The following is a 144,179-nucleotide window of genomic DNA, read 5'->3' as shown; positions in this document are numbered from 1 at the left end:
AAAGTAGCAAGTGCTGCTTGGTAGATAACTTGCAAGCAGACCAGATAATAAATGGATATCAACTGTACTTTATTTAGGTAGTAACTTAGCAAGAAAGCCAGGTAGCCTCTGCTGTAGTACGGTAAAATGTAATGTACGCTTGTGTTTTGGTTTTGCACGATCTAAGCAGTGCATGGGGAGATTGTGGGGCAGTTGCCCCTGGAACAGTGGGGTAATATCAGCTCAAATAGCCGCGGTGCCCGGGGCAAGGCTGGTACTGCCTCAGCACTGCCAGTCTGAGGTGTGTGTGTGTGTGTGCCACCGGCAACATGAAAGTGGAAGACGGGAATCTGCATGAAAGATGAATTAGGCTGAAGGGCCTCGGCCTGCATGGTCAGGACAGGCCTTTTCTGTCTGCCTCTCTGTAAAACACAGCAGCTGACCCTGACTCGCCTGTAGTCTGCTCTTTTTTATCTGCTCACTCTCGCTGCGGGTCAGTGGTTCACACTGTGTAAATGTGAGGTTAGAGGTCACACATCTCTTAATGAATATGAGCTGACCCCAAGTTCATGACCTATGACCTCTACTTTATAGCCCTCTCCAAAGGGGCACAACCTGTCCCTCTTGTTAATGGACACCCTTGAAGTCATGGCTTCATGGCAACATAGAAAGGTATCCATCAGACCACTTGCGCTAGTTTGTGGTGTGTGTGTGTATGCGTGTGCATTTCAAATTTTCTGTTTGTACAATCCATCAAAACTGTCCAATCCTGTGCATTCGTAAATTGATCCCTGCTGATATAGTATCTGTCACTTGCGTCCCGCAGTCTGCTGTTCACCAAGGTGAAGCTGGAGGAAGTCCTCTACGGACCGGCCACTGCACTGCGTACCTGTGAGGACATGCTGCAGCTGTGGCACAGTCGCTATGACTACGTGCGCACCAGGTGAGGGGAGGGGGGGCAGCGAGTGAGAGAGAGAGAGAGAGAGTGCATGGCTGTGAAAATGGGTGTGTGTATGCATGTGTGTTATTGGGGTGTGTATGGGTGTAAGATTGTGTATGTGTGAATTTTTGTTTGTATGTATGTGTGTGTGTGTGTGTGTATGTTTGCATATAAATGTGGGTGTGTGTGTGTGTGTTTGCATATAAATGTGTGTGTGTGTGTGTTTGCATATGAATGTAGATGTGTGTGCTGTAATTTTCCAGGTCTGCTGGTTATTTCACGTGGAGGTGTAGGAAGTGTTAATCAGGTGGTCTAAGTTTAAGTCGGTAAAAGTCTCTTGTGCTGCAGTGGTCTGGCATTGACGTTTGCTCAAATCACATACCCAGGTCACACTCTTTGGGTCTTTGTGTGTGTGAGTGTGTGTGTGTGTGTGTGTGTATGGTGTGTGTGTGTGCATGTGCATATTCCCCAGAATGCATGTGTGTATATTTGTATGTTTTATTACCTCCTGAATGGGGTCAGTGGAACAGGGTCTGGTCATGCATGTGTCAGGAAGTGGCAGCAGGGTGGGGAGGTGGGGCGGGGGCCAGGGGGTGTGGGGGGTAGGGGCATGGTCTGTGTGGGAAAGAGAATCAGAGAAATAGGGACAAATGTGTAACTTTATCATCTGACACCTGCCTCACAGCTGTGTGTATGTGTGTGCGTGTGTGTGTGTGCTTGTGTGTGTGTGTGTGTGTGCGTGTGTGTGTGTGTTTCAGTGACACTGACGAGAGCAGCAGCCTGCCGGAACCAGCCCCACTCAGCCGCAAACCCAGTGGGCTGCACCTCACCCTGCCGGACTTCCAGGACTGCGAGACAAGTGGGTACACACCATACACACACATACTGTACACACACACACACACACGCACACGCACACTCACACACTGCTCCGCAGCCCAGCGCGTCCCTAAAACGGACTGTAATGTGGGTGTTTGAGGGGCAGCAGGGGGCAGTGGAATGCCCTGCCCTGGCTCCGGGGCCACTCCCTGAAGTGATTCCAGGTTAACTGAACGGCGTGCGCTCCGCGGGTGGGCGGGGCCGTGGGCGGGGCCGTGGGCGGGCCCAGCAGCTGGCGAGCAGACGCTCGTGGAGATCTCACGCACACGGTCTTCGAGGCTCCAGTCAGGCGCAGCCAAAGACAAATGTCCAGAGTGCTGAACCTGACCCTTACCCCCGCACCCCTGCACCCCACACCCCGACCCCTGCACCCCGCACCCCGCACCCCGCACCCCTTCTTCTGCGGAGAATGCAGGACGGGACCCGCTAACCCCCGCTGCCCCTCATTACACCCTGCCCCCCGTGATCACTGGGATTGCTGGGATTCCCTGAGCGTGGGGCGGAGCGGAGGAGGGGCGCGCAGTCCGGTTTTAGACCTGCCCTCTCGCTGCGGGGGGAAGTGATAAACGGGTGACATTTTGGGGGCTTTGGCACAGCTGCGCTGCCTTTCAGGCCTGTATTTTAGGCCAGCCCCCCCCCCTCCCCCCCCCCCCCCATCCCCCCATCCCCCTGCTCCGGGCTAGGGCTGTAGCCATACTGCTGCGTCACCTGTCCCGTTTGGACACTTTCAGGCTGGCTGTGTCCTGTGCCCCGTTCACTCTCTCCGATGCTTAAAGAACATTTGATATCTAGTATATTTTTTCGCTTAATTCTGAACCTAGAAGCTTTTTTTTTTTTTTTGCCCTACCCTATACCCTCTGTACCCTGACCCCTACATGAGTCTATTTCTCACCAGACCCACATATCTCTTAGAATTGAATGTGCATTGTAAAATTTGTTAAATTAAATTTAATAACTTTCCCATGAGTGTGTGTATGCATGTATGAATTTGTATGTGTGTGCAGTGTGTTTTTGTGTCTGAGTATATAGTGTGTACTGTATGTGTGTATAGTGTGTGTGCTTGTGTATAGTGTGTGAGTGCGTGTATGTGTGTAGTGTGTTTGTATGTGTGTGTGTGTGTAAGATATTTTGCACTGACCTCCTCTGTTCCTCCCTGTTTCGGTTCAGGGTCCCAGAGTGCCGCCTCTATTGCGGCTTCCCGCCTGGAGCAGGCCATGTCAGAGGTGTCGGCCATCAGCTCCGCCCACAGACAAGGCCCCGCCCACATCTGGGCAACACTGGAGCACATCTGGCTGCAAGCAGGTAAAGGACCACTCACAGCCCACCTCATCTTTGTTTGTCAGCCAATCAAAGCTTCAGACACAAAAATTATAGTTCTTAATAACTAAATAAGAGTACTCAATACGTCGGATTTAACAGGGTAGGCTGTGGCCTGTATTTTCCGAACCTACCAATTGAAAAATATTTATTTGCTGTTATAGTAGGAGTGGATGTAAGTGACAAGTTAAGTGACACTGGTGTGAGCAATTTTGTCCTGTCACTGTGAAGGAAAATGTAGTGTGGGTTATGGGTCCCGTTCTGGCTGGCTGGCTGGCTGCCTCTATAAAGATGGCACTTCACATGATAAAAGTAGTGTACGCGTCAGCATCAGTGTTTGATTACTAGCGATGAATGTCAGTGACTAAGTGGGCACCTCCCCAGTTGACGTGTTAATGTTGTTGATTTCATCCAGCTGACCCACGGCCAAACAGCAATGAGTAGCTCAGCGGAGGGTGACAGGTGTTGTTTTTTCCATCTGGCTGCATCAGCGGTGGAAGGGGAGCGATGTGTTGTTGTTGATCCTCAGCCGTGGCAGAGGTGACTCACCTGAGAGCACAGTTGAGAGGCTGTCTGCGTTGTTATTATCACGTTCAGTGACTAACTGGGACTGCACGGTCAGCAGCGGAGGTGAGAGAGAGAAAGAGACGGAGTGTGTGTGTGTTTGTGTGTTTGTGTGTGTGTGTAAGAGAAAGTGAGACAGTGCAGTACATTTATTAGCACTTCCCAGAGAGAAAAAAGAGTGCATGTATCTGTGTGTTTGTGTGTGTGTGTGTGTGTGTGTGCGCGCATGTGTGTGAGTGTGTGCGTGAGTGTGTGTGTGTGCGTGTGTGTGTGTTTATCTGTGTTTGCGTGTGTGTGCATGTGTGTGTGTGTGTGTGAGTGTATGTTTGTGCACACAAATGAGAGTGGAAATAGAACAGAGAGAGAGAGATAGACACCGATAGGGAGAGGGCTGTGGTCTGTGTGTGTTAGGGTATGGGCTAGACAGATAGAGTTAGAGAGATAGACACCGATAGGGAGAGGGCTGTGGTCTGTGTGTGTTAGGGTATGTGCCTGTGTGTGTTAAGGTATGGGCTAGACAGAGAGAGTTAGAGATATGAACTGAGAGGGAGAGGGCTGTGGTCTGTGTGTGTTAGGGTATGGGCTAGACAGAGAGAGTTAGAGAGATATAAACTGAGAGGGAGAGGGCTGTGGTCTGTGTGTGTTAGGGTATGTGCCTGTGTGTGTTAAGGTATGGGCTAGACAGAGAGAGTTAGAGAGATAGACACCGATAGGGAGAGGGCTGTGGTCTGTGTGTGTTAGGGTATGGGCTAGACAGAGAGAGTTAGAGATATGAACTGAGAGGGAGAGGGCTGTGGTCTGTGTGTGTTAGGGTATGGGCTAGACAGAGAGAGTTAGAGAGATATAAACTGAGAGGGAGAGGGCTGTGGTCTGTGTGTGTTAGGGTATGGGCTAGACAGAGAGAGTTAGAGAGATATAAACGGAGAGGGAGAGGGCTGTGGTCTGTGTGTGTTAGGGTATGGGCTAGACAGAGAGAGTTAGAGAGATATAAACTGAGAGGGAGAGGGCTGTGGTCTGTGTGTGTTAGGGTATGTGCCTGTGTGTGTTAAGGTATGGGCTAGACAGAGAGAGTTAGAGAGATAGACACCGATAGGGAGAGGGCTGTGGTCTGTGTGTGTTAGGGTATGGGCTAGACAGAGAGAGTTAGAGATATGAACTGAGAGGGAGAGGGCTGTGGTCTGTGTGTGTTAGGGTATGGGCTAGACAGAGAGAGTTAGAGATATGAACTGAGAGGGAGAGGGCTGTGGTCTGTGTGTGTTAGGGTATGGGCTAGACAGAGAGAGTTAGAGAGATATAAACTGAGAGGGAGAGGGCTGTGGTCTGTGTGTGTTAGGGTATGGGCTAGACAGAGAGAGTTAGAGAGATATAAACTGAGAGGGAGAGGGCTGTGGTCTGTGTGTGTTAGGGTATGGGCTAGACAGAGAGAGTTAGAGAGATATAAACTGAGAGGGAGAGGGCTGTGGTCTGTGTGTGTTAGGGTATGGGCTAGACAGAGAGAGGGGGTGAGATGCTGTGAATACTGGCAGATTAGCACTGGGCTCTAGCAGAGTGGCAGTGGATGTGATGTGGCTTCGATGTCCACAGTGCTCCTCCTGCCACCTCCATGTGTCTCACTGAAGAGCTCAGTTTCGCACAGCTCGCTCTGTCCACATACATTCAGCAGGGAAAACACAGGTACACAGGTGCAAAAGTAAATAATGTGTGTGTGTGTGTGTGCGTTTACATACACGTGCATGTATCCTTGTATATTCTAAAACTTAAAAGCACTGGATCAATTCATGCATGACTTTGCATACCTCCCAGAATCCACAGTATCAGTATTTTAGTGAATCTAGTGTGCAGTGCCTTCTCCATCCCGACCCCCCTCTCCATGTTCCTGACACATCTGCCTTCAGCTGCTGAGGAGACGGCTTGTCCTTGCCCATGCCTATAGCGATCAGCGGGATAGGTGTGTGTGTGTGTGCGTGCGTGCGAGTGTGCTGATGGGGGGGGAGGGTGTGGGGGTGGCGTGAGTGGGAACATGAATCCTACCTTGTCATCAGGCCCTTTGAATAATCTGCTCTGAAATAGTAGCTCCTTCCTCGAAGCATCTGAACTATTCATCATCACCATGGGGACATGAGGGTGTTGTTGAGTTGTGTAGAAGCTTTGGTTCAAGTAGATATTTCTGCCTTTTTAATCCCTCGCCCCATTCCCCCTTTCCCACTCTCCTACCCCTTCACCCTTTTCCCAGAGCTCTCCAGCCCCCTAGAACTGTTTTCAACATTCCACTGTGATTGGCTACTTCCTGTTATGGATGGGTCACTTCCTGCCCCAGGGAGATTTGCACATAAACAAAGCAGTGTAGAGCAGAGCGAACCCTATTCAGTTAAGTACAGGTTTCCTCACAAAAAAATATTCTTCAGGACCAGCTGATTTACAGATTGGTATGGTCAATTTGCCTCAGGAATCTGATTAAATGTCGTGTAAGAAAGAGCTAAATAAAGTACAGTACAGTAATTATGCGGAGGATTATGGAAGTGGACACGAAAAGCTGACTGTGTAAAGAGAAAGTTCTGAATATGTTTTTAAAAAGTATATAATGTAATATGTCTCATTTGCATACATCTTAGAACAACGTATTTACTTTTTACCTCTATTTTCTGCCCCTCTGGCAAGGTAGACTAACATACAAGACAATGATCTCCATTTGAATGTCGCACACAACCAACTGCCAAAGTGGCTGATAATGAAGGAGTCTGTCAGTCACTACTGTGCCCAGTGCTGCCCAGAGACAGCCTTCTTCCAGCTCAGCCTACCATTGGCCAGTCAGTGTGCTTAGGGGCGTGTCCATTTCGCCATCATAGTCATGCTTTCTTGAGTTTCAAGTGCAGCACGCGATGCCCTTATTTAGCCAAGTGTGCAGTTATTACCCAGGAACAGAATTACACTTGTCACATTTTGTGTGTGTGTCTGTTTGTGTGTGTGTGTGTGTGCGTGTGTGTGTGTGTGTGTGCGTGGTTATAACAAAGTCACCATTCTCACCTCAGCTACTTTTTGGACCTTGTACAAACCTTTTAGCTATTTGGTCATGAGCTGAGGTGCTTAAGTGGTAAGTTCATGTTGCCAGATGCAAGAACAGAACACACTCGTGACATCCACGTGACATTTAACACGTGACAGTGGGAGGATGTCCTTCTTTGGTCTTTCCGAAAATGGGTGTCGAGGAACATGCCCCCCTCTCACTCTGTTACAGTCTGAAGAGGCTGCTGTACAGGAAGCTCACACTGTGTCACCTCTAATTCATTCCCCCTGGCCCCAGCCTTCCTGTGGACAATTCAGCCCCAATTAAAACTGGACCCAGCAGCTGGACAGTGGCAATTTTGCTGGTTTGGGGGACAGTGTTCAATTTAAACATTTGCCCTCAATTTTTATTTATGAATAAATTCAAATGTTCATTTTTAATAACCAAAATTATGCTGCCAAACTAAGTTTTGTGAACCGAAAAGAGACTAGCGCTTATATTTAATCCCGTGTCAAAGTTAAGGACGATTGTTGAATGAATCCAGACTTCTGAAATATTAGCCAAAGCCATGCAGCAGATGGAAACAAAACAAAAGAAAACAAGACCAGGTCAAAACCTAGTATATGACTGGACCTAACACACGTGATCCGGCCGACCAATGGTGTAACTTCATAACTCGGCCGACCAATGGTGTAACTTCATAACTCGGCCGACCAATGGTGTAACTTGATCACTCAGTCACTCAATCGCAGACATTCGTGTTTGTAGGGCTGACCCCGCTGTTGCGGTCCAGCCAAAAATGCATACGGAGGAATTTCTGAAGTGCAGAATCTGTCATTCGGAAAATGCGGTGCGACGTTTGTGCGGCGTCACATGCGGGATGAAGACTGCGCGGCTGAGCTGCGTGAAATGTGCTGCGGGCTGCAGCTAGCTGGCTGGGATGTAAAGGGTGTGGAATGTGCTGCGCAGTGTGGATCAGCAGCTGCCTCCATGGGCAGGATGTTTAGCGTGCTGTGGCGCGTACGGTACAGATCTGCCTGTCCACACACTGCCTCGGCGCGGACTGCAGGGGCCCGCCCCGGCCGGAGCTTGTCTCTCCGCTCGCTGTGCGAGTTGCCACGCCGGTTGCTGTGCTGGGGTTGCTGAGGGATGATGGGTAATGAGATTTGGTGGCTCAGAGCGGCACGGCGCCGGTCGGTGTGTCCGATTTGAGCGAGGCGAACGGATGAGGCAATGCCAGGCAACAGCGCTCTCGCTCTGAGAAACCCCGCCCCCAAAGTACCAGAGATCCTCTCCGCACAGGAGCAGATCCACGTCTTTATAAAACTACAATACCCAAAGTGCCAGAGATCCTCTCCGCACAGCAGCAGATCCACAGCTTTATAAAACTACAATACCCAAAGTGCCAGAGATCCTCTCCGCACATGAGCAGATCCACGTCTTTATAAAACTGCAATATTTCACAGGAATTCCGTAATGAATCATGTGCAGTTTTTTTATGCGGGTGTAAACTTCCAGATGTTCCCTTAGGCCTTCCCCTGTGCATGATTTCATTTTTAAAAGTTTTCTTTGAAGAAGGGTTTGCTGAGCTTCTCTTTCTGTGTTAGGGCTTATGACACATACACACACTTTGCTGGGTTAATTTGACTTGTAAAAGATAGGCTTCTTTATTGCTTTTGAATACAGGTTCCCCCTACAGAATGAAGGCTATGTTTGCAGTCAGTGAAGTGTCCCTATCTCTTTTTCTGTCTGTCCCTCTTTGTGTGTGTGTGTGTGCGTGTGTGTCCTCCCCACTAGGGGAGCTCTTCATGGAGGAGGGGAGAGTGAAGGAGGCGCAGTTCTGTGCCCAGGAGGCGGGGGCGCTGTTCCCAGCCTCTCACTCTGTGCTGCTGCTGAGGGGCCAGCTGGCCGAGATGCGTGGGCTGGAGGCCGAGGCCAAGACCCTTTACGACGAGGCTCTGACCATCCATCCCGGAGGATACCGCATCCTGCTGCACCTGGTGAGTGAGCGCACACACACGCGTACACATATACACACACACACATATACACACGCACACACACACACACAAAAATACACACGCGTACACACGCATACACGCACACATATGTACACACAAATGCATACACACACACACACACACACAATTGCACACACACACGGACAAACACACACACACACACACACAAATACATATACACACACACATGCACGCAGAAATCTACACACACAAACACACGCACACACAGCACACCCATAAACACACACACAGGTCCTTGTTTTTCTCTTAGTTTAATGGCCACTCACTCCTGACCTTTTCTGCCATTACGGTGATGAGCTGTGGAGGGCCATTCTGTTGGCAGCCAGCATTTCAGACTGTCCGGAGTCTCTGTCTCCATGGATATTGCATTAAAGGCGTATGAATGAGTTTCTGTACGCAGTGACCATAGAAACCGGAGAGACCTCATGCATTTGTTACAGCGCACAATGACCTGTCAGGGCTTTCCTGTATATGGGAAATGGAAGAGCCAGCTAACCAGAACAAGGCCAGCCACCAGTGTCCTGTCCAGGGTGTTTTCAGGAGGGAGGGAGGGAGGGAGGAAAGGCCAGAGAGAGAGGAAGATATATTGTGTGTATGTGTGAGTAGAGACGCCATGGTGGAAGTTTTTCGGATGAACGCTGCAATTTCTTGTCACCAGGAGGAGGGCGATTTCCTCTCTTTGACCAATCAGCAGGGTTGCTTGAGGGTTAGGACGACAATAGCCTTCATCAGCATTTTTATTATGAGATTTTTTTGTGGCTGAGCGTGTGTGTCTGTGTTCTTCTGCGTGTGTGTGTGGTGTGTGTGTGTGGTGTGCATGTGCGTGTGCGTGTGCGTGTGTGTGTGTTTGTGTGTGTGTGTGTGTGCGTGTGCGTGTGCGTGTGCGTGTGCGTGTGCGTGTGCGTGTGCGTGTGCGTGTGTGTGTGTGTGTGTGTGTGTGTGAATAATAGTTCTGTGTCCTGTTTGATTTAGCAAGGGGCCTGTTGCTCATATTGCTTTTTCAGCAGAAACACAGCTCATCTTTGACAGCTCCAGGGTTTGCTGCAGAGGGATTTGTTTCTAGTTTGCATTTGTCTGTTTGTCTTTTGTTTTCTCTCTGTGGTCTCTTCAGTTCAAGCCAGGGACACATTTTAAATTGAAATGAACTGCTGGTGCAGGAAGAAGATTTCGTTCTATTAGAGAGAAGGCCAGAAAGCAGAAAGATGTCTTTGGACAGGCATGCCCTGGCTCCCAGTGTCCTTATGAGAGCCCTTTGTCTGAAGATAAAGGCCATTATGAGATAGAGGAAGGACAAAGCATCTTCTGTTTCCCAGTTCAGTGAGAGTTCAGAAACATTAGTATTTACTAACTTTTTTAGTACTAGGGAATTTAATACTAGCTTTGTGGGTGTGCAGACTGTTAATATTTCTGATTTTGTTCGAAAGGTGGTAAATGTAGGAAACTGATTCATGAGAAAGAATAGCACTCTTCTGACACTATTAAAGGTGCCAATATAAACTTTTGATTGTGTGGAATGTGGGTCTTTATCTGGTCAGTGGTCCGCTTGAATCATTGTTTTGTTAACATTTCTGAGTTAATATGCTGGAAAGATTTTGTCTGTACATGGTGTTCTTGAGGACAAATCTAGCCATCGTATTTGCGGGGAAATTAATATGAAAGGTTGATTACGCTGGAAATGGGCTTCATTGGTAACCGCTGAGCAATTACACCACTTCCTGTGGTCAGTAAATATGACACACCTTGTGACAGCAATGTGCTAATTTATGGTCAAAGTAGTGTCTAGTCCTGGTTCCAGAGGACCGTGCTTACAAAGGAATCAAACACGTACTCCCACACACACGGAACCAAACTTACTCCCACAGGTGTGCTTGTGTGTAAGGGGTGGAGCGGCGGTTTGATCTCTGGAGTGCCACAGCGCTGTAGCGCTTCCTCACGTCTTCCTGTGTGATCGGGCCGCTTCCTCTCGTCTTCCTGTGTGATCGGGCTCATTACGAGCAGTGGACTCTACTTTCAGCCGGTCGGCCCTCCCCCCCCCAACACCCCCCCCCCCCCCCCCACCCCTTTCATGTGCCTTTCCTCCAGGGGCACCTCTCTCTGCAAACACTGCCTCCTGACTCCTCTGCAGTACGTGCACAGCTTTAGCCCCGCTCTCAGCCTCTGTCTGCCTGCTTCACGCTGCATCAGTATGCCAGGAAGGCTCTCTCCTAGTGCATGGAAACCATGACAACACAGAACATGAACGTTCAAAGACTTCACTTGCAAGGAAATGCAAGCATCAGTCGTTTTTTTCCTCTTCAAAAGCAGAATTTTCCAAGTTAACGTTCTTACCTGTGTAATTGGCTGCTTTAATTGGCTGCTTTAATTGGCTGGTTAAGTGCTGAATAGAGATGAAACGACTACGGAATCAGGATTGTACGAGGCTGATTGTTTTAGCTATTGTGATAATCTGAGTTTCTGGTGTCTGGTGCCATGGGGCTGGTGGGGGGGGGTGTATATTACTTTACACTGCAGGAAGCATGAAGGAAGCAGACTACACTGTATATGCAGTTTTATTCATTATTACACTTGTCTTGTTTATTAGATAAAACACTGGGAGCCAAAAGTCAGAGAGACAGAGTGAGAGAGAGAGCACAGTGTAAGTCAGGGCCTTCAAATGATTAAGATTAATAAGAAGCCTGCAGTTATATATGTCTGAACAGGCCTCCCTCTGTGTACCCCATTCATCTGGCCAGTGGAGGGAGATAATCTTATCAGGTTACAGCCAAACCACGTGTCTCCACTGGGCCTGTGCTCTGTATTTGCTCTCTATTCTTTTGGGCAGTGAGAACATTTTGGCTGTGACCACATCGGTATTTGCACACGGCATGTGCGATTTCCATTTTATGATGACGTTTGTGCCTGGACAAACAAAATAAATTTAAATAGAAGCCTCTAATGGTTCATGAATTAATTGGGAGGGGGCGGGGGGGTGTGTGTAGGTGGTGAAACATTTTGTAATGTTAGTCTGTGTCTGGCGTGCCAGCAGTGAGAGCCAGGATGAGGACGGAGGTGTGGATCAATTTAGAAGCAAGATATGGAGAAGGAGGGGATGAAATGGAGAGCTGGCTGAGGCAATGAAGAAAAAGAGAGATAGCAGTTGGACGGGCAGATCAGGGAAAGAAACCTGTATCCCTTCAATGGGTGAAGCAGGATGTATCTGACTAAAACATGAAGGGGGCTTGTCCGGGGTAGCATAGTCAGGATATTAATAAAGGGTAATAACAATCTATGTGTCTGGTGCTGGACTGGGTCAGGTTTGAAATGCTCAGAGAAACATGAACTTAAAAACATAAACGTAAATCCTTCATGAAGCACTAAGCACCATGTCCCAAAACATGTCCTTCTTCCCCGTTGTAAGATTCTTTTGGAACAGCTGGATAGATTCCACTCACCATCTCCACCACGCACCCAGGTTACCGAGTGACCAGGGCGCGGAAGGACAGGCGGGGGCGGTGGTCAGGGATCCGGGACATTGATGAACCCCCCCGGCGGCTGTGGTGGGGCGGCTGTACATTTGTGCTGAGTGATTGAATGAGAGTGATTGTGCTGCTCTGCATGTGTGGGCCTGCTTTCAGAGTCACGGGCTGCAGCTGTGATGGCCGGGCTATTGGTCAGGGCATTATTATTATTATTATTATTATTGGATTGCCTTTGTATAGTTTTTTGTGATATCATAGTTCTTTAAAGCAGTGATTTTCGAAATTGTCCTCGGTGTGCACTGCGCTTGCCTATATTGGGGCAGTATCTTGGGTCAATTAAGACTGACTGTAACTGTAATTGTTCTAACATAGCTTTGTACTAACACTCGGAGGTTGCAATTATGGTAAGAATGAATGTCAGCACACAAAGCGTGTTGCACCCACCTGGGTGAGGAATGGCAGCCATTTTGGAGTTCCTCCTTAACCAGTGCAGAGGGAGGGGCGATCACACATTGACTTTGACAGGCCTCAGACACAAACCCCGCGAAAGAGAAATAGCAGGGATAGAGCTGAATGAGTGTTTCACTTTTACCTGCAGCCTGGCCTATGAAAAAAAGGTTTTATTTTATATGGGGTCAAACTAATATCCAAGTGGAAGCAAAAAGAGGAGGAAATGTCTCACTTTTCCTGGTTATCTGACAGGCTAGATGCCTCGACACAATGCACTAGGAGATAATGGTGGTGGCAAATGGCTCTCGATTTCCTAGCGCCTCAGATGTTGTTCTCCTAATTTCCAGATCCTATAATTTCCTGCTTTTTCAGCATTCATAGAAAAAGAAGAATTGAGGTGCTGGAAACCCCAAGTGGAGTGCAGGAGTCTGTGCCCAGTGAAAGGGTATAGATGAGTGATCTTTTCGGCATCGCCTGCGTCTGTATGGCCACGCCTAACCTCTCATTGGTCACCCGTAGTTTTTTTGCTCTACGTCTCAGCTGAATCAATTAACGCCTTCTGCCCCCTACCCCCCTCTCTGCAGACACGCACACACACACACACACGCACACACACACACACACACGCACGCACACACACACAAACACACACACACACACGCACACACACACACACACACACACACACACACACACACGCGTGCGAGGCGTTAGGCGTGGAGCGGATGGTCCGGCCGGGCTCCCTAGCCGCGGATGCGCTGCGTTTGAGCCGCGGAGCGGGGCGCAGACGGGGCCCTGCTGGCGGGCGGGGCTCGTTAATGCAGTCTAATTCCTGACAGGGCGCGCTCAGGGCCCTCGTGGGGTATTGCCGGAGGAGAGGTTGACTCATCGCTGCGGGCCAGCTGGGGGGGATATTTTTGGATCAGGTTCTGGCCCTGCAAATTAGCGAAGCTGAGCTCCGGGGGGTTATTTTCTTGTTTTGTTGTGAGTGTTTTTGTGTTTTCTTAAGGGGCATCGAATTAAAATGGGATTAACTGTTCTGAGCACAGCCTGCATCAGATTTCCTCTGATTTCTCACTTTGATTGATTAATATTGTGGACAGAGTGGCTCTTTGCCCAGAAAAAAGCTATTGGCTCTCTCGCACTCTCTCGTTCTTTCAAATTCAAATTCAAATTCAAGTTGAGCTTTATCGGCATGGGAATACGCTAATTACGTTGTTAAAAGCAGCGAGTCAAAAAAATAGTTCCTTGCTCAATCTTTGAGTTTCCTTTTTGGGAAATAACACTAGTAGTCAGTTTACGTCTTTCAAACTAGTGCACCTAGTTATGTACAAACCAGGAAATGATTGAATCTCCTGTTTATCTTGCAGTTTGCCATCGATTGCCTGTGTCCTCCAATCACTCTGGTTTCCCTCGGCCTTTCTATCTGTGTGTTTTGTGTGTATGTCCACATGCATGTGTGTACACATGTGCGCATGAATCTGTGCGCGTGCGCGTACGTGTCTGTGACAAACAATTCCAGTGCCTGTCCCATGTCATTCTTCTCCAGAGCCTCGTTATCATATCCTCCCTTAGCACCAGTCTGTATCTAAGGCACTGTCATTAGCTGACACCTGTTTGGAAAAATGACATTTAAAAAAAGCTCCGCAATAGCACTTCACTGCAGATGAAATCTTCATCCATTTAATGTCAAAAAAAAGCAACGGATATTATAATCTGGCTTTGGTTCTCAGTCAGCTGTCACTTTTTTATTGTAGTTGAGCCTTTCTATTGTTCGATTGGTGCAGAGTCCAGTTTGACACTTGGACAATCCTGGGTGTGGAACCAATGGTAACGCAGGTTCAGTGGAGGCCCCTCCCAGGGCCGCGAGCCAGCTGGAGGAGAAGGAATGTCATCACAGGGATAATGGAGGAATGATAATATGGCGATTAACGGCATTAGTTGTCTTAGAGAGCATAAGCGTGTTTGAGCGTGCCTGACAGTGCCCCCACTCCTCACTGCGATTAGTCTTACGGAGATATCGTGAGGCGAGTGTGGCCGTGGGTGTGTGTTTGCGCCTGCATGCGGGCACGTGTGTGTGCGTGTGTGTGTGTGTGTGTGTGTGTGCGTGTGTGTGTGTGTGTGTGTGTGTGTGTGTGTGTGTGTGCGTGCACGTAGTGAAGGGCACTGCCACAGTGAGATGTGCTGTAGATTAGTCTTATTGTGAACCTACATCCCTCTGTAGTGACTCACTGCTTGCATAACTTCATCTCTAGAAAACTCCTCTCATTACTTTCAGATAAGCTCTACGGTCTGCAGCCACTTCAGGATTATTCAACGTGTTTCTATTTGTCTGTTGTTGATATGCCGTACATTAGCACGTGATTGTCACACTATTTTGTTTCATTTCCAAGAAATGACTCACGTCATCACACCCGCAGGCTCCTCCCAGGTGCACGGCTCGTCGCCGTTAGTTGCGCCCGGGGCAACCGGGAGCGGGAACGCAAGCAGACCCAGATTTATGCAGGGCTAAGTCCAGGGCGCACATTTTGTTTCTTTTTTTTTTTTTCTTTTTTCTTTTTTCTTGTGCCTTCGCCTTCAGTCGCGGTTCAGAGGCGGCGGCGTGCTTTCTCTCTTTCCGTTTGTTTTCCGCGGGGCCGCCACCGTTACTGAAACTACGCATTTAAGCGCCGCCTATTGTGACGTGGAAGCTTAACTGACTGAACGTGAAAATAAAGCATTTCAAGGTGACGAAGTGGGACGTGTTAGGCCTGAAAATTGCAGGCCAGCTCAGTTAATGACGACTTCGTTGTTCGCTGGTAGGAGCACCTCTGCCTCTCCTATTGCAAGCATCCTGTAGTGTATGGCAAGGCATCTTGCCGTATACATTCCCTGTAATCATATGATGTATAAACAGTTTATAATATCACAGTAAATAAGCCATTTCAATAACAGGCAGCACATCCCTAGGTGAGATGAGAGCCCCTGCGTTGTTGCCTCAGAAACCCTTATATTTCCCAGGGGCCTGAACCCCACACACTCAAAACCCCGTGCTATCAACCAGATTCATTCCTGACGCAGATGCCGTTTGCTTCTTCTCTCTTCCACTGTTTCGCTCACCCATTGTTCCTTCGCTCCGAGTCTTTGCTCTGCCTCTTGTGCTGCCTTGCCTTCTACCTCCCTCTCTCGCTCGCTCTCTCTCTCTCTTTCTCTTGATCTCTCTTTCGCTTTCTGTGTCGATACGGGTGGCTGCAGGCCAGGAAACATTTTCCGCTGATTAGATAATGCAAATACATTATTTATAACACTCAAGTCCTTTTTTTTCCCTGAGCTTTCTGGGATTGCTTAGCAACCAGGAAAATGAATTCTATTGAGCGAGGCCTTGAAGAACCCGAGAGAGGGGAGGATAGAGGGAGCTGAGAAAGCGACAGTTTGCGCGGTGGATGGAGGGGGGGGGGGCGCTGAGGGAAACTACATCGATAGAGGGGGATGGGAGATGTTACATAGAGAGGGAGAAAGAGCAGTGTGAGCGAAGGAGAGATACAGTAAAGGGGTTTCGGGGAAATATTCTGTGTAATACAGGAAGAGGGTAGCTGTAGGATAGGCTTTTGTGTGTGTGTCTTAGTCAGTGTATGTGTGTGCATTGACATGAGAGACAGAGAGAGGGTGAACAGGGAAATATTGTGTGTGTGAGTGTGTGTAAGTGCATAGATAAAGTAAGGTAGAGAGGGACAGTCACAGTACACAACAAAACTATTTAGAGCTGGTGATGCAGGAGCTCCTCTTCTCTGGTCTAAAAAGTGCTCTCCCAATGGCAGGTAGTTCCCCCTTGAGTCATGGTAGGTCTTTCCTTTAGTGTCACATTTCCAGCTGTAAATGATGACAGCCTTCAGTGAAATGCATTCCAAGGACACTGAGCTAAAATCACCTTGGTAACTGCCCAGGCTTTGAGCTTGAAGTGGAATAAAGGCGCATGAACAAAGTTAATACATTAAATCAGTGTTAAATTTAAATTGTCAACATGCCCAGGTTGTGGGCACAAAGAACAAATTAGTAAAAGTAAAAAAGTACAGCAATCTAGATTACAGAAATAGTGCAACCACAAGATTCAGGCCAAACATAATTATTAGCATGAACAACGGTTTAATTGTTAATTGAAAAACACAACCGAATTGAGAGCACTGTGAATGGATGATATGTAAGACTTCTCACTGACAGAATGTTCCTGACATTCTGCAGCTCTGTCAGAATGCAAAGCTGGCCGCCTGGATGTTTGTAATCTTTTTCATGTACTGTAGCTGAGACCTCCACCAATTAAAGTCTGACACATGCACCCACCCCCCAGGCACCTCATATGTAAGCTGTTCTTTTCTCCCTGAGTTTCTCTCTCTCTCTTTCTCCTCTCTTCTCTATCTCTCGCTCTCTCTCTCTCTCTCTGTCTCTGTCTCTCTCTTTCTCTCTGTCTCTCTCTCACACAGCTCTGGTACTTCCCAGAAGTATGGCAGCTTTTATGGAGGTGCCGTCGTGACTATTTGTTTACAGGGAGTGATGTTAAGAGGAGAGGGCTCTCCTGAAAAATTTATGCGAAGGGCTGATGTGAACACACTGAAGAGAGGCAGAAAGAGAGAGGGGGGCAGAAAGAGTGAGAGAGATATCAAATGCATAGAGAAAATACTGAGAGAAAAAGTAAAGGGAGAAAGCAGGCATTAGAGATAATTTGATTAGTGCTGACTCCACTGAAGAGAAAATGATCCCTCCAGGGCTTATCACACTGTGGAGCATGTCACATGACCCCCCCCCCCCCCCACCCCCCCACAAACATACACACACACATACCCATGCACACACACACTTCTAACAGAGGTCAAATGCATTAAAACGTAATTCAATCATATGCAATTCAATCATATTCAGAATATGCAAATTACAAGGCGAATGTCCATTGTGCAAAAAACAAAAACAACAACAAAAAAAAAAAACAGATACCAGATCTTTGGGTCCACGGCAGGGTGGATTGTGACCTCCAGAAAAAACACTCCTCTCCCCTTGGGCCAGATGTGGGTGCGTGGGGGGGGGTGTCATGTGATCTCCTGCTCTCACGTCATGATTGTCCATGTCGAGTGGCATGTGTGCCCCTTGAAGCACGCCCTCACACCGGGGGCCAAGCTGGGCAGCTGGGACCAGGACACGGGTTCTGCGGGAAGGGGGGGGGGGGGGGGGGGGCAGGGGGTTGGGGGTGGCATCACACCTGTTATTTGCTTGGCATGCAGCAGACACATTGACCTAGAAGCACATGGCCCCGTTCCACACCGACACGCACTGCCATGCGCACGCAAGCGCAGACGGTATGCCCACCTACGCACACGCTCACCCCTACCCTCTCTCTCTCTCACACTCACCCATACTCTCTCTCTCTCTCACACTCACCCATACTCTCTCTCTCTCTCTCTCTCTCTCTATCACACTCACCCATGCCCTCTCTCTCTCTCACGCTCACCCATACTCTCTCTCTCTCACACTCACCCATACCCTCTCTCTCTCTCTCTCTCTCTCACAGTCACCCATGCCCTCTCTCTCTCTCACACACTCACCCATACTCTCTCTCTCACGTAAATTACACACTAACAGAAGTGACAGAGGGAAAGGTAATGGTGAGACAGCACGTGTAGCAACGATGGCGGCTGGGGTGGCAGGGTAAAAGAACTGGAATTGCGTTTCCCAGTAACAGCACTTGGTGGCTCTCCTCATCCATTCCTAGCCAGTCTCTGTGTGTGGCAGTGACAGTCATTAAGACTGGTGTCTTAATGTTTTTAAACTTTTGTGTTACTACCTGTGTGTTACTTTCAATGCATTTTGTGCAAAAGTTACTATTTTGTGTTGCAAATACACACTTTATGCGTTACAAACAGGGACTTTTTCCACACAGACTATGTTGAAAGTGACACAAAAGGTGGTGCTCTTAACTAGACATGGAGGTGTGTTAAAAAATAACATGTTATGTGTTTTGTGAGAGTGTATTCTCCTTTGAAGCCTCACATTACAGGCTCTGTGCTGGACAGCAGACTCCAGTCTGGAAGCTGAGCCTTATGCGTGCTCTTGTGAATGCATGCCCTGTCTTACTAATCTGCAGATCTATGTACCATGTAAAAAAAACAGCTAAAAGCAGCAACATTTGTGGTGTTCCGGGCTGTTTTTTATCTTTAAGGTAATCAAGGTTGGTTGGGTGTGAGACTCAGTACCTCTTTCTGTGTGTGGGAAACGCTCTTAAACCCGAGGTGTGCTGTTCCATTAGCCAGCCGCAGCCCGAAGCTGAACCGTATCACGTTATAAATGGCTGAGTGAGGTGCAGGAGTTGCAGTGACCCAACTGTGGCTGGCTTCATAACTGGACATCATTGTGTGTGTGTGTGTGTGTGTGTGTATGTTGGTTTGTGTGTGTGTGCAGTATGTGTATATTCGATAGTGTGTGTCGCTGTATTTGTACTATGGGAGCACATGAGCGCTCTTTCTGCTCTTGCTGGCTGTAATGGTCATACAGCAGAGCTGAAATGAAGCCCAGATCCTTAATGTCGCGCCTGTTTTCCCCTCTCCTCTGAAGATGCAGCAGAGCTCTGACTCACTAATTAAATTCAGTGATTAAACTCAAAGGGGACGCAGGGCCTCGCTGTCACTGTGAGGGTTGCCAGATCGGGCTAGTTCACCCCCCGTGGTTTGGGGGGGGTCACCCTTTGTGTGACCCTCCCTCCCGTGGCCTGGCCCGGCTGACAGACGGGCTGATGCGCACGTGGCTGAGAACAGTAAACCTCCTGGCAGCCCATCTGTCTGTCACTCTTTTTCCCTCATCGCTGCACCCCCTGGTTAATAGAGCTCCCCCAGGCCTGATTCAGCTGGGGGTGCTTCTCAGTGTGGTGTTACCCTCCCCGGTGGCGGTTATAATATCTGCCGTCACTCGACGAGCCGCGCCCTGTGGGTCCAGACCCCACGGAGGCACGCGGAGCCTGAGCGCGCGGTACATTTCTGGGGTTTGTGCGTGGGTCTGATCGTCATGGCTACCAGACCCCACCCAGAGATAAAGGCCAGGTGAAGGACGGCCTCTCTGCACAGCTGCAGCCAGTGATCACTGACATGTGCTCACGGGCCTTGGTCCATCTGTCAGCTATAACAGCTCTAATAAGTGCATGCATGCTTGTGTGCATGCGTGCATGCGTGCGTGTGTGCGTGCATGCCTGCGTGTGTGTGTGTATGTTTGTGCGGGTGTGTTTGTGCATGCTTGTGTAGGTGCTCGGGTTTGTGCACGTGTGCATCTGTATGTGCACACGTATGCGTGCATGCACGTGTGTGTGTGTATATGTGCATGTATTTGCATGTCCTTTACGTACAGCACTCACCTGTAAGCGCCATCACAGACCCCAGGGGGCCTGTGGCACCAGTGGGGGAAAGGTTATGGTGGCAGACTCTGATGGGCGTGCTGGTTTGGCTGAGCGCAGGTAATTGTTACTGATCCAATCAGGGCTCAGATCTGTGCCTAATGGAATTATGGGGCTGAGGGCCAGGCTGGCATTTATCTGCGGGCACCACTGGCTGTGAGCCTGTGCTGCTCACTCTCTCTCTCTGCCACTCCTCCTCTATCTCTCTCTCTCTCTCTCTCTCTCTGTCACTCCTCCTCTCTCTCTCTCTCTCTCTCTCTCTCTCTCTCTCTGACACGCCTCCCTCTCTCCCTCTCTCTCTCTGCCACTCCTCCCTCCCTCTCTCTCTTCCACTCCTCCCTTTCTTTCTCTCTGTCTCTATCTTTCTGCCTCCTTTTCTCTCTCTCACAGTGTAATTCAATCCAATTCTAAATGCATTATTGGCATGACGTTTGCATATGTTTACAAAATCAGACCCGAACATTATGTTTTTGAAGTATATTCAGACCACATTTTTTTCACACTCTCACATATTAAATATGAAATTAATGTGTACACACAACATGTAGTCCACACTAAATAAAATAGAATGTTAATGCATGATTGAAATAAAATTCAATTAGTTGTTTATGTTGCAAACACATTGTTCCTGATGTCTCGCTCGTAAAGATATTTATGTATCTGCAGAGTGCTTTTGCGGGCAACAGACACTTAGCCTGGACTCTTTTATGGGATGTGAGCACTGTTGCTTGTAACAGGTGTAGCAAACAATGCATTTATAATGAATTTGATTATGAATTGACATTCATTTTCAGCTCTATTATTTATCATCACCTCAGGGAGATTATTTTTGCATTTAGTGCAAATCCACAAATGTTGGTGCACAACATGGACACACGAACAGCAAATAAACAACAACAACAACAACAACAACAACAAAACATGCAGGGGGGAATGTGTACAATATGTTTTATTTGCTGCGACCAGCCTGCTGGTCTATTTGACCCACTCACTCTGTTTTTCTCTATGCTGTTGTGGCATTTAAAGGCATTTAGAGAGTCAGGATAAAAGAGCTCTTGAAACGGTTACACCTAGTTGCTAGTTGTGGGTGCCCTGAAGAAGGAACATTGACTCCTTCAAACCGGCAACCCCTGTGGACCTGCAGCCTCCTGTAAGCAGCTCATTGGCTGCTGCTGGCCTCCTCACTCCCCTCTCAGTTGCTCAGCTCTGTGAGTCTGTGTTCACTGCGTGAACTGGACTGTGTTCTTGGCTGTGAGTGAATATACGAAAAGAGTATTGTACCTTATCAAACCTGCGTTTTGTAGTTGTTCCAGTGACCTTGATATTCACTTTTGAATGTCGCTTTGGATAAAAGCGTCTGCTAAATAAATGTAATGTAATGTAATGTAAATGTTCAGTTAAGACCCTGTAATCATCCAGACCAGAACGAGCATAGAACTGACGTCCTCCCGTTTTGCACACTGTCACACGGCAGGCAGCCCGACGCACACTGCCGATGCTCGTGTTTGTTTAGTGCTGGAAGCTTCGACTGCCCCAGCTTTTGTTTTTGAATTGGATTCTCATGCGCTCATCTGAAATGCATTCTCCTCGTAGGAAATGGGGAATTTTAACACTTTGATTCCGGCACCTGTGGTACACGAACTAGGTGTGAAAGCGTGGGGAACTGGCTCAGCAGAAACCATCTGTTCTCCCTGCAGTCACTATGTGGGGGAGATGGGCACTCACTCCATACTCGTACACACACACACACACACACATACACAAACACGTGCACACACACACACGCACACACTCACACACACAAACAAGCACACACCCTCACACACACCTACACATACATAAGTACACATGCATAGACATACACGCACGTACGCACACACACCCACACATGCAAGCACGCACACAGACATGCACACACAGATCCCGTATCCAGATCCAGATCCAAGCGAAGGACTGAAGCGTAAAACACAGTGAATGCTGGGTAGGAACAGTGGACAGTCTGGCCTGGTGCTGTGTCATCGGCAGACACGCTGGCTGAGAGCCCTGCACTTCCCTGCATTGATGCAGCATAGTCCTGTGATTGACAGCCGCAGTGCGCTCTGTTTGTTCTCTTACTTTTCTCCCTCCCAGACCAACCAAATAACTCACACACCTATCCCCCTCACCAGAGGAAACATGCCCCCACCCCCAGCCACATGACTAAAGAAAATGTTTCAGGAGAAATATTTGCTCTTTATATCCTGAAAGTCCAAAAATGAAAAACTGCTTTTGACCTTTAAAATGCTGCCTGAATCTTCAGCAGGTAGAAACTACAATTGTGCTCTATAATATGCTCATACCTCAGTCTTTTTATTTAGCTGAAGTATCTTGCGCTTTTTTGGCATGACTGTGATTTGCCTGTTACACAAACAGCACACTCACACAAACATGCACTCACTCATACACAAACACAAACACAAACACACACACACACACACATACACACACACACACACACGCACAGATCAGATACTTGTGCTTGCCGCCTATTAAAACACCATTTCTCTTCACAGAGAACACCCTGTATATTGTGTTAGCCTTGAGGTAATGAATCTTTCCTCAAAGAGTGTTTCCTTCTTCTATCCTTCAATTCCACACATAAACACGTACTGTGCCGAAAGAGCAGAGAAGTACTGAGAGAAACAGATAATGGCTGGGGATGAAAGAGAGAGAACAAAGAGAGATAAAATGAGGGAATGAGAGGTGGAAGGCAAGTGACAGGGTGAAAAACAGAGAAAATAAATGTTTGGAAGAAGAACAGAGGCAGGAAGAGAGAAGGAACAATCCTGTCTCAAAATGGCCTCAGTGCTTCAGACAGCACTCAGTCTTAGCCCAATTAATGGAATCTGTGTGTGTGTGTGTGCGCGTATGTATCTATGCGCGCACGTGTGTGTGTGTGTGTGAGTGTAGGTGTGTGTGTGTGTATGTATCTATGCACGCACGTGTGTGTGTGTGTGTATATGTGTGTGAGTGTAGGTGTGTGTGTGTATGTATCTATGCACGCACGTGTGTGTGTGTGTGTGTATATGTGTGTGAGTGTAGGTGTGTGTGTGTATGTATCTATGCATGCACGTATGTGTGTGTGTGTATATGTGTGTGAGTGTAGGTGTGTGTGTGTGTGTATGTATCTATGCGCGCACGTGTGTGTGTGTGTTTACGTATATTGCATTTTTGAGTACGTGCGTATTTTCCTGTGTGTTCTCGTGTGCGTGTGAGTTTGTTACTGAGCGATTGCAATTTGATGAAAGGCGGGTAGAAGTGCTATTGTATGGTGGTGTTTGTTGTCTGCATGTATGTTGTTACAGCAGCAAAGGGTGGACCAACTCCATATTAATGCACATAATATTGGATGTTATGTTTGATATCTGGTGTCCACATACTTTTGGCCATGTAGTGTATCACTATTTTAAATGTTGAATTGCGTGCCAGGATTTGGCCAATTTTCGGGCTGAAAAATACTTTTTTTGGACCTTTTGGTTAAATATTGAATGCCAGTGTCAGGTTACATGTATTTCCCCAAAACACCAGGTAGTCCACTTGCAAAGTGGCCAGTACCAATGTCTTTTTATTCACTGAATTCCCAGCGCAATAAAAGATGCATTCTGATCATACCAAGGAACCGGGAATGAAATTAAAGTGCCTTGTCGTATGACCCAGCGACTTCCATTTTCAATAGAGGAGGCGCTATACTGCGACATTTATTTTTGGTTTACAACGTTGAAACGTTGAAAGGAAAACAGCTGCAATAAAGACAAGATGCATTTTTTCCCTTTCATATTCAAATGTTAAGTTTCACGCTCAAATGTTTTTGTTCAATTGAAATAGCATTCAAATGTCGAACCATCGTTTGACAGCCCTACTGCACACGCGCATGCTCTGTATGTTAGCGGAATTGTTTTACGTGTTTATCTCTATAGTCAGGCAGCTGGGCTGCCTCCCCCCCTCCCCGCCCTGCCCCCCACCCCTCATACAGACAGCTGTCTGGCCCAGAGGAGGGGGCTGGAGAATGGTGTGAAAACAGAGGCCTCTCAGATGACCCTGGGAGCCTGTCTCTCTCTCTCTGATTATTCGCACTATGCTTTGGCTGCGTTTCCCAGTGTAGGCCCGCAGTTCAGCCCCTGAGTGAGACGTGTTCTCAAAGGGCCACAGCCTGCCAGTCTGACTGCCTGCTGCCTCTGTGTGTCATCGGTTCAGTTTAATAGTGGGGGGGGGGGGGGGCTTCTGCTGTCTCAAACACTCTCTGTCCCGTCTCGGACACTTCCCCAGAACTTCTGAAACAAAGCAGCTGTGTGTGTTCTGAAGAGCAGCTCTGTGATTTGGAACACAATTTGTGTTCTTTGCACAATGTAGTATCCCTCCTGACCTAGGGGGAGGGGGGGAGGTCAGGATCAGGTTTGCCCCAGGAGACTGGTATATGGCCTTTTTGTGTTCTCACTATGGGTTGCATATAGTCTGTTACGATTGTAATGAAACGTTATGCACCTCTTTCTCTTCCCCCTGCTCCTCTCTGTCTCCCATCATCCTTTCTGTCTGTTCTCCCCACTTTCATCCTTCCCTCCATCACCCTGCACTTCTCTCCATTCTCTTGGCCATTCTTATTCCACCCCTCCCTCTCTCTGGTACTATTTTCCTTCACTCCAACCTGAACTTTCACTGCATCCCTCACTCACCCTTTCTCCTCCCCCACTCCTTCTCATCCCTTTGCTCCTTCCTTTCTTCTCCTCCTATCTTTACCCTCGTTTTCCATCTCACGCTAACTCTCCATGCATCTATATCTCTCCTCTCTGCTCTGTCCCCCTCTCTCTTCCCCCTCACCCTGGCCTGTCCCACGCAGGGAAAGCTGCTGGTGCGGATGGGGAGGGTGAGTTTAGGGGAGAAGGTGCTGCGGGACGCGGTCCAGGCCCAGAGCACGGCGCACGAGGTGTGGAGCGGCCTGGGGGAGGCGCTGCAGAGCCAGGGCAGCAGCCAAGCGCCCGACTGCTTCCTCACCGCCCTGGAGCTGGAGGCCAGCTGTCCCATCAGGCCGTTCACCGTCATACCACGGGAACTGTGAGTGGGGGCAGCCGAACAAGCCGCGCCTCTCCATCTCCAGAGGCCTGTGAACGTCACCTGTCACACACCACGCATCACAGCAACCCGAGGACACGCCCACAACTGCATTTACTTCCTATCTGGACATCCTGCGCCTTGTTACCATAGTTATATGCAAATTGAATGACCTCATGGAGGGTGTCTGAAGCAGCTCTCTTTTTACACACGTTTGTTGGGCTGGGTGTTTACCAAAGCTCAGCGGCAGCTGTAGGGTTTAACGCGCATCCTTCTGGACTCACAGTCAGGTCTCCTACATTTGTCACCACCGAGTAGTCAGATATTTCGTTTCGTAGACCTCTTCTGAAATCAGCTCAGTCGTGAGGTAGGGAGTGCCCGTGTGGCAGAGGAAGGTGCGGCTGTTTCCTTGGGCACACTCACAGGGGAGAATGAATACATTCTCAATCCATCCTTCCTCATTCCTCCTCTTCTTCAGGGTCATTAAAAGCCCCTCCAGCCTACCAGTAATGAAGGGAACAGTGTACAAAACAGGAGTCAGTAGGAGCAATTATACCAAAGAGGCATACACACACACACACACACTCACACACACACCTCCTCAGTCCTGCACGTCTCAGAGAAAAGCATACACACACACACACACACACACACTGCCTCAGTCATGCACAGCTCGCATACACACATGCACACGTGCACGCACTCTCAGGGATGCTGTTTATGCAAACTTGCACATATTTTCCTCTCAATCTCTGCTTGAAGTTAATCACTGTTCATATGTTTTTTGGCATTATTGTTGTGCCGTTTTAAATGTTTTAAACTTTTATTGATTGTTCCGTCAGTCTTGTTTTTCCATAAACAGTATTTTAAAATATGATTTGTATTTGATCAATAACAGTTGAGTTTTAATCAATTACAAATTAAAAATAAATATACCAGTCGGTATATGTCATGATTTGCCTACAAGGCCTTTTACCACAAAATTTGAACACCTGAATTCCATTTAGATCTTGGGTTGACTTAATTGTGGTCCTGAATGACTTTGCATTTCTGAAATCTTAATGTTATTTCATACCTGTATAATAAAATGCAGTTATTCCAGCTTCAAATGCTAAAGCAGTGATTTCAGGTTTATCTCCAAACAAAAAACTACAGCCATTTCAACAGAATCATTAAGCTAAGAAGATTTCAGTGTCCAAGCACTGAACTGCTATCTTTTAGGTTCCCTTCAGTATGAGTGATCCTGACTGCAGCCTGGTGCGTTTTGGGTAATTTTCTCCTTCCCCTTTTCCTATGGATGTAGTCTGGGTATTGGTGCCAAAGGACCCCTTGTTCTGTGGTGCAGGGCAGCGTGGGGTGCGCATCAGCTGATGTTGTGTGGTTGCCCAGCAACCAGCTATTGTTTTGAGTAACTGGGGCAGGCCAGGAGGTCTGCTGTGCACAGTGGAAAGTGTCTGACCCGGGGTGACACAGCAAAGGGGACCATGTGCTGGGCAGGGGCCCACTTATCGCCAACACCCTGAGAGAACAGCAGGCCTCTGATAAAGCCTGTGTGTGTGTCTGTGTGCATGCCTGTGGGTGTGTGTGTGTGTGTATGTGTATGTGTTTGTGTGTGTGGGTGTAGGTGTGTGTGTGTCTGTGCATGCCTTTGGGTGTGTGTGTGTGTATGTGTATGTGTGTGTGTGTGTGTGTGTGTGTGTGTGTGCATGTCTGTGGGTGTGTGTGTGTGTGTGTGTGCATGCCTGTGGGTGTGTGTGTGTATGTGTATGTGTTTGTGTGTGTGGGTGTAGGTGTAGGTGTGTGTGTGTCTGTGTGCATGCCTTTGGGTGTGTGTGTGTATGTGTATGTGTATGTATTTGTGTGTGTGTGTGTCTGTGTCTGTGTGTCTGTGTGCATGCCTGTGTGTGTGTGTGTGTGTGTGTGTGTGTGTGAATGCCTGTGGGTATGTGTGTGTAGGTGTGTGTGTGTGTGTGTGTGTGTGCATGCCTGTGGGTGTGTGTGTGTAGGTGTGTGTGTGTGTGTGTGTGTGTATTTTTGTACGCGTACGTGTGCTGCTCAGCTCAAGGTCGTATTGTTTTGTTTTTGTCTGTAGGCTTTGCTTTCATTTGTTTTTGTGCCAATCGATGATACATTTCCTTGAATCAAGAACAAAGAAAGAAAGAAACTGTGTACTAGAGCTCTGAGCAATGACTGAGCAATGTAGTAACGAGTTCCTCTGTGGGGTATCTGCAGTTTTGCACATTCAGTAGTTGCCTGTGTGGAGTGTGTGCATGCATGTAAGGGAGTTGTTTTCTTTCTTTTTGTGTGGCTAATGCTAATCGTTGTGCTGTTCTGTGCTTTATGTTCCATTGAAGGAACACAACCTTTTATTATTTTAAAGAGAAAGTTCATATGCTAGCCCATCTGTATTGGGTGCATTCTCCTGCTCTCTGGGGATGTTGTCCATTTGAGTGTGTTGGATTTGCATGATTTTCCGGCAGTCTCTCAGGAAAGAAATCCAAAGGGAAAAGATAAAGAAGTTCTGGTCAGAAAAATAAGCCGAATGGACATTCGCTTTTCACCCAGTTTTCACTGTTAATCACATATTTGCTTTTGTACAGGAAAAAAAATAATTTAGATACCACTGCTTGTCTTCATATTTTTCTTGCTTTCGAATGTGGGTCAGGTACAAAGAAATGGGTTGTGCCTGAATATAAACATTCAAATCCATAACGGTGTATTTTGTGGTGACTAGGACATGGCCAGTTGCCCTTAGAAACAGATACTGACCAAACCGCCCTCCTCTGAAAGGGGAGGGGCTCCCCAGACCGCAGAGACCGAGCCTTCCCGGCCTTCACGTGGTGCCTCGTTAAACCTTAATGTCGTCAGAGACGGAGCCGAAATAAGTGCGTTCAGTGCCATGTTTGTACACCGACGAGGATGGCCTCATGAATTATGCAGACTTCTCGGTGCTGCTGAGAGAACATGAGAGAAATCTTGAGTACCGCTAACCGGGTCGAGAACAGCCCACGTCCTGGGTCCAGGAGAGGTGAAGCAGCGTGTAGCAAGCCGCCATCGGGACGCGCGTCTTCCTCCGGAATAGGCCACTCCCATTGGCTGGTCACAGTTGGGCTGTCACTCATTAAACATTAACACTTATTAAACTTTCATCTCTTACTAAGTACTGCCACTATTGTAAAAACAGGCTTTCTCAAAATGGTCCCATTGCAGCTTCAGCAGACCTTTACCTACAATATATTTAGCATTTTATTAAAATCTGTTTCTTATATTTTTAAATGTGTATGTTAATATGCTATTATTATTATTATTATTATTATTATTATTATTATTATTATTGGATGTCCCCACCCCCCATAAACATCAGGCTTCAGTTTTGTGAGTTACACATATTCTTGAACACAGACCAGTGGATCTGGCCTGTCAGGAATGTGTTGTTATTCATTGTAAGCATAGCAAAGAACGTGATTTATAATTTACTTGCATTGCAGATGCATTTATTCTGAAAGGCAGGCAGGGCCACCATTTTAATATTCTATTCAAGTCTACATTCAATATTCAACAGTGTACGACTGCACAAAACATTTCCTGAAGCAAGACAGGTTACATCATTCAAGTACACAGTAACATTGAATATTAAACCTACATCTTTCACGTGACAAAATTAGATGATCATCCACAATGATGTGTTTTCCTAGCTTTCATTGTAAATGATAGTAATGAAATTAAAGAAGACAGGCGGTAATTAATAAAGGGCCAGAAAGTCAAAGCAGATCTGGGTGTAGATATTGAATCTGTATTAAATTAAATTTAAAGTTGACATTTAAAATGTTTTAAATGGTAAGACGTACATGGAATTTGTAATGGCAACACAGGCAGAAATGAAATCAGATAAATAGTCAGATTAGAATAGTTTGACTTCTGATCTTCTGATTCTATGGCAGTGGTAACCAACCGTATTCCTGGAGATCCACCATCCTGTGGGTTTTCACTCCAACCCTAACAAAGCACACATCATTCAACAGCTAGATATTTAATTGATCTGCTAATGAGTAGAATCAGGTGTCCCAAATTAAGGTTGAAATGAAAACCTACAGCACGGTAGGTCTTCAGGAACAGGGTTGGTTACCACTGTTCTATAGCTATGCTTTTATCTTGGACAAAAATGGCTGCCTAACTTGGATACTTTGGTAAATTACTTGGTCTGCGCTATGCTTCAATTGCTTTGAATTATTTTTATGAGTAGCGCCACTGTATTCATATTACCCTTGCAAACTTAGACCATGCGAACTGAATAAATGATGAGTCATTTTATCATGCATATTCAAACAATATATGCATTATTCATTGTTATTATCTTGAGTGGAATTTATTCGGCGGCTCTGAAGTGCAAAACACGAGTACAAAAAACAAAACCACAAAAAGAAAAACGAGCAGGCCGGAGTTGCAGACGTAACATAAAATAAAATAAAAAAATAGAAAAAAACATAAAAGTGGCGTACTTACAGAAATGTGTCATACTGGTCACAGTATCATGGAATTCTTGACGTGGTTTGCTGAGCTTAAAGGGATAGTTCTCTTTCCGGGGTTTTTGATACTATTTCTGCATGTTTGCTTGTTTTTGATTGCCACACGCAGTGTTTTGTGAGAAGCTTATTTAGAGAAGTCTTTGACCTGCTGGCTATACCGTGACAGGTATTGAGTACTTGTGGTGTGAAGCAAGAAAATGTACTTCAGTTACATCCAAGTATCCTGTTCAGCTACATTGCATTACCAGAGACTGAGCATATGATCACATTAATTTTATTAATTAATTTTATTCACAATTACAAACATTAATATCAGCGTTCAGATCTTCCGGTGCAATCTCACGTTGCATCTTCCATGGGAAATAGTTCTAACCGAAAATAATATTAAGCAGAATTTAGAAGAATAATTGGGTAATACACGTACTTATGGCCTCTGGGGCATACCATCTCTGCACAAGCTGTTTCGGAGTTAAATGATGCAAACTATGCCAATAATTCAACAATACTGGGAACAGCATGATGCAGTTCTCTAATTAAGCCCCTTTCTCTTTTTTTATGTTGCATGTATTTCAGGCCCCCATGTTTTTCTTTTTGCATGTTTTGTATTTCTATTGCGTGCTGTGAACTTCAGCGTGGAAGATAACGGTCTCTTTCCTCTCTCACACACGCACACACACACGCGCACGCACGCACGCTGACACATAAACACAATAGGGTTTCTGAGCTCCGTTAAGCTCCCAATAAACACGCGGAGCAGAAAATCACTCCACCAAATCGAGCGCTGGCGGGCGGTGCCAGGTTTTGATAGGAGCCGCCTGATCCAAATCCATGTGGTGACAGTTCTGCCCATTGTCCATTCTTTTCTTTTGTGGTGCTTTTCCGTTCTAAGGGGGCTGACAAAAATGATCATTCAGGATTGTTCTCTGAGCGTCAGGCAGGAGAAACACACACGTCTTCTTATTCTTTTGATTATCCCCCCCCCCCCCCCCCCTTCCCAATTTGATTAATTCGCTATTTGTTTTTTTGTGCGGGGGTAGGGACTGGATTCTGAGGAGCTGGCTGGCTCCTGCTGTCGTCAGTGCGTTCGCCTCCTGGTCGTCCAGGCTCTTTCCGCCGAATTGTCGGCGCACTCGTTATAGCACAAGCTCGTTAGTGCATGGCGACAACCGCCTGCCCTGGTTACGTAATCCGCAGGCAGAGCTGTTACATAAACACTGATATGTTTTGGGTTCTCGCAAATGGCAGGTTTTCCAGGCTGATGCTCGACTGTGAAAACCAACAACAAAAAAGACATACACATGAGCATACACATACATACATACATACACACATACACACATACACACATACATACATACATACATACATACACATACATACACATACACACATACACACATACACACATACACACATACATACACATACACTCACACACACGCACACACACACAGAGTCACTCTCAAAAAAAAGAGTCAGTTGAGGACGCCTGTTTGGGGGATGAATAAACTAATATGGTTGCATAAATCTTTTAAGATCATTGACACAATTTCGGGAGCGAACATTTCGGCACAATTAGCAGACGCGCAATGCTTTGATCAAGTTGTTCCGGCCAGAGATGATTCGGAGTGGGAGTGGTGTCCATGGCAACAGCGCGATGGTCACTACCCTGTGTGTTCCCAGGGTAGGCATGTGGATGCCACGCCCTTGGTTCAGGAAAAAGGGGGAGGAGAGGGGTGCATTTTCAATGCGCAAAACAGCTGCAAAATGCATTCTGCAAGTGAATGCACGGGGCTGAAATCAACAACATTGCAAAACATCTTCAGTACTCGGCCTTGTCTGCCTTGTCTTCTGCAAGCTACCTCAAGAAATAATGAAACTAAAGCGAGTGATACTAAAGAAGCAAAGACAGCATATGAGCTGCCTAGCCACTAATAATGTAAGTGCTACCACTAGAGCTGCAAATTTAACTTGAAATGCAATTCAAATGTACAGCCATCGGCTATTAAAATAAATATGTACTTAAGACAAAAAGGTAGCCCTCTGTTATAAATGTCCTTCATCGCAGCAGAAAATTAAATACATATGTTTAGAAAGTAAATGCACTGCACATCCTGTCCAGAGTTTTTTCCCAAAAGTTCTGATGATTCAAAAGTCATATTAGTATATTCATCATACAGGCTGTTGTTAATTGCAGTAGTCTTACATCATGTTCACAACACTCCAATAACACAGCACATTGAATGTGATTTCAGATGATTGGAGGCTGTGGAAAGCGAGAGAGTGGGTTTTCTTGTGCATTGTTCTTCTTTGTGCCCACAGACATTCTCTGCATGCTGTGGTTCGACTGAAGGTGCATGTGCATTGCACGCTGTATGCTGAAAATGTGACCCAGCCTCTTTCTCCAAAACAGTGCCCGCAAGGCCACTGAGCCTGATGGGGTAACACTGAAGTTCTAACTTTGCTCTGGAGCACATTAGCATATGTTCATTTGGCTTATAGTTTACTGGCCCACACTGGCCTGTCTGCGGACCTCCAGCCCTATAAGGGACAGGCACTAGAGCCCAAGAGCACAGGAGCTGTGAATAATAGATTTTACTGCGCATCCGGAGACAGTGTTCTAGAAAGATCTGTGTTTTTCCATCTCCCCTCATTAAGCCTTACATAACCACGCTGTAAAAATAGGCTGAGATGTTAAAGCATGTATAAGTGTAACTTCAATTAAGTGGAAGAATTTAATTAGACTGAACTGCAAAAAATAAATAAATAAAAATATCTGACAAGGAAAAGCAACAGTAATGATCACAGCTGTGAATGTGTTCCTTCCTGTTTTTATGTCATTTTGATACCCTTGCTTTTTATAGAAGCGCACAGAGGGTACTGTAATTCTCTGTTAAACTGGTGTGAAGAGCGTGCCTTCCTCCTCTGTAACCATGACGATTAGCCATAAGGTGTCATGAGTGTTGCTTTCCCAGTGCTGTCATGGTGCCGGCTGTCTGTTCAGGGGAACACGTATATGATGCCTTATTCGTATGTGACATCGCCCAATCATGTCTCTGAGTATATCAGGGCATGTCCCCAGGTGTATATTCAGGTGTGTGTCCCTGGTGTGTATCTAGGTATGTTACCCAGCTGTATATCTAAGTGTGTCCCCAGGTGTGTATCTGGGTGTGTCATCCAGGTGTATATCCAGGTGTGTGTCACAGGTGTGTATCCAGGTGTCCCCCCCAAGTTGTGTAACTAGGCGTGTCTCCAGGCCTGTTTCGTCCAGGTCCTCTGGTAGCCCTGACTCTTCCTCGCAAGGAGGTAGTGTCACTGTGCAGGGGGCATCTCTCTCACTCTCTCACGTGCACATGCTCAGTAGGTCACAGTGCTATACTGCCTGTCTCTTACCCAGCAGTGGCAGAAGCATGGAGAAAACTAATGGCTGCCACCACAGGCTGAAAAAGACTGTTTTGGATACGTCTCTGGGGTATTAGAGCAAAAACGCAATGAATGCAGGCTGTCTGTTAGCTGTCAAATGGAGAGATGTCAAGCCGTGTCACTTCTCAAAGGTCTTCTTGTGACTCATTGACAGCCCTCCAAGCGACAGGCTCTCGTGTTCACCCCACCATTTTGTGCTTTAGCCAGAGCTTAGGCTGAACACGCACATGCATGTCTACATGCACACACACTCATACACACACACAGTCACTCACATAAAATAGTCAATTGAGGACAGCTGTTTGAGGGATAAATACACTAATAAATAAACTGAACAGATTTTTCCCTTTCCTTCAAGACTGAAATTAATTTTGACCAGACAGCTGAACTCTGGCTAATCAATTGGTCTTTATCCCGGAGTGGGAAAGGATTGATTTGTTTAAGTTGTGATTGAACCGCTCTCGGTGATGTCATAATCAAACAGTTGCAGATAAATTGCCATTAAACTGCATCTGATTTGGATAGCACATTTATGAACAATAACAAAACCTTTCCTTGTAAGGTTTTTCTTTAGCTGCCTAACCTCATGCTGTCTTTTCTTTACGTCCTCTACTGTTCATTTTATTGTACCTAAAGAATTCATTTTCTATGTGATGTCAGCCAGAATGTTTGTCCTCCTCGTCCTCTCCAGTAGACAGTATCGCTATGCTGTAATACGGCGTGAAGCTGTCGCTACCTCGTTGACCATTACCTATATTTCCGGATCTGTAAATTTAAGTTTCTTTGTCATGTGGTTCCCGTGCTACTTGTGCCTGGTTGCTTCATACCCATTTCTTAGTGCCTTGTAATATGGATGTGTGAGCATGCCATAGTATTTCTGACCGTTTATATGGGTATCTCATTCCGCAAAATTGTGAATGAGGATGTTTAATTTATTGGACTGTATAAATACAGTCTTTGTAAATCATTCGTTAATTAATCAGTATCTGTGACCACAACAGAGCCGCAATATAGCAGATGTTTTTACGCTGCGGCTGTTTCCTTAAGTAAATCTGCCCGTTAGATTATTGTGTGCAGTTATGGGGACCATACTACAAGAGGCTCTGGAAAAGGTTCAAAGAAGGTCAACCAAATTAGTTCCTGGTATGAAAGGTAAAATTTACAAGGAAAAACTTAAAATGCAGATTTCTTCAAGTCTAGTAAAAGGAGACTCGGGGGCGATTTGATTGAGGCTTTTAAATTCATAAAAGGCTTTAACAAAGGGAACTGCAAGATATTTCTAATGTTGAATTTTGTTAGTACAACGAGGGGGTTAAATGGAAATTAGCAAAAGGTTTCTTCCTAAAAGCATTAGGAAGTATTTTTTCACACAGAGATTAGTCACTGTGTTGAATAGCTTGCCAGGTCATGCAGTACAGGCAGAAACTTGGGAGGTTTTCAAGAACAGGCTTGATATGGCACTAGATACTATCTAGTTGTAGGTAAACCGAGCACTAGGTACACTTTAGTGGTAAATGGTGAGCATTGTTGGGCTGAATAACCTATTTTTATCATTACATTATGTTATATTATGCTATGTTATGTTATGTTGTGTTATGTTGTGTTGTGTTGTGTTATGTTATGTTACGTCATGTTGTTTCACACCCAGGATTAACTGTAGATTTGCCATCCGCAGCAAAATGAGAGCAGACGCTCTTGAGTAGCTTTCCTTACTGATGGCATGTATGTATATAGAAGTGACATGAGTCGCTGGTGGTTGGGTAGCATGTCTGGTGGAATATAATATTTCGGAAATGAGAGGGGGGGGCCCTCGCCCGTAGTGAGCGATGTTCCCCCTCCGCTGTCCATTTCTGCCTCACAATCGCAGTCTTTCACAGAGAGGCTTAAATGCTTCTGATGGCTGGTGATGGGCCATTAGCGTGCACTCATCGGACCCATACAAAAACAAAACAAGTATGCTAATCCTGCACCTAATGGGTCCCAGAAGCCATGGGTGAAATGGATACTGTGCTGGAACCACAGCAATCTGCCCGCCACTGAACAGGCAAGACCCCTGTGCGGAGTCTGGATGGCCCAGAATATGGGGCCATTACAGTAATGAGTTTCACTGCCCTGCAATGAGCCAGCAGCGTTCTCTGTTTGGTGGACCAGCTCCTGCATTATCAGCTTTCGAGGAATTCTGGAATGCAGCAGCAAATAGACCACGGTAATTGCTGGGTCTGTAGATTAAAGTGATGCACTGTGTGTGTGTGTGTGTGTGTGTGTGTGTGTGTGTGTGTGTGTGTACTGTAGCATTTACTGTGAAGAGTATCCTTTGTTTTTGATCCACTAGTTTCGGGTATTGTGTTAAATAGTTTTGCACCTAATATCCTTACTCATTCAATAGTTAGGCCTTGGGTTAGTTTTAGGATTAGGGTAAGTTCAACCAGCTTTACGCCAAAAAGCTACCTTTTTCCATATTGGCTGCGGAAGTTACTTTGGACAAAAGCATCTGACAAAAATAGATTGTTGTAGATGATTGACATCATGTTTCCAGGAAGTGTCTGAAACAGCTTGGCTGGGCAGAGAAGGCCAGGCTTGATACAGTGCTGGCCTCTGGACTTAAGTAATAGGCTTGCCACATTATTATATTAAGTCAAGAGGCTAGCGCTTGATTGAGGCATCGTCAGACAACCTTATGTACTTACCCATGCGCCAAACCATCCTTCTACCTGGAATAGTGGAAATACAACATATAGTCATGATGTATGGCAGACAGAGTGGCAGATGCACTGGTGTTGCGGAATCTAGAAATCTAGATCCCTGTCTGAGGAGGAGAACACTGAATGGATCTGTCAGGAGCACTGTGTTCCCTCTCTCTCTCTGCAGTAAACAAGCAGAAATACTGAAAGTCTTGCTCTGTGGGATTAGTGCAGCACCACCCTGCACCACAGTTCATCACCCAATTACCTCCTGAAGCTCTTCCCCAAACCCCACTCCCCAGAGCAGTGCATTTCCACAGTGAAAATGATCAATAGCCTCCCACAGACAGTCATACCGAACCCCTCCTACCACGAGCAGTACAATGCTTTCCACTGCCCCATCTCCTATATTCTACACTGTTTACATTCTTACTAACCCGTACCTTTCTCTTTCCCCCTCTTCTCCTCAGCTTCAACACCCCCCACCCCCCCCCCACCCCCCCCCCCCCCCCCCCCACCCCATTTGGCTCTCCCTCTGCAGCTGAAATTTCAATCACGGTAAACCGCATTCTGGAATCCCATCTGATCCCCGTACAGACAGCAATTTATTAGCCGTCATAAGCCTAGAAAATGAAACACGCAGGGATGTGACTGCTGCAGGACCTGAGTCGTCTAGCAGCACAGTGACGGCCCTAAATGTTAGCATTTAGTGTCTAAATGTGCGGCCCTTCTATGCATCTCATTATTTTCCCTGAGTGCCTTGATTGCGTTTTATATGGTGATGGAATCGTTTTTCCATTTTTTTCCCCCGTATGGGCTCACATGTTGTTTTTTTGGTTATTAAACTGTAAAATGGTGATATAAAAAGAAGGATTGATGGGCCAGAGCTTGTTCTGCAGGCTAAGTGGAGAAGCCAGATTTACAGGCCTGTTGATCCACTCTGATAAGACGTCGCTAATGAAATCAAAGTTTCCAAAACAGAGATCAGGCGCAGGGTGCTTTCTGTGTGTGTGTGTGCGCACATGCACGTGTGTATGTGTGTGTGTGTGTGCGCACACGCACGTGTGTATATGTGTGTTTGTGTTTGGGTATACACATTGGGTGTGTGCGTGTGTTTCTTTGTGTGTATGTGTGTGTCTGAATACTTTGATGTCTGATAAAAATTGCCTTGTGTTGAATCTCCTTCGCTGGCATGTGTGAACATTGTGTCTCTCTCCCACACCCTCTCACACACCCTTTAATCCAAACACCACAGGTCATTTCTCCCCACTGCTCTGTTCTGGAACATTCTCATTACACCTGGTTATGTTTAATGAGAACGGACGTGCAGGTGTCTGACTTGGTTATCAATTGGGATGTCAGTGAGACAAATATAAAATCCTGCTCTTCTTCTTCCCCCACTCTACAGGCATCTACTTACATTGTGCAGTACTGCACAGTTAAAAGCAGCCAAACTTCAGCCTTGCCCTCTCCTCCCTAACCCATCTGCCAGTTCTCTAAACTATTTTGGGCAAAAATGGGCACCTGACATGGACACCTTGGTCATGACTTTCATGTGATGTTTATGCTTTCCTTAAAATTCCGTTCACTCGGTAATGCCACCGTATTCATGTTCCTGGGCCCTGTCCGGGCAGAGATGAATGGAATAAGCTCTCCTGATGTGGAATGAGCTATAATGCAACAGGGAGGTTGCTACAGCTCTGGTGAAATAAGACAGATTAATGGGCGGCTGGCCTGAGCCTTTTGAATTGACATCAGCTGATGGAGCGAGATGGCGGGGACTCATTCGCTGTCTACGTGGCCCGAATAATCGCTCGCGTACCTTCAAAAACGCTGAGCCTCGCTGTCCATCTCTGAAACGGGGGGATCAGTGGAACCGAGACAAAGCAAAGTGGAGCAATTTGTGCTAAGCACAGCACATTCTTCTTCACACACACCTACACAGGCACCGCACACTCTCCTGCTCGCACGCTCACATGGGCACAGAGAAGTCTCCTCTTCAAACACCTGCATAGGCTCAATCTGTACAGTAAGGGAGGGCCTGGAACCCAGCCTGCATTCACTGAAGAGCCTGTCATGCAGCCAGTTCCCCAGCCCTTTTTATGCTAATACTGGCGGTCCTTTTTCATGTCAGTGCATGGAATTGAATCGGTTCTTGAGTTCACATTCTGTAATGGCGTTAAATTTAATAATGCAACGAACGCCTTTGTTCTGCGTCTGACTAAAGCTAAGAAAAATCAATTTATATGCAACTGAACAGGTTCCACAAAATGCTACGTCTCGTAGCACACCTGCTGCCTGGACAAGGTGTCTTAGTGGATACCTGGGTTCTGCTCTATGACAACAGTTTTGTGCATTGCACAATATTTTGTTGGTTGAATAATCACCTAAATCTCAGACTGCGGAAGGACACCATTATTCTCCTCCCACTCAATCATGTTCCCAGGCCTAGTGGGTAGGAAGCCCTTCTATTTCCATTCTATTTACCATAGCTGCTGCTGTTATGCAATATAAATACATTTAGTTGTAGATGTTGAATTTAAACATAACATAAACTATTGTAAACCTGTCATGCATAGTAAATACACATAAAGAAGAATGATGCATTAAAATATAAACATAATATCCATGGGACATCCATTTAGATTGGAATATTCACCAGCAGAGGCATTAAAATTGCATGATAATTTATAGACAATGCTTGTGGACTACAAGGGCACTTTGTACATGAGATTGAGGGCAGATTGGAGGTCACTTTATTTTGTATGAGTGTGTATGGTGTATGCATATTACACATTTTTTTAATGAAACGATTTAGTCTATTTAATTTAATCATTTATATTACAATTTAATATAAACTGTGTCTGTTAATAGTAATTCATTACAGAATAAATAGATAGGTCAAATGCGTGTGATGTTTATGAACCTTGGATTCAATCAACAATCATCCTTAAATTTGAGTTTCAAATAAATGAAAATGTTCTTCGCAAATAGTGAGTGAGTTAAACTATTTAGGGCAAGGGTGGCAAACTCTGGTTCTGGAGAGCCACATTGTATCCTGGGTTTTCATTTTACATGAAAGTAAGCAGTCAATAAAAATAAGCAATCAAAAAATGTGCAGTATAAAATAATAATGAGAGAGTATACGTGGTCCGTATTGGACATTGGATATTGGACTGTGTGTGTGTGTATATGTGTGTGTGCAGAAATAATACCAACTTGTTTTTATGTGCCCTGCTTTGAAATAGGGTTTTTTTTTCCCTTTCTAAAATATCAAGATTTCCAACAATACAACTAGCTGGCATTCATAAGAGTGGGGAGGGGCAGTATCTTACTAAAACAGAGCATGGACACAGTGTCAGCCCCTTTTGGGTTGTGTGTTCCAGGCCTCTGCCTCCTGTTTCCAGGTGTTCCTCAGGTGTTTGCCTGCTCTGCTGGTCCTGTTGGCCCATCTGCCCCAGTTCAGCCCTGTCTGGATACCGCTTGTCACTGGCATGGGCTCTCCAGTTTCCCCCAGGGGAATGAGCAGTCAGGTACCCCACCTGCAGTGTGGGTGGTGTAGTTCAAGTGTCCGTATTGGATTGCTGCAGACCATTTTTGCCCCTTGTGATTGATGTGTTCAAGAAGTGTTGAGAATTTCAACGGGCATTTCTTCTCGCCTCTGCTGTTTCTTTATCCCCTAATTAACACAAGGGAGACTTGACGTGTCCTTAATTAGAGAGCAAAGGTCTAATTACAAACACTGCTACTGCAAATAATGTTTTCACTGAAGAATGCACAGTGCAAATACTAAATAGTGCATGCTGTGTGATCATACACCTGGGCTTTCCTTAGATGTATTTCCACTAATAAGGAAGTAAGGAATCGAATCGAATACCCTTTCACTACATTGAGTGAAAGGATATCATTTTTGGTGGTCAGTGCATATTTGCTCACCATATTTGAAGGTAATGTGTATTTATAACATAAATATCAAAAACATGCGTAGTTACAGTATGTGTTTGAAGAAAATACCACTGTCACATTTGTTGCAGAGTAAAATCATATACTGTTTACAGAGGCAGGTTACAGGTTGATTTTAAAAAAATAAAGGCTAGTCTTGTTTGCAAGTGATTTCCTATATTGATTGAAATGGCTTCAGCTTTAAATCACATGTATGTTGTTCCACTACACTGACTGTAACGGTAAAGACTGTGCTGTGCATCAGTTATACAGTTATAAAATTGGTGGTGGGTGAGGTCAGTTCCCCTTCACTCTAAAGAACTTTGAGCATTCAGAAAAATGCTATATGTAAGGATATTCTAAAAGCATTTTGGTCATATATGCACTCTCGTAATTACCCCTGAAAACAAACCAGAGGATTGATATCCTTCACCAGAGAAATTAAGATTAACATTGCTTGCATTAATGCCTGTTCCAGAGAAATAAAAAACATACATTACAAATTGATGATCACAGACGTGGGGTCATCTGAATTCTTTAATTGTGTCACTTGTGGAGCCTGGAGAGTTCAATAGATTTGCTTTGTCCTCTGACATCACTTTACTTAAGGACCTAATCAATTTGAAATGAGCCCACTGGGCCAAAACAGTGCCAGCTTGATTGTTGGATAAACAACAACCTCTTGCTTGCTTTCAATAGCTCATTCAATATCATCAAAGTTTCATGAGTCATTTAATGGAGGGACACTGCCCGTTTTAGTCACCCCCCCAAGTGACTGGGAAACAGACACCTGGTTGCCAGCCAGGTGTCAAGCATGACCGGGTACCCCTGGCAAAAGCCAGATGGACAGCCAGGGAGTCATGGATAATTTAGTGGGGTCTCGTGTAGGCCCAATCAGTCATTGTCCCACAATTCTCCCATTCTGCTGTGTCCTCCAGTACAGGGCCTGTCTGTGGAAGAGGGAGTGGATGTGAGGGGAGCAGAAATATCAGGATGGACTAAATTCAGAATGAACCCCTGACCCTTGCTAAACAACAAATCAACTTTGTTATTAGCTCAACATTGCAGTATTGTGTAGCTCTTTGGTGAAAAATATTTGACCAAATTTTGTTTTCTTTGGATTGGAACCTGTCCAGTGTGCAACAAATAATTTACTTACTCAATCTCAATCTCAATTTTACTCAATTCCTGTAATTGACTTTGAGCACAGCCTTGCTTGGAGCTGGCATCCCTTCTCCTAGCCCATGTGTATATGTGTGACCTTCACATGCCTTTCTCATGGAAATCCAATCGTATAGACGTATTACAATATGTGTGAGCTATATGTGGTACACAGTCAGGCAGCTTGTGATGTAAATTAAACAATGCTAAGTCAAGTTTTTTTCTCCCCGCTGTTCCATTAGTCTCTTTCCTCTGGCAGAAATATAACCTGCATCCAAAATTCCAAGGAGTCTGGTTTTTGTTTTGGTGCTGTTGGTTCATGAGGTCCTCACTTGCTTTCAGTGAAAGGAAAATGACTTAATCCTGGAATAAATCTTGGTCCGATTCTATTTCAGACCCTCAAGGCTTTTTATTGTTTATACTGAGCATGACAAGTCTAGGGAGGACACTTGTGAGCGGCCATCTCGCTCGTTCTCTTCTTTGAAAAGGTAATTCACTCGATGAAAAGTACCTCTGAGAATGACAATGTTAATATGAATACATGCAGAGGCACATAAGGGGCCTTTCCAGGTTCTCAGCATAATGGCTGTCTTGGCTTGCTTCCCAAATCATGTTCACTGTATTTGTTTTACCATTTTGATAAAAAGTTGAGATAGGGTCCTTAGGATTTTTCTTTGTTTCTTTTTGCATGTGTTTGCGTGTGTTTGTGTGTGTGTGTGTGTGTGTGTATACGCATGCGTCCATTCTTGCAGAGGAATGATGCTCTTCCATAGATGGAGGCTATCAGAGAGGAAGGCTGTTTTAATCATTGTTGGGGAGCATATGTTTGAGATTAGACCGTTATCATGACAAACCCCAGATTTGAGGATTATCAGGTCCATTGGCGCTATAACAGAGCACTCACTGATTGATTCTCACCAAGGCGATTGAGGCCTTCTACCACTAAGCCAAGTGCATCAGGCCAAGGGCCAACCAATTCCCCTCCAATTACGCACAGAATATCCCCTCCACTTTCACTGCTGTCTCTGTGCTATCGATCCCTCACGCCACCAGTGTTGAACAGACAGGATGAGGGTTTTGGATTACACCAGATGACTGGCAAAGCATCAGACACTGGAGTATTGATCTCCCTGATGTTCATCTTGACGTACTGGGATTACGCCAGTGAAGTGTTTGGCGTGAAATGTACAATTTGTGAATGTTCCTCCCGCCTGCCAAGGAAAGCCGAGTGATTTCAATCAAAGTGGAGTTGAACGAGATTCAGTCTCACCCTTTAGGATGAGATATCGCAACCTTGTCATACTTAATGGAGGTAGAGGCAAGAGCCCGTCAAGCACATTTACGCTTTCCCAATGTCACTGCGACACCATATTGGCTAAGAATTTTTCAACAACATGGTGTTGAGCACTAAGGCTGGTGTAGTATCTGAATTGTTTTGGCTGGTGACTCAGTAGGCCCTCCTAGCCCCTGTAAAATGCTAAAAGTTTTTGTTGTGACACGTTTACTTTCAACACGGTGGATTCTTTTCATATATATGAACGATCAAGTGAGGATACTGTATCAGTGATTTTGGTGAAAGTGAATTCAGCTACTAGTTTACTAACTAGCCTGTTGGATAAGCAAAACTTTATTTGCTCATCCAAAAAATGTTTGCTTGCAAAAAAAAAATGCAATGATTCTTTTTTCTATTAAAAAGGTTATTCTAACCATACATCACTTCTGGGTAACATCCAGAAGTTTCTTAATGTAGATTAGCAAAATGAAATAGGTTTTTAATTAGATATCATCAGTCTTGAATTATTTTGTTTCCCTGTTTCTTGTGGTGTTCTCATGCCCTAATTTCAACTGAGCATGTGCAGAAGATGGGAAAACACAGGTCTTTTGAAAAACTGAATTAGTCATGACACCAGGATTCGATCTTATTTCTTTTGAAGAGAGTAGAGGCTTGATTGGTCAACTTTGGACTAGTATCAAAAGATTTGAGAATGTTTATGCAGAATGATTTCACTGTTGCTAGGTAACACAATATCTATCTTTAATTTTCTGCTGACTGTTTACAGACTTACAGCTAAGAAGAAATGGTGAATTAAAGGATTGTCACAATCACACACACACACACACACACACACACACATGCATATACACACTGTAGGTGTGTGTGTGTGTGTGTGTGTGTGCCTGCGTGCATGCATTATATAGTGTGTGTGCCATTACCAAGAGACTGGACTGATGAAAATGGAAAAGACCAAAAAAAATTTTTTATGGTTAAGTATGGTCATGTGACTCTTGTCCTAGCTCTCAATTTTTTTTCCCTCAAATCATGTGACTGTTACTTCTCCTTGGTGATATGCCCCACACAGTAAGTCTGGCGGATACTCTTTGATTTTCTCAGGTTTCTTAACTTTAAAGGATTAGTTCTAATGCCAGGTGTTAAATGCAGGATTGCTGAGCTATCATGTGATTTTCTTATTGCACCTTGTCGTGGTATATTTACCATGACTGGAAAAGGAGCTCAGATGTGTTAATACTTCACTCTCCTGTGTGCTATTTATATTGATGTTAACACCAGCGGCTTTCGCTCACTGAAAAACACCATGGACGAGGGTGGGTTGGGCCAGTGTGCTTGTTTCAGAGATCGGGGGGCCTATTCACAGCACACAATCTTTGACAAGAAATCCACTATAAATAAATGAATGCATTGTTTCATTGAACTCATGGCTGTTATGTAATCCGATTTGTCTCAGACCCAGAAATGTCAATTTCCCCCAGTGGTCCCTTGTGCTAAAACTAATTGAGTCACCCTGATTCAGTCTTCTGCGCGAATGAACTTCCTCCGACTCTTGACTCCATCTTTGACTCCATCGATGCATTTTCCACCCTTCCTTCTCACTCCCACTTGCATTATAATTGGGAGTGCTGTTGGTTCACAGCGAAAATTCAGATAAATCAAGCCTCCTCATCAACACGGTCATGCGAGTGCACACACACACACACGCACACTCACACACGCACGCACGCACGCACGCACACACACAAGCACACACGCACACACACCAGAATTGCTCACCCATGGGGGATGTCCTCTGGCTGGCCTGGCTCCAGTGCTGTGGTGCAAAGCTGCCATCAGAAATCACTGATGATGCACACAGCCCAAGGAGACCACGCATCACTACCCTTCCTGTCTTATAGTTATGCTTTTTTAAACTTCCTCTCCAATTAATTTCTTACCGCATGCATATATCTGAAAACAGATCTCTAAGGAACCGTGAGCTTATGAGTCTGCCCATTGTACCATGAGTATCACCATTGTGCTATTGCTGCTGCAGCCATGGAGAAAGCAGAATTCATTTCTTGAGATAATCAGCAGCCAGTGGGGCTTTGGGTGGCACAGCACATACAGTACATCATGTGCTCTTTCAAAGCAAGCTGAAATGTCAGAGGACACAGAACATGGCCTGATGGGTATTGAGGACAGCCACACTAAAGTGCACGAAATCCATGTTTACATGTATCATGTTACCTTTGTAGGGCACCGTGGTTTCACCTGCTTACCTGCCTGCCAAAGAAATCCAATGATCAGTTCAATTAGTCAATCAATCAAATTATTATTCTGATAATCAACATTTTCCGTTGTGCAATGTTTGTGGCCTACCTGTATATTAGCTCATATCATATAAATGTCAGCTTGAATGGAAGTATTCATGACTTGCAGTCACGTTATGCGCCCTGAGGTAGAAATTCAGAATGATATTTTCAATGCCCCAGGTGCAAACTAATCAGAGGGAAATCTCCTTTGTTCCCACGGAAATCCAAGTAGTCAACAACAACAACAGTCTTCCTCTTATCTACATTACTGAATATCCCCCCAAGGCCATGCTGTCTGTCCATTATGTAGCGCTTATGTAGGCTATCCCTTATAACCCAAATCAAGTGAGATGATCTATTTAAAGTGAAAGTTACATTTGTGAACGGGATTGGTGTATGGGTATATAAATGGGCATACAAATTTAATACTGAAATTTATCTCATAAGTCCACAATGAGTTCAATGTTCTAACTCGACACAAAATAAATTAGCCCACTTGAGGTTTGAACTCTGCTATATGACAGACCAGTAGGATGCCACAATCAGGATGGAGTACAATCAGTAAAAGAAAATAAAGACAGTTACTTTGAATCTCACGTGAAAAGATATAAAAACCATGGAAGCCAGTGCCAGTGACAAAATGAACAATTCCAGACTGTGAAACATTGGTTAGGTTTCAGTGAATTGCGTGGCTTTGGTCCTGCCAGCTATGAAAGAATGATGAGTGATGTGCATGTGAGTGACTCACACGATGGGTCAGTGGACTCATTAGCCTACAGTGACAGAACAGATGAGGTACAGCCAAATCTCGGCCCTTCATTTTGGACCTTTACTCCAATCAAATCACAGCGGTTAAAGGATTAATGACCCTGGTTGTATGGAAGCTTGGCTATGTAGGATCTGTAAAACTTTGTTAGATGTCTGTGATTGTCTTTCTACCATACAAATATTTGATTGATTGTACTGTGATGTTTGAGCAATTGTAGAAGGTGATATTCCAGTGGCCTCTATATGGGCTTTGTACATAGACTTTGGGACACCTTCCATGTGGACAGGTCTGGGCAATTCTGGTGGGGATAACTGTTACCAAGGTGCTATAACGCTGCACCAATGGTCGAATAAGTCATTCACAGGATAGGGTGTCATTTGCAACGCAGAAAATGTGCTAGACTACATGTTGGCTGAAGCATAAATCTAATTTTCCCATCCCCTTTGACACCAAAGCTGTATTTACAGTGTAAATAATAGCATCTCCAGCTTTTTCACTTTCTACCTCTTCTTCACCTCTATCTCTCTCTCTTTCTGCGCTCTAATCTTCTGTCCCTGTTGCATCGTTAACAAAGTAATGCTGTCAACATCCACGTGTCAGCCACCGCACTATATCAAATGGCACTGCGACTATGACACCCACCCACACTGGTGGTAAATTTAACTCCACTGCGAAAAGGTCAGGGCCCCAACCATAGATATTACCCTGCCAAGCATCCATTTTCATCAGTCTTTAACACAGTATCGTGTGGACCAAAGACCTGAATAACCTTCCAGGCTAAGGGGAGCAACAGAATTGGGTCCCATCTGTGATCAAGTAACCTGCTCTTAAAGGATTAATACCAAAGGTGTCTTCGGGAACCGTGACCAGCGACTCATATGGTTACATGGCGACAGTCCAAGGCTGGACATCCTGGGGTCTGCTGTTTATCTGGGACACCCTGCATGTGGCGATTATGATGTCACAATGTGAACATTCTCTGACTCTCCACTCCCATTGGTTCTGCCATATGACAGGACACTGTCCCCCAGCCTTCTCTCGCCAGCTGCCTCCAGCACTGCAGGTCTTCACCAGTGTGAACTTGTGCTGACCCTGGATCAGCAGGATCTAGGGGAAAACTGTTCAGTGTCCAGATGTGGTCTTAGAGGGATCAGCAAAGCACACACATTCATATACTCACACACATATACAGTATACTCATATGCACAGATATGCATACAGTATACATGCCAACACATACGTACATATACACACACTCACAGCCATCAAAATACACAAACTAGACCACACACATAAATGCACTTATTCAAATGCATACGCACACACACCAGCACTCAGATAAGTGCATGTAGACACACACATACAGCAACCATACTGACAAACATATACAAACATACACTCATCCAGGAGGAGTTAACAAGATGCAGGCCCTGCAAGGTAGTTAAAAAAGGACTCAGTTCTGCCCCCCCCCCCCCCCCCCCCCCCCCGCCTTCTCAGACAGATGCTAAACAGCATCCCATATAGCACAGATCAATCATCTATGGGTCTGAATGCAAATAAGCTGCACAAATGTCAGATCCCTCATTAGGGATTCTCACACGCTCTCCGCTTCCCAAATCCTTCCCGACACCCATGGGGAGATGTTCCCCGCCGCACCACTCCTAACTCTTCCCATCTCAGCGACAGCAGGATAGAGAGCAAACAGACCTGTGCAAATAAGCAAAGAGCACCCAACCCATGAAATCTTAAGTCGGGTCAGCCCAACTGAATTCCACCCATAGCCGCTGCTGGGATGACTTTTAATGGAGGTCAGCACAGTGTTCCCTCCGCACAGCACCCTTCCAGGGGCGCAAACAGCGTTACCGTGGGTGAGAGGGGAGGAATGATGCAGAGATGATGTCACCTGTTTGGGTAGGGGGTGGAGGGTTGAAGGGGTGGGTGCTGTCGCATCAACCGGGCCTTGGCAGTTAGACCTTTTTTAGTTTTCAACCGCGCTGCTGTTTGCCTGGCAGTGCATCAGACTGAGGCTCTGAGGCACAGACTTCAAAAAAGTTACACTTCCATGGCTACAGTGACCTCTCTGTACTTCTTACTGTTGTTTTTGCTTTTCTTGTGTTTCTGTCTGCGGAAGTCTCAGCAGACTGAAGTTCACTTTGTGTCACGGCGAGAAATAAAAAATAAATAAATAATGTGCGAAAGTTAATAAATGTAGACTGATATCTCTATTTCATCAGCCGTGGAGTATTGTCGTGGCGGCAGATTACTTCCCTCTGCCTCCAGGTTATTAGATTCCTTCTCTCAGGTCCCGAAGTTATTAACGGGTCTCATATCTGGATAATCAGAGTCTGTGGCACAGCGCACACAGAGAGGAACTCTGGGATACGAGTCACTCACTCCTGGCAGCGGGCGCGCTGATGTAGCCACGGGTCGGGGAGGCGGACGGCGAGGAGTCGCCGCGTGCGCTCAGACGGGCTGTTTACGGCGGCGAGAGAGCCCAGAGCCACGCCCTCCATCACCAGCAGCCTGGCGTGTCAGCGAGGCTCCGGCTTCCAGTGGGGACGGGCCACTTTAATCAGGCCTGTCAATTCTGCACCCGGACGCACGTGAGCATACACGCTGCGGACACACACATCCAGATGTGCTACCTCATATGTACAGAACACACATACACACGCACAGATTGTTGATCAGAAATGTTAAACCACACAAACTCTCAGGAATGATTGGACATGCTACTGCGCACGTCGAGCGTGAATCCACAAACACATAAGGAGACATATGGTGAGACAGCACTTATTCTTCAACAAGTCCATTCTTTGACAGTGAATGCAAGTCCTGCTCATGAGGTAGAAAACAGGCGCAATAAAAAACATCGCAGACAGGTGCGGTGTGTGCGTACACATTGTTATTCCGGGAGTAGCCAAGCTACTGCAACATAACAACAAGCTCTGGGGAACGGCTCAATTAATCATCTTGCTACTGTACTTTCACTCTTGGTGCAAATGTAATTATCATAGGTCCCAATGAAAGGTGGTGTAAGCACCACCCACCACTGAAACATTTACGATACACGTTTAATCTCCCCTTGCGATACAGTATTAGTCAGTATAACTCTTTAACCTCTGTCGTGTATCGTTCATGACTTCAGCCTGCTGTGCCTTTGTCTAATACACATGTGCAGCTCTGCTGAGATCAAACAGCCTCTTGATGTCCTAAAGCCGAACTGTATTTGCTGAATACATTATCTAAGCTCGCGGTGCACGGTATAATGCCTCATACTCCACTACGTGAAGAAGAGGCATTCTCTTTCATTCATATGTGACAATGGCAATGATGGGGTCTAACAGTCTGCAGACAAGCCGTGCAAAAAATGCAATATCATACATTTAGAAAGCAGGCTATGCTTTATTTAAGGCTATAATTTGTGTTACAACAATGTCATGAGGTTTGTTTTCGTTATGGTAAAATGAATTGACTGTAATGTCTCAGACTGGATGGAGGTTGGTAGAAGGTCATGTATGCCTTGCGTTTTTGCAAGTCTGTGTGTGCATGTGACTGTTCATGCATGTCTGCACTAGTAATGTGGGTGCGTGTATACTGAATATATACATATACGTACATGGGTGCACATGTTTGGGTATGTGCAGGTGCTTGCACATATATGTGCAGATTTAACAGAAATCAAAAATCAAAGGTTGATTGTTAATTCTTTAACTTAAAATACAAAAAATTCATCACAGCCATAGTTGAATGGACGCATGAACAGTTGGTGAACGTATGACTGAGCAATCGGTAACAGAGCAGAGGTACGGATAGCATTTTTGCATTTTTCCGCTGAAGAAGTCTCTCCTCTTCTTTTTAAAATTAGAAGACGTTGCGGAAGAAAAGGCCGTAAGCGCGTCCCGCGCTGGCCTCTGTCCCGGGGTGGTGGAGGCTCAGCTTGGACACCTCATATGCCCCAGGCCCAGGAGTTCTCTGCCAGAACACAGACAAAACATCAGACACAGCTCAGGGCCCAGGTTAAACACAGGCCAGACACAGGTAAGACAAAGGCCATGCACATATCAGACTAATCTTAAACCGAAGTGAAACAAAGTTTAGACGCAGATAAGAGACAGGTAAAACGTAGCACCTGTGCGCAGTCAGGTGAGGACCAGCATGTGATTGCAAGGTAAACAGTCCAGAGGGCAAGTTTAAAAATTCAGTGCTGATCATTTTAAGTGTACACAGAAATGTGTCCCGGAAGTGCTAGGTGGCATGAACACAACTGCGCATGTTAAAACTGCCCGAGAGTATCAACTCAAGGTCACTGACTGAAAGTAAAAAACAAAAAGAAACAAAAATAAAAATGAGATTGGGCCATTGCTCAGAGTTGTGGGACATATACTGGATGAAACGGTAATGCGATATATCATCGTTTGACTGTTTTAACTGGGTAGTAATGTTTTATAGCGAAGCCGTGTTTGGCTTCCCAGTCAGGTGTGCACCCCTGATTTGAATATTGCTACGGTGTGTGAATGAGAATGAATGGTTCCGTTGAAACGAGAAAGCAGGGAAAACAGAGAAAGAGAAACATGGAAAACGGGTGTTGGATGATGGTGTTGCTCTGCTGTTGTAGCGAAAGCCAGCTCTGTCGCGTTGGACATGGGTAAGATAGATGATAGACAGGTGAGGGATGAGATTAAAAGCGTATTAGAATAGCATGACACATTAGGAAGTTTCACACTAATTTCTCACAGAGCGTGTGATAAGGTACTGTTGCTTTCTGGCATACCTTACAGAAATAGAATATACTACAATATATTTAAATAAAATATATCATCAAACGTATATAAAGTTTATGATGTGGACTTCATTGTAGAATAAATTTTCTCCAAATAAGCCCATATATATTTACAATATATATTGCAGAATATTTCATTTATGTAAGGGATTTCGGTCAGTGCATACCATCCAAAGGCTTTGACCTGAAATATGATTCATAATATGCAGCTGCTGTTTCAGCTTGATTTCTATTTTAAAACAACCATGGAAGCCTGAATCCTTGGTCAGAAATAGGTCAACAGCTCCAACTTCTCTAAAGTGTGTCTATCAAGGGCTGTAAATTATATCAGTTTTACCAAAGTCTTAGATCATGCCAGGTCAGTAGGGTTCCCAAGATAGACCTCCTTCAGCATGATGTAATGGATCTGATTGGTCAGAAGCTTTCGTCTCTGCTTTACTCACAGAGCGCACGCTATGTAGGCGGGGCACCGTAGACCTGAAGCAGGAAGTGACAGCACGGGTGGGGCGCTCCTTTATGTCATACTGGCCGGGTGCTGGTCCTTCTCTCTGGAGAGAAACCGCAAATGACAGAGCAAGGCAATATCAGTTCCCGTACATGGAAATGTTTCTACATCTTAACAAGAGGGACAGGAGTAAAAATATCTGGGGGCTAAATGCGCTCTTGCTAGGGTGGCTTGATGTCTCATTGCACACCAGAAACCTCACTGGTCAACCAGGTGCTCACAGTTCACCTGCTGATCTGCGATCCCAACCTGTTGTCCGTGGTGTGAAAATAAGCAGTGGTTACATCACATGCTGTGGAGGAGAGCACATGCTTGTCTGCAGTCACCTGACTCAACAGTGGAGGTTGCCATGAGCATCACTGACTGGGCATTCCATCAGGAGCATTTTAAACCAGAAAAGGACTGGTATTAAAACACTTTCAGAGCACATTCTCCCTCCCAAAACACTTAAAGTTTGATTCTCAAAATATTTAAACATTTCTTCTTGCACGCCAATTAGCAATGCTTTTTTTGGATTTTCTCTCGGAATGTAAATTGTGTGAAATGTGTTATTCAGGCATAATTGATGTATATTTACAATATTAAATCTGAAATAGAGCAAGCCCGATGCGTGGGTGGGAACGCCATGGACTCCAGTGACCCCTGTTTGAGGGTGGAAATTGCTCACGCCCCAGGAACTCGCTCTCGGGAAAGCTATTAGAGTTTAAAGAGAGGCCGGAAGGAGAGGGATCGTGCTATCCTGCTATCTCCCCAGGACAGCCGAGGGCCCGGCAAGGCTTTCGGCTGTGCGGGGCACGGGGGGGGCGGCCCGTAAACACCTCCGTGGATGGCACTGGGTCCAACCGTTTTCCGTCGTTAGGCTTTTTTTTTTCATTGTAAAAAGCTCCTTGTTTTCTCTCTCTGTTGCCATGGAAATAAGCAGCCTGGCAAAGGGCTGAGGGAAGTGGGATGGGAATGGGGGGGGGGGGGGGGGGGTGATCAGCCTCATGACTTCATCAGAGAGGAACGGGGGCAGCGGTTCACGGGTTGCTCCTGGAATAGTCGGCTGCACCCGCCCAGTAGCCACCCGCTCAGAGAACTCTGCAGGAATGATATGCCTGATATATGCTCTTGAACACATATGCCCGAGCTCATACGCTTTCAGTGCAGCTTGGATAACCCACTTATCCGCAGTGACAGGCAGACCAATCTAATATGAAATGGATCTTTGAAAATTCATTGGTAATCCTTTCGTCTCTATGCAACGATTATTCTGAGGGCCATGGAGGCCTTACTTTTTCCTGCATTCCATTAGTTTTACCATGTGTTTAAGGAACTGCCGTTCTCTGCTCTCTCTCTCTCTGTCTCTCTCCCTCTTCTCTTTCTCTATCCCTCTGCTCGCTTTCTCTCTCTCTCAGCTTGAGGTAATGTTTCACAGGATTTATTTTTGAATGCGCTGAGCAAATCATCAACTCGACTCATGTGGTCTGCACATGCTATAGAACTTAAAATGGTGAAATTCTGTGAGATTCATCTTTATTTCAATTGAGGGGGGAGGCACCAGGAAAAAGGTCTGGCGAGGCTAACATTACAAATCAGACCCCGCCAGCTTTGAGTGGCAAGTCTTTATCTCTTCATCTGAGGACTGGTGATGCCTTCTATTTCTGAAAAGGCCACAGTGACTCAATCCGCCTCGCTCCTCTCCAAGATTCTTCCCTCTGATGTCAGATCAAAAGCCATCTCTCTCACATTCTGTCCATTACATTAATCCTTCGCTGAACAGACATTGAGCTTGCGTAGTTTACATTTTTGCACATTATCTATTTATCCATCTGGATATTTAACAGAGCGCTTCGGGATGAGTACACGGCTTTAGGGTAGGATGGCATTGCCCTACATGGGAATTGAACCTGCAAACCCACAAGGCCTGGCCCCATTGCTACTGTACCATCCCTGATTATTACTGTTGTTTGCGCAAAACTCTGAGCCCAGAACACAGTACCTTTAATCACATAGAGGCTGATAGGTTGGAAACATTCTGGTGTAAAAATGGTGCTACACATTAGTGATGGTTGTAGTAAATGGTGATAAACGCTATTGATTACTATAATTGGTGTCTCTTCAGAGGTAAGAGACTATGGGATTGTTTTCATTGTTCTGCACTGTCCCCAGCCCTCTTCCTGTCCTCTCCTGCTACCCCCCAGTGCTAGCTTTTGTGAGTATTCAGTCAGGAATAGTGCACACCAGATTCTCATCTCAATTTCCTTTCTTGAAATAAAAGAACTGCCCCGTAACACTCAAGTTTATTATGAAAAAGTGTGCGTATGAGAAAGAGAGAAAGGGAGGGAGAGAGAAAAAGAGAGACTGAGAGAGAGAGAGAGAGAGAGAGAGATAGTGAGCTCATACACTATGACAGTGCCCCTGCAAAGCTGGCTACTGGCATTACATGCCATCCGATCCCTCACGCAGGATCACTTGAAGCGCTGGGAGGGCTGAGCTCTGGAGGAGGTGTTAATTCAGGTGTATGTCATGGGATGTCCGTTAGGCACATACCTCCAGCGGGGCTGTGTGGGCCAAGCTCCCTCAGAACCCAGGCACGCGCTTCCCCGCCGCTGCCAGACCACTTCCTGTCCCTGAGCCATCCTGCCATGCGTGTGTTCCATTCTTTAGAGCGAGGCCTGCCCAGGAGCCCCCCCCCCCTCCCCTCCCCCCCTCGCTCCAAAGTGCTGGCATGACCGTCGCCCTTTCGTTAATTATAGGTCTTAACGGAACGTGCCGGCCAGAGGTCCCGTGGCTTTGTTTCCAATAATAAATGGCACGATGGCGGAGTATCTCTGCGCCACACTGTGTTATCAGCTCAGCAGCTCCTCTCTCGACCGGTCACATTAATAACTGTGACTGACCGCAACATGAGAGCCCCAAAGCAGTGCCACCTGTGCGTCCAGTGCTGTTAACCCATTTGCCGTCGCCTAGATTTATAGGTGCACTGCGATTGGCTGGAATATGGGTGGGTAGGCACGTGACAGGGGCTGGTTGCACGGGAACGGGTGGGTCTCAAATGGACCTTAATTTGGGAGGGAGAATGCGCTCTGAGGTTCCAGAGGGGCACGGCTTGGAAGAGGTGCAGGGACCAGGCCTGGCTACTGCTGAATAAGTAACATTCTTTCACAAAGATGCTGGGACCTGTCAAGAAACATTTCAGCAATGCCACAGCGACACAGTGAACTTCAAGGTTTGGCAGGGGAGGGATAACAGAGAAACAAAATATATCATTCAGAGATAAATTTCACAATACCTGAAACGTTTTTGGTTGTATGTGACTGCTGAGAAAAAAGGGAAAAAAATCCAGAGCATATGTTGTCCCAAGGATGTGGATATCTTCTTAAATTTGAATGAGAATAGAAAAAAGAACAATCCAACAACAACAACTGTTCTGTTTTAGAGGATGGAATTGAAGTGAAGCTGGTGGCCAACATTTCTGCAGCGCCTGAGCAGCCTGAACCAGTAACTGACATAAGTGGCTGCTTAGGGCCCCTTCACTGCCACCGGACCTCAAATTATTCTGAAATATATTTTATATATAATGTTGGGTTTGGAGAGAGCCCATCCCAAATCCTGCTTTGGGCCTCTCTAAGGCTAGGGCTGGTACTGTGTGCCTGGGTATAATGGGGTCATATTAGTTACCTTTTAAGAATGAACACACCTGTTTTTTTTTTCTTTTTTTTTTTCTTAACAGATTAAATGCAACAGTGTCCACGAAAGCCCCCTCTAGACACTTTCCATTTATTTATATTTTTAGTTTATATTTTATTGACAGAATTTTACCTGGGCGACATAATGGAAGATGTTTTGCTTGTTTTAATGTTGGGTGTGGATGCGGACTGCCTTCAGAGTGGGGAGAAAGCTTTCCATTTGTGCTGATGCTAATATTTGAGGCTGTCCTCTAACCTCTGAGCTTGTAAACAGCACTTCTGAACATGCATATCATATCGGACACCTCTTTCACCATCCAGCAGTGAACAAGTTGCTGCGACCACATTGCAAACAGCCAACATGCCGAGAGATTGCCCAGAGAGAGGAGCAACGGGTTGACCTCAACTTGTCGCTCCTGTGTAATCATCAACGGCCAATCAAGGTCTGTGATTGTGGAACCAAGCAGTGAGGGAGATGAGCACAGTAGCAGAAGAGGAAGACCAGCTTGTTAATATCAGCGCAGCGGGCTGGCTCATCTGGGTACACAAGGCCAACGCGTTCAGGAATGATGGGAATTCGGTCTCCACTGTGTACCAACAACAGCAACTCTGATGCCACTACAAGTGCCACTATACAAGGTCCTGCTGTGATGACTCCTGGACAGATAAATATAGTGTTCATGCAAACTGACTGTAATGTGTAATTAGTGTTTGAAAGTTTAAAAGCAGCGCACACAAATGCACAATGGATGCATTTAATGTTCCACAGCTCAGAGGGACCCACTTAATGTTCAGCTGTTTAAAAGGGAGCCCGGTGGTCCTCTTTGTGGAGATGCCCAAAATAATACCAGACTATATTTTCCCAGAGGCATTGAGCTGTGTTGAATTCATTACTCTTCCATTCTGTTTCATTCTAAAGCTAAATTGACTGACAGCAGATACTCACAGGGAGGAAGGTCTGGCGTGGTACTGCTGAACGGAACATCACATGTCTGAAAGAAGAGGAGGGACAATCAGGGGCAGCACAGAGATGAGAGGAGGAGAATGTGGAAGAAGAGAGAGTAGGAGAGGAAGAAAATGATGAAGAAGATGAGGGAGACAGCGTGGAGAAAAAAGAGGAACATAGAAAATGGAGGGGGCACCTCAAAGAATGAAGGAACATTAAACAGAGGATGTAAAGAGAAGAGAGGACACAAAAAGAACCAGCAGTCAGTGGGCAGAGAATATGAGATCCAACACATGGACATATCTTGCTCTCTAACAGAAAAGTTCTTAGGCAACAGGTAAGGGAATAAAAATAGAAAGCTCAAACACAGAGACTGTCTTCATTCCCTTTGCTTATTTCCATTTCTTACATCTCTTCCAAGTGTTCTTTCCTCACCTCTTAGCTCCACCCAATGAAGGATGCAAGGAAGATTATGGAGGATGAGATACGAGGATGGAGGAATCAAGGCAACATGTATCAGGCAAATGAAGCATCAGTTTGAAGCAATGTCAATTACAGACATAGCAGATCTGGAGAGGTGGATCCACAGGTGGATCGTTTATGTGTCACACGTTCTGAAAAAAGACTTCCAAAAAGGCTACACTTGTGCATCTTTGCTGAAGCTTCCTCCAGGAGCCTCCCTGCTCCTTGCTCCTCGCTCCTCCATGGATCATTTAACAAATTTGAATGCCCTCAAAGATGTCGGACCTCAATCAATTTCCAGGTCAGGCGCGGCCCGAGGAGATTAGGATGGATAAAATAAGCGATTGGAATGAACCCAGTGACTTAGCGATTCCACAGCTGTGGATACTCCGGTGAACTCTTACTTGCACGGTGACTTGGGAATGGGTTTCTCCATTAAGTCATAGTGCCATGGTGGTATGTTTACATCCTGGTATGGAAGCAGAGAAGTTCATAGTCTGAGCTATTGTGAGTTGTAAATTGAGACAATGTTGGGGGGCCTTCACACCCCAACAGAATTCTGAACATCAACATCTGGACAGTCAGCATCACAATTAATCAGCATCTAATTATAATATTTCTTGATAATGGAATGGAAGAGCACATGTTTCATTGGAAAATCAATTAAAAATGTGTGTACATAAGATCTCAGGTTTGGCTTCAATGAAACTCAATGGCAAACACATTATCTTACATTTGTTGTCTTCCACCATTTCCAGTACACACTTATGAAAGGGTATTGCTGTTGATAATGGGTAAATGCTAAGCTTGATTCAGTGACATGATGGGTGTAAGGGACATTTCATGATCACCTACAGTGAGTGCTCAATCATTGACTTGCTTGAACCAAAAAAAGACTGCACTGTACGATGACTGCTGTCCATTACTCTAACAGCAATGAAAACTCCCTCCAGCTATGTCCAAACTGGAGCTGCGCAGCCTCCACAAGACACACCCCGCCCACCTTGTCCCGGACGCCCAGGGTGAAGTTCTGGGGCCGGGGGCAGTTCTTGAAGGAGTAGAAAGCTGGCCGTTGAATGGCCTCCTGGATGGAGTCAGTGTAGCTGTACGCTCCGGGCAGCAGCAGATCCCCCTTTCGGACGCGCTGAAGGGGTACTTTCCTGCCTGTGCCCCGGAACCCGTAAGTCAACCGAATTGGGTTGAGGGCCGCCTCTTCGATGAAGCCACGGATGTGGTAGCAACCTGGGTTGGGAGAGTCCTACAAAGGAGAGGTTAACCTTGCTGGTGATGGCAAGCAATGGATTTAATGGCATGGATCATGGAATTGAAATTATGAGATCAAGAAAGAGAGAGCAAAAGGGAAGGATCGGCAGGAACCTACTTTCAGACTTTCTCTCCACCAGGCATCTCTCCCATATTGGTCTTTCTTTGTGTCATTCTGTGCAGAACATAAAAAAGTGCACATGACTGAAAATGGCTACTATCCTGGTGGTGTAAATGTGTTTAAAATTACGGTTAGGGTTAGGGTTATGTTAAGTCCGAGTGGTGAAGTGAACAGGAGCTAAGCTAGTGCAGGGGTTTGAGTTTGATTTTGGATTACTCAAATATTTTCATTACTGTCTGGGACATTATAGTGAGGTTAAAAAAACTTAAACTTGAACAAAATCAATGAAAAAAATCTATTTCTTAATTAAAAATTAAAACTAAGTTTGTGTGGAAACATTTACTGAACTGAAATTCATATATTGGCTTAAAAACTAAATAGAAACAGTTTTAAAACTGAAGAAAAATGACACTCATTTTAGTTTTTTCTTTTTTTTTTCATCATCAAAAGAGCAGAATTTCCCAGCCATAACCATAGAGCGCCTATCTAATTGTGCTAACGGTTGATTGCAATGACCAATGGATGGCATTGTGTGGATACTTTGTTGAAAAAAAAAAGTTCTTTAAAAAATTTTTTTAATGAAAAATGAGTTTCAGAGGAGAACATTTAATTACATAAGATTATAGTCTCATGTCAAAAAAGTGGAAAAAATCCAAAAATTCTAAATAATTCCCCCCCCCCCCATTTGGATAGGAAATGATGTTATGTTACTAAACATTTAACAATAAATAGAAAAAAATTAAAAAATATATATTTTACTTTTTTTTATGAAAAATTTTTTCAGTGGAGAACAGTTAATTACATAAGACTATAGTCTTATGTCCACAAATTGAAAAAATCCAAAGATTCTAAATATGTATTTTTTATGTTAATAACGATGGGAAAACATTATTTGTTACAAACATACCAAAATAGATGGATATAAATGTATATTATGTAATTTATAATGATAAATGTTTTTTTTTCTGTGTAAAAACACAATAGTACGTTAGGCTATGTTCTTATGTCACAAAAGTGAAAAAAAAAACTCCCAAAATTCTAAATATGTGTTCTTTTGGTTCAGATAGATAGGAAAGTATGTTTCATGAAAAATATGGTACATAAGGCTATAGTCTTATGTCCAAAAAGTGAAAAAATCCAAAGATTCTAAATATGTTTTTTGTTTTTTAGGTTTATATGGATGGGATATGAGGTTGCATAAGGCTATAGTCTTATGTCAAAAAAACTGGAAAAAAAAACTAAAATTCTAAATATGTGTTCTTTTGGTTCAGTTGGATAGGAAATCATGTTATTTCCACAAACACTTAGCAATACATTAATAAACATGTTTTAAAATATTTAAAAATATTTTTTAAACATACTAGAAATGTGTTTTAAAAGATTTTTCATGAAAAATATGTTTCAGTGGAGAACAATTAATTACATAAGGCTATAGTCTTATGCCCAAAAAGTGAAAAGAAAATTCACAGATTCGAAATATGTTTCTTTTCTTTTAGGTTTCTATGGATGGGATATCAGGTTGCATAAGGCTATAGTCTTATGTCAAAAAAACTGGAAAAAAAAACTAAAAATTCTAAATATGTGTTCTTTTGGTTCAGTTGGATAGGAAATCATGTTATTTCCACAAACACTTAGCAATACATTAATAAACATGTTTTAAAATATTTAAAAAATATTTTTTCAACATACTAGAAATTTGTTTTAAAAGATTTTTCATGAAAAATATGTTACATAAGGCTATAGTCTTATGTCCAAAAAGTGAAAAAATCCAAAAATTCTAAATATGTATTTTTTTTTTTAGGTTTATATGGATGGGATATCAGGTTGCATAAGGCTATAGTCTTATGTCAAAAAAACTGGAAAAAAAACTAAAATTCTAAATATGTGTTCTTTTGGTTCAGTTGGATAGGAAATCATGTTATTTCCACAAACACTTAGCAATACATTAATAAACATGTTTTAAAATATTTAAAAATATTTTTAAACATACTAGAAATGTGTTTTAAAAGATTTTTCATGAAAAATATGTTTCAGTGGAGAACAATTAATTACATAAGGCTATGATCTTATGCCCAAAAAGTGAAAAAATCCAAAGATTCTGAATATGTATTTTTTTTTTTTAGGTTTATATGGATGGGATATCAGGTTGCATAAGGCTATAGTCTTATGTCAAAAAAACTGGAAAAAAAAACTAAAATTCTAAATATGTGTTCTTTTGGTTCAGTTGGATAGGAAATCATGTTATTTCCACAAACACTTAGTAATTCATTAATAAACATGTTTTAAAATATTTAACAATATTTTTAAAACATACTAGAAATGTGTTTTAAAAGATTTTTCATGAAAAATATGTTACATAAGGCTATAGTCTTATGTCCAAAAAGTGAAAAAATCCAAAAATTCTAAATATGTATTTTTTTTTTAGGTTTATATGGATGGGATATCAGGTTGCATAAGGCTATAGTCTTATGTAAAAAAAACTGGAAAAAAAACTAAAATTCTAAATATGTGTTCTTTTGGTTCAGTTGGATAGGAAATCGTGTTATTTCCACAAACACTTAGCAATACATTAATAAACATGTTTTAAAATATTTAAAAATATTTTTTAAACATACTAGAAATGTGTTTTAAAAGATTTTTCATGAAAAATATGTTTCAGTGGAGAACAATTAATTACATAAGGCTATAGTCTTATGCCCAAAAAGTGAAAAGAAAATTCACAGATTCGAAATATGTTTCTTTTCTTTTAGGTTTCTATGGATGGGATATCAGGTTGCATAAGGCTATAGTCTTATGTCAAAAAAACTGAAAAAAAAAACTAAAATTCTAAATATGTGTTCTTTTGGTTCAGTTGGATAGGAAATCATGTTATTTCCACAAACACTTAGCAATACATTAATAAACATGTTTTAAAATATTTAAAAAATATTTTTTCAACATACTAGAAATTTGTTTTAAAAGATTTTTCATGAAAAATATGTTACATAAGGCTATAGTCTTATGTCCAAAAAGTGAAAAAATCCAAAGATTCTAAATATGTATTTTTTTTTTTAGGTTTATATGGATGGGATATCAGGTTGCATAAGGCTATAGTCTTATGTCAAAAAAACTGGAAAAAAAAAACTAAAATTCTAAATATGTGTTCTTTTGGTTCAGTTGGATAGGAAATCATGTTATTTCCACAAACACTTAGTAATACATTAATAAACATGTTTTAAAATAATTAAAAATATTTTTAAAACATACTAGAAATGTGTTTTAAAAGATTTTTCATGAAAAATATGTTACATAAGGCTATAGTCTTATGTCCAAAAAGTGAAAAAATCCAAAAATTCTAAATATGTATTTTTTTTTTAGGTTTATATGGATGGGATATCAGGTTGCATAAGGCTATAGTCTTATGTCAAAAAAACTGGAAAAAAAACTAAAATTCTAAATATGTGTTCTTTTGGTTCAGTTGGATAGGAAATCGTGTTATTTCCACAAACACTTAGCAATACATTAATAAACATGTTTTAAAATATTTAAAAATATTTTTTAAACATACTAGAAATGTGTTTTAAAAGATTTTTCATGAAAAATATGTTTCAGTGGAGAACAATTAATTACATAAGGCTATAGTCTTATGCCCAAAAAGTGAAAAGAAAATTCACAGATTCGAAATATGTTTCTTTTCTTTTAGGTTTCTATGGATGGGATATCAGGTTGCATAAGGCTATAGTCTTATGTCAAAAAAACTGAAAAAAAAAACTAAAATTCTAAATATGTGTTCTTTTGGTTCAGTTGGATAGGAAATCATGTTATTTCCACAAACACTTAGCAATACATTAATAAACATGTTTTAAAATATTTAAAAAATATTTTTTCAACATACTAGAAATTTGTTTTAAAAGATTTTTCATGAAAAATATGTTACATAAGGCTATAGTCTTATGTCCAAAAAGTGAAAAAATCCAAAGATTCTAAATATGTATTTTTTTTTTTAGGTTTATATGGATGGGATATCAGGTTGCATAAGGCTATAGTCTTATGTCAAAAAAACTGGAAAAAAAAACTAAAATTCTAAATATGTGTTCTTTTGGTTCAGTTGGATAGGAAATCATGTTATTTCCACAAACACTTAGTAATACATTAATAAACATGTTTTAAAATATTTAAAAATATTTTTAAAACATACTAGAAATGTGTTTTAAAAGATTTTTCATGAAAAATATGTTACATAAGGCTATAGTCTTATGTCCAAAAAGTGAAAAAATCCAAAAATTCTAAATATGTATATTTTTTTTTAGGTTTATATGGATGGGATATCAGGTTGCATAAGGCTATAGTCTTATGTCAAAAAAACTGAAAAAAAAACTAAAATTCTAAATATGTGTTCTTTTGGTTCAGTTGGATAGGAAATCATGTTATTTCCACAAACACTTAGCAATACATTAATAAACATGTTTTAAAATATTTAAAAATATTTTTTAAACATACTAGAAATGTGTTTTAAAAGATTTTTCATGAAAAATATGTTTCAGTGGAGAACAATTAATTACATAAGGCTCTAGTCTTATGCCCAAAAAGTGAAAAGAAAATTCACAGACTCGAAATATGTTTCTTTTCTTTTAGGTTTCTATGGATGGGATATCAGGTTGCATAAGGCTATAGTCTTATGTCAAAAAAACTGGAAAAAAAAACTAAAATTCTAAATATGTGTTCTTTTGGTTCAGTTGGATAGGAAATCATGTTATTTCCACCAACACTTAGCAATACATTAATAAACATGTTTTAAAATATTTAAAAAATATTTTTTCAACATACTAGAAATGTGTTTTAAAAGATTTTTCATGAAAAATATGTTACATAAGGCTATAGTCTTATGTCCAAAAAGTGAAAAAATCCAAAGATTCTAAATATGTATTTTTTTTTTTAGGTTTATATGGATGGGATATCAGGTTGCATAAGGATATAGTCTTATGTCAAAAAAACTGGAAAAAAAAACTAAAATTCTAAATATGTGTTCTTTTGGTTCAGTTGGATAGGAAATCATGTTATTTCCACAAACACTTAGTAATTCATTAATAAACATGTTTTAAAATATTTAACAATATTTTTAAAACATACTAGAAATGTGTTTTAAAAGATTTTTCATGAAAAATATGTTACATAAGGCTATAGTCTTATGTCCAAAAAGTGAAAAAATCCAAAAATTCTAAATATGTATTTTTTTTTTAGGTTTATATGGATGGGATATCAGGTTGCATAAGGCTATAGTCTTATGTCAAAAAAACTGGAAAAAAAACTAAAATTCTAAATATGTGTTCTTTTGGTTCAGTTGGATAGGAAATCGTGTTATTTCCACAAACACTTAGCAATACATTAATAAACATGTTTTAAAATATTTAAAAATATTTTTTAAACATACTAGAAATGTGTTTTAAAAGATTTTTCATGAAAAATATGTTTCAGTGGAGAACAATTAATTACATAAGGCTATAGTCTTATGCCCAAAAAGTGAAAAGAAAATTCACAGATTCGAAATATGTTTCTTTTCTTTTAGGTTTCTATGGATGGGATATCAGGTTGCATAAGGCTATAGTCTTATGTCAAAAAAACTGAAAAAAAAAACTAAAATTCTAAATATGTGTTCTTTTGGTTCAGTTGGATAGGAAATCATGTTATTTCCACAAACACTTAGCAATACATTAATAAACATGTTTTAAAATATTTAAAAAATATTTTTTCAACATACTAGAAATTTGTTTTAAAAGATTTTTCATGAAAAATATGTTACATAAGGCTATAGTCTTATGTCCAAAAAGTGAAAAAATCCAAAGATTCTAAATATGTATTTTTTTTTTTAGGTTTATATGGATGGGATATCAGGTTGCATAAGGCTATAGTCTTATGTCAAAAAAACTGGAAAAAAAAACTAAAATTCTAAATATGTGTTCTTTTGGTTCAGTTGGATAGGAAATCATGTTATTTCCACAAACACTTAGTAATACATTAATAAACATGTTTTAAAATATTTAAAAATATTTTTAAAACATACTAGAAATGTGTTTTAAAAGATTTTTCATGAAAAATATGTTACATAAGGCTATAGTCTTATGTCCAAAAAGTGAAAAAATCCAAAAATTCTAAATATGTATTTTTTTTTTTTAGGTTTATATGGATGGGATATCAGGTTGCATAAGGCTATAGTCTTATGTCAAAAAAACTGGAAAAAAAACTAAAATTCTAAATATGTGTTCTTTTGGTTCAGTTGGATAGGAAATCATGTTATTTCCACAAACACTTAGCAATACATTAATAAACATGTTTTAAAATATTTAAAAATATTTTTTAAACATACTAGAAATGTGTTTTAAAAGATTTTTCATGAAAAATATGTTACATAAGGAAATCATATTATTTTAACAAACACATTTCAAAAAATGAACAAAAATCCGTTTATAAAAAGAAAATTCATGAAAAAATGTGCTTTAGTGGAGAGCAATTCATTACTTGTCTAAAAAGTGAATATTTTGAAAAAAAAAATGTCAATTTTCATTTCAGATGGATATCAAATCACAACCACATTGAAATAAGTGACCAGCAATCTCTTTAAGACATTTTTTCGAATAATGTGTTTCAGTGGAAAACACATTTTAAAAATTAGACTTATAACCAAAAAGAATATAGTACACGCACACACACACACACACATATTTTTGCAATTCAGTTTGATATGAAGTCATAACCACCGTGAAATAATTTACTACAAACGTGTTTAAGAAATGTTTGGTGAAAAATATTTTTCAGTGGAAAACAGAAATATATGTATAGATACAAGAATACGGTCTTATGTCCAAAAAAGATATATATATACTATATATATATGGAAAGGTAGTCAAGCGGTAGTCAAACAATAAATTTTAACAATAAATCAACAAATCTTCACAATTTTGATACTTATTTAGCAAGACCTATAATATAATTAAATGTATAATGTAATGAGACATACCAATAACTTGGCCTTAAAGCCAAAACAGCAACAATATAGAAAAACAGTGCTTGTGTAATATTATTGCATTCACAATAAGGTTAACTACGTCCTTCCGGAGCAATGCATTTGAAAGCATAACATAACCTAATCAACTTTACATGGGATCAGGGGCCTTGCTGAATGGCTGGGCTATCTTTAGACCAATAGAGGGGCGTAAAATAGGTCAGAAACCTCTTAACTACATATACAGTTGCCTATCGAGATCACTGAATACAGTCTTTTGAGTCATTGAGTTTCAGTCAAGTGTCATGGGGAATTTCTTTCTATAACAATGCCTTTTAATTCAAGTAGTCCCCGTGTTATGCTTTACTTAATTCCCAACTGGTACCGCCAGAGGCTAATGACCACCTTTTACAGCATTTGACATATCTGCATTACGTCCCGTGGCATTTGTCACAATCAGATGGCTCGCGCTGCATTTTCCCTTAGGAAAATGTGAACAAAAATCTCTAAAGGAGAGATTGTTGCTTTACAACGAACCGTCATTTTATTTCATGAAACCACAGTACTTAATGGAATCTCAATTTTACATTTGTAAACATAACATAATGGTTCAAAACACATTGAACATCGGCTACTGGTTAAGTGTTTTCCGTGATGTTTATGGACCTAATTGTTAGAATATTCACTCGTTTTTGTTTTTCAAGTTGCCTTCTTCCAACAGATTCCTTTTAGAGCCAATACTTAAATGGAAGGGGAGCGGCTCTGCTACAGTATATAGTTACATTGCAAGAAACAATGACATCAAAGCAAAAGTTTAAATAGGAAGTATAGGCTGCCGTGCGTCGCTTGTTTACGACGTACACTTTATGTGAACAGAGTTCCTATTTCAATTCTTACCATTTCCCTTGCTCTGTCAACTTCAATAGGCTTCGCTCTGCCTTTGGGTGAATGTTCATTTCTTCCAGCGGTCATGTTTTCTATCGTCTATCTCAATCCTACGTATTCAGTTACTTGTGTCTTTTGTTCAGGTCCTATTACACGCCGTTGCTATCTAAAACTCAACTGAATTTATTGTTATTGTTATTAGAATATATTAAATAGATGCTAATCAAACAGCTAGACTACATGTCTCTGTGTGGACATTACTATATACGATAAGACTTGCAGTTTGTTTGATTTAGGTTTCTGCCGCGACTAATCAATAATTAATACAGTTAAGAATCCTTGATGAGAAACCTGGGAATATTAACTAGTATTATGTTATCAACAAGAACACTGATATTATTATAAGGTCCTATTATTTATACAAAACTCATTCAAATATATTTGTCACAGAGGGGAGCTTTAAAAAAAGATAAATGTATTCAGCTTTGAAAATTAATGACATTAATTATTTGATATTAATATAATATCTAATTTTGACATCAATATAATATCTATCTTTCTGTCTAGATCATACACATCTTTATCAAGAGGTGACTGAGTGGAGGCCAAATTATGTATTTTCTCAGCACACTGCTATTTACGTTGTGACTCAATTGTTTGTATATAATGTAGTATTTTTTTTATTATTACTACACAAACTGTAACTGTTTTAATATTGATATTTTTTGGCAATAGGTCGACAACCCAACATCCTGTGTTCTCTGTATCTGTCAGGTCAGCTTCCTGATTCATAATCATGATGTCACTATCATTTTAAACAATCCACTGATGGGATCATGTAATTTTACATGATTCACTGCATTCTGTATCCTTTTGTGTTAAAGAGAAGTTTACTGCGTTTATGCTGAGTTGTGGGCCTAAGAGCACTTCTGTTTTTTTTTCATGGGGGATGTGTTCTGCTTCTCTAGCACAATGGAGTGGCCATGACACTCATTACCTTTAATGGAAATGGTCAGTGACACACATCAGACCAAAGATAAAAGGAAAATGACTTGTGGCCATTCATGGCCAAGCTAGCAAAGAAATGTTGCTGGCAGTATGTTGTGTGTTATGCAATCAGTACAGAGTCATATTGATATACTGCTACCACACATGGGGGAAAAGGTAAGCCTGAAAAAACATCTGGACAAAACAGCTCAGTATTCATGAAGAATGAATGCAATAAATTCTTCAACCTCACTGCCAGTGCCTAACAAAAATCAGCAAATGGTGTGCCTAACATTGTTTTAAAAACCCCATGCCATTATAGTTGCTGGCACCTTGGCAAACAAGAACTTGAAACCTCAGCGTAACCTCAGAGTGCTCTCAGAAGAACACAAAAGCGCACAAAGTGATTGATGGTCGTGGATGTAAATTTTTACGGACAGACCTATGTCCGAACTACCTCTTGGAGAGATGAAGTTGGGTTTCTGTGAACATCTCTCATTTGTTTAAGCTTGTTGTAATGAGCCATATACAAACCTAAAAATGCAAATCCATGAATCATTTCAGCCCCTAGCCTCATGTATGTGTGTTTTGCGTATCCCCATGTTATGTTGGGCCTGTGTCTGTTCCCGCATGTGTTTAGTTCTTCATTCTGACACAGGGCAGGGTGATGTGTTCACTGTATATGCCAGAACATGACAATCTAGTCGCTAATGAAAGTATTATGGATCTCAGGGCACAATGCCATGTGCTGCCTTGTTGCTAGGCTACATGGAGCACAGGGTTCTTAGAAGCAACAAAAATTCAGAATACATGGGCTGACGAGCTTAATTTTTTTAGTGAATACTTCACCCAGAATTTATTTTCCTTTGAGTCTCCAAACAATGTTAATGCAGTTCACTTGACGTCACTTCATATCACTTGATACTCAGTTAACTCTCCAGATTCTTCGAAAATATCTGATTACTTCATCCCTGCTGTGGCCATTGTGACCATTACAGGCATACTGTACAGTGGGGCCATGTGCGTATGTGTTTGTATTGGATGAGAAGACTGCACCCTCTCCCCAACTTCCAAAGCATTTTAATGTCCTTCATATGAAACGTACTTAATAAATTCTGTCCACTCATTTGTGTGTGTGTGTCTGGGTGTGTCTTCCGTTTCTGAACTGAAAATATTTTATTTTTACCCTGGCCACCACCAGTCAAACAGTTGCACTTAATCTGTTAAACTGGATGGTTTTCTCCAGACAACTTGCAAGTGAGACTGCGACAACATTTTACCGATGAAGTCTGTTTTAATTTGGCAGGCTGCGCCAGCTCCTGCATTTTACACCCAGTGAAAACAGTGCTCTCCCAGTGTGAATGATTCCCACTTCTGAGGAAAAACACCGCTCTCCTACTGTGCCTCTCTGAAATATCTGCTCCCGAGCCAAGCTCACACAGATGGCCCACTAGCAGGGGGGGTCTAAGAACTTTTATGAATGTTTTCTTTTATTAATTAAAATGTCTGGTAATAAATGCATTGAGGCTTTTAATTGCATATTTTGTTTTCAAGATTACGACCTGCCAAACAAAATCTTATTTTAGAAATATGCAGGAGTGGCTGACAGGGACAACGTTTTAGGAATTACCGAGCTGTATGTGCAGTATGGGTCATTTAGATGCATTTCTTTGAAAATGCTTTTTCATCTGAAGTATGCTCTTTCCTGTAAAAGGTTGACAGATTGATGCTGTGCACAGTACTGGATTTTGGTTGAAAATCCCAAACTACTGGCCTGGATTACGGTTTAGAAAGAACCTTGACATGTTTCTGCTTGAAAGACGCACAGTTTTAAGTCACAGAAAGATTTCACGTTCAGGAAGAGGATCTGTCCCTCTAAAGAAAGTTGGAGCCATCTTGCTTGTTTTAGATCAATCGAGGATCTTTTTTCATGGTTTACATGCTTGTACAGTGCCGTGAAAAGTATTTGCCTGCTACCTGATTTCCCCGATTTCATATCTTCAGACAAAATGTAATATTAGACAAAAGGAAACACAAAACAAATTTTTTAATTATTTAATGAAAAAAGTTATTAAACACCAACATTACCCATGTGAAAAAATAATTTCCTCTTCACTGAACTAATTATCCAAATTTAATTTATAATTGTATTCAGCTGATTGAACACAGCCAGAGTTGATTTCAACCAGCCCTGTTGAAGAGCTGGGAGAATAGCTAGTTGGAAACCACTGCAAGCCGAGAGAAACATCAGTGCTACTCTCACATTTCCAAGAAAGCACCTGGATGATCCCCAAGCCTTTTCGGATGTTCTACAGACAGATGAGTCAAAGGTTAGAACATTCAGGATGACACGGGTCCCATTATGTCTGGCATAAAGCAACACAGCATTTCACAGCAAGACCATCATACCAGCAGTCATTAGTGAAGGAACCATTAATTTTGCACTGACACAGTTTCCTAAGGAAACTGTTCGGTCATCTGGCAATGAGCTGAAGCTCAATTTGGTTATGCTGCAAGGCAATGATGCAAAACACAAGAGCAAATCTACATCTAAATGGATGAAATTTTTTTTTTTTAATTTTGGAGTGGTCTAGTCAAAGTTCTGACTTGAACCCAATACAGATGCTGTGGCAGGACTTAAAAGAAATTGCTACCAATTTGTTTGAATTAAAGCAGTTCTGCAAAGAAGAGTGGGTTAAAATTCCTCCACTGCAATGTGAAAGATTTGAAAAGGAAACATTTGGTTGCAGTTATTGCAGTTAAAGGTGGTGTAACCAGTTATTAAGTTTAAGGGGGAAATTTACTTTCTCCCATGGGCGATATTGGTATTTGATCATTTTACATGAAATAAATTAGTTTTAAAATGTGTTTTGTATTTACTCAGGTTCCCATTGCCTAATACCACATTTTGTGTAAGGATCTGAAACCATTCAGTGTGTCAAATACGCAATAATAGAGGAATCAGGAAGAGGGCAGATACATTTTCACAACAGTGTGATGGCAGTGTCATAATGGCATATTCCTGTCCTGGTGTTAGCAGCTGCAGCAAGAATAAGCCCAAGAGCCTCACTAGTGGGTGAGAGCATCTCACAGCCCATCTTGACTGTGGTCCTGAAGAGTATGAACAGAAGAGTAAAAAGAGGGACTGGCTGGAGTCTTCACATTGCATAGAAATGATGGAAACAAAGTGTCAAGATAACCTGTACTGCTTTCAGCATTTCTACAGTAACATTTAGAAGTTGTGGACTAAAAATGTGAAGACCACACAGGGCTCTCTAGACAGGGTTAGTTTCACACAGTGCACACTAAGTGTCTGAGATGTGACCACCAGATGGAATTTAATATCAGGAAATTTGTATAATAGCTTGTTTACATCCCAGCAATTCGGCCAAAAGAAATTACCGTTACTGTTTATGGTCTCACTTTACCTTCATTGTGACTTCCAAAGGGCAACTGTTAAACATTAATAGACCTAACAAATAAACAAATGCTGTTGCTGTCCTCCAGCCTTCCCCACCGTTGCCCCATAAATCATGGTCATTTTAAAGACTAAACTGGCTACTTGCCTGCTCAATTATGTGACATACAATGACTGTGATTAGGCAGCTTCAGTGCCGGGTAGAACAAACACCTTAGCACAGACAAAAGATGCTGTTCTAATTAGACCTGTAATTTATGGGTAAATTAACGTGGCGTGCTGCCGAATCTCAATTGAAATGGAGGCCTTTGATTCTTGTTTGCCCCTTCACTTCGTAGAAGCAACACAGGCACCCAAAACCCAGAGGCACGCTGCGGCTTTGATCTTCATCGACTATAGCCTTGTGCAAATGTTAACGTGACAACAGGCACATGACCCCAATAGAATCAAGCCGAGCTGACCCAAATTTGGAGACAAATTAAAAATATATAATTAAATAAAAACTATTTCAAATAGATTTCCAAGACATTTTATGTAACAAATGGAAAGGAAATGAGACCAAAAGGTAAAGAATTCATGGACGAGTGCAAAACACAGATATGGCAATATAGCGTAGACTGCATTGGTCAGGTGACCATTACTCGCCACAAGCAACTCAAGGAGTTTTGGTTTTAATTGCAGATGAGCACACTACTGTACTGGGTAGTTATTTTTTTCTTTAAAAACTCACATCACAAAAATAAGGACAATTATGTTTGGGTAAATTGTAAATTTTATTGGAAAACAAAAATATACAACTTGGAATGGATTTTTTGAGGCATGTCTGTGCCAAAAGCAGTTAAAAAAAGGAAAAGAAATGTGACTAAAACGTTAAAAAGCATAGTAAGAATCAAACAAAAAAAGTTATCTGGTATAGAACAGCAGATACAAAAAGAGTCAGTGTACGAGTACCTGGTGGATACGCCCGTTTGTATTTTTCTGTTTAGATTTTTTGTTGCTATAGTGCAATGCTGAGAATTTCCATATATACCTTTGTCCATAGTCCATGCAGAGTAACTCCTCCACAAAAAAAAAAAAAATTAAAAAAAAAAAAAAAAAAAAAAAAAAAAAAACACCAACATGCCAAGTTGTCCAACTTGTCAGGTGGCCCCGGTGTCACCTTGGGCAGCTGGGGCTGATATGGCAGAAAGGTTTGTACAACCCGTGATGGCTTCAGTGCCATGCCCACCACCTGCTCACATGACCAACATTTCCAGGAAAATAAAAGAAAAAAAAACAAAACAAAAAAAACCCAGATGACAGCAAAATAAAGGGACATGAGGACTTGAATCCTAAGTATTACACATGCAGTTCCTTTGGACAACAGGGGGGTGGATGGGTAGAGGGGAGAATAAACATTTTACAGATAAATTACAAACAAAGAAAAGGCAAATAATTTTATACAAGAAAAAAAAAAAAAAATCCTGTACAAGGCCTTCACTTCGCCGTCATCATTTGTACAAACTCTGAAAAGAAGAAGAGAACAATAAAGTCAGTAGAGTTCAAGTCAATATTACACCAGTACCGATTCTAAGGCCTTTTACACACAAGCAGATTTGCAGATTTGGTTTTATTTTCAGTAATGTTTAAAGAAAATGTCTCCTGCATTTTAAATTAATTTAAATCATTGCAGCCCCCTGACAGGGTGGCACTGACTTTTGACTGAAGGAGCGGAAAAGGTTTGAAACATTTTAATGATAGTAGGCCTAAGAAAGTATCTTTTCTTTCCAGTTCAGTATCAGATTTACTAATAAAACATCTTTGGATACTTAGTTTTTATCTGTATGTTTTACGCTGAAGAGACAAGATGGCCTCTATTCACAGAAAAAGTTCCTTCTGAATTGAAGACATTTCAGTGCTAATGTAATGGGACATGCTTCCCCCAGGTGTTAAGTCTACAGCCAAAAATGTCCCTTTACACAAGCACAGAAATTTAACTTGAATCCAGCATGAGGTCACACAGGGAGTACCAAGTTCACAGAACACCTCTGTGATCAAGTATATTAAAAATATAAAATCAGTTTAGGCAGTGTTCACACTGACACTCTGGTATGTCAAAAAAAGCACCTTCTGCCATGGTTTTATACAAGACAAAGGAGTTGCTGAAAGATGTAGACCAGCGCGTGGTAGTCAAAGAAACGCTTATTTTTCCACTAAAAAAAATCTCCCATGTAGTCAACATTTTGTCCACTGCAGTTTGACGTAGTACTGCATCAACCAATAGGAGACTGCGATTAGTGGTCTCTCTGTGCTTTGCAATTTCAAAGGAAAAACAGACTGCCGCCATGCAAACCTATGCCGTTAGCAAACCTGCTATGGATAATTTACCTAACAAAGCCATAGGCTAGCAAGCTACATGCCAAAATATATACGCACATGCTATACCCAAGAACACGCCCACACCACGGATACCAGGGCATCGGTTCCAACGCATACCTGTTGTCAGTGTGAACACCCCCTTATTCTGACCGTGTTTATGGTAATAAATTTTAAAAAAATGTTGTGAGAGAAACGTCAACTTTGAACATGTCCTCAATCTGTAGAGGGGGAGGGAGGGAGGAAGGAAAGAGAAAAAAGGAAAAAAAAACCCCTGCCAACAAACCTTCGTAGTTGACCTGACCATCTCCGTCAATGTCTGCTTCCCTGATCATTTCATCGACCTCCTCGTCCGTCAGCTTCTCCCCCAGGTTTGTCATAACGTGACGCAGCTCAGCAGCACTGATGTACCCGTTTCCATCCTGGGACAAAGGCACAAACCCGGTCACCCTCATGAAGGCCAGAGAGGTCCCCACACAGACACAGGTTCCAACAGGCCATTTTGTTTTTACCTTGTCAAAGACGCGGAATGCTTCTCTGATCTCCTCCTCGCTGTCTGTGTCCTTCATTTTCCTCGCCATCATGGTCAGGAACTCGGGGAAGTCTATTGTCCCATTTCCTGAAAGACGAGCACAGGGAGGGAGACGTTCAGCCATTGAGCAGCAGTGCCAACGCCAAAGCCAACGCAGCCGCGCAGCCTAACATTGCGCGTTGGTAAGGGCAGAGGGGCCTTACCGTCAGCGTCCACCTCGTTGATCATGTCCTGCAGCTCGGCCTCAGTGGGGTTCTGGCCCAGGGACCGCATGACCGTGCCCAGCTCTTTAGTGGTGATGGTTCCATCCCCATCCTTGTCAAATAGCGAGAAAGCCTCTTTGAATTCTGCCAGGAGACAGGAGAGCAAAGAGGATTAATGTCAACACTCTCACCCACAGCACCACCTTCTGGAGTCCATTCAGGTGCCAGGACGACCTCCTGAAGACAGAGCCAGGCTCAAAGTACAACCTGTCTTCACTAAAAAGCATGGCAGTACACCAAGAGCAAATTGATCAATTCTAAGACTGCACTAGATTGGTTTGGATGCACCACTGCAAACTCAAGGATATGTAATGGTTCCAAATGGAACAGGTCTGGCCAATGCCTGAGGATCATCATTTTCCTTCAATTTGTGAGAAATTCATTGAAGAAATATAAGCAGGCTGTAAATAAAATTAATTCTGCAAGTGAACCCAAAACCTTAGCCAGCTGCCTCGGTGAAAGGCTCCAAGAAAAGCCCAAAGGTTTGTGCAGAAAGTCTTCGCATTGGCTGAGGCACCGCTGAGGTCAAAGCAGCCACTGTGCTCCTGTCTGATGCCCTCGTACAGGGCTGCCAGACCCAGTTCCTGGAGATCTGCAGCCCTGTAGCTTTTTATTTCAACCCTCATTTGGCACACCTGATTCTACTAATTAGCAGCTCAATGAGATCTTGAGCTGAGAATGAGGATGTACTGTGTTAGGATTACAGAGTAAAAACCTACAGGATGGTAGATCGCTGGGGGGAAGGGGGAAAAAAATAAAAAATAAAACTCTAGCACTGCCAGACCAAACACAAAATGCAAGTGTCATGAACAGGAGGAAGATGGGAATTGGGAGACTTGTTTAAATTCAGAGGCCTCGTTGCTATAGCAATTCTATCAAGACCCCAGAAATGGCACTGACTGTACAAGAGGTAGCAAATCAAGACAGACTGACACAGCAATTTGTGACGTGCCAGGAAATCTAACAGCTGGGACACATTCAATTACCTAGCCCCCAGTGTAACAGAGCAGGGTTAAGACCATGCACTTCAAGTTTTTAACTTCTTCCCTTCGGTCCCAAACTCAGCAGTCATTTCAAGCAACGTACACATCAATACATCTAAACTAAGGTAAAACAAAGTGTCTGCATGCAGGCAGACAAATCAAAAGCTCTGCACTCTGCACACTGGATAAACCCAATATAAACACATGGTGTCGATACCATTACCTATTAGACTGAACAGGCTTCGGCTTACAGCTGAACATGCTGAGAAACTAACCACATGGCCTGAAAATGACAAGCTGCCCCAACAGCAGATGCAAAGAGGCCCTCACACACAAACAAAGGACCACGTCTTCAGTAAAATAGCCTTATCACACAGTGGCAACAGAACCACGCTTTTCTCCCCCGGAAATCAACAGCAGTGTGTCACTAACTACAGGCCTGTATCCGATGAGAAGAAAAACACACGATCGGGAGCAGAGCACTCTTTAAACGCTGAGCTTTGATCAGCCCGCGGCAACCTGTGTGCCTTGGGGTTGCGGTTCCAAAACGCTCAATTTCTGTAGCATAGCAACAACGAAATGAGGCAGCAACAACGCAAAGGAGATTATGCTTTAGTGATGGCATCTGTCCAAAGCACAGGAAACCTGAGGAGTGAAACAGGGATATGCCATTTTCTACACAACCTTCGCCTCAGAGTTGATGTTTCTGATGCTCAAGTCCAGGGACTTCGCAGCTGAACAAATAAGGCATTGAGTGCAAAATGATATCAGTGCAGTCCCATAAGTAACATTTACTTTCCACCATCCTGTACCAAATCTGAATGAAGCACACACTGCCCATGGACCACACTGGTATACTCCAGAAATCTAGCATCATACCTGCAAAAGGCACAACTATCAAGGACCCAGAGTTTGCACAACCCAAAAGGACCCAGAGTTGAAGAGGACAGATAGAATGGACCCAAGGGCACAGAATGATGTAAATATTCACTAGCTATGCATAGTGTAATTATTCGCCATTCTGAGATGCAGACTAAAACCCACAGCATATCAAAAGACCTTTCAATGAATCACAGATGGTTAAAGTTAAATTAATATTCCCAGGAAATGTAATCAACAAATCTCAAGTAGCACCCATAAAATACCTCCTCCACCACATTACTATGACAGAATGCAAGAACAGCAGATGGGACTGTCATCCAACACCATGCCTGTCAAAATCTGCATGCCACGTCCAACCTCACCACCACTCCTCCACCTGCACACATGAGCCTGAAGTCTGACTACACCCACCTTAAATCTTCCAACGTTTCACTAACAGTAACATTCATAGCATACATGCTGGAGCAGCTGATTGAACGTACATTTTACAGTTTTTCCCTTAACCATGCCCTTTGGCCCAGGTTTATAGCTTTACGGGGAGAGAGATTACAGTAGCGAATGGCCTGATTCATAAGGGCACATTTATGAACAGGCTTGCCCCAAGGGAAGCCTTAAAAGGCAACAATCTAATCCAGAGATATTGGCAGTGCAGCTAGGGACAATGCTGCAGGCCAAATAGAGTGAAAATAAGGAAATATGTCGTAATCTTACCAGCAATCTGCTCTTCTGTCAGTTGATCAGCCTGCAGAAAAGAAAAAAAGGTTAGCCAGAACAGCTAGTAAGCTACACTACATACCTTCCAATATACAAACAAATATTACAATACAATGGGCGCCACATTTTATTTCCTGCAATGCAAAACTTGTGAAAAGTGGTTTAGAGCACACAGTATAAAATTTGACAGCAGCCTGTTCATTCCTGCGCCCGCGCTCCTTCCTTACTCGTTCAGTCCGACTCTCATGTTAAAAACGTTGTTCATCAGTCCTTATTTCATATTGTTTAGGCGGGTTAGTTCTGGCAACATTAATATAGCTCCACATTCTATGTTCCGTTTGACAGGTTCTGCAAGAAATAAATTACGCTGGACCATCCAACCAAGCTTGCAAGTCACACCTGGAGATTGCTTGTAAGTCTTAACGTTAGTGGTATGATCTAGTCAGTCAACAGGGAGTTTTTACAAACTTGGTTATGGTTGACTTTGGCACCAGGATGTACACTCTGCAATAGCTGGCCAAGAAAGATATCTAATTTGGCACCAAGCGCCAGCTAGTTAGAACTGCAACACGTGTACTGCTCTACCCTGAGGAGCAGTCAACGCAAACTACCGAGCCAAATCGCTGTACAGCTGTCAGTGTAGGTTTGACGAAGGTAGCTAGCTAGTTACAAGTCCATTCATAACGTTCAATATATATTCTAGCGTTAGTCTATATCACTCGATACAGTGGCTAGCCTGCTACGCCATGAAAAAAAAAAAAAAAAAAAAAAAAAAAAAAACTAGGTGTGGTGAGCAAACTCTTTTCCGGTACGAGTTTCTTACCACATTGGCCCATAGTTGATCAAGTTACGTTAGCTAACATTACAACTACTTGCTTACGCTAGTGATGCCATCTGTCTGGCTACTCCAAGGACCAAAGAATCTGATGTCATTTGAATCAGATATAGAACAGATGGTTGACTATTTCAGATGAGCTAGCGAGCTAACTGCGCTCCATCACACCGGAAAATTGTGCTCCGTAGCGGAAGACTATTGCTAGTCAATTGACATTAGCCAATACATACACCATCCAACTACTAATCTTAAAAAGCAAGGTGGCATGTTCGCAGGTTTTGTGAAACCAACTTAATTTCAAGAACTACGCAATTCCTCCAATTTTAACGATGCAATTTCTTTAACAAAAATGAAAGTAGCCTTACTGTAGGTGCGCGAAATGGACAAGCTTTAGGGGACTCTACATGAGTAGCATACTAGCTAGCCAACGAAGCATGCTGAAAATTATCGAGTTATTTTAGGCGAATGATTCACGCAACGTTGCTGGATTATTGAATCGCCTCGTTTTTAAGGTTTCCAGAAAATATAATTCATACATCTACATGCGGACTAATACTACCTATGTAAAGAATTGTCAGCACAAGGGAGTTTCAACTTCAAAGGCCATCCTCACCCGGGCTTCAGCATTGCAGAGAATATCACCGATCTCTGCTCCAACGAAATGAAAGTTAAACCCATCAGACCAGTCACTGATGCATGTACCGCCCGGGTCGTTTAACACAATAACCTCCTGAGGTTAGCTTGATTACATTCTTTATATATATATAAAAATTTACATCTGCACCAAGATTACTGGGCATTGCTTGCGGAAAATAACCCACGAAATATTTTGCGTCTGCAAGTTAACGTCGATTCAAGCCGCGATCAGGAATACTGATGCGTTCTGGCGGGACACAGACGCCACTCTCCGTGCTCCAAGTATTTATTTGCAAATTATTCAAAACCCCACAGACGCAGAACCATGATCAGAATATCAGTCCTCCAACTTAACGTTAACGACGATACTGTATGAGTTAGCAGTACTTACCATTGTATTATTCTAATTTCAGGTTCTAGCTCCACAACAGCCAACCACACTTTCCAGCTTGGATCACCACGGGATGATAGCAGAACGACTCTGACCCGCCTTTAACCATCGTTCAAAACTCCTCCCCTGCACTATATCAATCCGCCAGCGTCAATACTCGCTAATTACAACAGTCACAAACACCGAATATACATGGGGTTTATTCATGCATATTTAAGCAAACATAAAAACAAAAGTAAAAACGCATCACTATATATCTTTTTTAATCGTCAAAGAAACTAACGAATCGGTCTTTAATTCAGAACTATTTGTTCGCGCATGTTGACGTGGTGCAGGTTTGTAATGTGCCCTGTACCGTATAGGACGTACTAGGAAGCGATAGCGGTTTCTGATTGGTGCGTTCGTACCTGCAATGCGTCACTCCCTTGGACATGCACTCTAGCGCCAGACTGCACATGAGCTGCCCGAGGCGGTGCGAGGAATGCAAAGGGCAATTATGGCTTTCTGCAAGCTTAATGCAGCCGTCAGTGCGAGAGCCCATTCATTAGTACACTACACCTAGCAATACACCAGCAACTTTTACGCATCTTTGCGATCCGTCATACTGGACAGCAATGGCCTACACACCAGTCATTTTTCTTCATAGATATAATAATTCTATAATCAAAAATTTTTTTTGGCAGCACTGCGTTATTTTAACAGAAAAAGACACCACCAGTTCTTGTTTCTGTGAAATCGGATGCATCTCTGTTTGTATGTGAATAATAATAATTATAAATCATAAACTTATTGTTGATGAAACTGCAGTTAAGTTGCGAACTTCATTCAACAACGGTTAATTTTAGCCCTGTTTTCTGCGTTCACACGCCTAACCTCCAGGTGACACATCGTTTAAAGTTTAACATCCATGCTTACTGGATGAAATTGTCTGCGTTAATAATCTTTGAACAATTGTACCTTGTTTGAGGAGTTTTGTGTACCAGGTTTGCAGAAGGCTATATTCTATGAGTAGTCAAAATAATAATTTGAGTCGACCAACAATTTGTGTCAACTAGTGTGCTTCAGGGCACATTACCATGGTGCCACTCAGAGATTTCGACAGTAAGGACCACCACAGAATATGTGGCCAGCTGTGAGGCTCCATCCACTGAAGAGAATTCCTCACCAGCTATCTCTGCCACAGCACCAGCAGTACCGAACAGGATGAATAGTGGTGACAGTGAGATCAGTGCAGGTCCTTCTCAGCGTGCTTTCTGTGGTCCATCTGTTCCTCACCGCATGACAGGCCCAGCCAACACACACAGCTCTTGTTGAGACACACACACATGCACACACACACTTGGGTGGTGCAACAGATTTGAACATGCACAGGCATGCTCTTATCATAAACTGGCAGGGCAACACATAAATCCCAGAATTGTTTTCATGTTACTAGGTACACACACACGTGCACACCGCTGTTGTGTGCCAACACACACACGCATGCACGCGTGCACACACGCACACGCACACACACACAACACTCAGGAACAATGCTCATCTGTGTCCTTTTGGGAGTGTTATTGTGAGTGAGGGCTTTTATCTAAATTGCTGAGCACAAACAGCTCACCACACATCAGGTGATATTGCATTCTCTTCTGGTACGGTAATAAACAGAAGTCTGGTATCATGAATCATTCTTTTGTTTGTGGTAGTTTCCATAAGTGTTGTAGACCTTGGATTGAAAAGCATTGTAGATCACATTTATGTGATTTTATTTTTACCTTGGTTATACACACATGCACACACTCGTGTACACATACGCGTGCACACACACACACACACACACACAGACTGTGTACTATATATATGTGAGTGTGTGTGTGTGTGTTTTCTGCGTACATTGAGGTGTATACAAGTGCTCTATGAGCACCATGTCTGAAAAGGGATTGATTAATAAAGTTATTACTATTGCGCATTCCACTCACTGTGGGTGAGTCGTCATCCTAACAAGTTTACATTTATTTTTACCTGCTGTCCCTAGAAGCCCAGCATAATTTATGAGATCGTCACATAGCTGGAGTGGGATTGTGTCATGGAAACAGTCTCGTTGTTTCTGGCTGAACGCACAGGGACCGATGTCGCAAATCTCACCATGACAGTCCCCTTTCTGTTAATCAGGCAAAGAACTCCTGGGGCACCTAGAGCTTTTGCCCTTATTACAAGAGCTTTCCATTTCGGGGTGAGGCACTGCAGTGGTGAGTACTCACAGAATTAAATGGCGAATAGAGAGAGCAGATTGAGGCTCTGCTTTCTAATGATAACATGCCTCCAGAGGGGCAAATACCAAGTGAAGATCCTGTAGAGGATTGTGGGGGAGGGGGGAGGTGTAATGTGGTGCAAGAAAACAACAAACAGCAACCTGAATCCAGAGGATGTCAGCAGCAGTCCTGAGAGAGGAGAGTGACACAGTGTCATCAGATTAGTCTAGAACGTAGGGATGAGCTTGGCCAGTGGTGTGCACTGGGTATCTGATACCCCCTCAGATCTGCTTCTGTATGCTTGGATGGCTCTTCTCTCCCCTGCTGGCCATCTGTCCCTGGGAAACCACTGAGGCGATGGGGATTTGGGTCAAGAATGTAACAACTTCTGCCTGCCGTTCGCGAGCGATGACCAAAGTTTTGCAGTGTACCCCTTTCATTTCAAAGTTGTGTCGCCCCTCCTTCCCACTACTTAAAGGCATTCCAATTTTTTCCCCTATGGTACCACGCCCAAAACTACAGGATCTGGGACGGGAAGCATTCTACTGCTGCCAACACATGCCCTTAATAAACACAAACCTAGGGAAAGGATGAATCACCACAAACAGCAAACACACACACACACACACACACACTCCCAGGTTTCTGAAATGGCGCAACAACTTTAGCCACAAAACATTGCAGTAATGTAAAATCGGCAATTGCAAATGTGATTATATTTCCAGTTGGCAGGCACCCCCGGCTCACGTCCGTTTCTTCCAGATTCAGAGGGCAACTCTGTTTTTACCGTTTCATTTTCCATTCCATTGCTTGGCTGTACCAGGCCCACACTACCTCCTGTCTGCCCGCGGAAATGCGGCACGGTACGGTACATCGCCATTCCCGTCCTTCCCTCACTGCCCATTGTTGCTCAGCCCTGCCCTGACTCATGCCACACACAGACGCGCACAGACAGCGATGCGGACAGAGGAGTGTTTGTTTCTTCCTGCCCACAGTGCAGCCCGTAGCTGGAGATGGGCGTGCCCGGTGCTCAGGGTGGCATTTTCTGGCCCCGGTCGCCCGCACAGCCAGCGGACTGCAAGTCCAGTTTTCTGTTGCATATGTAAGCAAGGAAGCATATGAACGCTCGCCATTTTCTCATGGAGAAGTCTTGCTCAAAGAATAGCCAAAATAGGGGTCAATGGGATGGGGGGAGGAGAGGAGGGGGGGGGGGCTGTAATGAGACAGTGGAAGCTGCAGCTGAACTGAGCAGTTTCCCCTTCACTTCAGGCGCTCATACTGAAACCCTCACATGCCAGTTCGGACCGCAGCCCCAGCCTGCTGCTATCAGTCCCAGCCTGCAGGTCACAGTCTGCCTTCAGGACAGCCCTGGGGAGGTTCTTTAGCGCATTTTCTCAGCACATATCCCAACCCCAACTCAAACTGACCCCACTCCACACCCCCCAAACCCTTTCAATCGAGGGTCATGCAAACCACCCCTCACCCCTTCACATAGTGTACATCTATGACTCTATTGTGTGTATGACATTTCGTTTATCTTCAGTGAGCTCATGCACTCTCATGTACAATATACCCTGTTGTTTCAGCACTGACCTAAATCCGCTGTTTTTTGTGCTGCTTCGATGCAGCAGATGATTAGGGGCAGGGGTCTCAAGAGTCTTTATTTTGAGCCTCTTATAAGGTTATGAATGTGAACCTACCAAGATCTGAAACCCACTATGTGTGTGTGTGTGTGTGTGTGTGCGAGTATGTTTGTGTGTGCATACGTGCATGTTTGTGTGCGTGTGTGTGTTTATGTGCGTGCAAGTGTGTGTGTGCATCCATGCGTGTGTGTGTGCGTGCAAGTATGTGTGTGCATGCATCTGTGCATGTGTATGTATGTGCGTGCGAGTGTGTATGTGCGTGCATCCATGTGTGCGTCTGTGTGTATGATGACCATTGGTGCTGTAACATGGTAGCTGGGATTTGCTGTATTCAGAGATTGATTTTTGTGTCAGTAGCAGCAGCCTAGTTTCTGAGTCGAGAACAGCCCCCAGACGGTCAGAATCCACCCAATCCCATTTGCGCTGGACACCATCCTCCCATGCACTGAGCTGGATTCCTTTCATCACATAATTTACTTAGCATACCCTTTTCATCTAGAGTGCCTTACTCAGCTTACACATCATCCATTTACGAAGATGAAGGATTAATACTTATTCGGAAACTGGTCTGATTAGTTCAGGAAGTACTTTCCTCAAGCGTGCATTGGCAGTTTCCCCACATGCTTGTGGCTTGGTTGGAATGTCACATGTCCGCTTCCTGAACCAGTGCTCCTTGCAGCTACCCCTGATGCCTCTATACAGATGGCTGATTGCACTGATCCAGGGTCAGGGCTGGGAGTTGCATTTAGGCTTATTCCAGGCTCTGTGCAGCTACTGGGAAGGTGTTCTAGAACACACTTGGTCTTCTGGAACAAACTCTCTCTCTCTCTCTCTCTCTCTCTCAGCAATTAGTGTTTTTCATTGGGATTTTGTGCTTTGAGCGAGTTGCGTAACATTGGCATGGTGACGGGGAGGGGTCCGGGTCGTCTGGAGCTGTCACGAGAGGAGGATAAGCTGGCTTGCATGCGTGCTGTTGTCCTGCGCATAAATCTTCTGTGCAGAATGGGGGTGAAATGTCCACTTACATCCTCTTTGTTTTCATGCCAAAGAAGCATTGTGTACTGGAGGGCCTTTCTGCTCTGTTCATAGATGCACATATTTTAAAAAAGCATTCATACATGGCTAAAAGAATAGTAACAGCGTTAACATAAAGAGGCCTTCAAACCTCAAGAGATTTATTAATTCACATCTTGTTTCCCTTTGATAGTTGTGTGCATTTCAATCAATGCAGGACTGGTTACTGCCGTGCTCTCTACCTCTTGTCAGCACATAAAGGATTGTCAGGGGACTTGTTCCAGGTTAAAGGTCAGATGGATGGGACAGATTGGAAACTCCTGGAAAAAAAGCCTGCAATGCAGTTTTGCTGTAAATCTTATAGACATTGTACCCGACTAGAGGAAAATACAATCTCTGTGATGTCAGCCCATAGTGCTGCAGCCCAGGGCAGTCCTGGTGCGTGCGAATGTGTTTGTGTGTACAGTGTATGCGTAATAGTGTAAGCTGACATATCGGCTTCACTCTCCTCCCCCACCGACTCGCCTGAATCTTTTACCATGAGATCATTGATTATTTCACAATGCTGGACCGCTCTCCTTTTCTCCCACTCTCTCTCCCTTACTAGAAAAGCAGGGCTGATTTGTGAACTATTCTTTCTGTCTCACATGCACACACACACACACACATATCTGTGTGAACACATTAAAATTGCCATGTATTGAAGCCTATTTTGGTTCCAGAGTCACAGGATGTTCCCTGGTAAGCAGATGAACCATAATCCTATGGGCCTATGGTCATGACACCAGGAAAATTCAAATATCAAATTCATAGAAAAATATTCAAACATAAGCGGTTTATATGACAGGGCAACAAATTGAATTCCAAAGTTCTGGATAGGTCATGAGGGAGAGACAGAAGTGGGGAAGGTATGTCAGTGGTGCCTCAGTAGTGATACACTGAGGCAGATTTTTAGATTTCTTGAGCTGATCAAAGCATTAATAAACAGGGTCACGCAACATTCTTGTCCTTTTTTGGCCATTTTATATACAATTGAAAATTTGTTTCAAAGCCCTGTGTGACTACACCATAATGCAAAATTCTCAATTTTTTCTGAAACACAATAATATGCACCAATACAAGTAATTCATTTTGAAACAGGGATATCAACACTTCATAGCAACTCAGTCACTAAGTGGTGACAGTTCTGGGTATCAGAATTCTTGCTAGGAGGGAGTGTTTGCTTGGAAAGCGTGTAACTGGAGGACCCATCCATTTTTAATGTGCCTTGCAGCATTGTCACACATTAGCAAATACAATGCAGATGGCAGAGGCTTGAGTTACATGGGCTGGGACAGGTTGGGACTGTGGACACTTCAGGCCTGACAGCCACAGAGCAGGTGTGTGGGTGTGGGTGTGTGTGTTTGGGGTGTCCTGGACAGGTGAGCACACATCTCGCTCAGTGGCTATATTGACTCTCTTTAAAATTGGGCTCTCCCATATGAAACAGGGTGGAGTGTAGAAGGTTTCGAGTATGCATTCTAAGAAGTGAAACTATTTTTTTTATTGTTGTATTGTTTTATTGCACTGTTTTTTCATGATCTGTTTTGTTTTATCATAAACTTCTTTTGTGTTCTTAGTTTCGTAGACAAGGTGCATCAGTATAGTCAAACACAACCTGTTTATATGAGTAACAATATGTGCCAGGTACACAGCTAATGTCAAGTTTTTCTTGCTCCCCACAGCCAACTGTGCCTTAAAGCAGGGTATAGGAGGAATTAAACAACTGAAGAAGCCCATTTTATAGCTAGTGCAAAGGTCACCAGAACTGTGTGCTTGAACCTTCTTCATGAAACCCACAGTCAGTTTCCTGTAAGTCATTTAGTGCGTGTGCATGGTACATGCGCACTATTGCACGTCCACACACACACACACACACACACTCCAGCAGGAGTGCAAACTGCTATCATTCACACCACTATCTCTCACACCTGTCTCATACAATCAGACCTTAGGCGTTCCTCGCCCATGCCAGCCAGCTGAAACCTGCCAGCTCTTCATTAGCAAAGTGATCCTTAGCCACAGGGTCAATTCGCTAATCAATTAGCAAAACGTAGATCCATTACACGTTAATGCACAGGCCACCCGGAGTTGAGAATTCCTTAATGTAGAGGACTGGGTCATGACCAGAACAGGTTTGTTACAACCAGTTTGTAATCAAAGTGCCGACAAACAGCCCTTATAATGTAATCACAGTTATAACCCAATCAGTAGCCGTCCACTGGAAATGCGAGCGAACTGCCCTCTATTGAGCTATCAGTATATAAATCTAATTCTGTTAAAACTCAGTTAAAGGCATTTAAAAAAAATATATATAGGTCCAAAGAAACTGGTTTGAGCTCGATGCGGAAATAGGGTAACACATCTCTCTTGAGCAGGCATGGATGAGCATAACTTCCAGTCAGGCTCTTTCTGTTCCTTTAGTTCCCAGAATGGAACCAGGGCCAGCCTGTGTGTGGCCAGCTGCGGTAAACCCTCCGGGGGCCCGCTGGCATTTGCAATTGACCCTCACCCTCTTTCCCGTCAGAAGCATGAGAGCGGGGTAGAGTTGGGTGTCCAGAAATCCCTCATAAGAGGGTGTGCCAGTTTTTTTTTACTATGGGAGAATTGCACCTGTCCTTATGTATGAGAGCTGAGTTGTGTTTAAAAAAAAGGTTTAGAAAAAGAAAGGATTTGATTTCATCATCAAATCATCTCCAGCAATATCAACAGAGACTACCAATTTAGGAAGTTGTTCCTGCCCAGTCCGTTCCCCTGTGTGAAGTAGGAGTTCCTGTCAGTGTTGAAGCTGAGCAGAGTTATAGTCTTAAGGGGTTCCTGTGATGCAACATTTTCTGGCTGCAGTTAGGTGTTTAGTGTAAACACATAGCGCATATGCATAGCATCTTTTATGACACTCAGGCAGCTAAACTGTGTCATGACATTCAAATGTGAAGTCTGAATGTCTCCATTAACAAAACGGAAATAGGATGGTAGATTGGGAAACCCAGTGAACTTGAAATGGACCTGAACTATTCAGTTTTCCTCCTTAGTTAAAATTCAATTTCAACTAGACCATCCTTAGTTCAAATTCAAAATCAAATACAAATGTGCTTAACATGCATTGTCACTAAAGCTGCCTTTCCTTCCCCCATTTCACCATTTTCTATACTATTCTTACCAGCTGTTGTCAGGCCACATGAATTTAAGCACAGCCGTAACTGGAAGAAAGCCAGGCTTTGGTCAATAGATAAATCAATCAAGAATAATTCTGAGAATAGCATGTCCACTAGCATGTCCACATGTGCATTTGACATATTTCAAGGAGATTACCACACAATAATCTGATTGCACTTTTGCTGCGGTGAACAAATAAATGAAATCTCATATCAGGGGCTGTATTCCGAACCCCTTCCCTACCACCCGGTTATGTGTCTATTTCTAATTACATCATACTGTAAAATCTTCCGTCAGCTGACCTGTCAGAATAAAATATATTTTATATAGTTGATTCAACACAAAATATGTTGCTGTTAATCAAAAAGGCTCACACAGTGGTTTTCAAGAGGTATTTATACATATATTAAATTCACTGTATAAATCTATTTTACCTGAAGCATTGAAACAGCATTGAAAATGAGCAAAAACAGCATTGAAAATTAGGAAAACAGTTTTGTGTGTATTAACCTCTGAACATAGGCTTACGTAAAGAATGTCATGCTGCTTATGCTACATTACATTTTTTTTCCTGAGGACAGGGGCAGATAGACACGTGTGTGTGTGTGTGTGTGTGCGTGTGTGCATTTGTGTACGTGCGTGTGTGTGTGTGTATGCGTGTGTTTTTGTTTGCGTGTGTGCGCGTGTGTGTTTGTGTACGTGCGTGTGTGTGTGTGTGTGTATGCGTGTGTTTTTGTTTGCGTGTGTGCGTGTGTAGTGAGATTCATTTCCACCATCAGGCTTCCACCTCCAAATGTAGGGTGGGTGTGTATTTATTAAGCATAAAGCTGCAGTAGAGAATGACTGACCTTTCGGTACGGTGTGATGCAATCTCATAGATAGAAGCAGTTGTACCTTGCACCATGCTATATCCCTTTCATTAAAAAAACCCCTTTGACGGATTGAGATCGGATCAGTGGGATTGCACAGGGAACGGTGCTTTTCTACCCTTGATGTAGTTACTGCCTCTAAAGCCAGGTAGCGCTGCTTGCCAGTGTGCTGAATGCAAGCAGGAGATCACTGCAGACCTGAATGGCTTTGTTTCAGCTCTTGAGACCTTTATGGCTTTATTAGCATTTGAAAGGCAATCGAGTCAATGCGATTACACCGTTTGAGGGCTCACAAATTTTCCTATGATGGAAATTTACAGCTTATACCATAGCCTCTGCATGTTCCAGTACACATTACAACATACCTTTTGCATGCATTTACGATTAATCAATGACACTGCATGTTTCATGATTTATAATGGCAATTAGGTTTACCATTTGCTTCCAAGTACGACGAAGCCACCTACTGTAAATAGTAGTGTGTTCCTATGTTAATGTATTCTTAATCTTCAAAACTTGGAGGCATTTAAAATTCTCATAGGGTGGTATAATGTTTTATAGATTATATATTATTATATTTATTATTATATATTATTATATATTGATTGGATATGCAAACTAAAATATATAAAAGTCCAGTAGGCCTACTGTAAGGGCCAGTTGATTGTTGCTTGTAACCATGTTCATTTTATGAAAGAATTCAGATATTTTTACCTAGGAAACAACGCTAGCCATTTAGCTAGGTTGTGCCAGCTGCTATATACAATGTTGGTTAAAGTGAGACCGAAGTCAGTTAAATAGTCTGTAGTCTTCTGTTAACAATTAACTCATATACTAAGAACAGGCTCGTTTAAAAGCAGACATTATGCTGATTACATTGTAAATTACAAAATGGATTTCAGACTTGATCGGGGTGTTTTTGGGTCACACCTCAGGCTGGTAAAACGCCAGTGAAACATTTTCAAAGTCCCCTGACCGGTTTCTCCCAACCCGTGACCACGGTCCATTGCCTTTCTATTTTTTACCCACTTCTTCATACTGGGTTCACCTATCAAAGGAACTTTTGACCACAGATAAAAAATGAATATACATATGATACTGTGCATGCTCTACCTATTTTGGAAAACTCTTATGCTTATGCACAGAAAGTATTTTTGGAGTGATGCAAAGATTGCTATATTTGTAGATGCAATGTAATTCTGACATATTTCTGGTTTGATTCAGCTCTGATCTGCACCAACCTCCCTGAGAACTCCTTCTCATCAATTTGGGAAAACATTTCACTGGAACATTTACATCGCTTTTACACTAGTTCTGTCCAAGTGCTCTCCAAGAGAGAGCGACTGTGCGGCAATCTGTAAATCTTCAAAATGCACTAACTCTTCAGGATACTGTAACTGCTGTCATTTGTGACTGTTATAAACAGGCACTTTACACAGGGCTGTGACGACTTTAACCTGCTATTTCTGTGGGAGGCTCAGTCTGTGATTCTCAAGATTCTGCTGTTATCTCTGAATGTGCAGACTATGCAGGAAACTGACTGATTTGATCTGTGGGAGATTTGTGTGAATTTGCTTTGATCTGCGGTTCTATGACCTATGATTCTGGATGAGACTGTGACACTGTGACCTATGATTCTGGATGAGACTGTGACTCTATGAGCTATGGTTCTGTGGCAGACTGTGACACTGTGACCTATGATTCTGGATGAGACTGTGACTCTATGAGCTATGGTTCTGTGGCAGACTGTGACACTGTGACCTATGATTCTGGATGAGACTGTGACTCTATGAGCTATGGTTCTGTGGCAGACTGTGACACTGTGACCTATGATTCTGGATGAGACTGTGACTCTATGAGCTATGATTCTGTTGGAGACTGTGACTCTATGACCTATGGTTCTGTGGCAGACTGTGACACTGTGACCTATGATTCTGGATGAGACTGTGACTCTATGACCTATGGTTCTGGGGCAGACTGTGACACTGTGACCTATGATTCTGGATGAGACTGTGACTCTATGAGCTATGATTCCGTGGGAGACTGACTGTGACTCTATGACCTACGATTCTGTGGGAGGGCTGTAATCTGATTTCTCAGCAGGCTGTGACTCCACTGCAACCTTCGGCTCTGCAGATGACCATGACTTGCAAGGAAGAGGCCTCTGTAAATCTCTTCCCCTGCCTGTCTGCTTATAAGACTCCCCAGCAGGCTGAGCTTCTCTCCCTGCACAGGCATCTGCAGTCTGACTTCACATCTGAACCGTCACATCTGGCCCACGTCCAGACATCCGCTGCAGCTCGGCTGCTCCAGGAGACCCACCCACTGCAGCACGGTGCCCCCCGCAGAACCAGACGCGCCACAGAACAGAACCAAGGACGAGCCCACTGCAGCATGGCAGGCACTGCTCAGAGACATCCCGACGTACCTCTCAGAACCAGGCTGACCCACTGGCGCCTCAGCAAAGAAACACTAAGACACATTGGAATACAGCAGATTGGGGGGTCATGGGGGTTACTGTTTCATCCCCTTCCACCCCCACCCCACCCCAGTTTCCCTTTGCCCTTTCCCAGGAGGGGGACATGTGAGCAATCTTACTAATGCATACAAACACGCACTGTTATGGTAGTATATGACTGTGAAAGCATTGTGTGGATATTCATGGACAGCCACTTGTTATCGACAACCTCAGTGCCACTGCCCTCATCCAGTTACAAGCTTGAAAACAGAATTAGGGGAGGAAGCGAGAGAGAGAAAGAGAGAGAGAGGGTATTGCTCTACCCTTGAACCTGTGACTGATGTGCTGTATGAGACTCTTATCAGCTTCTGCTTGGACACCTGCAAGGTCGCATTGCATCCCTGTGATCTCATCTTGCAGAGTAGGGGGGTTGGTGCCATCACCTCAAGGGGGAAGAGGTCATTGGCACTGTTATTTTACTCCATTAAACAGCTCCCTGGATCAGACCTGGGGATAAGCTGCCCTGGAGCAGACGTCCGAAGCGCTTGTTATGTAAAGAGAGCAGGTGTGTGCTGCAGCTCAACAGCAAGCACACTGCACGACCTGGTCTGCTCCTGCCACCCTGTGGCACACGACTGTACTGCAACATCCGTCAGATTCACGGAAACAGAAGCACAATTAACTGCTGCTGCTACTATAGGTACTGCCACACATTGACAACTATTATTACCGCCAATGAGAATATGAATAATTCCATTTCTAAATGTTAAGAGTAAATGTTCACCTCGGTAAATCCGCCAGTGCATAAGCCAGCTTAGACGCAAACAATCATATCCCAGTGAACTGCTATTCCTGTATCTGGGGTAAATGTTGATAACTCTGTGCTACCGCAGCATGAGGGCTGAGCTTCTGGTCTAATCCTGCTCTCTAATCCATCTGTCTGGCCATCTCATTCTCACACTCACTACGCGTTCACTGCAGTGTGTCTTCTGGGGAAATGTTCAGTAACGGCAGCCAGTTCAGTGCCCGGTGTGCTGGATATCATCACAGAAGCAGTTTGCGGTCTACTCCAGGCCTTTTCTCAGGTTTGTTCCAGATGAATTTATTTGAATTTTAAAAGAATGCATTGCATATTTACGACCCTCCTCAAATCAAATCATCAAATCAATTTTAATTGTATAGTGCTTTTTACAGAAAACTGTCACTTTATGGAGTAGCAGAAAGAGACCAGGCTTCAACCCCCAAATAGAAAGAAAGAGCATGAGGTAAAAACTCCCCAGTGGGGAGAAAACCCTCAAATAGTGGTGAGAAAAAACTCCCCAGAGGGGAGAAATCTCGGGAGGAACCCATCCTTCCCTCCTGGGACCAAGGAAGAAGAAATCCCGAATCCCCCTATGATATAAGATGCGCACCTCATTCATGAGCAACACAGTAGAGTCTCACCTGGGATTAGAACTGGCAACCACGTTTTCCCCAACTGCTGGTGCACAATCTACATGCGTATTCAAGCATGCATGCATACATGCGTGTGTACAGTATGGACACGGGTGCCAATTAATAAACACCGGCCCTGAATAAAAATATGACATTTGCCAATATGCTGGTATTTTTATTTAATTGTTTAATTGTTTGTCAAGAATTTGCTCAACCTCATGAGTACAGTGGCCACTTGTACATTGCGGGCAAAAGAATTCAATGACAACTCTGGGTGGTTGGAAGATTTCAGCAAACCATACAAACCCATGGTATGAATTATTTAGCTATAAAAAACACCCTTTAAATGATATTTTAATACCATATGAAATTACAATATGTAAACCTGATTTACTTTTAATAGTATTGGAAAAAATGGTAAAAAAAATGGTTTGATTTAAGCTTTAATTCCAGGCATTAGCCAGCCCATTATGCACAAATTGCAGTAATGGTGCTAAGAGGATAATGTGGGGTTGGACCAAAAGCATTCTGATGAGTAAACATCGCTGTTACAACCAGGGCGGTAATTGTTCTTTGCGACAAGGAACAGGAACACAATAAAACAGTTCTTTTGAATCAGTCAGTATGGAAATTGATCAGACCCTGCAATGTACCCCAACGAATACAAAACCGTCATTCAACATTTCTGTGGCATTTATGGAACGATAAGAAAAGTGCTGTACGAAGGTTGTGCTCCACCAGTCGTTTGATTTCTCAGGGCTTGTCGGCCATCTCTGTGTGGGTTGTGCCTCGTATATATACACAATGACAACCGGAATCTCTTGTTCAGCTATTAACATCATTCTAGTCCCATTTCTTTGAAAGATGCTTGGAACTTTAAAAGTCTCTCTGCATCTAATGGACTCTCTCTCCTCATTAGCCTGTGCAACAACTCCTTCGAACCAACATAAATAATTCCTTTTTTTTTTCTATTTTCTTTTGTTTTTTTTACAAGACATATACAATTATTGTGGTTGGTTATGAATTATATTTTAAATATACTGGCCTTTTCTTTGAGAAATGCGCTCGCTCTGGGCCGAGTCAGGGCGCGAGGCCCGGGTTCTAGGCCGCGCCTCCGTGTCGCTTACCGACGCGCGCGTCTGGGCGTGATGCCCTCTAAAATGCGCGGGCTGCAGTGGCTCTTGTAATGCAGCGCTGGGTCCGAATAGTTGAAGGGCGGGGGGTTGTACTCCTGGGTGTACTCCGGGATCAGGTGGGGAATCCTGGGGAGGAGACATGCCGTTACCTCACGTTACGTGACATCACATTTGCTTGACAGACACACCGGCGTGCCCGATTCAAATACGTATTTGAAGTGCTCGTTCAATATTTTCATATTTTCTAGTGCACTGGCAGTTTGGCGGTTGGGATTCAGACCTGCAATCCTTTGCTTAGAGATTCAGTTTCCTGTTTCCTGTTCCTCACTGTTGCCCAAAAAGAAGCATGTTTTCATGCACTTCACAATCTACATGAGCATTCAAGCGTGCACGAACACACGCGTGTGTACAGTATGGACACACGTGCCCTCTTACGTGCACTTGCTTTGACCTGGAATTTTCCTGTGTATTACAGCTGGCTCTAATAGGGCGACAGGTGGCATGGTGCTATATCCATGCATATTATGCACAGAACATTCTGGACTGACCTGGTACATATGTGTACAACAAATACACAGGAGCATAATCCCATTGAAGACCTCTTTGACCCAAGGGCCAGTGCAATACAGTGAGTATTAGATGTCACTGTGTGGGGATTTATAGACCACCCTGTAACTTAGAGCGGTCGGATTATTCATCTTTAGCTCACTAACACCTGTTCCGCATGATGTGAACCACGGATTATGTCATGCCTGACAATGGAACCGTAAAGTAACAGGGCCGAATGTCAGAAACCACAATGGCAGATGTAAAAGTGATCATGTCAGGAAATTGTGGTCTGTGTCATTAGCAGGTCCTGCGGCCACAGTCCAGGCCGTCCAGTTTTAAACTCTCGCCCAGAGGGCCGTGGTCCCGCCTGCTCTCCGCTCTCACCCCCCGATGGAGGAACAAACCTACCCCAATCAGTGAGGAAAGCAGACTCACTGGCTATTTTCCACAAAAAGTCCCAAAACTCAGCATTTCATATTACACATCAGTATTTCTAATCTATTCTGTTTAAAATGTCAGTTCCTACAAAGAAAAGCAAACCTTTCTCCCTTAATCTCAAAGGTGTTGTAGCCTGCACCTGGATGGTGGCACTAAAATGACTGGAGCTGTACCTATCCCTCCAGCTCTTATTATACCCGCTTAACATATGAAATGCACTTCAGTAATTTGTTTGGCTAAAATTGTACTTGTTGTGCTTCATGTGCGCTTTAAAGCTTCTGATCTCTGCTATATATACATTGTGCAGTGACAGTCTTGTTAAGGGTTGTGTTACATGTGATAGACTCTCTGTAGGGGTAATACTGTACATGACCTACTCTCTGTTTGGAGGGGTAATGGAAGTGTACGTACTCTCCAGTGACGGTCTTCTTGCGCGAGCAAATGAAGCAGGCCAGGGCAGCCAGGAGGAGCAGCAGCAGGAGGGGGATCCCAATGCCCAGAACCAGACCCAGGATCAGGGGCTTATTTTTCTCTTCAGACTGCAGCGCTGCTAGCCCTGTCCGGTTCACACCACCCTTATCTGTACACAGACAGAGAAGGAGAGTAGTTTGCACTATTTGGATGCTAATCCAGTTGTCCTCATTCCAACAGGATCCAATAAACAGATGGCATCCTTCAGTGCTGTCGGTGCCTCCCCCCCACCCCGACTCCTACCCCCTACCTAAAATGCAGGACTGGGCCTCATCCACATCCGTGGTGCCATTGCACACACACCTGTACCCCCCGTAGGTGTTGGCACAGCGGGCAGGCTTCACACACACAACCTCCATCGTTGTACACTCGTCCAGGTCTGAGAGAGAGAGAGAGAGAGAGAGAGAGAGAGAGAGAGAACGAGAGAGAGATATAGATAGAGAGAGGGAGAGAAAGAGAGCGCAATAAGGGACATTGCATCATTATAAAAAAAGCTCATAAAGCTGTCATCATCATCACCACCACCACCGTTATCATTTCCTTCATTGTCATCTTCATCATGCATATGGCCCTTCCACTGCCTTTGAGTGATGGGTCCCATGGGTGGGCGGGGCTTACCTCCCACGTCGGCGTTCTGGATGCCGTAGTACTGGCTGACGCGGCCCAGGTAATCGCGGACGTACCAGTGGGGCGTGTCGCTGGACACGTTGATGCGGTACTCACTGGCCCCCTGCCCTCCCGTGCCCCTCGTCTTCATGCTGGCATTGTAAAACTTGTTCTGGAAGCCCATGGACAGGATCTCCCGCAGCTGTAGGGGGCGCCACAGAAAAAAACAGCCTGGCTCCATTAAAATAAACAGGACAAGATTAACCATATACACAGCAGTGTTTGAACACTGACCCCAGCATACCCTTCCTCCCTCTGTCCAAAACAGCCTTACTTGCCTACTACTGAGTATACAATTTGCATGCAAAGTTGTGTGCAACTTGTATACTCAATAGTACACAAATAAGCTGTTTTGGCCACAGCCCCACTCTGAGATGGAGTCAAACAGGAGAGGTATGGGGTATGCCAACAGCACTCCATGTCTCTTCACAGCAGAGCAGTATGCACCTGTGTCTGCAGTATCCACCTGTTCCAGACCTAAGCCCCACCCATAAACACTTCACCAGCCAATCACATGCCCCACCCACCCTGAAGCACACGAGCACGCACAGCACTTACCTGTTGCAGGCCCTTATTTCCATTTTCTGGACTCGTCCAGCCCATGGAGACGTTAAAGACATTCCACCCTGATGAGGACAAGCACACACACACACACACACACACACACACACATCAAAAGACTTCCCATCATGCACTGCCAATGATCACAATGTTGACAATGATGCATGAATAAGATGCATTACTGTGTACTATAAATGCCAGCATTGACAAACTTTACCTGGAGGGTTTGCGGAGTCACCTGCAAGGTAAACAGAAAAGTTCAGAGTGATTGCTCTTAAAGCTATTGCAAGACATGCTGGAGTTACATAGTTTATCCATTCCCAGGTACAGTTCAGCCAGCAGCATACAGCAGAGATATAAATATGCATAATACATTTTGAACATATTATGAAGAGTTCGCTTGACTACATATCAAGGATAAATTATTAATGGGTTCATGTGTGAAGAGCCTCACATACCACAGCCATCAGACTCCTTGGTGTTCTGGTACCGGCAAGAGCACCGGACCGAGCCAGGAGTGTTGACACACTCAAATTTGGCGTTGGGGCAGGCAGATGGGTCCAAGCATTCATCAATATCTGCAGAAAGGCAAGCCAAATCTTCAGCACATCAAACTCCAGAACAAACTTCAGAACAATCTAGAATGTCTAGTGGCACACTGATATTCCATATGTCTGACTGGAATTGTTCAGACTTGTGCATTATAGAGTTCATGGGGCCACAGCATAAACATTTCTTACAAATGGCACCCTTCATGACGGGTAAAAAGAATGTTGATCGCATGTGCCACTGTCCATGTGTGCTGTGTGTTTGCGTGTGTATGCGGATGCGTGCGTGTGTGTCTGTGTGTATGTGTCGACGTGCATGTGTGTGAAGCAGACGTTCCACAGGTGGTGTGGCCATACCGGTGCAGTTGTAACCACTGCCAGTGTAGCCAGGCCTGCACTTGCATGTGTAGTTGTACCCTGTGCTGTAGCAGTCGGCCATCTTGTGACAGGGAAAGGGAAATGGGGGCAGGCAGAAATCTGTGGATGAATCACAGAGACTGGACCCTGAACCACCTCATCAACACCCACATTGTTTTCATTGCCATGAAAATATCTTGCATTTACTTCTACACATGTTTAAAGTTCACTTAGCTCATGTATTGCTCATGTTCCCAGTCTGAAAAAGTATTAAGTTGGTTCGAAACCCTGCGTGATTAGACCATAATGCTATGTTGATAAATGACAAAATGAAGCAGGTTTTTGTACTCCTATTGAGCTGTCCATTTATTGGATATAGGAGGTTTCTGAATGGCCCAAATGATATGCCAAAGAAAATGTTTATTTAGAAGAAACAAGAAGATATGTAAATGGCAGTAGATGTGATTTTTCTAGCCAGTCGCACACTGACCGTTCTCAAAACACTTGTAGCCCTGCTTGCTCTGGTAGACGGTATTTTTGGGACACTCCCCGCAGGTGAACTGGTCTGGGTTTTTGTCCTTCTGGCAGGACACTCCAAGGAAACAGGGTTTTCCCTTGCAGGGGTCTGTGGTATTCCCACAGAACCTCCCACTGTACCCCTTCGGACAAAGACAGCCCACTATCTGCGGACGGGAAACAGAGAGGAGCTGTGCGTTACAGGGAATGTGGGCGTGAGTGTGCATTTGGGAATGTTAAAATACTCGTGTGTACCTGAAGGAGTTTTGGTGTGCGCATCTATGTCCACAAATGAGTGCGTGTGTGTGTGTGTGTGCATGCTTGTGTGTGTGCGTGTGTGTGTGTGTGTATGTTTTTGTGCGTATTTGTGCATGCAACCCTTTTCCTCTCTCAGTTGTATCTCCTTCCTCTGTGACGTAATCCACAGTTAGCTCTGCCTCACAGAGTCCATTGGATGGTGGTCTGAGGCCCAGGTTAAGGCTCAAACACCGGCCCTCTCTCCCTAACTGCAGTTTAAGCGCAAAGCTGATGGCTGGCCTGTGCCTGGGCAGGACGCGCTAATGAGACATAGCGGCCAACGACAGCCAGACTGCAATTAGCGCCGCGGCACCAAATCCGCCATCACAGCCCAACCCCGCCGGCACTTCAGCTGGCCAGGCATCCTGCTGGTTTCATGAGTTGTTTAATAAATGGCGATCCTGAGCGGCGTAGCGAAGCCTAGCCTTGCCGCTGAAGATGGGGGCAGCCATCTGCCAAGATGCACCTGGGCAGGGGGCATGCACCACCCCCAATACAGCTCAGAGAGTTTAACACTTCTCAGGGTGTGCTGTGGAAATTACTACTGCAGGGAAAAAAAGACTGCAGTCTCTGATACATTACAAAAACAAACCATTTGAACTCATGTAAAAAACAGAATTCAGGTGCAGTTTCACCTACCCGCCCCCCCCCCCCCCCAAAAAAAAATAAATAAATAAATCCACAGACATGGTTTCATTTTAGTTTCTATTGGGCATCAACGGACAGAGCAGCTCATCTGCTCATTCCACTGATCTGGGGTGCTACGGAAAAACATTTCAAGACCATTCCTGCTACAGTGTGGACTGAACAAGGCCGCACTCGTAGAAGCCACCATTCAATCTTAATGTCCACATATAAATCTGGGACCTGGGATTAATCTGCATGGGCTACAGGCGGACACATTCTTAAAGGTTTGCATCACCACCAAGCGGTGCTGGGAAATTAAATAATTATATGAAGTTCTGACCAGTGTTCCTGGTCTTTTTTAAAATTAATTTAAAGAATATACCAGATCAATATTTTTTTATATGAATAGTTTTAACATTCAACATTATCTTCTGATATAGTTGTTATAGAGCTATCTCCTTTGCGGTTACGCCTTACCTGGGAACTCTCCCCTCAACCTCTGCTTAACAAGCCTAGTTCTCTAACCTCACCAAGATATGCAATGCTACATTACAAACTTTTTTGAATATTGTTCTGGCTTTCTCCTTTTACCTTAACTAATTTGAATTTATGTTTGCAGTTAATCTATAGAAATGAATATCAGTTTTCAAATATATTCCAAATACTTCCTTTTGGAATTGTTGATTGGCTTGAAAAAGGCCTGTAATTTGCTACCATCTACTGGACAAAAGAAGTACAATACACCTGAACATGAAAATATTTTATACAGATTCAGGACACTGCATCTGTCCACCTTCTTACAATGAGGTAGGCTACTACTGCTGGAACATCATATGTATTTAGAAGCACCACAGAAACTTCCGACAGTTCATGTTTTCCCTGCAGGCATTTGGTGCAATGCAACTGGAAAGTTCCATGCTAAAATGTATAGGTGCAAAACATGTGGGATTTGAGTTGGTGAAGCGTAGTGATCTACTGAAGCGTGGCCTACTTGGAATTTGCCCTATTTGTGTTGCAGTGTAGCATACTTGGAACTGACCTTCCTTTATGGCAGTGTAAAGTTACTGGAACATTCCATGCAGGTAGTGAGGTGGAGCGTACCTGGAACTTGCCCTGCAGATGGTTCTCAGCGATGCTGTCGTACTGGCAGGAGCCCCCGTTCAGGCAGTTACACATCTGGATGACGGGGCTGAACAGGGAGCCAAACAGCTGGTCACTCGCCCGGACGGTCAGCAGCACGGGCTGGGTGTTGATCGGAGTCCAGGTCAGGATCCCATCAGCTGCGTGGAGGGTACAGACACACGCACAGATGCACACACACACACACACACATACACACACACACACACACACACACACACACAAATACACGCAAATATACACAAACTCACACACACACACACACACACACACACAAATACACGCAAATATACACAAACTCACACACACACACACACACACACACACACACACACGCACGCACCCACGCACAGCACATGTAAGAAATGCTTATTTTCTGAGGGATCATTTTATGTTTTGCTGTCAGTGAAACGACAAGCGAAATTTGTGTGGGAAATGGAAATAAAAATAACTTAAATGGAACCCCCCCACATGAACTCAATACAGCTTATCGTTTCTATTATTTTCTCAACAGTATGCTTCACGGAAACGATGTGCGATGCGTGAGGCTGAAGAGATGCTCACCGTTTCCAATGGAGGCGAGTGGGGGGCGGGGGAACTGCAAGGAGAAGGTCACCGTGTCGGAGTTGGCATCCTCGGCAACGAACTGGACCTGGACCATGTCGTTGACCTTGCACTGGATCACCGTGGGCTGGGTCACAATGGGGGGCATGTTGCCTGTGGTGACCAAGCACAAAGAGAGGCGGAGCAACAGTGTGAGAACCAGCCACTGCGCCGAACCAGAGGAAAATAGCCGACACCTGCGCTGTGTCAGAGGACAGGGGACCACACCTGCGCTGTGTCAGAGGACAGGGGATGAGAGCGGACTCACCGAACACCTGGGCCAGGTTGTGGTACCTCTCCTCGAACTCCAGGCTCTGAAGGCCCAGGTCCAGGCTGCCGAGCGCCAGGGTGTCATGGACACAGGCCATGCTCCCCTGACACTTGGTCTTCAGCTCGCTCAGGACCAGCGGGCTGACGGACAGGAGCTCCTTTGTGGAGATTGGGCTGAAAGGCGCTGTGGGCGGGACGGAGTGCAACAGACTCTCTGGGACAGGTACAGCCCCTGTGGAACACATGCACATGCACAAATACACAAACAAACATGCATGTCAAAAACATACATATATGCACATACACCATTACACACATATTGACAAATGGTTGCCATTTCATCACCTGCAATATCCACCAACTCCAATCATCCAATAATCCAATGAGCATTTTAGTCTCCTTTATGACACATGAGAGGAAGTTAAATGGCTATTTTTATACAGAGTCATTCTTATACCTAGATTGACTCAGAGGGGGTTACTGGCTTGTACCACTGGGATGCATCGAAGCCCAGATTGAGAATTTGGGATAGTGCTGTAACCATAAATTCATTATGGGGGGGTTGGCTGGGAAATGAACTTCTCTCAAAAGACAGGATTGATGGTGTGGGGAAATGGGAGCTGTGATTAAATGCCTACTAAATTTCAGATGTGGGGTGGCATCTCGGCCCAGGGAACATCCCTACTATTTGTGTTAAGCTCCATGGGCAGTGTGCTGCGAGGGGAGGAGTGATGTCACTCACAGGAGAGCCCGTACTGGTGCAGGGTCTCCTCCGGAGGGGGGATGCCGTTGGGCCAGGGCAGGAGCTGGCCGTTGGGGAGCAGGAAGTCGTCGGTGCGGCTGGAGCTCCAGTGGCCCAGGAGCCCCACGGTGTGGTTGAAGAAGCGCTGTGGCACCTCCACGATGGCGCCCAGCATCCCCGCGGCGCCCCGCCACACGGACACGTGCAGACCGCCGGCGTACACCGCGGCGCAGCGCTCCAGGGTCACGCACCGCACCGCGAAGCCCTCCCTTCCCACGTGCACTACACCTGCGCGGACAGCAGAGGGCGCAAAACCAGGAAAATCTCATCATGAATTCCCTGTTTAACTGGCTCTGGCTGCACTGGCGCTCAGTCACAGAGATGAAAGGAATTGTGTAGATATTGTACTGCTGGGGCCATAATGAACTCCATTTCCCAGAGTCACCTGTGTGCTCTCCCCCCACTCCCTGTTTGTGTTGTGTTCATCTGTGTTTTTCTGCTTGGGGGAAGGTAGATTGGGAATATTTCAGGGATAGTTAGGTGGTCACTCACAGCTGCATTAATGGGTTGTTGAATGTTAAATAAATGTAATGTAAAATATTAAACTCAGTGAAAGGAACAGGGAGACGTTTCAGGGTCTTACCCACAGTAACAGGCACTTCCACGTGATCCACCAGAACTGCCATCCCTTCCCCCGACTCGGCACACTTCCATTCCACCTGCACAGGCACAAGAGGACAATTAGACTCAGAAACTGTTACAGCACTTCACACATGCACTTTCACACATACACACATACACACATGCACGCATGCACACATTCACACATACACACATTCACACATGCACGCATTCACACATTCACACATGGGCACTGAGATCATATCTGGTTCTGTTGCCTTTCATCCTGTCATGTTTCTTATCCTTCTCAGACTGGCACTATGGTATGATACATGAAGTGAACACCATGCATCATCTGTTTTATTTTGGCAAAGCGAGATTTTTAGGTCATTGGTGAACACACTGGGGAGGATCTTTAAAAATTCCTCCATACAGAATCTTTGAACTTATCACTTAATAAATGAAGAGCTTTATTAACTGAGGGTTTATTAACGGCTCTTGATCAATGCTCTCCATCACTCACACATTCAGAGACAATGACAGTCAAAAACACAAACATGCAGAAATGGGGCCCGTTTCCTGCAGTGCATGGTGGGATATCTAACCTTGCCGATGCCCTGGTAGAACGCTGCCACGCGTTTCAGGGAGGAGACCCCGTGGGACTGCCCACTGATGACCACCTGGCCAGTCTCGCCCTGCAGGGTGAAGATGTTGGAGCCCGAGCTGGAGGAGAGGCGGAGAATGACGAACTCCCCCACGGCCTTGAAGGAGTACTCCGTCCCGTCAAAGGTGATGAAGTGGAGGCTTCCATACACAATGCCTAACCAAAGCATAGAGCGACAATAGTGGTCTTGTTGAGACGCTAGGACATGAACACCAAACCACCACTAGGGGGTATCCTACAAGGAGATATGCATTGTTTTATTGTCATGAAAAAACCAAGCTTGCCTATTTAAATTTTTTTATTTATTTTTAATTTAGCTATTTTTATACACTGTGTGAGTTCTCATCCAGCCCATTGAACTGCATTTTTCATGAGAGAATTTCTGCAGTACAGTACACACTGGGAATCACAGTAGAAGTTTACATTTGCTGACCTCTGCTGTCTAGCATAGGTACTCCATCCAAACTTTTTCACTTTCATTGAAAAATGAAGACACACTGCACTCTCAACTTGTTTCTATCTATTAGATGGTGAATTGCCCATCAAATTAACAAATACATGTCTACCAGTATATAGAGGAAAAAACAAGAAAGCAATTCAATATCATTTCATTTGAACCTCTATTAAGAGAATGCCGCTTGAAAAGAAAATGTTTTGACAAACGTTTTCCTTGTAATGAACATTGCTTATAACGTGTCAAGGAACTCTGACTACGCTAAGACACACAGACACACAGACACAGACACACACACACACACACACACACACACGCACACATGCACACACACCCACCCACACACACACGCACAAACACCTATACAGAGATCCGTCTGAGGGCCTTCTCACAAGGCTTATGTTAATCTGAATGAGGCCACTACACAATGGGAGGAAGCTTAAGGTGTAACTGGATCTGCCTCCATGCGTGTAAAGGCTCATCTGTGCACCGGCATTTGTGTCAGGATGCGCAGGCACTATATGCAGCAGTGTGTAGGGTGTGTCAGTGAGTGTGTCAGCGTGTAAGCGTGTCTCTAAGTGAATGTGTATGTTCCAGTTTCACTTCCAGATGTAGCTGCAGCCTCTCACCAATGCCCTGAGTTGCCTTGGCAGCAGGAAGGGCGTGGTCAGGGCTCGTCCAGCCATAACCCTGACAACGGTCAAGAGGTCGTTTGCTCAGGTAAAGCTGGCATAGTGGAGACTGGACACAGCACCACTCAAATGGCAACAGGTCCTTATCTATGGGGGGGGGAGGGTAGGTAGGATGAGAAGCAGAGACGTAAACACAGTTAGTAGTGCAAATTGAACCTTGGTAGTTAAAAAGACATCTAGCTTAAAAGCACAATCAGATTAAAGGATTAATGGTTATTTTATAATAATGGTACTGTTAACTACATAACGAACGAGAGATAAAAGATTAAAAGTATCATTAATGAAATCAAAGATAAACGATGCAGTTACACAAAAGACACTCAGGACATCCTGAATCCATTAAATATACTCAGCTGAAGGAAGTGTGATTAGGAATGACCGAAGGGGCCTCTCACCAATGTAGTCTTGCACACTGTTACCGCTGAAGTAGCGCTCGCTGTATCCTGCCAGCAGGGGGCCCTGTAGGTCGTACACACACCTCTTCCCAGAGCCGTGCACGTTGGCCAGGATGGACTGGAAGACGTGCCCCCCACTGCTGCCCCAGCGCTGCGCCCTCAGCGCCCTCACTTGCGCCCCCTGCTGGGCCGGCAGGGTCTCGGGCCCGAAGGCCAGGTCCTCCAGCGCCTGGGCCCGGTCGCAGGGGCAGGACGAGACGCCCTCCATCCACAGCGAGGGGTCCGGCTCCCTCAGCGCCCAGGCCCGGCACTTCCTGCGGGGGTCCGAGTCGGGCCCCGAGGGCCTGGTCAGGTCGTACACCCACTGGCCCCGCCGCCCCGTGTTGCCCGTCACCTCCTGGGGCCGGTAGCGTCCGGCCGGCCCGAACAGGTTGTGGGCGGGGACGGTGGACTCGTTGTGGAAGACGGCCCCCCCGTCCGTGAAGCCCGTCAGAGCGTCGTGGTGCAGCCTCTGCCCGGGACCCCAGCCCATCTCTCCGAAACGCAGGAGGGCGAAGGAGCGATCCCCGTCCGTGGTCAGGATGCACTGGAAAGTGTTGGTCTGAGTGACGACAGCAATGGAGAATTTGATCAAAATATTATGATTAAAAATTAAGATATTAAATGTTGCCATTTGGAAAAATTGAACAACTCATAAACCCAATTTCACATGAGACCTCGATCACTGACTGTGGGGAGATCCACCAACACCAAAGAAATACAGTATGTGTATGATAATCGTCTTACTCTGCTGAAATGGAGAACTAAAGAATAACATTCTCACAGGTCACACAACCGCACAGCATCCCACTCACCTCTGAAAGGTTGATCTTCTGGTAGGAGACAGGGAGCACGTGGTCCCAAGTGATTTTGAGGATCCAGGCTGGGGTGAAGGAAGGCCTCCCTCTCACGTTCTCAAACCTGGACACATCCTCCAGGGTGCGGTTGAAGACGATTTGAGCGTAGACGTCAGACAGGTTCAGTTTGTGGTACTCCTGAGAATAGGGGGAGTGAGGGAGGAGGAGAAAGTTCACAACCTTTTAACTGAAAAAGCAGAGAGATAGGGAGACAGAAATTCTCTTCCTCATACATTGCAAAGCATTTTTAATAAAGTATCCAATAAATAACTGACCTCTCTTCCTTGACAAAGGACAAAATACACAAACTCTATTAGGAGAAAAACCAAGAGCTACAAGCTATAAACTGAGGGACAGTGATTGACGACTGATTATTATTGTTATTAATATTAGTATTATTACAGCAGCATTAATATACAGCACAGCATAGTAAACAATATTATATAATATGTGATTAGACAAATATAGTATTTAGTGTTTATAGTTAGAGATGTATTTTATGCTAATTAAGACTTGAATTTTTATAGTAGTAGTTGATTGATTGACACTTACGCACACAGTTGCTCATCTCTGACCCCGCCCCATATTGCGATGGCTGCCTACCTGATAAAACAGCTTCCCGCCACCCTGTGTGAGGTCAGCATCATCCCAGAACACCGCCAGCATGGCCACACTCTCATTGCCGGTGAAACCACTGGGGAAAGGAGCCGGGAAGAGGAACTGCTCGTTCTCACTCACCGACTGGAACTGCACCAAGCCGTTATCTGAAAACTGACCCAGAGAATGAGAGAGAGAGGGAGAGGGAGAGAGAGAGAGGGAGAGAGAGAGAGAGAGAGAGAGAGAGAGAGAGAGAGAGAGAGAGAGAGAGAGAGAGACAGAGAGAAAGAGAGACAGAGAGAGACAGAGACAGAGAGACAGACATAAACAGAGAGAAATTAAAATGGGTAAGAGAGAAGGAGACATTATTACTCATAGATCTGGTTCAAATGTGTATTTTAAATACTTGAACTGGGATTTCACTCTGAAGTTTGGGACACTCACATACAGCCGGTCGTACATTTTTCCGAGGAAGGGGAACCCCATGGGAGGAGTGATGTAGGGGGAGTTTGTGTCCGCCCCCGATGCCTTAACATGTCCGTCCCCCACTTCCTTCCCAAATGGGTACAGCTCGCTCTCTGCGTGGGACAGACACACACAGTTACTCACACAGTCACCCCTCAGCTCATCCCCACAGTGACAAGAACAGGCCTGCAAATTCACAGTACATTATGCCAGAAGAAAGCCCAGTCAGGCATTACCAATGCTAAGACTCATTACACTCAGTTAGGGTTTGAATGCCTGCCTGTGCAAGATAATGGTGGGTGTTCACCATTAAAACAAATCTCATTGGCTAGTTACAACCTGTCAGTCATATGACTGCTACTGGCTAATAATTAGACTTCAGTTCTGTAATCTATTCAGACAATGAATAACAATGTCTCCGTGTGTTTGCATAAAGAGCTAAATTAAATACAAGGAAAGCAGCATTAATTTTGCACAGCCTTATGAACAGAATGGATATGGTAACTATGTCAACGTATAACAGGAACACAGGCAGCAGGCTGGGCAGTTCCTCCAGGGTGGAGGTGAGTGGAGTTAAAGCAGCAGGTCAGGGAGCAGGCCCCACCCTTCCGAGTGAGCAGGTGACAGAGGGTGTGGTTGGTCAGGGGACAGGAGCATTGGAACGAGCCCGGGAGGTTGGTGCAGGCGGTGTGGGGGTGGCACGCAGAGGGCAGCTGGCACTCGTCCACGTCGGCACACCCCTCCCTCCCGCGGCCCCGAGCGGCGGTGGGGGTCCACCCGCCGGCGCACTGGCACCGGAACCCCCCCACGCGGTTGTGGCAGGCGGCGGCGGGGTGGCAGCCGCCCCGGTCCTGCTGGCACTCGTCCAGGTCCACGCAGAGGCCCTCCAGCGCCAGGAAGCCCGGCGGGCACGCGCACAGGAAGGAGCCCGGCGCGTTGAGGCAGCGGGCGCCGCGTCGGCACGGCGACCGGGCGGCCTGGCACTCGTCCACGTCCCGGCACCACGTCCCGTTGCCCGCGTGCCCCTCGGGGCAGTGGCAGGAGAAGGAGCCCGGCGTGTTCCAGCAGCGGGCCAGCGGGTGGCAGACCCCCGTGGCGTTGGCGCACTCGTCAGTGTCCGCGCACGCCCCGCCCTCCTCGTGGTGGCCCCGCGGGCAGGAGCAGACGAAGCCGCCCGGCACGTTGGCGCACTCCTGGTCGGGCCGGCAGGTGTGGTTCCGCAGGCACTCGTCCACGTCCACGCAGTCGTCGCCCTCGGGCTCGAACCCGGCCGCGCAGGCGCACAGGAAGGACCCCTCCGTGTTGGCGCACTCGGCGTGGGCGGGGCAGGGCGGCTCGGGCGCGGCGCACTCGTCCGCGTCCTGGCACTCGGTGCCGTTGGGCAGGTAGCCGGGCTGGCAGCGGCACTCGTAGGAGCCGGGCAGGTTGGCGCAGGCGGAGTGGGGCGGGCAGAGGGAGGCGATCTCCTCGCACTCGTCCGCGTCCGCGCACTCCGTCCCGTTGCTGCGGAAGCCCGGGTCGCAGACGCAGTGGAAGGAGCCCTCGGAGTTGACGCAGGTCCCGTTGGCGCACTCCCCCCCGTCCCCCCCGCCCCCCCCGCACTCGTCCAGGTCCTCGCACAGCGAGCCGTTGGGGGCGAACCCGAGGTCGCAGGGGCACAGGTACCCCCCCGCCGTGTTGACGCAGGTGCTGTGCTCGGGGCAGGGGTCGCCGGCCGCGCACTCGTCCACGTCCGCGCAGTCGCTGCCGTTGCCGTGGTAGCCCTCCCAGCAGTCGCAGGCGTAGGTGCCCGGCACGTTGCGGCAGTACGAGGCGTTGGGGCACAGCGCCATCCCCATGAGGCACTCGTCCACGTCCTGGCACACCGAGCTGTTGGACAGGAAGCCGTCCAGGCAGGGGCACAGGTAGCCGCCGGGCACGTTGGCGCACACGCTGTTCTCGCGGCAGGTGACGTTCCCGCCGTCGCACTCGTCCACGTCCTCGCAGTGCGTCCCGTTGTCCTGGTAACCAGCCCAGCACTCGCAGTAGGAGGAGCCCTCGGTGTTGAGGCAGAAGGAGAACTCGGGGCAGCCCCCCAGGCCCAGGCTGCACTCGTCCATGTCCTGGCAGTCAGTCCCGTTCCCGAAGAAGCCGTCCCAGCAGCGGCAGTAGCGGGAGCCCAGGATGAGGGCGCACCCGGCGTGGGGGTGGCACACCTCGCTGGCGTTGGCACACTCCTCCTGGCTGATGCAGGTGCCGTGGTCGTAGGCCAGGCCCAGGACGCAGGTGCAGGCGTACCCCCCCGCCGTGTTCCGGCACGTCATGTTGCCGCCGCAGACGTCCGGCTCCAGGCACTCGTCCACGTCCTCGCAGGCGAACCCGTCGCCGTGGTAACCCTCCTCGCAGACGCAGCTGTACGAGCTGTCCGTGTTGAGGCACGCAGCGAGGGCGCTGCAGTTGTGTGGGAGGGCGGGGTTCGCAGCGCACTCGTCAACGTCCTGGCATTCGAACCCGGAGCCTGTGGTGCCCAGGGGGCACGAGCACGAGAAGGCGCCAGGTGTGTTGGCGCAGCTGGCTGAGAAGTGGCATCCTCCATTTTGGGTTTGGCATTCGTCAATGTCTATAATTCATCCAAAATGGTACAGGGTCAGGGAAACAGCCAGACTCCAGAGTTTCTAAAAGAAGTCTAAAAAAGAGTCCACACAAAACTGCAGAAAAGACACAAAGACACTGCCAAGCAGGAGCTGCTGTTGTTAAGTTTAGGTTCGTGTCAGGGGTGCCCAGCCCTGGTCCTGGAGACTCTGAGGGTTTGCTGGCTTTTGTTTCCACCTTAGAATCAATCACCAGCCAACTCAAACAGAAAAAACCAGGGGAGGTGAGCTTAATGTACAACTAACAGTCGATTTCATTTATCAGTCTGGTGCTGAGACAGTGAAAACCAGCAGACTCTGAGTCTCTCCAGGACCAGGGTCGGGGACCCAGGGGTTAGGGGGGGCGGACCGGGGCGGAGCTCACCGGAACAGTTCTTGCCGTCTCCTGTGAAGCCGCTGAGGCAGAAGCAGAGATGGCTCCCCCTGGTGTTCACACACTCCGCGAAATCGCTGCACTTGTGCCCCCCCGCTTCGCACTCGTCCACGTCTGAGAGGGGGGTGGCAGAAATGAGACAGGGCAATTTATGTTACTTATTTCACTGTGTAAAAAAACAGCATCTATGATATTAGCTGGCCTTGCATACATCATCAAACGTATCCTAATTGTGCAGTCTAAATAAATAATAGGCAGTATAAACAAACAAGAAATATATTTATTTTTAATTTAAGCAAATATTTGTTTTCCTCATAATTCTATTCATATAATATTCTCTACATAGTGAAATGAGGGTATGCCAAATAACAAAATATAACTAAAACAATAGGCAGTTTGAAATATGCCAGGCTGGAAGCTGAGAAGGTCATGCATAATAAAGGTCACAGTGTGCCCAAGTTTTCCACTGACAACGAAGCCAATGGAACACAAGTTTTAGGGAAGGTAAATGTCAATTTTAATACAAATTTCACTACAGATATTAATTGGACAGGCATAAAAATAGTCTACTCTCAGTGTTGGCTTTACAATTAGTTATATAAGATTGCATTTTGGAAGTCTGTTATTAAGTGAAGAGAAATTCATCAGTTTCATTAAGATCCACAGATCCCCAGAAGAGCTTTTTGTAAATAAACTTGACTGTTCAATGATGCAAGCAATACACACTGACATACACACTTACATAATTGCAGCACTTACATCATTAGTTTACAGGGGTAATGTCTGAAACGTCAAAATCCAAAATGAAATATGGAAATTAACTAGATAATTAGAGGCCATTAACCGAGAAGAACAAAACAGTTTTTAGAAAAAAATACAGCAATCAGACATACTAATGAATCTTTGCACGGGTGATACGTGACACCCAGACGCCGAGTCTTCTTACCGGTGCAGGACGTCCCGTTCTGCGTGTACCCGCTCTGACACACGCAGGAGAAAGCGCCCGGCTTGTTCACGCACTCGGTCTCGTTGGCGGGGCACACGTTCTCTTGGCACTCGTCGATGTCGGAGCAGGTGAGGCCGTCCCCCTCGAAGCCGACGTCGCAGACGCACTGGTGCCCGGCGGGCGAGGGGTGGCAGAGCCCGTAGGGGTGGCACGCGGGGGAGCAGAGGGGGCTCGGGGCCGCGCAGGAGTCGTTTTGGGCCACCGTACCATTGAGGCAGGAGCACACGTGCGAGCCCACGGAGTTGACGCAGGTGGCGAAGGCGGGGCAGGTGGCGTTGGAGGCGGCGCACTCGTCCACGTCCCGGCAGGAGAACCCGTCGCCCTCGAACCCGCGCCGGCAGCTGCAGGAGTAGTCCCCGGGCGCGTTGGCGCAGACGGCCTGCGGGTGGCAGGTGCCGACGGCCGCGCACTCGTCCACGTCCCGGCACCAGGTGCCGTTCCCGGTGAAGCCGTGCTTGCAGGTGCAGGTGAAGGAGCCCTCGCTGTTCAGGCAGGTGGCGTTGGAGTGGCAGGGCTGCCCGGCGGCGCACTCGTCTACGTCCGTGCAGGCGGTCCGTCCGCGGGCGCGGGCGAAGCCCTTGTGGCACGGGCACTCGTACGACCCCTCGGTGTTCACGCAGCGCTCGTTGGCCTGGCACGGCCCCGGCACGCCCTGGCACTCGTCCACGTCGCGGCAGGAGGTCTTGTTGACGAGGCTGAAGCCCGGCGCGCACACGCAGGAGTACGAGCCCTTGCTGTTGACGCAGGTGGCCCAGCTGGAGCAGCCCCCGTTGCCCGTCAGGCACTCGTTGACGTCCGCGCACTCCGTCACACCGTTGCCCGAGTAGCCCGGCAGGCAGGTGCAGTTGTAGGAGCCGGGCAGATTGACGCAGACGGCACTGGCGTGGCACTGCTGCGCCAGCTTGCACTCGTCCAGGTCGACGCAGGAGATGCCGTTGCCCTCGTACCCGCGCCGGCACTGGCAGGTGAAGGAGCCGGGGAAGTTGGCGCAGGTGGCGTACGGGCTGCAGTGGCCGGCCGCGCACTCGTCCAGGTCCTGGCACTTGGAGGCGTTGAAGATGAAGCCGCTGCCGCAGTCGCAGCGGTAAGAGCCGGCGGAGTTCACGCAGGAGGCGCCGTCCGGGCAGATGCCCGGCGTCAGGCACTCGTTGATGTCCGCGCACCGCCGGCCGTTGCCCAGGAAACCCTCTCTGCAGGAGCAGTCGTAGGAGCCCAGGACGTTGATGCAGTCCGCGCTGGGGTCGCAGTCGTTGCTGCCGACGCACTCGTTGATGTCGACGCAGGTGAGCCCGTTCCCGGTGAAGCCCTCCTGGCAGGTGCAGCGGTACGAGCCCGGCAGGTTGACGCAGGCGGCGAAGGTGCTGCAGAGCTTGGCGGCGCACTCGTCGATGTCGCTGCACGTCTGCCCGTTGCTCTGGTAACCGCTGTTGCAGGTGCAGCTGTAGGTGCCCGGGAGGTTCCGGCAGCCCTTGTACCCGGCGGAGGTGGAGCAGACGCCCGAGGACTCGGAGCACTCGTCGATGTCCAGGCACAGGTAGTTCCCGTTGCCCTTGTAGCCCGAGTTGCAGGTGCAGGCGTAGGAGCCGGGGTTGTTGGTGCAGGTGGCGTTCCAGTGGCAGATGCCGCGGGTGGTGCACTCGTCGATGTCCTGGCACTGCAGGCCGGTCCCCTGAAAGCCGGTCCTGCAGCGGCAGCTCACGCCCCCTGCCGTGTTGGTGCACGCCGCGTTGTCGTGGCAGCCGCCGTTGTTGGTGAGGCACTCGTTCACGTCCTCGCAGCTCTTGCCGCTGCCCGTGTAGCCGGCCCGGCAGACGCAGCTGTAGCTGCCCAGCGCGTTGTTACAGTTGGCGTTGACATGGCAGCCGTGCAGGCCCAGCTTGCACTCGTCGATGTCCGTGCACTGCAGCCCGTCGCCCTGGAAACCCATGCGGCAGACGCACTGGAAGCCTCCGTCGCGCGTGTTCATGCAGTCCGCACGGCTGTGGCACTGGCTTCCCGCCGACACACAGTCACTTAGATCAGCTGATAGAGAGAGAGAGAGTACAAGTGTATTTCATGCCAATAAAGCATTTTGAATTTGAATTTGAATTTGAGAGAGAAGTGGAGAGATGGAGGGCGGGAGACAGAGGGGAAGGGAGGCAGAGAGAAGACTTCAATAAATTTACAAATAAATAACCAATGTAAAGAATGGCTATATTTCCATAGTCAAACTGTTTTTGTGCTTAACTAGGTTGGCATCTCATGCCTCCTACTGTACTCTGACCCTGTACTCGACCAAACAAGTCTACTTGATGTGGTGATAGGGGAATACGACTTGCTGAACCCTAAATGGGTGGAGCTATGATGTCATCATCGCCCTCCCTAAATGCATTTTGCTGTGGAGCGCAAATTCTGTTGATGACAAAATGACAAAATGCTATCTTCACCATTAATGAGGTTCAAGAAGCCTTACTTGCCCATTGCTACTCGAAAGCCAAAAAGCGTTAGTGGGTTAGTGAAACATTCAGGATCACTCTTTAACACCAAGTGCTTTAGAGAGTCTTGTCTGCATTCATCTGACCTGACTGTGAAGTCACATGTCCCGGTTGTGACATCACCCACCTGCGTAGGAGCGCCCCAGGGCTGCACAAAGACACGCCAGACACAGCAGTGGTACTCTGAGGGAGAGAGGTGGAGTTTAGGGCGTGCACGGTACACAGTCTTCACCCCTGACAAAATATTTGCTTAATTCTAAAACAAATCTACACTGCACACACTGGCAGTTGGACAGGTAATAGGACAGGCATGATGGAAAATTAGGCACATTTCTCCTACAAACATACAATGCATAAACATTGATTTTAAATGTATATATTAATTTGTAAATACACTACATTTCCAAAAGTGTGTAGACGGCCCTTCTAATTAGTGGCTTTGGCTATTTCAGCCACACCCAATGCTAACAGGTGCATAAAATCAAGCATACAGCCATACAATCTCCAGTGACAAACGTTGGCAGTAAAATGGGTCATGGCTCAGTGTCGTTCAACGTGGCACTGTCATGGGATGCCACCTTTCCGACTGTGGGCCTGTTGCCCAACGTCAGTGCCCAACCTCGCTAATGCTCTTGTGGCTGACTGTAAGTGAATTCCTGCAGCAATGAAAGCCTTCCCAGAAGAGTGGAGCAGAGTGGTTACAGCAGCAAAGGGGGTCCAACTCCATATTAATGCCCATGGTTTTGGAATGAGATGTTCAACAAGTACATACTGTATGGGTGTGATGTTCAGGTGTCCACATGCTTTTGGAAATGTAGTGAATATCACTGCAAGCAACATGTTTATTTTAGGAATATCTGTCATACTATTTTGTGTACAATAATACACAAAGATACTTTTAAACCAGGGAATTGCAGGGCTACAGCCTTGTTATTTGAAACAGGGAGAGGGGTAGATTACATTTTAGCTATTAAGCAGACCATTTTATCCTTACGTTACATTACATTTTAGTTTATACAGCTGGGTATTTTACTGAAGCAATTCAGGTTAAACACCTTGCTGAAGGGTACTACCTGGGAGAACTGAACCTACAACCTTAGGGTTGCAAGCCGAATTCTCTGATTATTGAATGAACCTGCCACACACACTTCCTGTTTTACTCTGCCATTGAAGTCTATGACTGAGCTGAAATTATATCTCTTGACCTTTAACACCATTTGCACATATCGTGTTCAGTAAATAAGCAACTGATTCAGTAACGGAATACATTTAATCCAAATAGGGCTTAGCGAGATTCAATGCTTCAGTTCTCAAATGAAAATTGATATTTTACATTAGTACTGGGGTTTCCACTGGGTGGGTGGGGAGGGGAAACTTTTTTGTATGATCTTGGGTTTTTATTTTAATTGCAGTGTCTTACTTTTTCTATGACCCCTCTTGAGGCATTTTTTGTTATAAAAGCAATACAAATTTAATTAAAAAGATAAATATTTTCCATTAGTCATTCGAGCTGAATCACTTGGTGAATGAACCCCACTATGAGCATCTGCAGGTCTTTTGTAAAGGGGATCTTTTGCGAAGGGGATGTGTTTATATTAATGTTTCACACTTCTCATATTGTACTTTGTGTCTGTATTTATGTATCACTTCCCTTTTTATGACTGTGTTTGTAATGTTCAAAATAAGAAGTAATTGTATCTCATTGTTTGTTTAAGCAGTTGAGTCAATGCACAGAACACAGGGTATTAAATACTGCAGAACGAGCGCTGGCTCTCGACTGCGCCAAATTGCTTCTCCTTTCTTACCGCTCAAGGCTTCTCGAAAAGAGCACTTTTCAGTACATTGCTGGAATAGGAAAACAAAGGAAAAGTGAGCAGTGCCAGCAAGTCGCAGGGCTGGGAGAAGCTAATCGCAGCCATCGCGCTATGAATGGAGAAATTGATAGCAACAATCCCGCATTTCTTATTGGGTTACGCTGTGAATGTTACGACGCCCCCCAGGCCAGATTTCTGCCATTGTCCCATAGAGGAACGAGCTCCTTCTTTAGTTCTGGGTGGTGCAAAGGAAAGGAGGACCTAATATGTACACCGTAGGGCCTCCCTTCCACCCCCCCCCCCCCTCTGCGGGACTATAAAAACAGAGCCCGGAAACCAAAAATATTTGCCCAATTCTTGGAAAATGAAATAGCATAATAATGATGATGATGATAATAATAATATATATAATATATAATAATAATAATAATAATTATAATAATCAAGCCATGTGCCAAGGGTCAGGCAACCCATTCTGGTTTCTCCCTCACTGGCTGAGCAGAGCGTTTTGCCAGGTTCAGACATGTACTCGCTGGCACAAACCTAATTTTTATTTTTTCAGAAACAGAACACAACAAAAAAATTTCTTTTTTTAAACAACACTGTTTGCATATGAAAACCCCTTGGTTGTTACAGGTTGTTAAAAGCATTTTGTAGGTCATGCATTACTCAAACTCTAAGTAATCAATGGTAAAAAGACACACAAAAGCCGTATGAGATGTGTCATTTGACTTCACCAGAGCAAGACAAATGAGGACACGACTAATCAGGGTAACAAAAATCAGGGTAAAACATGCCTTTTTAGCAGTTTTTGCTTTGCTGACTTTTAAAAATATTATAACTCAGTGATTTGAGACTAATGAATTATAAGAACATTCTTTTCCATTCAATTTTCCTAAGACTAGAAATGGGAAAATATAAATGATATTTACATATCTATGTGAACATGCACAACAAAATGTTCCATTTTGAATAAAAAATGATAAAGGTTACTTTGATAGAAGTTCATCTTATATCAACTCATATAACAATTCTGAGAGTTGAATTAAAACTTCACATTTTACTTAACATATGTCCTCTGTCCGTCTATTTTATTTTTCATCTCATGCACATTACATAATTTAAAAAATACAGTGACATTCAGAGATGGAATCTTAATCACATTTTCCTTAACAGAACACAGAATAAATTCATGGGGCTAATGGCTAGAGAGCACAAACGCGTTCAACAAGGGAATGCTCATTGTTCTTGACGTGATGATCCAAACGGCCAATGAAAGAGGAAGATAAAGATGAAGATGAAAGAGACATGGTTACCAGATAATTCTGGGACAAAATGTACTCACCGCATGCTTTCGTAATCTCGCTGAATCTAAGAGGAACTCATGGAGGCAGAGGGGGTGATGGAGGCTCTCTCCCACTGTTTCGCTGTCCCAGGACCAATTTGCCCAAGCGGAATGGTGCAGCTCTCCCTAGCCAGGTCCTCCAATCTCAGCTCAGATTGCCCCGGGACAGGGGACAATGGTGTGTCTCCAAGCCCTCTGATATCTTAAACCTCAGAAAATGGGAACACCCAGATTTTTTTTTGTCCCATCTCAGCCACGCTGTAAGTGAACTACACCCCCGGGGAATATCGTTTGTCCTATTATAGGGGAGAAGGTAAAAAAAAAATAGCTACAAACAGGTAAGCGTAAGTGCAGTGAAACAACAGCAACAGATATTGTATTATTTGGGGGCCTCGGGTATTTTTTAGTTCCTGGTCAGGCTACATCCTGGACTATACCATGCATTTTTACCAGTAACCCAGCCCACATGCATGTCTTCGTAACACCCTTACTCAACTTATATTTTATATCACATCGATTTTAAAGGTTTAAAGCTTATGTATCATGTGGCTTTCCCCAGAGTGCAGACCCGAAATGGGGCTGAAATGGACCAATTTACTTTCACATCCAGTTCCACAGCAACAAGACCACACTAGCAAGATCTGTGAAATAACACACGTAATACAGATTATTATTTATGATAAGGTAATAATAATTCTTCTTTAAACTGTGCTTGTATCAGTGTCTGTCAGTTGTGACCTTTTCAGTATGACAGCACATGGCTTGCATGCAGCAGTTCTTTATTCCAGCGGTAGGTGGAGGAACACACTGATCCACAGCATTCAAAAAGGATACTTTCCCATGTGCACTGGCATATTTCACAGTGTGTTCATTTCCTGTTCTAGTTAAATACATCCATGCCGTAGCTAAAGGGCTCTCGAAAGATTGCAATATTGAAATTTTAACATAGTTACAAAACTCTGTGAAAAATGGTCATTGGATAGGGAATAAGAAGTTCAATAAAAAAATATATGTGGTGACCATATCATAGTTAAATAAATAAAATAATAAAAAAAGTTCCACCATTGTAATGATTCCTTTCAACTTTTTATCAGACAGGAGGATATAGTGAAGCCATATATTATTTTAACTTTCAGGCAAAAAATGAAATTTTTATGTTATTTTGACAGCTGGATATTTCACAGTTGCAATTCTGTTCTGGCACCTTGCGGAAGGGTAGAGTCACAGTGTCCTAGCTGGGAATTGGACACAACACCTTTGCATTACAGGGTCAGCTCCCTAACCATTACACTACACTACACTATACTATACCATATTCCTTAACCATTATACTACACCATTATCCTACGCTATACTCCCTAACCATTATGCTACACTATACTACACCATTATACTACACTTTATTCCCTAACCATTACACTACATTATACTACCAGCAGATGGCAACCTGTCTTTTGATTCCCTATCCACTCTCCATTCTTTCTCACAAAAATCTTTAGAATACTGCCTGACTTTACTAAGGCACAAAACACATACTTTCCATGACCAGAGGTATAAGACCACGCTCACAAGGCTGCCAGGGCTACAGTTCTTTTAGCACATGGTTCCAGGATCAGCACAATCAGTTGTTTGTTCTGATACCATACTGAATTCAGCTACGATCAATAATGAAAGAATGCACCAGCTCTGAAGTGCGAGCTCTGTTGTCAGCCCTGTCCCTCGGAGTCATCTGAAAATCTCAGCCTTGCCAAAACCAAGCTGAGCTAGCTTCCAGCTATGTCCTCTACCATCCAGGATTTCTCCAATTACCTTCATAAACACTGCAAATGAACATGACTCCCCAATCAAACACACACACACTAACTTTTTTCTGCAATATTTTACCATCCAAACAAACTGAGGGTTTGTCCACTGTTTCATTGCAGACATTTTCTCAGTGACCACGTCCACTACGCTGTTATTTGTAAACCTAAAGAAAACAGCATTGCAAAAATGGACTCTCTCAGACCACCATGGTGCGACACTGGAAAACCAGCCATTTTTTACTGATGATTTACTGTAGTGTCAGTCACATTAAACTTCTTATTTTGCCGTGCCAGTATTGTTAGGATCCAGCTATTTGCCTTCTCTTACTTCACCAAGCCCTTAATATAGACCGTGGCACATTGGGCGATTCTAACTCTTTACTTCCAGGTCTTCCAGCATATGCTACCTGGACCCTCCATCTTATTAATTTAATTACTCTAGAATGTGATGACAAAATATTTATTATTTATTCTTTATATTTCCAGGAAAAAACCCCACTGGGATTGACATCTGGTGAAAGTGTGACCTTGCCTAGAAAGTAAAACATGTGCATACAAACAAGAGCAATAGTCTTTCTCTTTCCCATACAACGCCCACAAGTCCTCTTCTTAGCAGTGTCACTAAACACTGCAAACTGTTCTTGTTCAATAGACAGAATGTTTGAATAAGAAAATGCATGTTAAATAAGCCAATAGTGATGAGGTTATTTTAAGTCTGTTAGCCATGTAAGATTTTCTGTCTGGATTGAAACAATAACCATCTCTAACTTGGACTCACAATTAAATGCAATCATTTTCCTTCACAGACAAAGAGCGGAAAGTTAATGCCGATGACTGCTGAACTCTCTAAACGGCGTTTGAAGAAAAACGAACATTCGCCTTTAACTGTGAGACAGAACTGAGAATAAATATTGACATTTGTCATCCAGGCTTGACAATAAGGAGAGTAGAACGTGTCATATGCAAAAATTTAAAGGGGACTTGCAAGCAATGATTAAGGCTCCCTCCAGCCTGAATTTATTTATCCCGGTTATCATTTCTTCATCAATAAGAAATTGACCGAGCCACCCCACATCACATTTTAAGGTTGCTGTAGGTGAATCATCTCAATGAGTCATTTCATTAATACGAATTACAGCGCGTGCAACTGCATGACAGTTCACAACACGCTTCTCAGGGTGCATACTTACTGTTCTAGTGAACAGTATTCCACATAGTTTGGCTTGGCAATACACTCATGTTTACCGGTAGCAGAATATGATTCATCAGCCAATGTTCGCTGGCTTTTGTTTTTTTATACATTTCATGCAATTAATGCTACCAAACTTATTTTAATAGGTTGCAATTCTTATTGAATGACAATAAAATAATAACAGCAGCATTTCTATTTCCATTCTGTTATTTTGACCAATATTATATTAATAAATATTATACACTCCGTCTCAACTTTATTAGGTTAATCTGCTCAGTAATGTAAATAGCCTGCTCCTCCCAACAGTATCGCTCATTTGACAGTTCTACAGGAGCAAAAAAGACATTTTTTATTTGGTTGTTTTTATGTCTTTTTAATTGATCAGACAGAGTTAAACACAACACTACTTGAGCTTTCCTATGCCAGAAGGTCTCAACACTAATTGGATTGTACCACTGAATTTGGTAACATGATATAACTGGCTGGCCTATGCAATGTGGGCCCTCAGAACATATTGGTGAATTTATTTGGCAAAAACGGAAATTGTGGAAAAACAAGACTGAACAAAAACCAATCAAGAAACCATAAGACAAGGCGATGCCCAGGACAACTAACAGTCAAAAGAAGAGCAATGCAGACAACTGCTGAGCATCTTCTCTTACCTCTGAAACAGACTTTTTTTCTAAATGAATCTATTATTAACAGTGTACTTGATCACAAAAGAGATATTTGTACACAGGTGTTTTCCATGGATGTTAATATCGGTAAAGAAGTGCAGACGTATTCCAATAATACCTCCAAAGTTAACATCATACGTAGGTTTCTTCAGTTATTCCCTCAAATTATTGGAATGCTAAATGTAAACTCTGCAGGTATTACTTGAAGATGGAAAGCACCAATGTACAAATATCTCTTGTGATAAAATACAGCTTATAACATATTTGTGTAAGCTTGTTTTTCGGTTTAATTGGATTTAGTGATCAAATGTCTCTCTAGAGACAGGTGTCTGGAATAACAGTAAGCAAAAGTATTTTTAATTACATTTATTGGGTACTTACTTTCCCCATATTTCTCCAAATGTGTTCACTTATGCCATTCGCTCAGTTAATACATTACCAACAAAATTTGCTTGAAATTAAAACCCAGATTTAGACTCATTTGTTTTAAAGCGTAAACACAATAAATGTTATGTTGCTGTTTAAGACAGTTTATTAAAATGTGCACTAAATGACAAAATGGTTTAATTTTGGCTAAATCACACAACATATATCAAGGGATTAAAACAGGTTTTGGGAAAGCAATGTAAAAGAAGCAGTAACAGCAAGTATTACTCTACATTTGACATTGAGCTTTAAGTCCTGACCAGGCATCGAAACCCTCTGTAGTATTATGCACACATTTCTTTATGTCACTTCGACACAATGTCTGATACAGTTTACTCTGTCAAAAGCAAGTGAGGCCAGTCACTGACTTGTGGAATAATTTCTTTTGTCTTACAGACTAACAGTGTAATATTTTTCATAGCTGCGGTGTGTATTGTCCTTCATAGATAAAATTATATCTATTCAAAAAATGCTAAAAGTTGATAGTGGAGACCGGGGATATTTATTTGCTCTTCTAACTTGTTGGTCGGGATTTCTTCCACATTCCAGAGTTTCTGTTTTTTTTTCTCATAGAGAGAATTGTTTGGTTATAGCTGAGCAACTGAAACCAGCAGCCACGGACCTCCCTCCAGGGCAGGGTGGGGTACTGTGATTCATCCAACGTACAGCATCAACCTGCATTTACAAAAAAATAAAATCTTTCTTTCACACAGGAAGCACGGCAGACGGTCATTCCTTGCACTAGCCACATTAGCCCTACAAAAAAGATGGAGTGTGGGAGTATGAGTAACTAATGCGGGGGTAACCAATGTGGAATGCTAGCTAACTAAACCTGCTGTACCCCTGGCAGGCAGGACTTAATTGTGTATCCCCATTGAGAGGTGGCTTATAAAATAGCCTCGGCTGTAACCTGAGACTATATGGCCTCTACTAACCTTTTCCTGCTAAGCCACACAGAGGACATAAGACTATACGCAGTTGCTGATATACATCAACTGTATTTCAATAAATAACATATTGTAAAACTGTTATTAGGTCTGTTGTTTCTACTGATGTTTATGGAACAGCTTTGGTAACTAAATTCAGCTTACTGTGGGTATAAAAAACATAGTGTTTGCAATGTGCGTAGAATTTGTGTTTCTCATATTGTTAGACTGATAATAACATATATAACCTAGAGCCAACATCAGAATTTATGTCTTGCCACTTCAATTTATTATAAAATCTGTTTTTTGGAAAGAAAAGGGATCTCTTTGCCGTTTACATCCTGTTCTCTTTTAACCGCACAAAATCAGATAATAATAATAATAATAATAATAATAATAATAATAATAATGATAATGATAATGATAAGCAAGTATACAGCACTAAGTGCTTTCATGTTCCTTCTGAATAACAGCAGGCATGGCAGACTGCCACCCAAGCACGCCCATGCTGAACCAAGCACACAGTGTTTCTGCTGTGTTTTAACTCGTGTCTGAAGCAGTATTGGCTTTATTGCCTTACTGAATAAATGCACTCTTACTGTTACCGATCACCAAAACACAGCCCAGGGGCGCACAAACCCCGTCCTGGAGGGCCGGTCAGCATGCTTGTTTTTTTTTTTTTGTTTTTGTTTCAACCAGTTACCTTAGATATAGTTCCCTGACAGCTCTACACACTACGCAGGTTCACTCCTGCAGTTGAGCACAGAATCGTTAGGATACACTCGCAGTCTGAGGCTACAGCCGGCCAATCACATGGAGGAGGAAGCTTAGGGATTGGATCCGACATTTGGACCCAGCGTCCAGGCTGATGTTCCAAATGTCCAGTACCCTTGTGACAGGACGGCATTCCATTTCACTCCTCTTACATGCGAAGAGCCTTTTTCGGGCTTAATTGACGCGGTCCTCATCACCTATCTGGTTGCACATTTATACATGCACAGTAAGCATGTTATGAGTGCCATGCTGGTTTGCTTCACAGTATTGCAGCACACTTGCACGGTCCAAGCACGTGTGCTCGGGCAATTTTGTGTGCTGCCCGGAGACAAGAGGTTTTTCCAGGTTCCAAAGACAACCCAGAGCTCTGGGAAACGGAGGCGAAGGCCAGACACGAAAGACAGCATTTTTGTATCAAATGCTCATTCTGACCTTTGTGGGATCTGGCTTCACTGAATATTTCACAAGTCTTTACCCGAGAATCTGCTTTCGCATGACTGCTTTGTGCAAGGCCAGATACATCCCAGGGCTGCACACACAGAACAGATTGATAATAAGTAGCTATTACTTGTTTAGTTGTCTTCACGCCAGCGATACTGGTTGGTAGGAAAGAATTTGGTGTTCCTCTGTAGGTGAGTGATGGGGTAAACACTGGGATGAATACAGATTACACAACAGTGTGGATGTCACACACGACATCTATTTGTATTTATTTTACAAATAGAAACATTTAGATACGCAACCCCTCAAAATAAATGAAAGAGGAGCACTGTCTAAGCACCCACCTCCCCGCCCTCTCAAAATCAAATCAAATAATGCTTTTTTTGCATCATAGAGTTTATATTCTGGTGTCTGGCACATAAAGCACACATACCACAGAAAGTACAAATATAGGAATGTACTTATATTCTAACAGCAGTATTACACAAAAGGGTATGGACGTACAATGTGCAGCCGCAGTTAAACTGCAATAAACAAAAGGGACAGCGTCTGATGACGAAAATTCGTTGCAATACGACTAACAAAATACGTAAAACAGCTGGAACTGGTGATCTAATTATTATTTTTAAAAACGTAAAGAAACGAAAATAATGATAATAATAATAGACCTATATTTGTAAGGGCAAAGTGCCTGCAATAGCCGACGGTACATATAGTTCTCAAACATTTAGAGGAAGATACAAATATGGACATGGGTGGAGGAAAGGTGAGAATTAGGTAATGCTACGCCGAACCCCACCTTGATTTTGACTGGGTCTAACTAAATAGGGGATATTTTAGTGAAAACTCTTAAAAACACGGCTGGAAAGAATATTCGAACATTTTAGTTTACGATATTTACAGGAGTTTGTAGGACAATGACATTAGGTTCTCGTTTTTAACTACCCAAGAGTGTAATTTGAGACGCTCCTGTCGATTCAGTTTGAGAGTTCTTCCCCCAAACCGGTTGGACGAGAAGACCGCACCTGCGAGAGAGAAAGAAAAGAGCGCTTGTTTTCCTTCTCGTTCATTGTACCTGTTGGCCTTGTGCGGAGCAGCCACAAAGCCAACCTCGGACGTTTACAGCTTTCGGTTTATTTTCCAGATCTTTCGCAACCATAACCATGAATTCTGTGGTTGTGTTTCTTCTGGTGGCCTTCGCGGCTACGGCATCGGCTCAATGTGAGTGCTTTTATTTATATTAATAAGCTTTGTTCTTATAAATGTTGCTCTCTTCAGGCGAACAGAGGTCTAATCGGTTCAAATATTTGCATACGTGATATTTCCTTTTCTTGTCCTTTATATATATTTTATTTATATATTATATATTAACTTCGTAGCAATACATTTGAAAAGGTTATCATATTCGCTACATGTGCGCATTTTAAAAAGTTTTTCCCCATGCACGTCCACGGCTTTGTGCAAAATTATAGTCTTAATACTCAAGTATTAAGTTTAAAAAACGCGTAAGGCATCGTTCAAGACTATATTTAATATGGTGCTTGGTGTATTACGGTAAAACGAGCCGAAATGCGATTAACGGCATGTTCTCTCAAAAGACCTACTGTATGTGCTTTGCTATACCACTTCCTTTTTTAGGTTGAGGTTTATCACCGACGTCAACTTGAAAAACGTTGCGTAACTTTTTGCCTATTGTATTTACCACTGGTACAACCTGGAAAGGGCGCCTAGAATGGACACTTTGGTTAAGGGCGCAAACCTCTCACACTACAGAAGAACACGGAAGTGAGGCCACGGGCCCTAACACGTCGTGCTGTTGCCTTCTTGGCGTTTTCTAGTGGTTCTACATGTAGTGGGAGTAGGCTACCCATCAGTAGTAGCCTATTAGTCTCATAAAATAAACGTAAAGATAATTTTTTTTAGTCCTTTTTCAGGCTGATTTCTCCTTGGGTGACTATGCATACTTATCTGAGGATCAAGTCTTTCTCAGGTTGTGTTGTCCTTAAGCTAGTGCTGCCCAACTCTGTTCCTGGAGATCTGCCACCCTGGACGTTTTCACTCCAACCCAAACAAAGTACAACCCATTCAGCAGCTGGAGATCCTATTGAGTTGCTAATCAGGTGTGCCAAATTAGGGTTGAAACAAAAACCTTCTGGGCTGTAGATCCCCAGGAACAGGGTTGGGCAGTCCTGCCCTTAAGCCTTACAGTTGCCACACCCTAGGGCCTGGTTACTCAAATCGTCTTTTGAGGACCGAGAACTGCTGCTTTTCCACCCTCCCTTTACCTGGGACTCGGGTGTGAAGACCGTCAGGCTAATCGATAGCACTAATTATTCAGTTAATTATCTGGAAGAAAATAATTTGGATTCAAAGGCTGGATTTGAATATCCATGCTCTAGGGAATAAGGGTCATTCAAAATGAAGTTGGAACTTCTCAAAGGCTTCTCAAATCAGCCCCTAAAGTCAACCCTTAAAATCACCCCCTGATGAAGGGAAGTCTGAGGGCGACTTCCTGGCTAAGGGCACATCCGAAACCACCATGAACATCAAACTGAGCACCAAGGTCCACAAATAACCAGCCAACTGAACTGCTGATGATGAGGCTTATTCACTGTTAATAATAATAATAATAATAATAATAATAATAATATTACAAAGCACAATCAAGTTCACATTTAAAGAAAGTCCTATTTTTATAGCATTTTTATTCATACTTCTGTCACAGTGTATTAAAATGGGCACGCGGGCTCACGTTCTTCTTCCGCAAGATGGTCTCATCCACCTTTGCTTTGTGTCCGAATAATAATTTTAAAAAAAATAAAGCACATGAAATGTGTTATTGTTCAATAAAATGGTTTTATTTCTGCGGTATTGAACATAGTCTGAATATAAGCGTTTGTACGTTACAAAGTATGCACATTGCATCTTTATTGGGCTACTGAACTGTTCCGATAATGTGAATGCTGCCTTTCTGTTATGAATGTAAAATCCATCAGTGTCTCAGAAACCTCTCCCCTCGTGTGAGCTGAGAGACACATACTGTGCCATTAGCTGGTAAATGTCAGGACAGCAGCACCTCAGCGATGATGACTAAGGTGCGTTCTGGGACGGCAGTTTTTAACCACAGTCCGTCAGTCCCCAGAATCATTACGTGATCGAATAGAACGCACTCATTGAGGGTGTAAGAGGTCACTTTGGAACATAGCCCAGGCACTCGGATTTCCATTCAGCTTGACCACACTGAAAACAAAAATGATTTTTTATTCATTAGAGTGAACAATGTCCAAAGAAGAACTTTAATCTTGTCTGGGCATTGTTCACTCTTCAACTGTGAGTGTAAAGAGTGTTCACGCACAAATAAGTGACTGCTTCCTGGTTACGGACTAATCGGATTCAAGTGTGCACAGTCACCTAGCCACGTATTTTTGCACATATTCAGAGTCGTAATTCAAGTGCACTTCGGCTTGTTATTCATTGGTAAAATGATTAATGTGAAATCCCAGTTCTTTTACATAAAAGAAAATAATCTGGCCAGACAGACATATCGGAGGGAAAAAAGAACACACGTAGAATAGAATAGAATAGAATCCGCCATATATGTTGTGTCCACAGAACCAAAACACTGCTTCACCTCAGATTGCAGTGATGGCTTGTTCACTTTTTAAATGCCAGCCTAAGAGAGAGGTTTTGGTTTACGTTTTGTATGCCCGCAAATTCAACTCCTAGGAGCTGTTATGGGAAAACGGAGCTCTTTCTGAGTTCTTGGCCAGGAGACATTGTTTAATTACTGCTTTCTTAATAAGGGCAAGAGGTGTGACTACGAAGGAAAACAACTCAAATATAGGAACTGGTTTGTTGAACTCAAACAAGGGTGAGCCAGAACTTTAATTCAGTCAGCTTAAATTGAAGCCTGCATGACCTCCGTTCCATATGACCAAAAATGGTCACTTGTGATGGAAGAATGACCATATTTGGGTAACAAAATAACCAATAGGGTACCAGGATGCCTTCCTCTTGTTACCTGCCTTTACCACAACCTCCAAAACATTGGAACTTCCCCACTCTCACAGAGGGGACATTATGATTGTTCAAGCACACAAGTGTTACGATTGACATTTTGTCCAAAAAATTTGCCCAAGTTTGCCACAAGTGTGCCAGAATTACTATTGCATGGAAATCTAAGAGCTAAATGTGAGACCTCACCTCCACAGCAACTAGAAGCTTGTTACATAAAACCATTAAGATGCATATCTAATTTATAATTCTTTTGTTTCTGTTCTATGTTAAATCCTCGTGCTTGTTATAGTGTAAAATGTAGAATTATGTATACACTTGGATTTATTCATTTGTTTTTTCCTACGTTTTATTTCTTTTAATTCTCTCGTGCAGTTCCAGATCTCTGGTTGGAGAGACAGGAAAAGATTAAATAAGGAAATAATGTGCATAGTGTGTATGTATGCGTGTGGCGTTAAATATGTGAATACCAGTTGATTTATGTTTGATTTGCTGCTAAGAAAACCAACTGGCTGCTGTGAATCAGTAAAAAAAAAATTCAGAAAAGTAATGCTGCTTCCTCTCTCCTCAGGCACCTGTAAGACTATGAAGTGGGCTACTTGTGACGGAACCCCTTGCCAGTGCACTGTAATGGTTGGCGAGAACGTGAAACAGCCCCTGGACTGCACTAAGTGTAGGTGGCCTACAATGTCCTTGCATGAATTGCATTAACATTTAACACATGCCCTTAACCAGAGTGACTTGTGTAAACACACAGATATTGGTTGAGTCAACAAACAGAGCTGATGCTAGGTCAGAGTCACAACCTTACAGGAGTAGACGAAAAGTACGCAAACTTATAAAGGTAGTCGCCACAGTAGGTGCAAAAGCAGTAAAAAAATGCAGCATTACAAAGAAGCAATTGGGTTGTGGGTTATAGTTTTAGATCTGCCATAGGTAGGGCTAGAAAACCCATGTCAAATGTTCAGAGTTCAGCATTAGGTGAGTCATGATGCTGTTCAAATGGGTGGGTTTTCAGTCTGCAGTGGAGGATGGGCAGCGTCTCTGCTCTCGATTATGTTGGGGGGCTCATTCTGCTGGGGGGGGGGGATCAGCAGTATAGAGAGCTTGATTGAGACGAGGGCCCCTTCAGAGGGGGAACGGTAAGTTAGCGTGTCACCACTTTCCACACGTGTGCACCCGTGTGCATTTGCAGCTCTGACGTTTCCATTTCGTTGAATCTGTTCCCCTCCCTCCCTCCCTCCCATGCCAGTGATCCCCAAGTGCTTTCTGATGAAGGCGGAGATGTACCGCGCCAAGAAGGGCCTGTCCACCCGCACGGGCGGGAAGCCCACGGAGCACGCCTTCGTGGACAACGACGGCATCTACGACCCCGAGTGCGAGAACACCGGCACCTTCAAGGCCCTGCAGTGCAACAACACCGAGGAGTGCTGGTGTGTGAACAGCGCTGGAGTGCGCCGCACGGACAAGGGCGACAAGACCCTCAAGTGCGACAAGCTGGTGGAGACCTAGTGAGTCAACCCCCCTCGAACGCAGGGCCACCACTGTGGCTCCTCCGGGATGAACATACATAAAGCAACGCTTGGTTTATGTGAAGTTTGCATGTGATCCACCCACTTTCTGGGTGTCTGGGTGTCTGGTACAGCCACTGTTACTGTTTGTTAAAAACAAGGCTTCGACATTTGAGACACAGAACACAGTTGTGATTTTTGGCCCAAGGCTATTGGACTGCAGGTGGGGGTGTGCATTCTGCCACAGCTGCAGAAACCTGGTTGTATGCAAGGCAAACGATTGCGGAGCGCTTTAGCTGCTGCTGACTTGTTGTGGTAAGGATCAGCTGAAATGTTTTACACCTACATCCTTCCCCCCCTACAGCTGGGTACGTCTTGAGCTCAAACATAAGGATATTCCTGGTTACCAGATGGACCAAGACAAGCTGAAAACGTAAGTGCTGTCTATTCAGTTTGGAACCCTGCTATCCATTTGAAGATTGTGTGCTTGGGTCTTCCAGTTTAACATAACCATAATTAGTGTTTCCCTAAACTTACTGACATATGCCTTCTGTTGGCACAGTGCTCTGAAGGCTGCTCTAAAGGAACGTTATGATATGCCCGCGGACCTTACGGACAGCATGGAAATGGCCGTGAGTATTTCAAGACTTTTCAAGATAACCCTTCATTAAATCAACTGAAGGTTTTTACGGAAATTCTTTCAGAAGAAAAGCATGCCGTGTTGAAGACCTGATTTCAATGCATGTTAAGTAAAACAGTAGTTCAATGTAGGCTTGTGAAAACTATATTTAAACTAACATAAAACCCAAACATCTGGAGACCTTATACTCAATGTGACTTGGGAAAGATCTTTTTTAAAAACCTTCAATATACCAAAAGTTGCATCAAAATAATTAAATGTTTTGCACAATGCTAATTATAAATACCATGATAGAAAGTATGAGATAAGGACAAGATGACAGACTTTTTAGGCAATGGATCTTTTCAGTGAATGCGTTCCTATTGTTTATTATATTTAATTTTTGTTTGTTGTACATGCACCTGGAATGTATTTTGAAATGGTAGTTTGGTAGTTATTTCTGGATCACTTGGTTGGCAGTTGGTTGAATAGCCCCACAGTGGGAAAAGGGGGCAGGGTAGCTAACTTTGCAGTCTGTTTGACACGTCCATTTCCTCTGACAGTATGACAAGGACGCACGCCTCATCGTCCTGGACATAAAGAAGGACAAAGCAGACAAAGATAAGGACCTATCCAAAATGGCTTACTACATGGAGAAAGATGTAAGCATGCGCCCACGCTACTTTTCTTGCTTGTCTGAAGTGCTGTTATAGAAACTGAGCAGCCAGGTGACATCATCCTTAGTGAAAGTGTACAATAAGTGTTCTAACAGGAGAGCTAAATGTCCCTTTTAATTCTAACTTTTTTCTTTAAAAATAAAAAATAAATAAAAAATCAAGCTGCTGAAATCACTTTGGTTAAAATGTAAAATGCTATCGGTACTACTCTTGCAAACAGTCCATGATTATTTTGCTTGCCATTGCTGTTTTTAACAATGATGATAAATGAACAATAAACATAGCCGTGGTAATTTAGAGTCATTCTGACAACGGCAGTGATATTAAACTCATTCCTCTCTCACCCCAGGTCAAAGTCCTGCCTCTCTTCCAAAGCACCAGCAAGTTTGAGCCGAACGTGGAGGGCAAGAATGTGGAAATGGAGAACATCTTGGTGTACTATGTAGATGCGGAGCCCCCCACCTTCACCATGAAGAGGCTGACCGGTGGGGTGATTGCGGTCATCGTCGTCGTCATTCTGGCCGTTGTCGCTGGGCTGCTCATCCTGGTGAGTTTTATTTGTGACCCCCGCCCCCCACCCCTTCCCAAACCCCCAGAATGAATGCCAATGCTCAAGACTCTTTAAAGGGTTTTTTAAACTGTGACCAAGCAGCCTTAGACAGGATACTAAGGGTATCCGCCACACTTTACAAACCTACAGCCGGTCTTAATAAATGCACGACTCTAGTCTCGACTTTGAAAAATGGAATGAGTCATCAGTTTCATTGAAAAAGAAAGAAAAGAATAGAACATGAACAGATTGTTAGCCAGTTGAAATGGTTCAGGCAGATTGAATGTTTGTTCCCGCCCCAGTTCTTCCTCTGCACCTGTTTTCTCCAGTTCAGTAATATGACATCATAAGTCATTTAAATGCGGAAGACCAACCAGTATTCATTCTTTCTAACACTGTCCAACACTGTATCAATTATTGGTGCACCATGGGCAGATGGTTTTAGTAGTATTGTAGCATTTACGGGAGCTTTTAATTCTTTTCCAGTACTTCACCAATAAGAAAGAAAGGGCAAAGTATCAGAAGACACAGGTGAGTGTTTGCATTAGAACTTCTGGGCCTTTTTTTTAAACAAAAAATGGTCGTTTTTTATACTTTGTGTTGCTTGGAGATTTTAGATTGATGCATAAGGAAACTGAAGGAGTGGGAAGTATATATACTTGCCTTATCACTGCATAATTTCCTACCCTCCAAAATCACTGAACAGAGTAAAAAGGTACACATAATTTTCAATGGAACATTGCCACGAAAGCTGCTAATACGATATGGGAAATATCAGTGCAAACCAAATGTGACTTTGTAAAATCAAGTCTAAAATTATGCTAAACTAAAAAGGATTCTGTTTTCTTTCAGGTCAGAGAATTGGATGAGATGGCAAAGTGAATGTCCTTATTTTCTTGAAGTGGTGAAATTAAGTAAAATAATCCCATCACATTTTGATAGGAGTACCCTTCACATTGGAAACTAAACTAGAGGTTAGCTCTTGTTCTAAACATCTTGTGTGCAGTTGTCTATAAAAATGTTGCTTAATAGTTTTTTAATCTGAGGGATGGTCTCTGCTGTAACTTACATCTTTGTTAATATACAATATTTGGTGTGCTGTTATTTCCCAAGGACCATATTTATGAGCTAAAGAAAATTGCAGAAAGTGCCTGTATATTACCAAATCCCTGTCCATGAAATGCATATTGGAGATTCATTTTTTATTTGACGTAATATTTTTCACTTTGCCATGTACAGATTGGGGTACTGCGGTTTTTAATATTGTGAATTTTGATTAAATGGTTTTTAATAAAATGATAATATTGTTTAAACTACCTTTCCATCTCCACTCTTTGACCAAAATTGTCAGCCTTGACTTCTCCAACATCTTGCAAATGCTCACTCTTATCCAGAGCGAAGAACCTTAAATCACTACAAAATGATATCAATACAGGCACTAATTCTCTACAACATGTAATGGAAAATGGGCTACACTGAACAGATGTGCAAGGAACAGGAATGAAAGTGCAGAAATCCTCTAGAGGGTATAATCTTGAGAGAAGTGCAAGTGCAGGATGTGCAGACTTGATTTGGTGCAAACTGATGCCAAAATGATACCCTGCCTGCTGCAGCTGATGCACGCCTGAAGTCAATGCACAGTATGAGTATTTGCATGTGCATTTCAGCTTGTCCTTGTGTGGACTAATTTAAGTGCTAAATATATATTTTGATTCACTATAAAAGTGAATCCAAGTGTTTCAGATATTAGAATGACACAGCAACCGTATGTTTTTGCTTGTCACGAAGGCTCAGTTATGATTGTATGCGTGGTGTCAAATGAACTGTAGGGGATTTAAGGTATGGCATTTCATGCAGGACTGCCTATCTAGACTAGTTCTGTGGAAAATGACAACAAAAGGGAAGAGTAAGGAAAAGGCTTCCTTTTTTTGATCATAAGTGTGAGAAATGAACACCTGATGGATATTTTTCATGTTTGAGAAATGCAAACTAGCAATTTGAATATCTCGGCATTGGGTCAGGGGGTGGCCCGGACATTAAAATCTGTGCAAATATTATTACATTGGGTGCATTTGCATTTTTTCCTCCAATTGTAATTTCAGGGGTAGAGGGTAATTTCAGGGGTAGACGGTCATGAGAGCTACAAGCCTGCTTTATTGTGCTAGTAGGGCCTGCTGTGACTGCTTCAACTGCTCTTCATCCTCATCATCCTAAAATGTGGCTCTCATAACTTTTTGTCTATATTTTGAATGACCCATACAAATGTCTCACACTTAGCCTACCTGATATGCATTGTGTAGAACCCTTCTGTTTATGACCTATTCATACAAAAATGCTCTGTTAATGAACAGAGAAACCACAACAGTTACTAAATCACATCTAACAAATGCCTTTATTGCCTGTCGGTATCATTTAAAAATGTTCCTTTTTCAGTACCTGAACCATAGACCGATTCATGCCTTAATCCGGAGACCTATAATGCGGCTTTGTAAAAAAAAAAAAAAAAAAAAAAAAACCACATTGAATGGCTTTGAATGCTGCTACTTTGATGCAGTGTTTGTCACAAATGGGCTGTGTTCTCTCAGCTGCACAGTTCTTCTATAATGGTTCTCGAGATTTCTGTGGCATGAACATCTTGTTTGCCTGACGTCTAATCTCTGTGCATTATCAGGGTGTGTGTATTTGTGTGAGCAAATGAGTTGACTGAAGGACTGGAAAAAAATAGTCTGTCTATTGTTTAACTTATATACATTTGGAAATAACTGGCAGTTTATAAGATTGAACCAACACATTGAGAGTACAAAGAAAAAAATAGACAAGCCTGAGATAGTAAACCAGTTTCAGCTCGGATTTGAAGGAAATGAGTGGTGAGAGAAAATACTACTCTACTTCAGGTAGGACCTGTCTGTCAAGGAGAAGCTGACATTGTGGTCTCCATGTTGTTACTACGCTACCGATCAAGAGGTGTGGCTGAAAAAGTGGCATTCCTTTTGTCTGCGAAACTCAAAAGTCGGCAGACTTGTCTTTTCCATGGACAAGCTGTGAAGAGGATTTCCAGTAAATGAAATAATCAGATCAGAACAGGCCATGCCCATTTTGAATTTAACCTCAAAAGGAAGCCTGCCATTGTTATGTTGTGAACCAAACCAGGTTAAATCGGAACACGGCATATTAGGAGTGAGTGGAAAATTCCTATTTTCTAGATTCCTATTACGGAAAGCCTGTCATTGCTAGTGTTATCTTGACTCATTCCCCATGGTGTTTACGTGGTGTGTTGTGGTGTCACTGGGTTGGACACACTACTTCAAAAGCAAAGGATCTCTGTGAATAAGCCACTATCCCTCCTGTCAGGGCTCGTCTCTCCCGTGTGGAATTCTGGGATTCCCCTGCCCTTTTTCCACGGTAGCTCTCATTTAAGGGGGCTGTTCCAGGATAGGTGGTTTTGTTCCTACAAATCATTTGCATGTTTAACTAAGCGCTCCGGTCTGAGTTCCTCCTCCACAACAATCAGGGGAAACGCTGAGGATCGGTGTAATTATGAGCTGCTGTGTGCAGTGGTGGCTTTTAACGGCCTGTGTGAAACCACGGTAACAGACACGATCCAGATGGAACACATTCCATCAACAACGGTCTGTAACACCCTGATGTTCTCTCCGTCTCAATCGGCATGCCTGTGCTAAAAAAAAAATGGATGTTTCATGATGAAAGCAGTAAATTTGCAATAAGTGGCCAAAAGCAAAGTCTCTCTCTCTCTCTCTCTCTCTCGCTCTCTCTCCTCCTCCCCCCCCCCCCACAAAACTCAGTGTTTCTGTGTGACACAAACAAAGCTGATACATGATCTCCTAGGTGAGTCAGAGAAAGGGAGAGATGTTTTTCCTGTTGAAACTAGTGCAGACAGGTTTTAGATTCTGACGTATACCTCCCCCCAAAACACCATTCCATGGGAAAGGGTGTGTCAATACCTATTATGGCGTCAGGGGCAAGTAACCCAACCTGGACAAAGTGGAGGATAGGGAGGGCAGTTTGGGACACTAAAGACATTGCTCTGCACAGCAGTGCCATGGAACGATTTTTTAAAAATCAACCATGTGTTCTCTGAATTATCACAAGGTGACCGACTACCTTTTTACATTTCTTAGATCTGTCACAGTCACAGTCCATGAAATGAAATACTGCATTAAATATTCCATGAAATGGTATTCCAGAAGAAATGAAACCTCAGGCGGATTGAAACTTTGTTTTTCCGTGGGTGATACAGTTGTGAAATATCCAGAAATAATTACCAAGGGTGTATTTAGGTATTAGCACACAATATTGTGTCATCGTAGAGCTTATGTCAGTGTTGAGAAATTTGTTTTCGTTCAGTACACATGTAGGCATGCCTGAGTGTGTACTCAGAAGCGTAAGTCAGGTGTGTGTGTGTCCGTATCTGTATGACAAGGACACAATGACAGTCTCTCAATGAAAGTCAGTACTCTCTCTCTCTTTCTCTCTCTCTCTGGTGATTTCCCCACTGGTTTCTGTCACACGGTGCTATTTGACTGTACTCTTTCTACCCTGAATCGATATATACGGATGTAAGTTGATGAAATATTTAAATGTGTATGCATATCCACGCATATTAGTTTGAAAATCTACCCGCGGTAGCGGAGACCAGAACAGCTGAAAAACCGTTTAAACCATAAAAATACAGTCAGTGCTACAAGTTAATTTATTTTGAAAATTTAATTTTTTTCCTGTTTGTTTTTGTCAAGCACCGTCTGTTGGAATTCCGTTCTCCTCGTCTGAAAATTGATTTCTGCATTTGTCCTGCGAGAGGGAATCCAACATAATGGAATCCGTGCAAAAACAGACCTGAGAAGTGTTATCATGAGATTATTCTTTATAATAGCTGTGGCAGGATAGGTCCCTCCTACAGAGCATTAGGACAGTCATTGTAAACGTGTGATCAGACAGCCCAGAGCATGAGGAAACAAGCAGGTTCAGCGTTTTGCCCGTGTGTGATGGATTAGAACAGGCGTACACCTCTTCAAATGAAAAGGAAATTACTTGTCAACCTGTAACATGGCTATTAGGCCTCATTCAAATCACTTGGCCTTATTCAAATCCTTAACATGTACTTGCGCGCACACAAACATATGCGCACGCACACGCACAGACACACACAAATAAACAGGCTGTGGGCCGAATAAACAACTTGCTGTGGTGAATCTGGGACAGTGACACTCAATAACACTGTTTTTCATATATTAGCAAAACTGCTGTAAGTGTAAACAGAAACCAGAGAGTGAGGAGAGAAATGGCAGGGATATGGATAGAGAAAATGAGAGGAAGAAAGGAAAGAGCAATGGAGAGATAGGGAGAGCGGGAGGGAAAATAGAGACGTAGGTAGATGGAGATAGGGAAATGAGATGGGAAAAGAGGAACAGCAGGAGTGAGAGAGATTAGAATAGAATACAATTAGAATTAGTGAATGGTAGATTAGTAAATCGATTGGTGAATAATTCATGAAAAGACAGGCTTCCCCTGCAAAATGACAGAGCCTAATTCAACAGAGCTTCTAGAATTCTACCCTTGCTTCTCTGCACCTAATTGTGTTGTGTTGTGTTGTGTCGTGTATGTGAATATCACCAGTGGTTGTTTGCTTCAGTGGGAAATGGTGGCCATCCCCATGGTGATAGCAGGCATGGAAGCGGAGGAACTGGTTTCGGGGCGGAGGCCAAGTCATGTGACCTTGTCGGCAGACAAAGCACTTTTGCTGAAATGAACCCTAGCTGCTGCTGAACCAAGCCTGTAGAGTTACCACCTTTAATGTAGAAGTGGGTTTCACTTCCAACCGCAAAAAGATCTCAAAAATACTGTCATTCAAAAAGGAAACCAGCGCTAAAACTACGGGCATTCAGCTACAAAATATCCAGGAAATTATTTGGTAAACTTTTGTTCTTGGTTGTGATAAAAAAAAGTCATGTTGTCCTGCCATTTCTTTTTTTTTTCTAGAGCATTGCAGAAATGGTAACATTAAATGCTATTGGCTGATGTGGAATTCTTACACATTCTTAAAACACCTAAAGGAAGACACGGAAGTGCCAGTTGACTATACTTGATTATACAAGCAACCCTCAGTGTCTCAACAGGAAGTGGACACTTAAAAAGTGACAACACTGCCCCTATGTGGTCATGAATGAACCTGCATGCTTCTGGGATTGACCATTTTCTATATAAAGGAGGGAGGGGACAAAAGGCACATCTTAACCCTATAATTTATCTGAGAGTTACTTGTTAATTGATACTCATATTATTTATATGTCCTTCATGTCTTGGTGTTACTGGATATTAAAATTTCAGCCATGATATTCATGTACAAAGCATGTTACTATGTGGAAAGCAGGTGCTGATATATGATCTTTTTCCATGGCCTTTAGAATATTTCAACACCCTTTGTGCAGCTGCAGTTGTCAGAGGTAGACTCCCTAACGTATAAGGCTGTTAGCATATTTATAAAGGACAAAATTTACATTTTTGGCAGTCCCTTTGAAAATGTTCTTCTAGATGTTATGACCCATTTTTTCACTTGGAATTTAGGATTGCCTTTAGAATTTGTGTGTGTGTGTGTGTGTGTGTGGGTGGGTGTGTTTGTGTCTATCAGCCAAGTTCTGTATACTTCATTATGAGCTCTCAAACCATAAAAACAGACCACCTGTTCCCTTTTTTTTCAAATGAATTGAAGCATTTGGATCAGACACAAAGATGATCCAAATGCTGTGTGTGTGTGCGTGTGTGTATGTCAAGTTCATATCCCTCAGTCTTTTTAAACCTGTGTATGTTTGTGCTCTTTAGTCATCTTTAAGACTTGTGCTGGTGGAAATATGTTTGTTGGGCCTTCTGTCACTAACAGCAGACATACACAGCTGTCTCTCTCTGTGACAAAGACAGATCCAAAGCCCAGACCTCCTATCCTACAAATTCCCCTTCTCTGAACCCCATCCTCATGCAAACCGGGTGAACTGACCATGAGTAGAGGACACATAACTGTATGGACTACTGTAGTGCATCAGTGCTGCAAATGGCTTGAGGGAATGATCGTTGCGCCCCGAGGCTCCTCCCAGTTCCAGATGCATACCAGCACATGGTCTCACACATATGCTAATGTAGATGCGCACATACATACAATTGTTTACATTACAGGCATTTAGCAGACGCTCTTATACAGAGCAACTTATACAACTTTTTACATAGCATTTACATTGCATCCATTTATACAGCTGGATATATACTGAAGCAATGCAGGTTAAGAACCTTGCTCAAGGGTACAAAGGCAGTGTTCTACCCAGGAATCGAACCTGTAACCTTTCGGCTGCAAGACCAGTTCCTGACCCAGTATACTACGCTGCCGCCTTTTTAGCATGTATACACATGCACGCACACATGCAGAAATATATAATAGATTAGAAATGAAGATACAGTTTAGCCGTCAAGCTCCACTTATAAACAATCTCCGTACATCTGAGAGACACTACCTCACTCAGGTCCACAGAAATGTGGATGTGGATGGAGTTAATGTGTACAAACACAAGCCATGCGCACACAAGAATGGATGTGCCCATAAGGGCTCCTTGAGTCAGCCTGAGGAATGACCACTTGTAAAAAGAAGTCATAAAAATGCCTATTGTGGAGTTTCTTTCCAGACAGATGGTCAGGACATGATAGCCCAGATAACATATAAAAAAGGTCTCCAGAAGTGTCAGAGCTAGCCTAATGAATTTTAGACATATTAGGCATCAACTGCCTCTAGACGCTGCTAAGCTCTTTATGCACTCAATGATTTTCTCGCACCTATCTTACTGTGCTACAAGCTGTTCCCAGGCAGGAGCGACTACGCTAAAACCATTATACACTCTCTACAAACAATCTGTGAAAATTCTTGATAAAAACCAAGGAGCTACCATCATTGTACCGTCATTCAAAAGTATAATTTATTGACCTTTGACACTTTTCTTTGTTTTGCAGATATGAGCCTGATGTATAAATTAATTCATGATCTTGCACCACCACCACTTAAACAATGTGTGTCATTCTGCAGGAACAATGTTAGGGAGACCAGCGCATCAGTCAGAGGTGACTGCTCAGCTAAATTTAGAAAAACTGTTTTCGGACAATCAGCATTTTCAGTCAGAGCAGCAGATAAATGGAACTCAATTCCCATCCATATAAGAGAATGCACAAGCTTCAGTATTTTTATAACAACACTTAAAACATGGCTCAAGACAAACCAATCATGTGATCACTGATCTAAACCTTTATATGGAACCAACTGTTTTCCAACATGGAGAGTATGTAATGCATATTTTGTATGATGTTGTTTTGTATGTGATGCACTGTTTGTAAATTTTGCTAATTGTATTGTTTTCAATTGTTTGTATTGTACTGTTTGTATTATACTGTATTGTTTTTAATATTTTCCTGCCCAGGGACCGCAGATGTAAATGAGCTATATAGCTAACTCTGGCCCAACGGTTGTGTTGTGCATGGCCCCTGTTAAATAAACAAAATAAACTTTTTAAAAAACTAAAAAAAGAAGGGTATAGAACAGCAAAACTATAAAGTACTGGATCACGAAGATCACAAATATACAGCACTGGGAAGTGAGCGTCACATTTTCTTGTACTGTAGCTGTACGAAATGAGTATTGTACCTTATTGAACCTGTGTTTTGTAGTTGTTCCAATGACCATGATATGCACTTTTGTACATCGCTTTGGATAAAAGCGTCTGCTAAATAAATGTAATGTAATTTGGGCCCATGTCCCTCCCAGACTGAGCTAGCTTCTGCTCTCCACTGGATATGTGGCTGCATGCCAATGTTATGGGATGCATGGACGGATGAATGGATAGAATCTTGGCCAGATGCATACATATATGCTTACATACACACACTTTTGATTTGCTCAATAAAATAAACTGAGCTGGTATTGTGTGTGTGTGTGTGTGTGTGTGTGTGTGTGTGTGTGTGTGTGTGCCTGTGCGTGTCAGAGTCTGAGCCTTACATGGATGATGGGACTCAGCAGAGCAGGAGGGGTGTGTCCTTGGTGGCTTATTTGTGTGAGTGACAGCACAAGACTGTCGCCCAGGTGGGAGAACGGCTGGCACTGATGAACTGTGGCAGTGGGCGGGGCCACAGATGGACTTCCATCCATACAGATGTAAGCTCATTAACTGAGCTGATATGGCCAACTCACCAGGGATCATTGCTCACAGTCTAACTGATAGCAAGCAGCACTCTCATCTGTCTGTAACCCCTCAATGTTCCTCCTTCCTTCTTCCTGCCAGGGCTGAACTTTTAACCGCCGCATGGAAGGAATCGATCTGTTACTCTCCAGACCACATCTACACCTCGCACACCGCTAGGATCTTTACCAATCATGAGCCATATATGACATGACATATCACTTGACCCCACACCACACTGCCCATTTAACATTCAGATCGAGACATAGAAAACACTCATTTATGTTTACTTTGATGGCTTAGTTAGTAGAACATTGAGCTAACAATGCAAAAGGTTGTGGGTTCAATCCCAGGAGACTTCACATACTGAGAAGCATCTGCATTTGTATGCTGTGTGGTGCTTTGTATAAAAACATCTGCTAAGAAGCATATAATTAATGAGTACAAGCTGATTACAGATGAGGAACCCATAAGAGGGATGTACCATTTATGAATCCCATAACTTTTATTTTATTTCCAATAGCACATTTTGTATTACCGTTCTGTTGCTGCCGACTCCTAGGTATGGGTACGTGCCGAAAAAAACGTGTGTCCAAGGCCAGGGCTGCAACTCGCCAATACATTTCTCCACTATCCGCCAGCTGAGCTACACAGCCAATTTTTTAAATGCACCCTTTATTTAACTGAAATGCCTCATGAACGCTCATCTCCTTTTCATGAGAAATCTTGTCAAGATGGCAGCCATAAAACTGCACAGCAAAAAAGACGAACACAGTCAAACACAGAAATGCATGATGGCCCAAAGGCACAGTGAACGTTTGCATCTGAAGAGTACACTTCAGCTCATGATGTCATAAGATCAAGGGTTCAGAAGCTCACGGTGTACCTCAGACAGGAACATGTTAACAATGTTTCTCTGCAGGGCTGCTGGGTGGCTCATTCGGCTAAGGCATGGGTTAAACAGATCGAAATTCAGACCCGACTGTGGCCGACGTGCAGTTGGAAATACAGTATCACTGCCCAAGGTATCGGAGGGTCCAAGTCAGTTAGAGGTCCCCATTTCATCGCTATCTAACAACCCCCGCTGAGGGCCCCGTGGACTGTATTTCAAAGTCAAATAGGAAAGGTCTTCCCTGACTCCACTATGTAAGCTTGTAAGCCTGGCTGCAGTCTGCAGAGTGAACACAAACGGGCTGATGGCACTACGTGTTTCGGAGGAGAACCGCGGATGTCTACACTCTGCCGAATCCACAGTGGGCTTCACACGCGGGTGCGGCTGTGGTCGCAGATAGCCGGACATTCCAAATTTCGGGTGGGAATTGGACATGTTCATCCCCACATCAGCCACCAAATTAAAAAAATATATATATATATTTAAAAATTACTGAAAATTAAGGCTTGAAGTGATTGTGCAGCTTTTCAAGCAGAGATTTGGGGCAAATCACCCCGATGCAAAGCACAGTACAGGCTTGTCGGCTTTTTTGCAGTGTAAAAAAAAATGTGCAAGTTACACCTTATCTTCCTGAAGTGGTCTGGAAAGCAGTTTCAGGTAGAAAATTGTCACCTCACATTAAAAACATATTTTCAATATTTTTTTTCCCACCACTTGAATTCGATTAAGTGCTGACTCGATGCAAAGCCTTAAAATAGCAACCACGCCATATCCGCTGATCTATAAAAATGATAATCGCACAGAGCAGGATTATGAAAACCGTGAGAGAGGGGAGAGAATGAGCCTGTAGGTGTAAATGCATTTTCTCCCCGACAGAAATAAACAAACACAACCAAAGCAGACAGAAAAAGAACCAGATGAGATTATGGGCTGAGTTACTGACACGGGCGGAGTCCGGCAGAAGCATGCAGGAGAGAGTTATAAATGATTACGCTGCCTTCATCCCCCCCAACACACACACACACACACACACAGATATGTACGCACACACACACAGATAGGTACACACACACAGATATGTACGCACGCACACACACACACACACAGATATGTACGCGCGCACACACACACACACACACAAAGATATGTACGCACACACACACGCACACACACGCACTGTTTTCATTGGAAATTTGAATTGGCTTGACAAGGCGTGGGCCTGTATGAGTGATGGCCGTGTAGACGTGGAAGGTGTTACTGAGTTTCCCATTCCATGGGGAGATTCATTCACACACTTGCCTGGATCGCCCTCACTCCCAATTCCCCCCATATCCTACATCAATCAATCAATCAATCAATCAATCATTTATATCACATTTAATATTTCATACATCCTAGTACATGATATACACTACCCTCAGTGCAACAGCATTCTGCCTGCACATCTCAGCGCCCCTGCTGGACGGAGGACTGCTGAGCCTACACCATACTGATACCATTCAAATGAAAGTTCTTTGTTTACCCCTTGCCTACCCCTGAGGTGGGTCTGCTAAGGATGTGCAGGATGTCAGGAGGCCCACTTTGTACCCCTGAGCTCTTTGGCTCACTGACCTTCTCAAAAGCACGCCTTCCTGAGGACCACCCTCACAAGTCCGTGCACCCCAGACCACCGCCCCTGCCCCACACCCCATTTCGGATCTTATCTGTCAAAGTTATCTGGGTGTGTGCAAAACCTCTTTGTTCTCATCTGTTGACTGTCAAGGCACTCAGAATGAAATTATGTCGATATAAGGAGAAGGGTAGATAGATGGATGTGGAGAGCCATATGATTGATGGGGGAATGAATGGGTCTGGATTTAGATGTATGTGCAGGACTCTTCTCCAGCAGGGTAGCAGCAGTTCCTGCTGACTGACTTTGGAGTGGAGTGAAGTGAAGGTGGAAAATAATTGGTCAAATGAATTTTAAAGAAAGCATTGTGGCTTGTGTACAGCAATGGCACGGTTATATAAGAGTGGAGTACCAGGCTCCTTTACAGCATAAAGCAATGCCGCCAGCTTTGGCCTAATGGAGTCAACTTAATAAAAAGGTACAATAATATTTTAATAATCAAAATGGAACCCTCAGCAGAAATAGCCATACTACTGCCTCCTTAATAAGACAGTACACTTTGTGATATTATTTCAGTGTCAAAAACAAACAAAAAAATATAAAACTATGTTGGGTATCATAAAAAGCCCAGAAAAGGTGAACTATCCCTTTAAAGACTAGTTTTCTGCACAAAGCCAGTTGGCAGTTGTCTTGTTTTGTTTTATTTTGTTGGACTTGTTACAAAATTAGCAATGTTCAGGGAATTGGCTTTCCTTGACTGTGCATTTTGGTTGGCATTTTGAAATGATTCTGGCAGCCCTACTGCCCAGACATCTCCTTTGGCAAATGTCACAGAAATCACAAGACTACCATCAGCATACAACATTTCGCTGATAATTCAGTGCACCAAAATCTGGCCTCAATTTAACTCCTTACAGGAAAGCCCTAGTTAATTCTGAGGTCTTAATGAATTCTTTAGATCTACATGCTTGCAGAGCACAGTCCATTTCAAAATAAACTGTATCGCCGTTGCATGTGTTCTTCCGTCATCCCTGGACTAAGTTCATAGTTGGGCAAGGGACTAATGAGTCTAACTAAAGTGATTTGATGGTTATTACTACATTAAAACATAAAACCTGGCACAGCCTGCAAAGGTGGTCCCAAAAAAACCCAAGAAAGCTACACAAAAACCAAAGTACTCACCAGTGGATGCCGATTCAATTTGGTCTTCTGGGCCAGCCTAAAATCCGGGATTGGCCTACATTCCGTTCCGTTGAAGATTTTTATTTTTTCCAAATGTTTGTTTATTTTTTTAAAAATAAAACACGCAAAACAAATAACAAATGGAAAAGCGAAAATGGATTTCTTGTCAGTGCTCGAACAAGACAAAAAATAAATAAATGAACATACGGGATAGATGGCGAGACTGAGATTACGAACAATATATGGTGAGACAAGACTCGGCAGTTGTAACCCGAATTTCCCTAAACGAGAGTGCTATACCAAACCAAAATTCTCCACAAAACAAAACAAACAAAAAAAAAACAATGTCATCTGCTTCTGGACATCCACTCAGTTGTCCATTAAAAAAAAACAAAAACTTTCCAACACTATATTTCTTACCCTTTGACCTAGTGGATCGGGTGAATGAAAGAAAAAAACCACCGATAATAACCCAAAAAAATATATATGTAGGGGCTGTAAAAACAAATCGTATCTGATTGTGTGCATATTCCAAACACTGCAATATGTTACACTGCTCTGGAATATATATTATTATTATATTGTCACAATTTATATGGTAACTTTGCTGTCTCTTTTGGGTATAAATACTTTTAGGCCTGAGCAAAGTCACAGAATCTTTGTGTTGACTTTGCTGTCTTGCCAGACACCATACTCACACGCGCAGTAGGCTATTACACCATGGAGGAAGTGACGTTTGTGTCAAGCGAGTAATCTGCCTCTCAAGTCCTTACATTGCTTAATTTAAAATTTTGTTTACTAATTTTCAGTGTTGCCTCAGACACCCCCATACCACGTTTGAATGCGCGTGTGACTCCGTTAAGTCCGCAGAGCAGTAGAAAACTTTAAGAGATCTAAATGACAACACCGGCATTCTGGAACTTAAAGTCAGCACGTCCCAAGAGGAGCATGACTCAACTCGCACGACAGTCTCCCTCAGTGTGAAGTTAAAGAGGTGTGACTGGAGTCACACATCCATACTTATGTGACGGCCACATCGGCGTGATTCTCAACCACATTTGTCAGATCCCCTTAAAATGTCACCTGGAATGCACACCGCACATCTTTCAGGCAATTTCTCCCAGAGATATGGTTTCTCTCTCTGATTTTTATTTGTCGCTATGGCTGTTTACATTACCATAAATAAAATTTTCAACCAGTGAAGTCATTCAAGCAACTCAGAATATATCATATCAGCAGTAGGCTAATCGGTGCCTCACAAATCCTAGCGTTTCTGGTGGTATCTGCTGTAGTAGCAGCAAACAGTATTTGAAGCTGTAGCTTTGGTGATATTGCATAGATAGAAAGTAGCCGTGCAAAAAATAGCCGCCGTGCCAGGAGCAGCTGCAGAAATAATGGGCACGACAAGCAGGGGCGTGCATCGCGGGAGGACGAGGGGCCGTAGTGAGGCGGGACTAAAACATATTTCGCCGCCCGCGTCTCCGACGGTGGGACTATTGATCAGGCTATCGGGTCTCATGTCTGCGACTTTGCTGATTTCCATGGAGATCACATCGCCGAGGCTCCCACCTGGAGATACTTGAGCTCTAATCGGCAATTGTAAAACCGTATGTCCCTGCTGGATTGCATTAGGATGAGACGGACACTTGTGGCCTTTTACGTTGGGCATTAAATACAGGAATACAATTTTATTAAAGCCTGAATCCCTCTAATTGAAGGACCAAGTGAGAGTACACAACCTCTAAAAAGCTATTACAGAAAAAGGGAAGTATTATTTCTTTCTCTTCAGTAATACTGTACCTACAGTATTTATGCATTCCTATGGCTGTCCTTTGCAGTTCCTACCAGCCTTCCTTAATTATGGGATGGCTGTGTGTGTGTTCGCGCGTCTGTGTGTGTGGATTAGTGGGGAGAAATAGCTCTCTTTTACCTCTGCCTCACACTGGGATTTCTCATTTCCCATGAATGCATTGCTGTTTTTAGAGAGAAAAGCAATGGCAGAGTGTTTGCAGTGGAATGCACCAAAGAAACAGGGCACTTAAAGAGGATCGGCATGATCATTTACCACTTTGCAGTAAAAGGGTAAATTTAGAGCTATGGTAAATAATTCATTACACATTTTACCAAGGTCAGCCACCATCATGCAATAACTCTGTGGGACCAACAGAGGGCATCCTAGTGTTTGCATTGGATAGCTACTGTACCTCAACTGTTAATTATGTAACAGCAATAAATGGTTTCTTAAATCATGTGTCTTTACTTCATTACTGGCAGATGATTAACTGGTTGGATCTCAGGACTCTAATTCCAATCTCTGCTCCTCCATAACACTGAATAGGGGCACGAGATAAAGAAGCCATTTAATCTCGGGTGTTCAATCTTAGTCAAAAAGTGGGTGCAGGTTTTCAGATTAGCCCAGCACTCCAACGCCTGATTAACTAACCACGGTCTTCAATAAAGACCTTAACAAATTGCTTTAGAGCTGGCCTAAAACAAAAACCTGCACCCACATCGACCCTTCTCAGATAAGAGTGGAGTGGACACCCGTGCAATTTAACAGGCATTGTTCCTAAAGCAGTTTTATGCAAGTACAATGTAGTAGAAATCTGTTGCCAGGAAACAAATGTTGCCAGGCGGTGCCCCAGACGCAGGGTCGCGCGATTCTGCTGTTCGTTCGCTCGCGGCCTGTTTGAACGAAGACCGCGGGGTGACAGAACTCACGCGGCCTCGACCCCGGCAGCTGGGCCCCAGCGGGAGAGACGCTCCTGGTGCTGCGATGCGTGACCCGCGGAGCCTCGTGGCGGCACTCAACAAGTTCCCTCTCTGATTAGCCGCAACCGTAACATCATCCTGACTCTAATCGCACTTTCGCCGAGTGCGGCCTTGAGGTCAGGGCGGCGTGTTTGCCGGGTGAACAGGTCACCCACACCCTTAATGGAAGAAGGGGGAAACCGTGCACCACGTCTGTGTCTACGTGAGCAGCGTTTGCACACTGTTCAGGATTTATGGACTTCCCGAGGGCTGGACTGAATGTGGATGGCGGGGGAAGTGGTAACGCTACGGCTGTTGTGTTCATTGATTTATTAATCCCTGAGAAATTTACTCTACAGGGGCAATCCATCACTGCCTGTCTAACATGGAGGACACTAGGGGTGTGCTGCCTCTTTGGCACTAAGGAAACGCGCATGTCACCCATCTGTGCCTGTCTCCTACTGCATTCATCATCTGTACCCAGTCGTGGGTAACTCCAGTCCCGGGGGGGTGTGGTGTGTTTGCAGGTGTTTGCTTCCTCCAATGACTCTGTACACACCTAACAGGTGTCTGTCACAGCAAAATGTTCTGTATAAGGAACATGAACAGCCTCCAACACTCAATTAATTACTTATAATCATTATTATTAGTTTTTGCTAATATATCAAATCAGGTAAATGACTGGGGTAATTAATTAAGAGCAGAAGTTGGCGTGGAGTTCTAAAACACATATGGCCCTCCTTGCCCTCCCCTTCTGTGTCAGAATAATACTTCCCAGACTCAATCCTGGGAATCAATGTGTGTCCTGGTTTTAGGGCCAGCTGAAATTGTGCCATTTGCAACCTAATTAGACTGTTTAGGTTTTTTTTTATAATTAATTAAAAGATAAGCTGAGCTGTAAACGGAGTGGTAACGATTCATTCGTTGGTTTTGTGATTAATTGTCAGGGGAAAAAAATAACATTAGCTACATTTCCACAGTCAGGACGGCCAAGTTGAGTCAAAAGCTGAAGCGAGTGCCTAAAGTCTTATGTTATAAACTCAGGCCCATATTCAATTCAAATTTTTCCTTATCTTTCACTTACAAGGGCAAGAAAGCAGTAATGAAGTAATAATGGGACATCTATGGCCGTGAGCGTGATGGAAAATGAGTTAACTGGACCATTTATGCGCAGAGGCTCATTAAAATACATACATTAAAGATGGATGAAAAGGGTAAGAGGGAAGAAAGAAAGAAGAGCCATTAGTAAATGTTTCCACGGTTGTGATCTCTGATGACATTTAAAGAATGCTGAGCCCTTGGAAATGGTCCCGGCCTGCGTGGTGGCCTGTTAGCCATGCTAATCTGGATTCCTTTAGATTAGATGGCGGCGGGCTGGCATTTACCGCCTGGCTCGGCCGAGCCGCGGCTGCACCGACATCAGACGAGCCGCTTATCAGCGCTCCAGCACTTCGCTAAGCCACTGCTTTCTCAACACAGTCCTGTGTTAATTACTGCCAGCCACACGCGACAGACTGGATGTGCAGCCACATCACACACATGCACGCACACACACACACACACACACACGTAGGGCTTGCATACACCTTCAAAGGAACTTTGCAGTTCCAAAGCTTTTGCTTCACCTACCTTTACTATGTTTTTCCTGCAAGTTTCAAATGCGCAAATTGTATTAATCGAATCACAAAATTGTATTCTTCGAATCTGGCTCGTTAAGTACAGCGGAGCTCAGGCGAGACTTTTCACTCAGTCCAACAGTGGAGCATGCGCATCCATTGCGTCAGAGGAGTACGCATCATGTGGAGCTTGTGCAAGCAGATCTGCAAACAACTGACTGACCAGATGAGGGCGCAGCTGCGTATAGTCCAAGTGTTGCATCGCACCTCTC

The 144,179-nt window shown here is 44.0% G+C and overlaps 5 protein-coding genes across 5 annotated transcripts in view; 2 read left to right on the top strand and 3 right to left on the bottom strand.

Moving 5' to 3' along the window:
* The window catches only part of ttc7a (tetratricopeptide repeat domain 7A), a 67,687-nt gene extending 41,455 nt beyond the window's left edge, over nt 1-26,232 (top strand). The window contains exons 16-20 of the mRNA XM_035400404.1: nt 806-922; nt 1,678-1,778; nt 2,966-3,100; nt 8,481-8,683; nt 24,912-26,232. Coding sequence (XP_035256295.1) covers nt 806-922; nt 1,678-1,778; nt 2,966-3,100; nt 8,481-8,683; nt 24,912-25,130 — 775 coding nt within the window. The 3' untranslated portion in view covers nt 25,131-26,232. The remainder of the gene's footprint in view (nt 1-805; nt 923-1,677; nt 1,779-2,965; nt 3,101-8,480; nt 8,684-24,911) is intronic.
* Nucleotides 26,233-48,591: 22,359 nt separating this feature from the next.
* stpg4 (sperm-tail PG-rich repeat containing 4) lies at nt 48,592-65,191 on the bottom strand. The gene is made up of 7 exons (XM_035399696.1): nt 64,838-65,191; nt 56,959-57,015; nt 56,581-56,835; nt 55,982-56,046; nt 55,116-55,161; nt 50,437-50,541; nt 48,592-49,185 (listed from the first exon to the last, which is right to left on the bottom strand). The coding sequence occupies exons 1-7, from the start codon at nt 64,910-64,912 to the stop codon at nt 49,075-49,077; spliced, it is 714 nt and encodes a 237-aa protein (XP_035255587.1). The 5' UTR covers nt 64,913-65,191; the 3' UTR covers nt 48,592-49,074.
* Nucleotides 65,192-69,984: 4,793 nt separating this feature from the next.
* Nucleotides 69,985-76,974, bottom strand: calm2a (calmodulin 2a (phosphorylase kinase, delta)). The gene is made up of 6 exons (XM_035400661.1): nt 76,822-76,974; nt 74,957-74,987; nt 72,321-72,464; nt 72,098-72,204; nt 71,872-72,007; nt 69,985-70,735 (listed from the first exon to the last, which is right to left on the bottom strand). The coding sequence occupies exons 1-6, from the start codon at nt 76,822-76,824 to the stop codon at nt 70,707-70,709; spliced, it is 450 nt and encodes a 149-aa protein (XP_035256552.1). The 5' UTR covers nt 76,825-76,974; the 3' UTR covers nt 69,985-70,706.
* Nucleotides 76,975-89,849: 12,875 nt separating this feature from the next.
* si:ch73-105b23.6 lies at nt 89,850-140,310 on the bottom strand. Its single transcript, XM_035401080.1, has 26 exons — nt 140,239-140,310; nt 139,541-139,595; nt 113,022-113,230; nt 109,990-110,045; nt 107,329-109,410; nt 106,374-106,496; nt 103,359-103,492; nt 102,921-103,088; nt 102,276-102,455; nt 101,422-102,022; nt 100,964-101,113; nt 99,822-100,036; nt 99,239-99,314; nt 98,596-98,883; nt 97,852-98,085; nt 97,545-97,697; nt 96,942-97,120; nt 94,891-95,083; nt 94,401-94,520; nt 93,954-94,073; nt 93,713-93,733; nt 93,493-93,560; nt 92,887-93,076; nt 92,519-92,647; nt 92,209-92,377; nt 89,850-90,936 (listed from the first exon to the last, which is right to left on the bottom strand). Exons 3-26 carry the CDS (start codon nt 113,024-113,026, stop codon nt 90,798-90,800), a joined length of 5,793 nt encoding a protein of 1,930 aa, XP_035256971.1. The 5' UTR covers nt 113,027-113,230; nt 139,541-139,595; nt 140,239-140,310; the 3' UTR covers nt 89,850-90,797.
* epcam (epithelial cell adhesion molecule) lies at nt 120,089-127,945 on the top strand. The gene is made up of 9 exons (XM_035401081.1): nt 120,089-120,483; nt 123,848-123,949; nt 124,529-124,787; nt 125,152-125,220; nt 125,350-125,419; nt 125,970-126,068; nt 126,433-126,630; nt 127,120-127,164; nt 127,486-127,945. Exons 1-9 carry the CDS (start codon nt 120,426-120,428, stop codon nt 127,513-127,515), a joined length of 930 nt encoding a protein of 309 aa, XP_035256972.1. The 5' UTR covers nt 120,089-120,425; the 3' UTR covers nt 127,516-127,945.
* Nucleotides 140,311-144,179: the final 3,869 nt, after the last annotated feature.

Source organism: Anguilla anguilla, chromosome 18 (assembly GCF_013347855.1).
Source record: "Anguilla anguilla isolate fAngAng1 chromosome 18, fAngAng1.pri, whole genome shotgun sequence".
In the NCBI taxonomy this organism is placed as follows: domain Eukaryota; kingdom Metazoa; phylum Chordata; class Actinopteri; order Anguilliformes; family Anguillidae; genus Anguilla; species Anguilla anguilla.
The sequence above is the reverse complement of the archived record's forward strand: the minus strand, read 5'-3'. Positions and strand labels throughout refer to the sequence as shown.

Bases quoted from the DNA above. Each gene is read 5' to 3' on its own strand.
- stpg4 (XM_035399696.1), bottom strand. From the start codon at position 64,912: ATGACCGCTGGAAGAAATGAACATTCACCCAAAGGCAGAGCGAAGCCT. The intron at 57,016-64,837 runs GTAAGAATTGAA...TGTTCTGCACAG, and splicing joins TTGACAGAGCAAGGGAAATG to AATGACACAAAGAAAGACCA. The intron at 50,542-55,115 runs GTGAGTATCTGC...GTTTCTCTCCAG, and splicing joins CACGCCAGACCTTCCTCCCT to AGAGAAGGACCAGCACCCGG.
- epcam (XM_035401081.1), top strand. From the start codon at position 120,426: ATGAATTCTGTGGTTGTGTTTCTTCTGGTGGCCTTCGCGGCTACGGCA. The intron at 123,950-124,528 runs GTAGGTGGCCTA...CTCCCATGCCAG, and splicing joins GCCCCTGGACTGCACTAAGT to TGATCCCCAAGTGCTTTCTG. The intron at 125,221-125,349 runs GTAAGTGCTGTC...CTGTTGGCACAG, and splicing joins GACCAAGACAAGCTGAAAAC to TGCTCTGAAGGCTGCTCTAA.
- si:ch73-105b23.6 (XM_035401080.1), bottom strand. The intron at 98,086-98,595 runs GTGAGTGACATC...TGTGTTCCACAG, and splicing joins GCACCAGTACGGGCTCTCCT to GGGCTGTACCTGTCCCAGAG. The intron at 94,074-94,400 runs GTATGGCCACAC...GCCTTTCTGCAG, and splicing joins CAGTGGTTACAACTGCACCG to ATATTGATGAATGCTTGGAC.
- calm2a (XM_035400661.1), bottom strand. The intron at 72,465-74,956 runs GTAAGATTACGA...GTCTCCTGGCAG, and splicing joins GACAGAAGAGCAGATTGCTG to AATTCAAAGAGGCTTTCTCG. The intron at 72,008-72,097 runs GTAAAAACAAAA...CCTTTGTCCCAG, and splicing joins CATTCCGCGTCTTTGACAAG to GATGGAAACGGGTACATCAG.